The following is a 144,179-nucleotide window of genomic DNA, read 5'->3' as shown; positions in this document are numbered from 1 at the left end:
TATTACATTATATAAAATTTCTGATATATGAAATTGTTAATTTCTGATTTTCTACAAAAACTATAAACGGTTTGTCAGATTAACTGTATTTATTTATTTAATCCTCACCTGAGGACATTTTTTCATTGCTTTGAGAGAGAGAGGAAGGAAGAGAGAAACATCATCGTGAGAGTGAAGCATGGACTGGTTGCCTCCCATACACTCCTGGATGAGTGACTGTATGCACCTGCACATGGGATTGAATCTGCAACCTAGGTATGTGCCCTGACCAGGAAACCTGTGACCTTTTGTTACATGAGAACATTCCAACCAACTGCACCACACTGGCCAGGGAGAGCAGTCAGATCAACTTTAGATGATGGATCCAAGTCCTAATACATTGATAATGCACTATAAAAACAAATCGATATTGATATCAATTGATATATTGATATATATTGATATAATTGATATCAATATCGATTTGTTTTTATAGTGCATTATTGACAAGTTTCTTGAAATAAAAATATATATCTGCTTTCACCTTTCCTATTTTTTCTATAAATATCCCTTTATTTGAGAACCTCGTATCATTCACACACACACACACACACACACACAATCTTCTAAAAGCTTTCTTTAAAAAGTTCACTGGCAAAAAATGTCTTTTTCTAAATAGAAGAAAAAGTCATCTAAGTCTGTCAGGAGACAAATGAGTGATGAGTTCTCAGAAGCTGAAAGGAAAGTGATAGATCCACTGGGTAGAATGATCAATTGAGACCTGGAAAAAGAAAGGGGAACTACAGCAGGGACCACCCCTGGGCCCTGGCCTGAAACAAATTTCCCTGGAAAATATCACTAAGATGAATGATGAATTGCAGGAGAGGCAAAGCCCTGAAAATAACAACCACCCAAAAACCCTTGAAAAATAGTCTACTCTCATAAAACGTACACACACACACACACACCCCTCAATTCTAAGACAAAATGACTTGCATTGCTTTTCCTGCAATACATTCTTCAGTGGGTTCCACTGAATCACATCCGGGATGGTCCATTCTGAAAACTCCCAAATGATACTGCAGTTACTCTAGTTTCACCCAATGCAGCCTATTAGAAAGAAATTCAAACTCTCCTGAACAGGTTTATACATTTGCTGCATAATGATATAGCATTTTTTAAAATATTTTATTTATTTTTTAGAGAGAGGTGAAGGGAAGGACAGAGAGAGAGAAACATCGATGTGTGGTTGCCCCTCACGTACTCCCAACAGGGAACCTGGCTTGCAACCCAGGCATGTGCCCTGAATGGGAATTGAACTGCCAGCCCTTGGTTTGCAGGCCTGTGCTCAGTCCACTGAGCCACACCAGCCAGGGCTGATACACCATTTTTCAAAATGTGGTTAGTTTCTGAAGAGAGAAAATATCATTTAAATTCAATCTGCCACTTGGACTTTAGGGGAACCTGCATTCGCTGTCCCTGTGAGCTGCCTTCCTTCACCCAGAGACAGCGGCAGGCAGAAGTGCATGTTGCGGGCTCCCTGGCCTTGAGTATAGCGTTTCATAAGCATAACCAATTTTAAAATATGCAAACTTCTGCCTATGTTTACACAAGAATGCTTTTATTTTCTAACTTAAAATAGCAAAAATAAATTATATTTTCAGAAGAATTCAGTACCCAGCTACTTCACTTTAAAGCCGAGGTGCCAAGATGCATAATGCATAGACATTTATGAGATTCCTACACATTTTAATTGCCAAATGCAAATGAATAAACTATATTAATGAAAGCCCATGCAGTGGCAGTAACCCTTGGCTTATTCCATATTTAACAAGTATTGACAGGCTCTTTTTTATGAGGAAGGCAATAATCACACGCCATCTGCTGCCAGTTGAATGGAACTAATTCAATTGTTAAATTACAAATGTAAAGGACTGAGTTATAAATATGTTTGATAAAAATGGACCCTGAACAGATTTCCTTGGTAGCCTCTGCTGCACCCAGCTCTCAGTCATTTGAGGGTGGATAATTCTGTCTCTTTCCTCCTTCCTCCCTGACGCGCTGCAGTGGCAGTATATGAGCACCTCTGCCTCAGAAGAAGGGGCAGAATAAGAAGGGGCAGAAGGGCGCTGAATGTGCACGCAGCCCTGCCCGGGGCAGGGCTCCACAGCAAACACAGTGCTATCACATGTTGCTCAGCTGTGTTTTTAATGGCAAAGACAGGACCACAACTCTATACAAATAGTAAGCTCCCCATTATGCTAGATATAAAACAGTATTTTTCACTGGACCTATGGTTTTCAGATGAATGAATTTCTAGATTCACAGACCTATTTAGTAGGTGAAATTGCTATTATTCACTGCTTCTTAATTTATTCAACTTTGAGTCCATTTGTGAAATTTATTGAGTCAATTTATAAAAAATATCTAAGAATTTTAGTTAAACATACCAGATAGTCACTTTGGTTCCTATACTAGTAAAGATAAAAGACCAAATTATAAATGTAAAGATACAAAGAGATTAGGAAAAAAGATAACAGCAGAAATGAGGTTTCAACAAAATTTTGAAAGATGGAAAATGGAGAAATTGTAAGCAACTTAGCAGAGAAGAAGGGGGGTAAAAGTTAAAGCACAGAAATCCAGAGAATTTCAGCCATTGGAGCCACGATACCTGGAAAGCAGAGTTAAGTTACTGGAATACGAATTAGGATTTTATTAAATCTGGTATACTAATCAGACTTCCAGATCTCCCTGTGACCAAGTACAGCCAGGCCCTGGTCCTTCACTCCACTCCTTTCTCCGCCTTTTGGCATCATACAGAACACCAAAGGTTGGCCTTTAGAATATCCTAGACTCTCCAATTAACTTTCAATTGTACCATTTTTAAAAGAGCGCTGGGCAAAGTGCTACATATTCTCCTTCTGTCTCTCTAGACCACCCTCCTACCCTCTGCAACGAGCACAGGAGGCCACGCCCTGAAAATAACATCACCCAGCTCCCCCGTCCTGCCGCCCTCGCAGAGTAGGTGAATGGGAGGTGTCAGCTGGAACAAAGAATCTACCAGAAAGTAGATCAAAGCCCAGAAGAGAAAAATGTAACAAAACTTGAGCATTAACCCAGGACAACCCACATCCTACTAATAAATATTCCGGAGAGAGGAGAGAAAACAAAGGGAGTGAATTATCAAGAAAATCATTTAAGAAATCAAGGAATCTGGTTGAAGAACATATAAGAATTATTTGTATTATTTTTGCGGTGTTAAAATCATTTCAACATGAAAAGTTTACATATATACATAGCATATATAAAACTGTACTTGGCTATATATCTAAGTAAGAAAAAACAGGTTACAAACAAAGGATTGACATGGCGCCGGACTTCTCAAACGTCAATAGGGATGTGGCAGCAATGAATAATAACGTCAAAACTCGGTGGGGAAATCACTTCCAACTTAGAATTGTAAACCCAGTCATATCATAAATCAACTTCTTTAAGTTTACAAAAAAAAAGACATTTCAAAATTTGTAAGTATTGAACAGTTATCATCAATGTTCTTTTCCTTCAGAAACTCCCACAGAATGTGTTCTAGAATAATAAGGTAAAAAAAAAAAAAAAAAAAACACAAGAGAACGACCCGAGATTCAAGAGAGAGCTTTCTAACACAGGCTAGAGGGGGAGAGGGAAGCCCCTGGATGAGAGCCGCACAGCTCACGTGGACAACAGCCAGCCCGCGCAGGGGCGGGGCGAAGGGCTACAGCAGGAGCTTTCCAGGGGAAAGAAAAAGGAAACTGTGGGTTAATTGTTCTGTTTTGAATATTTGAAAAATTATTGGTCTATTGATTATCTAGTGGAAAGTGGAAACAGGTAAAGAAAAAACTAAGCAAGTTTAAAAAAATAAAAAAGATGAGGCTGCTATTAGTTCCAGGGGGAGGGGTGGAGGTTTTGCCAGGAAGAAAACCACCAACAGTATCCACTGATTACTGTTGGAAATGAAAAGTGAAATCCAGCTACACCAGGATGGTGGTGGTGGTCAGTGAGTGAAGGGGCGGAGAGAGGCACACTGTCAATCACCATAACAGGGAGCAAATGAAGTCTAAAATCAGGAATCAAGAAATAACAGCATGTGCATATTGTGTGGCAAAATGGCTACAAAGGATAAGAAACAGGAAGAAACTTTGTAGAAAGTTATTGCCTTTCTATAAAGAGACAACAGCTGAATAAAGCTAGGGTGGCAGACCCTTGCTTTTAGGGTGAGCATGGCATTTTAATATTAAGTTGGTAAAAATAAAATTAGCTAAAAATGAAAATATAATGGCAAAGTACTCCTTATATGTCCTATCACTTATAGTGAAATATATTTGTGTATGTATGTATATATATATATATATATATATACAGATAAATTTTATTATCTTTTTTTAAAGACTTTTATTTATCTTTAGAGGGGAAGGAAAGGAGAGAGGGAGAGAATATCAATGTGTGGTTGCCTCTGGTGAGTCCCCTGCTGGGAACTGGCCTACAACCCAGGCATGTGCCCTGACTGGGAATCAAACCAGGATACTTTGGTTCACAGGCCCGCGCTCAATCCACTGAACTACACCAGCCAGGGCTCAAATTTTATTATCTTTAAGGAGCTTTGTGAAATAAATAACTTGTGAATAAAAATAATGATGTACCTTGAAGAAAACCTAGATCCATGCTTGTACCTCCTTAGACTTCCCAGAATACTCATAAGTTCAAATATTTTATTCCACTATCCTGGTAAGTGTGCTTATGCTTGAGAGAAGATGTGGCCTCATCTTCTGTCTGAAAATTGTTACTCTAACTCTATTTTTAACCTACCACTAATTTACCTTAGGCATATAAAAGAACTTAATGCTGTGCTATTTGGACACTTTCACAGGAGAACTAGGAAAATGTGTTGCTGATATCTTCCGTGTGATAAAGGTCACCTTCAGACAAAATAATTGTCATGCTGTTTTAGCCTTGGCATTTAAAGAACTACAGTTACCATTCTAGAAATATAGATCCATTTTGAAATCACCTACCACAGCTTGCTCAGCCTTTACAGATAGCTAAATCACAAAGTGTTACAAGTAAAGTGACGAACTTTAAAAGAGAACAAATAAATGGTGGACAATGAGGCAGGGGCAAAAGGACAATGCTTTCATACCGATCAGTTCAAAGAATTCTCTTAACCAAATGAAATAGATTATATATACTTTACAGATGAGGAACTGAAGGTATAGAAAGCTTCTCACATGCCAAGGATCGTAGATCAATTTAATCGAACAGTTAATGAGCAGCTGTGTGCAAGGTACAACACCACCACACGGTAGGAGTACAATGGTGAAGGTTTCCAAGGATCTTTCAAAGTCAGGGAGAACAGATCAGGAACTGCTATTGGACAAGCAGGGTACTAGGAAAGCACTTGGGAGAGGCAGCTAACCCAGAGCTTCCTGGAAAGCTAGCAGCTAAAGTGACACCTGTAACACAAATTGGAATTTGCTAGGGAAAATAGGCTAACGTTCATTCTAGTAATATTGCTTTTCTCTTTGTTGATAAGTATTTTATATAGTTCCCAATATGTACAATGATAGATCCCCATCTGCTATGTACTAAATGAGTCCCCACCAAATTCACATGGTGAAGCCCTAAACTCCAAGGTAATGGTATTTGGAGATGGGGCATTGGAGAATTCATTAGGTCTAGATGAGATTATAAGATTAGGGTCCCATGTGCGAATAATTGCCTTTATAAGAAAAGGAAGAGAGACCAGAGCTTGCTCTTTCCCCACAATGTGAGGACACAGTGAAAAGGCAGCCAGCCAGGAAGCAAGTTCTCACCAAGAACCAAATTATCTATCATCTCCAGCTTGGACTTCCAGCCAAAAGTTTGTCATTTAAGCCACTTGGTCTAAGGTATTTTGTTATTGTAGCCCAAGCTGACTAATACAACATTTTTTTAATGAATCCTCAAATTTACCTAGAAAGGCAAGATAGAAACAAAACAAATTAATGAGTCAGAAGCAAGCAGAACTAGACCATGGGACCTGGATTTTAATCCAAATTCTTTGAGAGACTGAACCTTTCCAACACAGAGTCACATCTCCAGATTAGTAGCTGTGTATACCTCCTAGAGTTGGTGTGAGGATTACATGAGCTAATGAGTGCGAAGTTCTTGTAAAGGACAGGAGAAATGATAACCGTTACTATAAAGATAATGAAAAATATCACGAGACAGTATCCAATCACTAGTTAGCATAAAACACATACGCTAAGTTTTTTCCTTAGCATCTTTGCTCTTCCTTCCCTCTGGAACATACTCCCACCAAACCTTGCCAGGCCCAACCTCCTATATTATCTTAGAACTGCATTTAATTATTCCTCTGTGGCACCCTGGAAACTGCCTTTATTTGAAGGAAGCCTGTCCTTACCCCTGCTCATGGCACTGTCCCAGCCCTGTACTCTTTAGGGACTGTGTATCATATGAAAATACTCATTTTAATTGGGTACCTTTTTTTATCTATTTCCTCCTAATGGAATGTGAACTTTATGCAACCAGAAGCATTTTCTTATCCAGGGCCCTATCCCAAAACTAGGTGACAAAACAGTATCTGTCACATAGTGGCAGTTCAACAAACATTTTAAACAAATGAATAAAGGCAACTGGGTTAAGAAAGTATAAATAAGATACAGAGAACTCAACAATGTTATGGGGATAACAGCATTTGCGTAGAATCCGAACTATCTGGGTTCACCTCAAAGAGATGCTCTCTCCAGGAAGCCAGTGTCCCTAATCTCAGTCACTGTCCCCATTAAGCATTGGAATTTACCTTGATATCAACCGAGCATATCAGTGTGATACCTTTACCATCGTGCCTAGCAGTCCTTGACGAGGGACGAAACCATTCCTTTATCACCCATCACTTTGTTTTCTTTTGTTTTGGCTGTGGGGTATTTTTTGACAAATACATACAATGAATAGTACCTACAGAGTTTTGCTGGCACTTACGGCCTGAGAGTGAGGGACGCTGGATGTCTGGAAATGCACTGGAAATCTCTCACCGTGAAGAATTACTCTGAAGAAAACACCAGCGGCTCCCCCCTCAGACGTACTGTGGGACTGAGCATCAGATCTTCCTTGGCTGCTACGGCTGAGAACCTAAGAATTCGGGGTTTCTCTTTTGGAACTGCTGTACCTGCTGCCGTCTGGCTCAAGAATTCTCTTCCCTGTGCTGACATGTTTACACTTAACCAGGAAACATTTCCTGAATGCCTCTTCCAAGAGTTCCTCACTTCTGGTTAAGGTAAACCTCCCCGTTCTGTATCTCATGCCTTCAAATCTGCAACAGTTTAGAAAACATCTGACAAATTCATTTCCTCCAATCTATAGTCTGAAAGGAAATGGAACTAACAACATTATAGCTCTAAAAGAAAAAATTTAAATGAATTTTTAAAATTAATACACCAAATAGGTTTTAATATATATTAGTAGGATTTGGGTAGATGCAATCAGCAGGAAGAGGTAGTGTAATCAGGTATTTTATTTACTCAATATGCATTTTCTTGAGTTCCCAGGTTTAGAGGCACTGAGCTAGGAATGAAGGTGCCATAGGCCTTAGTAAATTTGGGTTGCTATAGCAGGAATGCCAGAGAGTGTGGCCAAAACAACAGACATTTATTTCTCAGAGGTTGGAAGTCGGAGATCAAGGTGCTAACATGGTTGGATGCTTGGTGAGGGGCCTCTTTCCAGTTTGCAGGATGGCGATCTTCTTGCTGTATTGTCAAGTGGCAGAGAGCAGAGAGAGCAAGCAAGCTCTATCACGTCTCTTTTTATAAGGGCACTAATCCCATTTGTAAGGGCTCTACCCTCACATCCTAATTATTTCCCAAACAGTCCACCTCCTAACACTGCCACATTGGAGGATAGGATTTTCACATATGAGTTTTAGGAAAGATGCAAATATTCAGCACATAATAATACATACAGAACTGGACCTTTGCACTAATGACATTGGGAAACATTTCTCCATAGGTCACCCGTGGTTTTGCCTTTATATTCCAGGCTATTTTTTGAATGACGTTGATAGAATGAACAGCGTTGGAAGACAGAGATAACAGAGGGCTGATTTGTTGATTGTCAAGTATAAAAATACAATGTCTCCCTTTAGAACAAAAATCTCAAAGACTTCTTTGCAGCCCATTCTAAGATCTTCAGATTTCCTAAGCTTTTCATTCCTTAAGTGTAGCACAAAGCTCCTAACTACACAGAAGCCTTCTGGTTTCTCTGTGTTATTCCAGTGGAACTTGGGAAGGAAGAACTAATGTGGCATACTATGTGGCATAAGTATGAAAGCCCTTTGTCTCTTACTCGGGAGTCTTGTGTTTCTGCGAGCCCCCAAGAAATTGTGAATTAATCATTTACCGTACAGTTAGGAAAAACTCTCAGATTATTCATAGTACTTGATATTAAAAAATTACAATTACAATATAAACTAGCATATAACCTACACCTTATAAAATGTAATAAAATTGCATCTGAAATGAGAAGAAGAAAAACAAAGCTTTCTCAGTAGCATTTGAGTAAGATCTCAAAAACAAATGTTTGTAAGGAATATGTTTCAAATGGGGAGAAATGTTCTGTGTAGAAGTACAGATGTGGGTAACATGATATAATTTCAGGAAGTGACAAATAACTCTTTGGGGTGGACTATGAAGTTGATGAAAATAAATGTAATTGTAAAGGCATTGCTTTCTAGCATGCCATATTTATTCCAAATCTGGGATTGGAGAATAAATGATCTATTGCCCCTGGAAGCCACTGAATACTTGTAATTTGTCTCTTCTGCCTTTGGACATGTTCCAGGCTGGCTCTGAGATAGAGACTAGCTGCGTAACTGACTCAGTTTGTACCAACACTTTTGGACAGCTGAAACAACGCCCTTGCCACTTCCCTAACTTCTGCATGTGTCATACAAGCACCACACCACGTTCCTTTCCTCACAGACTGGTCAGAAAAATCTTTTACAATTGTAATCAGATCCAATTGTTCCTTAACCTTCCAAGGACTTCCAGTCATGCTTGGAGTAAAATCTAAACTCCTACCAGTATAGTTTTGGTTACTTCCCTCAGTCCTTCTAAAACTGCTGAAGAATCATTGTGGGCAATGAGAGTTAAAAACTCTAAGGAGATTCAGTCATGAAGAAAGGACCTGCACTTTTGTTGTGAATTTTACCTCTAGGAGTGCTATCAGGTTTTCACAGTAAAGATGAGAGAAAAATCCCCTTGGGCTTTTGGTAGGGCTGGGGAATGTAACCATTTTAAATATGCCAGATAATTTGATCTTTCTTAACAGGGGCCAGCCCTCAAAAAAAAACTATTTTTTCAGAGCTGAACCAACCTGGGAAGGGAAATAGCCAACTCCAGGTTCCTCTAGCTATCCTGTAATATCTAAGGGGAAATAATAGATGATAAATAGATAGATAAATAAGCATTTATAAAGTGCACAGCCCAGGGCATAGGCTCACAAAAAGACTGAGACCTATTTACAGGAAAATTATTGAAAAATATAATAAAATTGCATAAGAGGTGAGGAGAAAAACGATATTTCCCCTTCCCCCTTCCTTACCACCACATTACTAACAGCTTAATTGCTGAAGTTCCTAAAAAATATAAAAAATAAAACAGCTTGAAGGGACTGAGTAAACATCAGAACCAGAATCAGATATGGCAGGAATGTTAGAATTATCAGACCACGAATTTAAAACAACTATGATTTATGTGCTAAGGACTCTAATAAAAAAACATGCAAAAGCATATGGAAAATGTAAGCAGAGAGATGGAAATTCTAAGCATTAAAAATGCAGAGATCAAAAACACTGTAACAGAATTTTTTTAAATTTTAATAGGTTCATTAGTAGACTGGATATGTCTGTGGAAAGAACCTGTGAGCTTGAAGATATGTCAATAGAAACTGCCAAAACTGAAAAAGAATTGCCAACAATTCCCTAAATTTGATAAGAGATGAAAATTTATACATTTAAGAAGCCCCAAGCAGGATAAACATTTTAAAAAGCACAATCAGATGCACCATAATCATACAACTAATTTTTAAAAAATAAATTCTTGAAGTATCATGAAAAAAATAATTTAAATTTTATTGCTAACTTCTCATTAAAAACAGCAAAGACTAACAGATAATAGAACTATATTAAGTGCTGAAAGAGAAAAAGAACTGTCAACTCAGCATTCTATATCCAGTAAAACTATTCTTCAAAACAAAGGTGAAACAGGCATTTTGGATTATTAACACAATGTAAAAATTCAGCACTAACACGTCTTCATCATAAGAAATGCTAATAAAATTTCCTCAGGCTGAAGACAAATAGCACCAGGTGATAACCGGTAGAAAACTGAATATGAGTGCATTATCTATAACAGCCTAATAAACCACCCCAAAACTTAGTAGCTTAATATAAAAATGTATTATTGTCTCTCAGATCCTATAGGTTAACTCAGTTCATCTGGGTAATGCTTATTTGAGATCTTTCATGAATGTGGTTACAGTCAGATGACAGTGGAGGGTGGAGTCATCTACAGACACAGCCAGCAGGATCATTCTGATGGCTCACTTTATGGCTGGTAGTGACGTGGTTGCTGGCTTGGAGCTGACCTAAAACTTCACGATACGGCTTGGGCTTCTCACACTATGGTGGCTGCGTTACAAGAGGGAATATTCTAAGAAAGTCAGGTGGAAGCTGCAAGGCTTTTTATGTGCTAGCATCAGAAGATTAAGAACATTACTTTCATTACACTTTATTGATCAAGATTTAAAGTCAGCCCCAAGTCTGCCCTAGCTGGTGTGGCTCAGTGGATTGAGTGCTGGCCTACAAACCAAAGGGTTGCAGATTTGATTCCCAGTCTAGGGCACATGCCTGAGTTGCAGGTCAGGTCCCCAGTGGGGGGTATGTGGGAGGCAACCTCACATTGGTGTTTCTGTCCCTCCCTCCTCCCTCCCTTCCCCCCTCTAAAAATAAGTAAATAAAATCTTAAGAAAGAAAAAGTCAGCTCCAGTCATGAAGATTGGATATTAGACTCCACATTTCAGTAAAAGTAGTAGCAAAAAGTAAATGTTTTGGCCACGTTTAATATATCACAAAATATAATCCATCAGAAAGTATCTTAATTTCTATGTCATATAATATTAATTTTAAAACAAAATTTATAATATAGCAGTTATAATGTATTGTGAATATAGCAGTTAATGCATTGTGAAGACATAACACTCATTAATGTACTTGTGATATATGATACAATGTCAGAGAAAGAGAGGACAAAATACTGTTAAACTAGTAAAATATTCCTATATGTTAATGGATTGGTGCAGTGTTAACTCAAATAACATTTTATTAGTTTAAAATGAAAATTGAAATTCCTAGAGTACCACTAAAAGATTTTCACAGGGGAAGAACTAAAATGTTAATATAAGCACCCAAATAAAATATTTTACTTTCTCTAAATAAAGTAGGAAACAAGAAGTAAAACAAAAAAACTAAAACAAAAAAACAGATTAAACAGATGAAAAACAATAAAATGATAGATTTAAATCCACCCACATCAGCAACAATTACATTAATTTTAAATAAGCTAAACTTTCCCCCAAGAAGGCAAAAATTGTCAGCCTAAATAAAAGACCAAGACCCTGTAATAGAATGTCTTTAAAAGATATACTTTAAAATAAAGACACAATTAGGACTTCCGCCAAGATGGAAGCATAGGTGGAAACACTGTGCCTTCTCCCACAACCAAGTTTGAACACAACAAAGGTTTGGAGAACTAGGATACACCCAAAGACCAGAAAACGGAATTATACGGAAGTCCGACAACTACGAACCATTCAACGGGGACGGGAAGAGAGGCGGAGCCAGCAGTGGAGCTGGGTGGGGCAGGACAGATCCCCTGACCTAAGCGCGCAGGCAGCCCGGAACCAGTCGGGGTGTGGGGCAGACTGACCTCGGTCGCACATTCGCGCACAGTGAGACGGACCACACAGGCCCCAGGGGGCGAACCCAGTGGTGGAGGGCTGACGGCGGCAGCACACTAGCGTGCAGTGGAACAAAACGTGTGGGCCTGGTGACGGTGGTGGCTGCGGCACCAGTGGGGGCCACGACAGCAGACGGGAAGCCATTGTCCCTCTTTGACCCCGCCCCCACATACAACGTCACAACCCAGCGACTTAGTTGCCCTGCTCTAGTGAACACTTTAGGGCTCTGATCCTGCTACAGAACAGGCACGAACAGCCCAAAAGATGGTGCAAGAAGAACTCAAAGTCCCAGAGCCAATAACTCTAAGCGACCGAGAAATTGCCAGCCTCTCAGAAGCACAATTCAAGACACTATTTATCAGGATGCTCACAGAACTGGTAGATTATAGTCACAAATTAGAGGAACATAGTCACAAATTAGAGGAACATATGAAGGCTAAACTAATTGAAATGAAGGGAGATGCACAGGAAACCAATAGTGATGGAAAGGAAACTGGGACTCAAATCAATGGAATGGACCAGAAGGAAGAACAAAACATCCCACCAGAAAGGAATGAAGAAATGAGAATTCAAAACAATGAGGAGAGGCTTAGGAACCTCCAGGACATCTTTAAACGTTCCAACATCCGGATTATAGGGGTACCAGAAGGGGGAAAGAAACAGCCACGAGTGGAAAACTTATTTGAACAAATAATAAAGGAGAACTTCCCCAGTCTGGCAAAGGAAATAGACTTCCAGGAAATCCAGGAAGCTCAGAGAGTCCCAAAGAAGTTGGACCCAAGAAGGAACACACCAAGGCACATCATAATTACATTAGCCAAGACCAAAATGAAGGAGAGAATCCTAGAAGCAGCAAGGGATAAGGGGACAGTCACCTACAAAGGAGTACCCATCAGACTGTCAGCGGATTTCTCAAAAGAGACCTTACAGGCAAGAAGGGGCTGGAAAGAAGTATTCCAAGTCATGAAATCCAAAGACCTACAGCCAAGATTGCTTTATCCAGCAAAACTTTCATTTAGAATGGAAGGACAGATAAAGTGCTTCTCAGATAAGGTCAAGTTCAAGGAGTTCATCATCACCAAGCCCTTATTATATGAAATGCTAAAGGGACTTATATAAGAAAAAGAAGATGAAAAATATGAACAGTGAAAGGACAGCAAACACACAGTTATTAACAACCACACCTAAAACAAAAGCAAACCAAAAGGACAGCTAGATCAGGAGTGGAACCACAGAAATGAAGAACACATGGAGGGTTAGAAACGGGGGTGGGGGGGGGAGAAGGGGGGAGAAGGCACAGAAAATAGCATAGACGGTAGGTAGAAAATAGATAGGGGGGAGGGCGAGAATAGTGGGGGAAATATAGAATCTAAAGAACTTGAGACACGTGGTTATAAACTAAGGGGGGGAGAATGGTGGGGGAGGGAGTGTGCAGGTGGAGGGGAATGAAGGGGGGAATAGAACAACTGTAATGGTATAATCAATAAAATATATTTAAAAAAAATAAAATAAAATAAAGACACAATTAAAATTTTTTAAAAGGGAGATAAAAAAAGATACAAGTTTCCCCTGCTATTTGAAAGTACAGCATTTCTCTGTAAACTTTTATAAGTTGAAATGGCATTTAAAATACTTATAAAATATAAGTTGAAATACTTATAAAATGGTATTTTATAAGTAAAAAAAATACCCCACTTGCCCAAAGTCCATGTTGCACCACCTCACTTTTATGAAAGATCCACATTAGTACAGTAATAGATTTCCCCCCCCCCTTTTAAGAATTATTGTTCAAGTACAGTTTTCTGTCTTTTACTCCCTTCCCAGCCCACCCCACCAGTGCTCCCCACCTCCCTCCCTTTTCCACCCCCTTAGTTTTTGTCCATGTGTCCTTTATACTAGTTCCTGTGAATCCTTCCCCTTTTCTCCTGAAATTCCCTCCCCTCTCCCCTCTGGTCACTGTCAGCCTGTTCTCTATTTCAGTGTCTTTGGTTATATTTTGCTTGCTTGTTTGTTTTGTTGTTTAGGTTCCTGTTAAAGGTGAGATCATATGGTATTTGTCTTTCACTGCCTGGTTTATTTCACTCAGCATAGTACTTTCAAGTTCCATTCATACTGTTGCAAAGGGTAGGAGCTCCTTCTTTCTCTCTGCTGTATAGAATTCCATTGTGTATATGTACCATTGGAAGTTTTAGCCATGGTGATCAGACAAGAAAAGGAAATAAAAGGCATCCAAATTGGAAAGGAGGAAACAAAACTGTTATTGTTTGCAAATGACATGATAGTGTACATGGAAAATCCTATAGACTCTACCAAAAAAACTGCTCGACCTAATAAATGAATTTGGCAAAACAGCAGGTTACAAAGTCAAATCCAGAAATCAAAGGCATTTTTATATACTAACAATGAATCAGCAGAAGCAGAAATCAAAAAAAAATCCCATTCAATATAGCAAAAAGAAAAATAAAATATCTGGGAATAAACCTAACCAAGGAGGTAAAAGACCTGCATGCAGAAAACTACACAACACTGAAGAAAGAAATCAAGGAAGATGCAAACAAATGGAAACATATACCGTGTTCATGGATTGGAAGAATTAACATTATCAAAATGTCCATATTACCCAAAGCTTTTTTCTTAAAAATGTAAATCCTCTTCAGACTTCTTTCAGTTAGTATAAACAGGCACTGTCAGTTATAAAAGTAAGGTAGTGTAATGTAAACTTTTGAAAAGCATGGAAAACCTGTGTACCATGAAAAACTTAATCATAAAAGCTGGAGTGGTTGTGTTAACATTAGACAAAATAGACATTCAGTCAAGAAGTCTTCCCAAAAATAGAAAGAAACTTTTCCTCATGAAAAAGAGTTAATGCATTGTGAAGACATAACACTCATTAATGTGTGCACTTAACTATAAGTTTCAAATTACATGAAGAAAAAACTAACAAAATTAAAAGGCCAAATAGGTAAATGTAATGTCAGAGATGAATATTTTTGTATTTCTCCTCATTAATTGACAGAACCATTACACTATCAACCAACTTGTCTCTGACATGTGTAGACACTATATCCTCAAACTAGAATATATTTCTTTTCAAATGCACTCAGACATTTAGCTAAACAGATCAATGTTTAGTGTTTTGAGCCAGAGTGCAATACTAATCATAACCCCAGCAAAATGTTTTCTGATAGGAATTGGGCAGCTATTCCTAACACTTACATGGAGATACAAAGAACTGAGAACACTCAAGAAGTTGGTAATTGTGGGGGTGACTTCTCTCGAAATTCCCCCCAGGTGCCACGGACGAAGAGTAAATATGACTGAGATATGATGTGATCTGCTTAGGGAGGAGAAGTAGTCATTTTCCCAGAGAAAAAAGGCCATGGGCTGGTGGCCAGTTTCTCTGGGGAAAAGGCCAGCAGCGGCCAGTTTCTCAGAGGAGAAAAAGGTCTTGAGCCCCCTCTTCCAGGGCCCTTTATTGGGTTTAAATACACAGGAATACAGGGTGGCAAGGATCAGACAGTAGATAACATTTCAAAGCTGTCTGAGGGCTTACTATGAGTCAGTCTGTCAGGAACAGAGTTTTAGGGTTTCTTGCTCGAACCCTTAACATATGAATGAAAGCACTCCTAGCAAAATATATTTCACAGGTTTATCAGGAAGTCTTTGTGGTGCCAGATTTCTCCCCAGGACACGCTCTAGCAAGGCAAGGAGCTGCACCTCTCCCCATCAGGTATTCAGGCTTAAGGGGATTAGAGCCAGGGAGCGCTTCTCCCAGAGAACATAGGGACTCAGGCTATGTCAAAGCCAGGGGGTGAGAGTCCATTGCTCTTTGTTGCAGCCTCCCAAGTCCTTCCATGAAGGCCTCCCAAGTGATTGAGTCTGGCTTAGGTTGCCCCCTGCTGTGAGGGGTTTTACCCGTCATTGACTTCTGACCAAGGTTTGGGCGCAGGGAGAGGAAACTGAGGCAGCGTTTGCTACCAGAGACAAGCTTTGTCTCCTGTGGCTCGCATTCCAGAGGTCGTCCCTCGCCCTTAGCCACAAGGAGTAGAGATATAATTCCTAAAACCAGGTAGAGCGGTCTGCAACAGGTAATCATATACTGTCAGTCTAGAAGATAGATTTACTACAAAGCTATAGTCATCATTTTTGACCTAGGATAGAAATAGGCAAATAGAATACTGAAACAAAATAGAGAATCCAGAAATAGACTCCCATTTACATCTTTAATTGGTTAATTAATATTTGAAAAGGTCTCAAAGTAATCAAGTGGAGAAAGGAAAATCTTTTCTACAAACAGTGCTAGGACAACTACATATCCAAAAGGAAAAATAAGTAAATAGCCTTCCCCCCCAGTACATTACACATATAAAAATTATTCTGAAATGAAGCAAAGTCCTAAATGTCAAAGATAAAGCTATAATACTCTTAAAAAAATCAAAGACTTTACAGACTGAAGTAAGCAAAGATGCTTTATAAAGCAAAAAGAAATAACCACAGGAGAAAAAAATGAAGAATTACACTTCCAAAATTAAAAATAGCTCATCAAGAGACTTTATTTAGAAAATTAACAGCAAACCACAGACTGGGAGAAAATATTCACAAAACATGTAGTTCACCACAGTCTTCTATTCAGAATTCATAAAGAATACTTATAACAGAAACTTGACAAAAGAATAGCTAGTAAGCACAATATCATTTATTATCAGGGAAATGCAAATTAAAACCATAAAGAACTAATGAAAATATAAAGTAATACAACTACTTTGTAGGTATGTTTGGCACTTGTTATACAGTTAAACATACACCAATACTTAACAATTCCATTTCTAATAGAAAATTTAAAACATATGTCAAAAAAAGACTTATGGAAGAATTTTAATAATAGCCAAAGTCTAATTATTTTCAATTGCACATGAAACATTCAGCTAGATGGACAATGTATTGAGCTATAAAGTGATGACAAAGGTCCTCCCCTAGAAGAATGGAATGACAAATTACCATACACTCATTCAATTAAAGACTACCCAGGGTAAAGAAGAACTAACTACTAATACATGGGAAAACATGAATAAACTTCACATATGTTGTTCTGAATGAAAAGAGCAAAAAGGAATGAAGGGTCTCTACTGTGTTTCAATTTATTCCTGTATATGAAGTTCTAGAACAGGGAAAACCAAGTTAAGGTGAAGAAAAATCAGAACAGTCCTTACCTAGATTAGGAAGTGGGTGTTGGTGGCAGAAGTAGTTTGCCCTGGAAGGGACATAGTGAAATTACTGGGTAGATAAACATGTTTCAGGCCAAGGTGTAGGTGTGAGTAGGTAAGCTTTACCTCCTTGCACAACCAAGAGAAGGACAACAACCAATTTAAAGACAAAAAACAACCTGGGAAACTACAGAAAATTAAACCGTAGGGAATTCTGACAACCAAGGAGTTAAAGAAGAAACATTCATCCAGAATGATAGGAGGGGCAGATCTGGGCAGCCAGGGGCAGAGGGGATGCATGGCAAGGCAGCTGGCAGACTGGGTTGTCCCACATTTGTCTGTGGATAAACTGGGAGGAACAACTGGGGAGCAAGACAGACCACGCAACCCAAAGTTCCAGCACCAGGAAAATAAAGCCTCAGAACCTCTGGTTGTAAAACCTGTGGGGGTTGTGGTGGGGAAGAGTCCATTAGAAGGGCCTATGGGCCCCTAGAACATACACAAGCCCACCCACCTGGGAATCAGCACCAGGGAAGCAACTGAAAGAGCTCAGTCCACTTGTGGGTGGCAGGGAAAGTGACTAAAAGCAGGGAAAGAGCCAAGCAAGCAGCATTGTTCTCTCTCTAAACCCTCCCACACTTACAGCACCACAACTCAGTGAAACAGGTTGCCCCACCCCAGTGAATATCTAAGCTCCACTCCCTACAATGTAACAGGTGCACCCAAACAAAGAAATATGCCCCAAATGAAAGAACAGATCAGCCTTGGTTAGTGTGGCTCAGTGGATTCAGAGCCAGCCTGCAAACCAAAAAGTCGCCAGTTTGATTCCCAGTCAGGGTGCATACCTGAGTTGCAGGTCAGGTCCCCACTAGGGGGCAGACTGGCAATTTGAGAGGCAACCACACATTGATGGTTCTCTTTCACTTCATACATACATACAGATCAAAACTCTAGGCTCTGGCTGGTGTAGCTCAGTGAATTGAGCGCGAGCCTGTGAACAACACAATTGCTGTTCGATTCCCAGTCAGGGCACATGCCTGGGTTGCAGGCCAGTTTCCAGCAGGGGACTCATGAGAGGCAACCATACATTGATATTTCTCTCCTTCCCTTCACCTCTAAAGATAAACAAGTAAAAATATTTTTAAAAATTAAAAAAAAAACCCTCTAGCAAAAGAACTAAGCAGCAAAGAGACAGCCAACCTATCAGATGCAGAGTTCAAAATACTGGTAATCAGGATCCTCACAGAAATGACTGAGTATGGTCACTAAATAAAGGAAGAAGTGAAGGTTATACAAAGTGAAATTTTAAAAAAGTATACAGGGAACCACTAGTGAAGGGAAGGAAACTGGGACTCAAATCAACAATTTTGACCACAAGGAAGAAATATACATCCAACTAGAAGAGAATGAAGAATCAAGAATTCTTAAAAACAAGGAGAGGCTTAGGAAACTCTGGGACAACTTTCAATGTTCCAACATTAAAATCATAGGGGTGCCAGCAGGAGAAGATGAAAAGCAAGAAATCAAAAACTTATTTGAACAAAGCCCTGGCTGGTGTAGTAGCTCAGTGGATTGAGCATGGGCCTGCAAACCACACGATCGTGATTCTATTCCCAGTCAGGGCACATGCCTGGGTTGCAGGCCAGTTCCCAGTTCCTGGCAGTGGACGCACGAGAGGCAACCATACATTGATATTTCTCTCTCTCTCTCCTTCCCTTCCCCTTTAAGATAAATAAATAAAATCTTTAAAAACAACTTATTTGAACAAATAATGAAACAAAACTTTCCGAATTTATTTGAAAACATAATGAAGGAGAACTTCCCCAATCTGACAAAGGAAATAGACTTCCAGAAAGTTCAGAAAGCTCAAAGAGTCCCAAAGAAATTGGATGCAAGGAGGCACACACCAAGACACATTATAATTACACTACCCAAGATTAAAGATAAGAAGATAATCTTAAAAGCAGCAAGAGAAAAGGAGATAGTTATTTACAAAGGAGTCCCATAAGACTATCAGCTGATTTCTCAAGAGAAACCTTACAGGCAAGAAGGGGCTGGAAGGAAGTATTCCAAGTCATGAAAGGGAGGGACTTATATTTAAGATTACTCTATCTAGCAAAGCTATCATTTAGAGTGGAAAGGCAGATAAAGTGCTTCCCAGATAAGGTCAAATTAAAGGAGTTCATCGACATCAAGCCCTTATATGGAATGTTAAAGGGACTTATCTAAGAAAAAGAAGATCAAAACTGTGAACAGTAAAATGGCAACAAATTCACAACTATCAACAACTGAACCTAAAACAAACAAACAAACTAAGCAAACAACTAGAACAGAATCACACAACTAAAACACAACTAGGAACAGAATCACAGACATGGGGATCACATGGAGACTTGTCAGCAGGGCGGAGGCAGGGGGAGAACAGGAAAAATGTACAAGAAATAAGAAGCATAATTGGTAGATACAAAATAGACAGGGGGAGGTTAAAAATAGTATAGGAAATGTAGAAGTCAAACAATTTACACATATGACCCATGGACATGAACTAAGGGGTGGGGCTAATGCTGGAGAGAACGGGGCTACTGGGTAGAGGAGGAGAAAGGGGAGGAGAAAAACGGACAACTGTAATGACATAATCAGTAAAATATATTTGAAAAAGTTTCATACCATAATAAAGGTGTTGTTTCCTTAGTTACATACATTTGTCAAAAATTATAAAGATTATGTGTTTCAATATGTGTAATTTTACCTAATAACTATGAGAATTGAGTGCCAACTGAATTATTACTGAGTAAGGGATAAGCTAGATAAAATAAGAATAGCAAAAAGATGATCGATCATTTTTGAAGCTGTGTGATGTATAAGGGGTTCATTATACAATTGTCTTTAGTTTGTATATGCTTGGTATTTCTTATGATATTAATTTTAAATGATTGTATAATGATTCATTCATTCATTCAGCAGATATTTTTAAATAATATCTATATGCCAGGTGCTCTTCTGAGTTCTGATGACAAAGCAATTAAAATAACACACATTGTTACCATCATGGAGCTCACATTCTAGAAGAAAGATGAAAATAAATAATATAGCATTGAAATAAACAACAAATAAGTAAAAGATAAAGTATAATAGATGGTCATAAGTGCTCTACAGGAAAAGTAGACAGAGAGGGCAAATAGTGAGTAACAAGGACCAGTGATGCAATTTTAAATACAGTGATAGAGGACTCACTGAGAAGGTGACATTTGAGGAAGGTCTTATTTGAAGAAAGTAAGAAATATATCATGAAAGGGAACAGAAAAAGCAAATGTCCCAAAGTGGGGGCATACCTGACATGTTCTAGGTCAGCAAGGTGGAGAGGGAAGCATACCAGTAAGGAACCTTGCAGGCTACTGTCACAACTTGGTCCTTAATTGTAATGAGATGTGAATCCATTGAAGGGTTTTAAAGAGTGGTGACAGGGCCTTATTTACATTTTAATGAAAGTATTCTGACTCCTGCGCTGGGAATAAATTTAAGAAAGCCAAGGTGGGAGCAGTGAGAATATTCAGATGAGAGTAAACCTAGGGAATATTAGCTTGAACCTGTGCTATAGCTATGAAAGTTGTGAGAAAGTTAAAGCTGCCAAGTTGTACTCAAAAATTACCTAATTTTTTGGACTATAAGACGTGCCAGACCATAAGAGTCACCTAGGTTTTAGAGCAGGAAAATAGGAAAAATTTTTGAAGCAAAATTGTGATAAAATTTTAATAACATAAATAACATAGGCTACCCCCAAACACAACAAGCCAGGTAAGCTATATCTGGACTAGAAGATGCACCCCCATTTTTCTCCCAACTTTGGAAGAAATGGTGTGTCTTATACCCCGAAAATACAGTATTTCTGAAGTCAAGAATGCCTTCTAGGTGTTGCCCTGATCACAATAATGATGAAGTTACCTTTTGTAGAAATGGGAAAGTACGAGTAAATTTGGGGGTGCTGACTAAGCACAGTAGATGCCATAAATATCTTTAACCCCTCCATTTTTCTGCTTTTAAATGCAGTTGTGTTGGTACCTAATGCTTGCATCTATCCAGTGATAGCCAGTGATACGAGAAAGACAGAACCAACACAATGCAGGCGTCATGGAGGGATGGAAAGAGCATAAGCCCTTGCTGACCCTGGTGCCACTGAAACAACTCTGAAACTTTCTATTTCTGCACTTCTTATTATGCAAGATATAATTTTCTATTGTTTAAGCCACTTTAGTCAGGTGTCCTAGTATTCATAACATAAAGCATCCCACCTGAAATACTTCCCCTGTACCAGTGTTTCTCAACTGTTAATGCCATACTAGCAACATAAGTTTCGCCTGGGAACTTTATGGGACTACAGACTCCTAAACCCTACCCATGTCTCTGTAATCTAGGTTAACAAATCCTCCACGTGCTGATGGTGCACTCACATTTTGAGAACTCCTGTTCTGTACTTTAAGGACCAGGAGCAGAGGAATAAGAAGTTTCATTAGAGTCTCCTACACTCTGACTCCATAATGCTGGTTCCATCAAGGTAGGACTGAGAATCCGCTTCACGTGAAAGATCTCTGCTTATATACCTTGGAAACTGCAAACATTATCTATGAGCACAATCATGGAACGTTTGAAGCAACTGTCACCACAGGCTTATTCTCCTAAGTGTAATTATTCATGAGCAATATTAAAAATAGCTACTGGAGGAGAGGAAGGTATTAAGGTATCAACGGTAAAAATATCCAAACCTGTAGGGATTTTATATGAGTTTATTTGAGCCAAATTGATGACAATTGCTGGGAAGCAAAATTTCAAGGGGTTGAGAAAATACTCCAAGAAACAGCAGCCCTACTACTTATTTTATACATCAGGATCAATGGAGAAGATGTAAGGGGGTCACATGAAACCCACTGGTGGTAGATTAGGGAGGCAGAAGAAAACAAAGCAGGAAAATCTCTGGGCTTAGATAGAAAGTAAAATGAATAGGCGCATACTTGTCTACATTGGTGGGTATAGGATAGTTAACAGTTAACAACAAACACCATTACAATAACAGTGAGGGATTTGTGGTCTCTGCTCTGGTGCAACGATTGTGCACTGCAGGGCCTGGAAAATGAAAATTTTCCTAACATTCCAAAGGTATGTTATCACAGATGCAAAAAGACAATAGGCAGGCTCAGTTAAGGTGAAATTGACCTTTATATAGGAAGATGCCGGCCTAGGACACTGCTACCTGCCAACACTCACTTTTAGTGAGAAAGTTTTAATTTCAGACCACCCTGTGTGGTCACTTTTGGTCTCTCAGTTTGTAAGGCTGCCATGCAGGCCTCCCCTGAGCTTGTCAGGTTTAGTATGTGACCCCCCTATTTTGTCCACAAAGGTCCACTACAGGCTCAAGAACAGCCCTACCCCTCAACAAATCACATCCCAGCCAATGCTAATTTCACAGCCATTGCTGGTACTTTTTCTATATGCATACTTTATCCACTTCACCTGTAATCCCCAAACTCAGTCCTCACTGTTAAATTTCTGTACCAGTTGCTGTCAGCAGCTAAGTTTTCAAGCATGGCCAATCATGTTCCATGCATTCTGAATTTAAAACATTTAAAACTAATTTAGTGGTTTTGTCCAGCATTAGAATTTTTGAGTAATACACTCGCATTGCTTTCCTGACTGAGGCAACATGGAATGCCAGTGCTACTGTGTGTTTTGACTGTCAGAATGTCCGTTATGTCCTGTATCAACTTTTTTATACAGAGATATGGGTTATGTCAAATAATTTGAAAAAAGTTTAAACCCAAGGTCATCAAAGTGCTGAAGAAACATTTTCAAATTAATTGAAATTCAGGTACATTCTCTGAAATCACTTGACATCTGTCCCCCAATATTCAAATTGCCTGAAAGAAACAACTGGCCACTGAGTGGTAAAGCAGTGATCGGTGACGGCTGTAGCTCAGGGACACTAGAAGCAAGACCTGCATGCAGCCGACTTTTTCACTCTTTCGGCTGACAGTTGCTGGACTAACATTTGACACAGTTCAACCAGCTTCATTTTATCAGTGATAACGGAGCCCGAAGATGCAAAATCCACTAAGAACCTACTAAGTGCCAAGTTCTGTGCTGCACAAATCCACACATATCATTTCTCACGTATTTTTCACCACAATTAAAGAAGAGGAAACTGGAACTCAGAGAAAATAGTTTCACCATGACTCTAGGACCAGGGTTTTGAAATCAGGTGTCTCTGATTCCAAAGTGCTTCTTCCTTGTAAAGCTTGTTAGGATTGTGTGTATAATAATTTCCTGATTCTTAAAACCATACAATGTTGTGAAAAGCCTATATCCTAACATGTAAGAAAATAAACATATTCCATGTTTCACTCTGAATTTCAGAAAGAGTAGTTCTATTGTGAGACAGTCCACAACAGCTGTAAGTGGTTACGTACTAATCTCTGGGGCCTTCCCATTTCCTTTTTTAGAGGACAGAATGTGGAGAAAGAGTGGGTAAAGGAGGGCAGGCAAGAACCCAGGCGCTCACCGGGTCCCCATCACGGGGTAGCCTGATTATTTTGCCCATGTTAACATGATCCTCCCCACTTCCCAATGGTGAATCTTAATCTGGCATTGGTGAGATAAATTTTTCCAGAGATTTCAGGGTGACTCAGAGGTGCTATTGGGATTAAAATTTAGTTCTGCTTGATCAAAAGTAATGTGCTTTTCCCACCACACCTTTAAGACATACATGACCCCTCCCCTCCCTCTTCCTGGAATAAAACTCTCATGACAGAATGTCAGGCAAAAGGACTCATTTCCCACGGTAGAAAGACGCCTCCTTTGGCCACCTGGGTACCAATTCATACCAAAAATTATACGACTGCATCCCTTAAAACCTTCACTTTTGGGCAAGCGCTTGAGCCGCTGTTCTTCCTCTGCTTCTTTGCTGCTGAGCTCCGTCCTTGGGCTGCACCGTCTTTGATTTCCCCTGGGCGTCTTCCTGATGCATTCACCGTGAAATGACCAAAGACTGTAAAGAGGAAAACCACCTACTGAAGAAGTTCACAGTTTTGTGATTGAAAAATTACATGAAACTGCCTTACAACCCATACACTTCATTTAAAATGCAAATATTAAGTACAGATTGATTTACTTTAAATATTGCATAGGCACTTTCACTAAGAAGCTGCTGGTTTGTAATCCATTTACCCACTTACAAAATAAAAACCTCACAATCTAGGATGCATTAAAAGGACCACTTTATATAACAGAGTAGGAAAATTTTCATTATAATGTTTTCTCTCATTTTAATGAGATTCTCAGCAGTTCTCGGTATTGTACTTATCAGTGCACATTTATCAAAAGTACAAAGGCTTAGGTCTCCACATACAGTTAATCTACAATGATTGTCAAATGCATTCTAATTGATTTAGTGCCCATTAAAATTTTATTTTGAAATATAAAACACTCAGACATATAATAAATATATGATCAGTTAGTCATCTAACACAACCAGAAAAATCACATTGATTATAAATTATTCAAGGTGAAATGGTGTCTCAGCAAAATCTGTAGACCATCTTGGTCTGAAAATTAGATAAATAAAAAGAAAAATAAATATTTTAAATGGATTTTCATGGTCAAATTGAAACTGTGCTTCAAACTCCTATTCATGGTTATAAGAAAATAATATAAAACTAGCCCAAGTATCCAAGTATTTATATTACTTTGGCTATATTCAACTGAATAAGAGAAAATAAAAAATGTTCCATTAAAATTATAAAGGTTATTCATTTTGAAGTTGTACATTATATCAACAACTTTTCCAGAAATCTAACATGCTATGAAATAAATCTTGATAAGCCTAAAGATATCTTCAAGAAAACTAGATGAATGTAGTACTTATAAAAAATAAATAAAAGGAAGCAGACATATAAAGTTTCATACATTTTAAGCATTAAACTCTTTGAAATAAATAAGAAGATTAGATAGATACAAATTATATCTACCTATAAGCAGATTATATAGATATATTTATATACTAGTGAGAAAGGAAGCTATGGGGGAAGAAGGAGGGAGGGAGAGGGGCATCTGTAGCCAGGGAGGCACAACAGCATAAAACCTGGAAACACATCAAAGATTTGGCATACTTGACCATAGTTGGTGTGGAAAGGAACTGGTCAAATAATTATTTGCAAACTGAACTAGATGAATCTAGTGGCCACGTAAAGTGGGTTGGGTGCTTACTACATCCTCACTTTTTTTTAAAAGGGAGAGATGAGAGCTTTGTTAGCACCCAGCACCAGATAGGATGTCAGGATAGGCTGCAGGGAACATCTGGGCAGGAAGCATGACTCAGGCAGGTGGGCTGGCAGCAAGCAGGGAGGGTGCAGGTGGGCACTGCCCTGTGAGGGGCATGGAGTCTCTCCAGCCGCTGCCTGCTGGGACTTGGGTCTGTGGCTTAGAACGTGGTGTCCACCACACAGAAAGCTGGCCTGCTCAAGTCAGGCATCAGTGATGAGTGAAGGCTGGTTTCCTTTTGTAGCTGGATCTCCTTTAATGCAAGTGTGGAAGCACTGTCAGGAAGTATGTGCATTGGCTCTCCCAGGCTGAGGAAGAAAGGGTGTTTCAGAGCAAGTGTTCTCTGCAGAGATCCAACTTTGACCTTCAAACTGCATCAGCTTGGTGAGAAGATTAGACCCAACACTATCATGTCTGGGTACGTGGCTCCAAAGGGCCTCACAATGGGTACTTGGGGTAGTTGTGTGTCTTGAACTCTTCCTTGGACAGGATGCCCCACCGTGTCTTTTCATTTGCAGCCCCCAAGATGTGGAAGATGAAGTACAGCTGCTCCTCCACTGTGAGGCTCTGAAAGAGGAAGCCAGCCTGTGGCCATCTCATAGAAGTGTGGACCCCTGCAGAATTCCTGGGGGCATCTACCACAGAGGCACCAACTCACTGGAGTGGGTCTTCATTAGAACCAACTTTGGCTGAGCCAGGCCAAAATCGACCAGCTTGATCTCTCCTCTTTCATTGATTAGCACGTTCTGGGGCTTAAGGTCTCAGTGTAGCACTTTCTGCTGGTGACAGGAGGCCAGGCTTTGGAGCAGCTAGAACAGGAACAGTTTCACGTTGTATATGTTGATGACATTCCCACAGTCATCCAGGTATTGCTTCAGGTCCTTGTCCAGGAACTCAAAGACAAAGGTGAGGACTTCTCCCTGTGGATAATGCCATGCAGTCTGACTATGTTAGCATGTCTGAGGTCCTTGAGCAGAGTCACTTCCAGGATGGCAGTACACAGTGCCCCCTCTTCCTGCTCCAGCCTGACCTCCCAGAGTGCCACAAAGCTGTCCACGAGCTGGCTTTTGCCTTGGTAAATGGTGGCATAAGTACCCTTGCCCAGCTTGTCCAGTTTGATGTTGGTCTCCAATTTTCCAGAAACAGTCTTGGACAGCCTGACACCGCAGAGGTGGTAGCTGAGGGCCTTGTGGAAGATGAGGCTATTGAAGGTCAGCTTCTCAAGGTAGACCTGGGACAGCCAGATGCCAGCTAGTAGTGATGGACACTTGTTCAGGTCCTCAGTGGAGATCTTGTGCCAGGGAAGTTCATGCACCTGCACTCTCACTGGCAACTGCACCTCATCCAAGGATGTGGCTGCAAAGCCTGATCACTTTCCCCATCAGATGCCATCTTCAAGTCAGACCCCATCTCCTAGTCCTTGTGTACAATCTCGGTGTCGAGCTGAGTGGTCGGGTCCAGAGTGAAGTTCCCCAGGGGCAGCACAGTGGGGACCACTCCAAAAGCACTGTTGCCGCCGCCGCCGCCGGGCCACTCCCATCCAGGCTTACCTGTTCAGGGGCTCTTTTGGACTTGTCTACTAGACAGCTGCCATTCAGTCCACAGGGACCAGCATGGTTGTGGTAGCAACCTCAGAGAAGCCGAGCCTGCTCAGAGACCACTGGGGCTCAAGCCCTGCGACCTCCTTCTCCTTCTGCACACTGAGGGCACCAGTCCCAGAAGTTTTACACCTTAGCTGGAGCTGAGAGGTGCTAAGGGCCGAGGCTGGCTGAGGAGGAGGCAGCGGGATCCTGCTCAGCCTACAACCTTGGCCACTGTGGGTGATGCCCCTGGACTCGTGGGTGCCAGGCTCAAAACCAAGAGCTCATAACGGCTCACAGCTCAGAGTCCACTGCTCCCAGAGACCAGGAAGATCCCAGGGCCCAAGAGCTTACCAACCAACCACTTCACAGGCCACGCTCTTTGCCTCAGAACTTCTTAAATTATTATTTCTTTTAGGTTATAAGAAATGCACAGGAATATTCAGCAAAGACCAGAAACTCTAATCTGACACAATGTATAGCACATTCATGAAAAAGGGTTGACTTAAAAACCTGCATTAACATATAATGTTCTTTGCAATTTTATCCAGCACATCTAAGGGTGTATTGCTTTGGACAAACTCACTTCCCAGGTCCTTTAACAGTGGCCTAACGATACCTGGCTCTAGAAGTTCAATCTGTGTCTGAGGCTGAGGTTAATAGGCTACAGTTACTAGTTCCAGTGTACAAAAGCGTATAAACAAATAATTTAACAAGAAAGTAACAACATAGCAAAAAGATTATTCAACTTTTTCATTCAAGAATTAGGTTATACTAGAATTTATTTTTTCAGCACTGCAGAAGCATCATTTACATGACAACTGATATGCTAATTTAGATTCATCTAGGAAGTCTTGTATGTGGCGATCCTTTGTTAACATAGTTGAAGATATTGTTAATTTAGAAGTTCGAAAAAAATTTTAGCAGGATGAAAACAAATGAACATATCTCAGATACACACTGGAGAGACCCAGGAAGACTAAGTAACTTCTGAAAATTTAAAATTTGATAGACAGTAGTTTTCTTTTCTCTAAAATCAAATTTAAGTTAGTGTGACATGAAAAAATTAAGGTAAAGCAGATTAAAGAACTGTTCTCCTTGAAAGGAGGCTATTTGCCATTTAAGCAGAATATTTACCCCCTGTGCCCTAGGCAGGTAGAAATTCNAAAAATTTTAGCAGGATGTAAACAAATGAACATATCTCAGATACACACTGGAGAGACCCAGGAAGACTAAGTAACTTCTGAAAATTTAAAATTTGATAGACAGTAGTTTTCTTCTCTCTAAAATCAAATTTAAGTTAGTGTGACATGAAAAAATTAAGGTAAAGCAGATTAAAGAACTGTTCTCCTTGAAAGGAGGCTATTTGCCATTTAAGCAGAATATTTACCCCCTGTGCCCTAGGCAGGTAGAAATTCTTTTATGTCTCTTTTTGAGAATGTGTAATTTTTTTACTTCTAATAGCAAAATATATCAACCTACCTATCAGAAATTTTCACATGCAGAAAGTTATGTCCTCACCATTTGTTTCCTTTAAAATTTCTGTATTTAAACCTTTTACAAATTCATACTCATTGAACTAAGGAGTAACCCTATAGTGATGATACCTTCTTAGCCTTTTAAGAGGGGGTTACAGATACTTTATTTTTAAAAAAATTGAAAGAATCAGGGTCGTGTTAGCAGATTGGGCTCATGAAGCCTGGAATAAATAAAATAAACTAGAAAATATATACCTGCTCTATAAAACAAGGGGAGCAACCAAAGGTCAAGAACTATGAGGCACTTCTAAAATTATGGAAAGCAGACAGTTTCAAATTTTTAAAATCATAGTGAAAATGTAAGAAGAGCTGCAGTAAAACACCTTCCATGAATTAATAGATGAATTCTAGTGTATCAGTCAGGGAAGCAGAGGAGCAGAACCAGTAGGAGAGGGAGGTATATATATCTCTGAAAAGAGAAAATTGTTACAGGGAATTGGCTTACCCACCTACACAGTTGTGGGAACTACGTGGTTAAGCCGTCTCTGTAAAGCTATTGCCTGCATTTGATAACGAAGCTTGAAGTCCACAGGGTAGGCAGTCAGCATAGAAAGATTATGAGCAGGATGAAACCCACAAACATCATCTAGAACCACATAAGGAGAGACTAAAACCTGTGCCCATTCTGGTTCCTTCTGACATGGGTGACAAGGGTATTCTGCAGAAGCTGGGCTCTGTGTTACAGAGCTAAACATGCACACCTGGTTCAGGGGTCAGATAACCAGAAGGATAATCCACAGGAAGGTAGAACAATCGCTGCAAGTCTATGCGATGCATCAGCCAATCAGTAACAATATGTGTGAGCATCCTAACTACAAATATATAAGAGAGGGAATTCTGGGAAATGTAGTTCGGCCCAGTCAAGTTGGCACATTACAAAACATCACATCCAGTAAGAAAAATGCATAGTGGAAGCAGTGGCATATAAGACACAAAATAAAGAAATCAGTGAAACTGCTGTTTAAGTGTAAGTGTGTTAATTTTTTAAAAAATTCAAAAGCAATACAAATTGGAAATAATATTTCAGAAGAATGCTATATATGAAACAGCGGGAGTAGGGCAGGTGGGAGCAAAAGGAAAGAAAGAAACAAAATGTTGCTAAGATTCTGCTGTGAGTCAGGGAAAGATGTAGAAACAACTGAAACATTCTTTAATAGATGATTGGATATGGACCACAGTATTCTTTTTTGCCTGTCTAGTAATATTTCTTGGATCCTGGATATTATGAATATTATGTTGTTGAGTGTTAAAGTTTTTTAAAACTTAAAAAAAAGAGTTTAAAAACTTCTTTAAAAGAGTGTTGAATTTTGTCGTGACTAACTTGCCTATTGGCAAGTTATTTGTCGACCACCCTGATGCTTATTTATGAGCTTTGTTAAGGAGGGTTACAGTAGCCTTAACTCGAGGCCACTTTAGCACCATTGCTAAGATGCAGCATCTCTGTTGTCTCTATCCTGTGCTTCATTTTTTCAACTTTCTCTCTCCATTCTAGCTAGTTAGGCAGTCACACATCTTCCAGTCCCGAGTGAGCTCTGGGGATTTTTCAGCTCACAGCTCCTTTGCAAGGCCTCGTGAAGTTCTCCTGAACTGCACAATACAGCTCAGCGTTCAGCCAGAGTTCAGATTCCTGGAGCTCTAGTTCTGCACAGTTTTATTTTTCTCAGTATTCGGTCTTGCACATTCCATTCACCTTGGCATTGCCAAACTCAGATTCCTGTCTCTAGCTCAGCAGTACCTCTGTGGTCTGCTTGGTTCTCCCTCTCTGTGCTACAATCTGGAAAGTCCCTCTTCTGCCTTCCTCTGGTGATTGTTAATCAATTTTACCTTATTTGTTTCATTTCATTTGTATTACAGTCCTGACTATTTACAACATCTAAAAACTCTTGTTTCAGATATTTTTGTTCAATTTTCTGGTTGTTTATGACTAGTTGAGTACCAGTCAGTTCTTTCATGCCTGAAAGAAGAAATCTACATTTTCTCTTGGTTCTATCATTAAGCTTATGAGTCACATGAAAAATCACCTGTACCACTAGACTTTCAGGTACATGAACCAATGCATTTCCTTTTTATTTTAAGACAGTGTGAGTTAGATTTTTCTGCTGCCTACATGCAAAATTTGTGTGCTATGTGATACACTATGTACAGAGTTGGATTCACAGCCCGGAACTGAAATATTTTTACAGTACTCTATTTTTTCTCCTACATTTTCCCAAACTGATCTTCAGCAATGCAAGCATTGTTCTGATTACCTTCAGTTACCTCCTATACACATTTACTCAGTACCCAAATATAACTCAGATGCTATGTCAGACTCTTAGAGGTCAAGATAAAGTTCCTGCTCTTAAGAAGCTGAGAGTCTACTAAGGGAAATTTACACAGAAGCAAAAATAGGGGACCGAAAAGCATCTCCCCAAAAGATGTGTATCAGTCCTAACTTTCGATACCTGTGAATGTGATTTTATTTGGTAATAGATTCTTTGAAGAGCTAGTTAAGATGAGTTCATAGTGAATGAGAGTGGAACCTCATCCAATGGCCGGTGTCCTTATGAAAAGAAGAAAGTTTGGCCACAAATACACAGTGAATAGAATGCCATGTGAGGGCAGAAACACAGACACACAGGGGAGAAGGTATGTTCTTTGATCAAAGTGAAAATAAACAAAGTCAATAATAATATATTTGAAAATGCTTGGAAATTAAGCAAGATGCCACTAAATACCCCACAGTTTAAAGAAGAAATCACAGAAAATATTGGAAATAGTTTTAGTTGAATGATATACCAAAACTTGTAGGATACAGTTAAAGCAGGGTGCTCTTAATGCATTTACTACAATATAAATGTTTATTCATAGTCGTCTCAGTAGAAACTACCCAAACATTTATTAACAATAGGAGGAATACATAAAATGGGATGATTACATCAATGAAAAAGACTGAACTACTGCTATAAACAACAACATGGATGAATCTCACAGACATGATGTTGAGTGAAAAAAGTTATACGTAAAACAGTTCATGGTGTATGGTGCCATTTACATGAAATTCAAACAACAGGCAGGATCAGTCCTTCAATGGTGCTGACTGGGAGGAGCACAAGGGAGCCTTCTACAAGCTAGAAATGTTCCATGTCTTGATCTGGGTGGTCGTTACCATCTATATGTAAAAATTCATCAGATTACACTCTGCTGTATTTTACTCCATGTAATTTGTACGTCAATAAATAAGCAAGAAAGAAAATATTAAGGTTAATGCCCCTATTATCTCACTATTCTCTTTGAAGTTCTCCTCACTGTTCTTGCTTATTTTTCCAGTTAACAATTTAGAATCATGTGGTGGTTGCGAAGATAGACTGCTGGGACTTCCTTTCAAGAGAACCTGAGGTGAGCGACTGCTGCTTTCATGCTGTCTGCCCTTGGCTGCCCTTGGCCGTTGATGGGGTGACAGTGGAGATAGTGAGCCAGCCCATCACTGCCCACTATGGGTCTCTTCTAATGGACACTGCTTGCTTCGGGGATGCCCGTCAGCCTGCTGGAGACTTTCTCAGAGCTGCTTGCAGTCCGAGCCTCTTCTTACCCAATTCTTTCCATCCCTCTCTTCTTCCATAGGTTCAGTGCTGCATGGTGGTCTGCCTACTCCTGTTTCCTCTCCACTTTACCACTCTCAAGCATTTCCCCAATAAATCTCTGGCACATCTACTTCTGTTTTGACATGAACAAGATTAAAAACTTCGAGCATATTGTCTTTTCTCCTAAATAAACAATTTGGCCACTCCTTTCTGGTTCTTGTAGCTTCCTGGGGCACTGAAAGGGAGCACAGCCTGGGTCTTTGTTGTTCATTTTTTGTTTTTGTATTTTTTGTTGTTGGTCAATTACAATTGTCCCAACTTTCCCCCATTGCTCTTCCCTGCCCTGCGCACCACCAGCTCCCACAGTCAATCACCACCCTGGTGTCCATGCCCATGGTTCATTTATACTCGTCCTTTAACTAGGCCATTCCCCTTCTTTCCTTCCTTATCCCCATCTACTCTCTCTCCTCTGGTTCCTGTCAGTCTCTTCCTTGTTTCTGTGTCATTAGTTCTATTTTGCTCATTTGTTTGTTTTGTTCATTCAGTTCAATAGTATAAACATGGTTGCATGGATCTCATATCAAGGCACTGCAGGGGCGGGGATGGGCCAATAAAAGGGTTATTGTGAAAAGTCCCTGAAAGTTATCCACTAATCTATCCCCATGGTACAGACTTTACCAGACTTTCATTCTCCCATGAAACTTTAGAGGAAGCAACAAATATGGCAGCCTTCTAGAGTGGTTTTTAGTAAGACAAAGTAGACCAGACAATCAAAATATGTACCTAGAAATCAAGATTAAAGGATACAAATAGGGGTGGGTTGGGCTGGGAGTAATAGACAGAAAACTGTACTTGAAAAATAATTAAATAATTTTTTTTTAAAAGATACAAATAAATATTGGACTATGCTTTCCTTTCCAGCAGCCACAAAATACCCACTGCTTTCCCAATTTAGATAGTATCATCTCTTTTTTTTTTTAAATAGAATGTAATGGGGAAACATTGGTTAATAAGATCATATAGGTTTCAAGTATAAAATTCTGTGATACCTGATCTGTATATTGCACTGCATGCCCACCACCCAAAGTCAAATCTTTTGTCAGCATTCACTCAATCCCCTCTACTCTTCAGTACTCCTGCGCCCCGCTTTTCCTCTGGTAACCACTGTACCGTTGTCAATGTCTATGAATTTCATGTATGAATGGAATTACATGGTTCTTAGCTTTTTCTGATTTATTTTGCTCATTATTACATTCTCAAGGTCCATCTATGTTGCTGCAAAAAGCAGTATTTCATTTTTTTATGTCTGAGTAGTATCCAATTGTATAGATGTATCACATCTTTTTTTTGGCTTGATACAAACTTATTATTTCATAGTTCTGGAGCTCAGGAGTCTGAAATGGGTGTCACTGGGCTAAAACTTTGGGTGTTCCTTCTCAGGGCTCGAGGGGAGAACCTGTTTTTTCCTGTTTCATCTTCTAGAGGGCTTCTTCAGCCCTTGGCTTGTGGATCCTTCATCCATCTTCATCATTTTACTTTATTGTTTTTCTTTTTTCTTTCCTGTTGGCTCTTTAACTCTATTTTTTATTTATTATTTTTATTGTTCAATTAAAACTGTCCCCATTTTTGCCCATTACTCTCCTCTGCCCTACCCACCATCTGCCTCCCACATTCAATCCCCCCCACCATTGTCTTTCTCCATGGGTCCTTTATACGTGTTCCCTTGATTTGACCCTTTCCCTTCTTTCCCCCATTATTCCCTTCTCCCCAATCCTCTGTCACTTTGTCCATTGTTTCCATGTCTCTGGCTCTATTTTGCTCACTTGTTTGTTTTATTGATTAGCTTCCACTTACAGGTGAGATCATATGGCATTTGTCTTTCACCTCCTGGCTTATTTTGCTTAGCATAATGCTCTCCAGTTCCATCCATGCTATCATGAAGGGTAGGAGCTCCTTCTTTCTTTCTGCTGTGTAGTATTCCATTATGTAAAAGTACCACAGTTTTTTAATCCACTCATTTACTGATGGGCACTTAAGCTGTATCCAGCACTTGGCTATTGTAAATACTGCTGCTATGAACTGTAGGGCACATGGGTTCTTTTGAATTGGTGTTTCAGGCTTCTTAGAGCATAAGCCCAGCAGTAGAATTGCTGGGTCAAAAGGCAGCTCCATTTTAAGTTTTTTGAGGAAATTCCATGTTGTTTTCCACAGTGGCTGCACCAGTCTGCATTCCCACCAGTAGTGCACTAAAGTTCCCTTTTCTCCACATCCTCACCAACACTTGTTGTTTGTTGATTTGTTTATGATGACCATTTTGACTGGTGTGCGGTGGTATCTCATTGTGATTTTAATTTGCATCTCTGATGGCTAGTGACATTGAGCATCTTTTTATAAGTCTTTGGGCCCTCTGTATGTCCCCTTTGGGAAAGTACCTGTTCAGGTCCTTTGCCCATTTTTTAATTGGATTGTTTGTCTTCCCAGCATTCAGTCACGTGAGATATTTATATATTTTGAAGATCAAACCCCAGGATATCATTGGCAAATGTTTTCCCATACAGTTGGTTCCCTTTTTATTTTGATGTTTTCTTTAGTCACACAGAAGCTTTTTAATTTGATGTAGTCCCATTTGTTCATTCTTTCCTTTATTTCCCTTGTCCTAGAGGATGTACTGATAAGAATATTGCTTCATGGGATGCCTGAAATTTTACTGCCTGTGTTTTCTTCTATAACGTTTATGGAGTTGTAGCTTATGTTTAAGTCTTTTGTCCATTTTGAATTTATTCTGGTGTGTGGTGTAAATAGGTGGTACATTTTCAATTTTTTTTGCATTTACTATTCCAGATCTCCCAGCATCATTTGTTGAAGAGGATATTTTTACTTCATTTTATGCTTCTTCCCTGTTTATCAAATATTAATGGACCATAGAAACATGGGTTTATTTCTGCGTTCTCTATTCTGTTCCATTCATCTATGTGTTTGTTCTTATACAAGTACCAGACTGTTTTGTTACAGTGGCCTTGTAAAAGGTGAAAGATTTATACAATCTGAAGAGAAACCAGAGTATACAGTGGCCTTGTAATATAGTTTGATGTCCAGTAATGTAATCCTTCCTATTTGTTCTTCTTTCTCAAGACTGCTGCAGGTACTCAGGGTCATTTTAGGTTCCATATAAATTTTTGAAATATTTGTTTTAAATCTGTGAAATATGTCACTGGTATTTTAATAAGGATTGTGTTGAATCTATAGATTCCTTTGGGTCATATGGATATTTTAATGATGTTGATTCTTCCAGTCCATAAACATAGGATATGTTTTCATTTGTTTATACCTTCCTTAATTTCTTTCTCCAGTGTTCCATAGTTTTCTGAGTACAAGTTTTCTACCTCCTTGCTTAAATTTTACTCCTAGGTACTTTATTTTTCTTGTTACTATAGTAAACAGGATTTTTTCCTAATTTCTGTTTCTGATATTTTGTTGTTGGTGTACAGAAATGCCTTTGATTTCTGAATATTGAATTTGTATCCTCCTATATTGTCAAATTCACTTATTAGGTCGAGTAGTTTTTTTGTCGGAACCTATAGGGTTTTCTATGTATACTATCATGTCATCTGAAAATAATGACAGCTTTACTTCCTCCTTTCCAATTTGGATGCCTTTTATTTCTTTTTCTTGTTTGATCTTTGTAGCCAGAACTTTCAATGCTATGTTGAATAAAAATGGTGAAAGTAGACATCTTTGTTTTGTTCCTGATCTTAGGAAGAAAGATTTTAGTTTTTGCCCATTGAGTATGATGTTGGCAGTAGGTTTCCCATATATGACCTTTATTATGTTGAGGTATGCTCCCTCTATTCCCACTTTGTTTTTATCATAAATGGGTGCTGTACTTTATCAAATGCATTTTCAGCATCCATTGATATGATCATGTAATTTTGTCTTTTATTTTGTCCATGTGGTGTGGTATGTTTATCCATTTATGAATATTACACCATCCTTACATCCCTGGGATGAATCCCATTTGATCATGGCGTATGATCGTTTTTGTGTACTGCTGGATCTGGTGTGCCGATGTTTTGTTAAGGATTTTAGCATCCATGTTCATCAGCGATATTGGCCTATAATTTTCTCTCTTTGTTGTATCTTTACCTAGTTTTGAATTAGGATAATACTGGCCTCATTTAAAAAAGTTGGGGAGTCTTCCCTCTTCTTGAAATTTTTGTAGTAGTTTGAGAAGGATAGGAATTAGTCCCTCCCTAAATGTTTGGTAAAATTCACCTGTGAAGCCATCCAGTCCAGGGCTTTAGTGTGCCAGGAGTTTTTTTATTAGTGCTTTAATTTCACTAATTGTTACTGGTCTACTCAGGTATTCTGAATCTTCTTGATTCAGTTTTGGAAGATTATATGTTTCTAGAAATGTGTCCCTTTCACCATGGTTGTCAAATTTCTTCACATATAGTTGTTCATAGTAATAGTAATTTCTTACAATTCTTTTTATTTCTATGGATTTGGTTATAATTCTCCTCATTGGTTTCTGATTTTATTTATTTAGGTAATCTCTCTTTGTTTCTTGATGAGCCTGGGTAAAGGCTTGTCTGTTTTCTTTATTTTTTCAAAGAACCAACTCCTGGCTTTATTGATTATTTGAATTATTCTTTTAGTCTCTGTGCCATTTAATTCTGCTCTGATCTTGATTATTTTCTACCTTCTACTCGCTCTGGGTTTTGTTTGTTGTTGTTTTTCTAGTTCATGTACATGCAAGGTTAGGCTGTTTATTTAAAACGTTTCTATCTTTTTTAGGTAGTCCTGTATATTATGAATTTCTTTCTCAGGACTGCCTTCACTGTGTCCCATAGCTTTTGGGTTGTTGTGTGTTCATTTTCATTTGTTTTCAGAATCTTTGTGATATGTTTAATGATCTCATTGTTAACCCATTCATTATTTAATAGCATGTTATTCAGTTTCCATGAATTTTATTGTTTTTGAATTTTTTCTATTAGGTTAGTTTTTAGTTTCAAGCCATTGCGGTCTGAGAAGATGCTTGATATAATTTCAATTTTCTTGAGTATGCTGAGGCTTATTTTGTGACATACCATGTGGTCTATCTTTGAAAATGTTCCATGTGCATTTGAAAAGAATATATATTTTGCTTCTTTGGGGTAAAATGTTCTATATATACTAACTAAGTTTATTTTTATCTAGATTGTCATTCAATGCCACAATATCCTTGCTGATTCTGGCTTGGGAGATCTATCCATTGTATCCATTGGTGACTTAAAATCCCCTACTATGAGTGCATTGCTGTCTATAGCTTTTTTGATGTCTTCTAAGATTTTCCTTATATATTTCGGTGCTCCTATGTTGGGTGCATATATGTTTACAAGGGTTATATTTTCTTGGTGAATTGTTCCCATAAGTATTTTATAGTGTCCTTCTTTGTCTCTTTTTATGACCTTTGATTTGGAATCTATTTTATCTGATATAAGCACTGCTGCCTCCCTTTTTTCCGGTCTGTTTGCTTGGAATATTTTTTTTCATCTCTTCACTTTCAGCCTACATAGATCTTTAGTTCCTGGGTGGGTCACTAGTTGACAGCATATATGTGGGTCATGTTTTCTTATCCATTCAGCTACTCCATATCTCTTGATTGGAGAATTTAATCCATTTTTATTTAAGGTTATTATTGATAGGTACTTACATACTTTTAGGACTAAAGACGCATCAGACCATAAGACACACCTAGTTTTTAGAGGAGGAAAATAGGGAAAAATTTGAAGCAAAACATGTCGTAAAATATTTATTAACCTGTGACCTTGCCCCATCACTGCCCCCACCACAGTGAACCGGGTAAGCTACATGTAGACTATAAGATGCACCCCCATTTTTCTCCCAAATCTGCAGGGGAAAGTGTGTCTTATAGTTCGAAAAATATGGTATTCATTGCCATTTTCCCCCTTTGTTCTTGTGTTCCTTTCTCTCTTCTTCATCTTTTTAAGCAGTCCTCTTAGCATCTCTTCAATTCTGGTTTAGTGGAGATGTGTTATTTTAGCCTTTTTTGTCTGTCTGCAAAGCTTCTTATTTTGTCTACCATGTTAAATGAGTCTTGCTGGGTACAGTAGTATTGGTTGTGGGCCTTCGCTTTTCGTTACTTGAAATATTTCTTGCCATTCCCTTCTGGCTTATAGTGTTTCTGCTGAATCTGGGCTTTCTTGTATGTTACTAGCTGTTTCTCACTGTAATAATCTCTCTTTGTCTTATATTTTCCCATTTTTCTTATGATGCATCTTGGAGTGAGGCTCGTTGGATTAATTTTGATTTGGACCCTCTGTGCTTCCTGGACTTGTGTGACTTTTTCTCTTATCAGGCTAGGGAAATTTTCTATCATTACTTTTCAAACAGGTTTTCTATGTCTTACTCCTCCTCTTCTCACTCTGGTATTCCTATGATATAGCTATTATTACATTTCATATTGTCCTGTGGCTCCCTTAAACCCTCTTCATTCTTTTTGAGTCTTTTTTTCATTTTGTTGCTCTGTCTGGGAATTTTATCCTACCTCATCCTCCAGCTCACTAAATTGATCCTCTTCTTCCTCTAGTCTGCTTTTAATTTCTTCTACTTTGTTCTTTAATTCAGAAACTGTGTTCTTCATTCCCTCCTGGCTCTTATTGATAGTTTCGGTGCTCTTTTTCATTCTGTTATGGTTCATAGTAATTTCCATGTAGTTCCTCTGTACTTCTTTGTAATTCTCACTCAGCTCATTGAGCTTCCTTATAACCATTAATTTGAACTCAGTATCTGATAGTTTATACTCCTTTATTTTATTTAGCATTCTTTCTGGATATTCTTTCTGTACCTTTGATTGGGGGGGTTAGGGTTAGTTAGAAACTAAGGTATAGAAATACAAGATATACGTCTTCAAAGTGTAGGCAAGGTTTGATGTACAAATTATAAATGAAAACCAGATTTTAAAAAGGGATACATAACTGTTTGAGAAAATAAATTTTTCTATATCAACTAATAGCAGTTTTGCATTTATATATTTCCTGAAAGCATTTCTTCCAAATAGTTTATTTTCCCCCATTCATAAACTTTTTATGGAAGCATAATACATATATAGAAAAGTGCACAAAAAGGTACAGCTCACTTAGTTTTTGCACAATGAACGCACCCATGTAACCAGCACCCACATCAAAAAACAAGACATGAGCAGTCTCCCAGCAACCGCTCCGGATCCCCAAGGACTCCAACATCATCACGTGGTGGGACTGGTATTTGAACCATGTAAATGGAAGCATAAGGTGTATTCCCTTTTGCCTGACTTCGGTCCAACAGTGCATTTTTTGAGATTTAGCCATACTTTATGTATAATTATGATTTTTTATTGCAGTATAACATTTCCATGTGTGAAAATACCTCAGTTAACCTGTTCATTCTAGCACCAACAAGCATTTTGGTGGCTTCCCATTTGGGATATTACAAACTGTGCGGCCATGAACATCGTAGTGGATGTCAGAGATTTTTATTGTCATTAGTCTTTTGTCTGCTTGTTAAAATGGGTAATAATAGGAACAGAGAGAAGGATGTTTGGTGATATGGTTAAAACAAAAAGCTCTCTTTGTTTTTCTTAATATTCTTTTCAAAACACACAAGAATATGTTCATATATGGTTTCCTGATCTACATTTCTTCTCAGAAAAAGGAACACTTAGCTAAGAAGATGGCTATAGAAAGATACAGCTTAACAACAAATAGAACTATATTCTGCCTGCCCCAATTATTTCCATGTTTGACTGAAAGCCTGTTCATGATGCTGTAACAGATGGTAAACTTCCTGTGGAATGAATGCATTAAAAATTACTAGCAGAAATTACCTTAGAAGGCAATGTTTAGCATAAGGCAAGATATTCAGCAGCTAAGAGTAAGGCTCCGGAGTTAACTGCCAGAGTCTGAATTCTCACTCCATCTATCACCCAGCATCCAGGATCTGAGACAAATTTCTTAACCTCTGTGTACCCAGTGAGGATGTAAGGCTATCCACTTCACAGGATATCCACTTGATACCTACTCATAGAAGTGAGGGAAGGTTAGATCAGTACAGGAAGCTTAGAACAGTGCCTGGCACCAGTTAGGAACTTAGTGCTGTCATTAGCTTATCATTAATGACATAGTTAAGGGCTCTGTCCATCCTTCTGCAGAACTACAGAAGGAGGCAGGAAATCCACTGAAATTCCTGGAGGCCTAGTGTGTAACCATCATGGTTCATGGTCAGGTCTTTGAGTTTATGAGCATGGCAAATTTATTTAGTATTTCAGAGGCAATTGAGCTTCAGTGGATAAATCACAGTATCTAACCTCACAAGAGACTATGACCTGGCTCTGGAATATCAATGATTAAGTATCAACTGAACATTTATGGTAATGGATCAGCAACTTCTCTCCCTGGTTAAGTGCTTATGGGGATCTAAGCCTGGTGAGTATTGAATCAGAGCAACACCCAATAGCAGAACCTGCTCCCTCACCTGGGCAACCAAACCAGTTCTTTGGAAGACTGGGATGTCTCCTGGGGTTTGTTTTTCCAGAACCTTCTTCATCAGTCTCATAACTCAATCTTTAACTCTTTGTCAGAGACTACTGAAACTGCCACAGATTTTTTCTAGAAAGAAAGCATCATGGGGACTTATTTTCCAGTCTCCCACCCTCATCACAGATAAACTACCAGGGATAAGAAATACAGTATGAATTCATAAATAACACACATATATAAAACTGCATAAGTAATTGTCAGCTTGCTCACTTTGTTCTAAACATCTGTTACCTTGAATCATGTTGTAAAGCAAACTAGAGGCCGAACAAACTAGCTGTTTTCATTTTAACTTTCACACTTTTTAGCATATTTTAACTGCTGTGTAGTCTCTACTAAAAGTTCTTACTAGAGTGGTGCAGTCTACTTCCTTCTGTATCTGTTGCTCTTTTCCTGTGTAATTGGTTCCTCATGATCTGAGACCAGTGATGTGATTCATACCTTTCAATAAAATCAAAAAAGGTGTTTATTTGGACTTTATCGGCACTGTAAAAATCATTTAGCTGTCATGATTTATGTACTTGTCATTCCATTCAACTTTGTGACTCTGTGTTCTTAGACTTGTGCTAATTCATTTAAATTTATAATAATTAAAATTGTATTAATTAACATTAACAATTGAAAAATAAAAAATTAGTTCCTTAGTCACATTAGTCACACTTCAAGTGCTCAAGTGTCACCTGTGGCTGTGACTGCCACTGGAGAACGCAGAATCAGCGTTTCCATCACCAGAGTTCTGTTGGACAGCACTGTTCTAGACACTCTTGTTTTTTCCACAGACATATAAAGTGTCCCTATAAGCCTGTGGCCTCTCTAATTCACTGACCTTAAAATTCACAGCTAAACTAAAATGGTTGCCCTTTCTCTTTTTCTCTTTGTAAATAATTTTGGTTCATCATTTATGTGCTCAGTGTGAAATTATAATTTCACAATCAGCACATTGCTGTATGATTGTTTCTCACGGGAAAGCAGATGGGATGTGTAATTACGATGCAGTATTATTTATTTAGTTGTGTTAGAGCTATCATTTTATTTCAGTGCCTTTTAATTTTTTTATTTATTTTAATTGCTGTTCAAGTACAGTTTTCTGTCTTTTACTCCCATCCCAGCTCACCCCCCCGACAGTGTTCCCCACCTCCCTCCCATTTTCACCCCCCTTAGTTTTTTGTCCATGTGTCCTTTATACTTGTTCCTGTAAACCCTTCTTCCCCTTTTCCCCTGAAATTCCCTCCCCTCTTGCCTCTGGTCCCTGTCAGTCTGCTCTCTATTTCAGTGTCTTTGGTTATATTTTGCTTGCTTGTTTGTTTTGTTGTTTAGGTTCCTGTTAAAGGAGAGATCATATGGTATTTGTCTTTCACCGCCTGGCTTATTTCACTCAGCATAATGCTTTCCAGTTCCATCATTGATGTTGCAAAGGGTAGGAGCTCCTTCTTTCCTTCTGCTGCATAGAATTTTATTGTGTAAATGTACTATAATTTTTGGATCCATTCATTTATTGATGGGCACCTAGGTTGCTTCCAGCACTTGGCAATTATAAATTGTGGTGCTGTGAACATTGGGATGCATAGGTTCTTTTCCATTGGTGTTTTTCAAATGAGATACCACTTTACACCAGTCAGAATGGCCATTATAAACAAAGCAACAACCAACAAGTGTTGGAGAATTTGTGGAGAAATGGGGACCCTAGTTTACTGTTGGTGGGATTGCAGACTGGTACAACCACTATGGAAAACATTATGAAATTTTCTCAGAAAACTAAAAATGGATCTGCATTTTGACCCACCAATTCCACTGCTAGGATTATATCTCACTGCCTTCTTAAATTAAAAAATTGCTATAATGCTGTGGGCTCTGCAGGAGGAACAAATGCCAGCCAAGCTTCCCCTCTCTGCCAAACGTCGGTGCTCCTCCTCCTCCGACAGCTCTTCAGTGGAAACACTCACAGTCTCAGTCTGCGCTTCAAGCTCCTCAGACACCAGGTTACCTTTTCCTTAACGAGGACGGCAAATACTGAAGTGTTTTATAAACCCTTGAAGAAGGATGAAAAGCACATGCTACGGTTGTTGTTTGAGTGCACTTTCATGTACTCTGCTGCTTCGAGAATTGTAGTCGTTCTGTGGAGATCATGACATATCCGTGTTTCAACATAGCATATTTATTCCCATCCTTGTAAAATCAGCTCTAAAAATACTGAAATGTCCGAGGGCTCTGAAGTGAGAGTTCTAAAATGGAAGGGAAATTTGTTGTGAACGGGAGTTGGTGGAGAAGGTAATCTGCCAGAACGCTAGGGAAACTGTCCTAAGCAGCAAAGCTGATCCAAGGCTGTGATTCTCAGGGGCTCGGCACAGGGGCCGGGGGCCTTATGGGGTAGGATGGGAACTGTGGACGCGCTCCCCTCAAAACTGCACACAAAAAGTTTGCATCCAGTTTCAGTGGGAAAATGCATCCTTAGAGCAGCCCACCGATGTTCTGTGAATCTATGAGAACCTTCTCTCCTTACATCAACAGACAACACACAGCTAAGGTACTTTAGTCCAGAATCATAAAAAAGAAGTTCCTGGAGGTACTTTACAGACGTTTATCGAATTTTCATTCCCCAGATTTAGTCTAGGTAATGGAGACAGAGAAAAATATAGTCCTTTGCCTAAGGAAATTAATTAATTCATTGGACCAATATCATTCTACATCCTGGGCGTATACAGGAGAACAAAACAAAGTTCAGGCCCCCAGGGGTGGGATGGGATGGGAGTAATAGACAGAAAACTGTACTTGAAAAATAATTAAATAAATTAAAAAAAACAAAGTTCAGGCCTCAAGGCAGCACCCATTCTAGTTGGGGAAACAATCAGTTAACAAATAATAATATAGTTCAGGTAGCGATAAGATCCATACAGAAAAAGTAGGATGCGGAATGGACAGTAATGGGATCTGCACCACTATCAATAGGATCGACTTCAGGGAAAGCCTTCCCAGAGGAGTGCCATTTGAGAAAGACTTAAATGGAATGAAAGAATCTGCTATGCAAATATCTGGCTAAGAGTATCCCAGCCAATAGCAATAACTAAGGCTAGATTTAGTATGTTTGAGGGAGGCCAAGGAGGTTGGCGTGCCTGGTGATTAGTAAGCAAGGAATTAGGATGTCAGTCTCCAAGGTGGTGGGGTGGTAGAGTCATATAGGACCTTTTAGGCTATGTTACAGAAATTGGATTTTTTTCCCTAATGTGCAAACAGGGGTATCCACTGGAAGGTTACCAAGTAGAGGAGTACCAATAACTAAGTTATATTTAAAACAAAAAAAATTACGAGTGAAAATCATATAGCATTTATTTTTCTCTGACTTATTCACTTAGCATAATGTCCTCCAGGTCCATCCATGCTGTCACAAAGGGTAAAATTTCCTTCATTTTTATGGCCAAGTAGTATTCCATTGTGTAAATGTCCCATAGTTGTTTTATCCAGTTCTCCATTGATGAATACTTGGGCTGCTTCTAAATCTTGGCTATTGTAAATAACACTGCAATGAACATGGAGGTGCATATATTCTTTCAAATTAGTGTTTTGAATTTCTCTGGATAAATTCCAAGAAGAGGAATCATTGGCTCAAAAGGCAGTTACATTTTCTGAGGTGTATCCATACTGCTTCCCACAGTGGCTACACTGATCTGCCTTCTCACCAATGGTGCACAATGGTTCCCTTTTCTCTGAATCCTCACCAACATTATTTGTTGATTTATTGACGATAGCCATTCTGACAGGTAAGAGGTGATATCTCATTATGGTTTTAATGTGAATTTCTCTGATGATTAGTGATATGAGCATCTTTTCATATGCCTATTGGCATTCTGTATGTCCTCTTTGGAAAAAATGTTTATTCAGGTCCTTCACCCATTTTTTAATTAGATTGTTTGGTTTTTGTGGTGTTCAGTTTTATAAGTTATTTTCTTTTAATGAATAAAGTGAACTAACAAGCAAAACAGAGACAGACTCATGGATAGAGAGCAGGCTGGTAGCTCTAGGGGTGGAGGTTGAGGCACTGGAGGGGTTGAACAAAAGAAAAAAGCAAAAAGAACTCGAGATCAGGGACAACTGTGTGGTGATTATGGGAGAAGCAGAGTGTGTGGAGGTGCAAGAGGATATAAGTAGAAATAAATGGTGATGAAAAAAAATCAATAAAATTACATTAAAAGAACACAAAAAGATCATTCTAGCTACAATGTGAAAGAAGAGTGAAAACTGGAAGACCAGTTTGGAGGCTATTTCAGAAGGAAAGCTGGAACCAGGGGTAACTGTGTAGAAGGTAAGAAGTGGCCAGAGTGAGCACCCAGGCTGAAGTTAGATTTGACAGAATTCGCTGATGGATTATATGCGGGGTGTGAGAAAGAGAGGAACTGAGATATTTCTAGGTTCTTGGACTGAACAACTTTGTCATACTAAAGTGAACACATAAAATAAAGAGACAGTATAGTGCGTTAAGTGCTATTATATAGAAATCCAGAGGAATATAGCTGTGGGAAAGGAAAGAAAGCTCAAAGACTTTTAATACTCCAATTATCATGAATAAAAAGTAATAGAGAACATATCCTGAAATATGAAGACTTGGCTATTAAATAAACCAAGCTTCTAGAAATTTAAATAAACAACTTCTATAGTTTTCAGCATTATTTTATTACTTTAATTCTCTAGGAATAAAATAAAACTGTCAGGAAGCTGTAGGTGACATGGGGATCACTGATGATGACCTTAGTGACAACCACTTTGGTGACTCAGTGAGGGAGAAAGTCAGATAGATGTTCACCAGGAGATTCGAGTGGGAAAATGAAGAAAAGAGAATAGCTCATAAGATTTTTGACTCTGAAAGGAATGATTGGGTAAAATGCAAAGAAAGCAAATACAAGTGTTCATTTATGGCTTGGGTTTTGTAAAATAGATTTGATAAAAAGATAAACAAGGAGCGTTTGGGTTTGGCAGGAGTGTTATTAAAACAGTAGGTCATAAAACCTGAGTAGCATAAGAAATGAGGTGGAAAAGCTGATGAAGTGAAAGTAAAGGGAGTAAATGGATGGGGATCTCAGTGAAACTGAAGGACAGCTGTGGTGGGAGTAGCTGAATGATGACGCTGTACCTTTCGTCATGTGCTGGTTGGCCACCAAGAAACCCTTAAGGTCTGAACATTGTGTGTGCGAAGAAGGCAGAGTAGGCTAAGCAGGCAAAGTGAGTAGACAAAGGAAAACTGGTTGGGATATCAAGCATAACAGCAGAAGACAAAGGCGAGTGATAGGTGGATGCCAGTGAGTCAGAATCAAGTAGAAGAGACCGAAGAGAACTTTAAAACGTAATGAGAACCTTTCTGCTTCTGAGTAGGACATAACAGAGGGGGGTGGCAGCAGAGCATTCCTCTCACTGCGACAACTGTGGAGAGCAGATGGAGTTTAAAATATCACAGAAGGGCCACAGAAAGGCCAAATAAAAAGACTGACAATACCAAGTGTTGGTCAGGATGTGGAAGTCTTATTCACAGTGGGTGAAATGTGAATTGATAAAATCACTTTAGAAACCTATTCAACAGTAACTGTGAAAGGTAAATATATGTTTGCCTTATGACTCATACATTTTATTCCTTGACATATGCCCAAGAGAAATGAAGGCATATATCCACAAAAAGACATAAATAAGAGATATTCATTGTAGCCTTATTCATGACAGCCCCAAACTGGAATAAAAGAAGCCAAACTAATATATCCATACAGTGGAACACCATATAGCCATAAAAAGTATGACTTAGTAAAACAAAAATGTGAATGAATCTCAAAGACATTGTGCTGATCTACAAAAGGCAGATGTGAAGGAATGAATGTTGTGTGATTCTTTTTATATGAAGTTCAAGAACAGAAAAACTAAGTGATGATTTTTAAAAGTCAGAATAATGGCTATCTTTCTGGGAGGGTTTTGGGGAAGGAATGTGAGGAAATACTCGGGTGATAAAAATGTTCTATATCTTGGTCAGAGAGGTATTGTATTCTGAAAAATCCAATGGAGGAAATACCAGCCAGTATAAAGAAATTGAGTAGATTTTGCTTTTTAACCAAATCTGACCATCTTAATCAAGTTTATTTACCCTATTGATGTTTATTTTGATTGTTGATATATTTGATTCTACTCATATTATTTTACAATAAATTTTTGCTTTTTCTTTGCTATATTTTTATGCTGACTTTTTTTGTATTTACTTTCTTCCTGACTTGAGCAACTTTTTACTAATCTTTCTTTTTTGGTAATTTGGAACTTCTACTACTCATCTGTAGCCTTTGAATACACATATCCAACCTATATTTTTCTATTAACATAAAAATAAATAATAAACAATCCTATTCTCTTTGCCAAAAGTTACCTCAACCTGAGTTTTGAGTACACCTAGAACCTAGCCTTTTCTTAGAATGTGTCATTATTACTGCAGGAATTGTTTCCTAAGAATTACATTATGATTCACAATGTCATTATCATTCAATTTAACTACAATATATATTTCACTGCATCACTCTACCCCTATTGTTCGTATATTTTGTCCCCCCCAATTCTGGCTGGAGTATTTACTAAGTAATTTGAGCATATAGTGGATATACCTGTGGAGTCTGTGAATATAGTCACTAGTGTCATGATTTTAATCCCTCTGAAGATTATTGATTATCCTCAATAGAAAGTTGGGTGAAGGGAGGGTTTAGGTCATTTGCTGAGACCTCATCTTTCCTTATTATACAATTTTATTTCTGCTTTCTGGTATATATTTTATACTTAGTCAAGCTCCTATCTTATCACCATAAATACAACATTTATTTCTACTTTAAACCTTTCTAGTACTGTTTTCCCTTTTAAATATCCTTTCTCAACTCAACCTACTCCATTTCATCCATTTTTCAAATGATATCTAAAATTCTACCACCTCCATGGACCTTTCTTCATTTACCCCAATTCATAGTAATTCCCCTTCCTCACCACCACATTTAGTCTCCACCATATGTTTTTGTACTTCCTGGAATTCTAGAATTTTGTATCTGGAAGAGATCTAAGAAACATAACTCAACTTCCTAACTCTTCAGATTAAAAAAGAGGTGGTCAGTAAGCCACATTTATAACCCAGATGACCCCAAGTCTTCTGGCATTCTGGGGCTACCCTTTAACGCCTAGATAAAATACTTCTCACACCTCAATCCCCAAATACTTCCAGAAGTTCTCCCCTAAAAGTTCTCATGTTCTGCGGATCAGTTGCAGCCAGCATCCTAGCCATCACTCTGGGCTCCGCTGGAAGCCTTGATTTTCCTCACTGGGCACGTCACTGGAAACCTACAAGTGCCTCCAAGCCTGGAGTGTAGGGCAGACTTTTACTGAGGATTTGTCTCTCTGCAAAGAATCTAAGAGGGTTAAGAATGAACAACGTGACTTACATAATTTCTATTGTTTCTACTATAAAGCTAGACATTCATGAATGACAGCTTTAATTTGGATGTTAGGTAATGATGTCCTAAAATCCAACAGCTATTTCCCCTCCAGGAGGAATTTTTATCCCAGCCACGTCCTTTCAGGTCATTGCTTACTGCTGTCTTCTCTGTCCTCTTCACTATTCCAGCCACACATAATTATGCTTCCCTCTGCAGAGTGATCTGTCTCTCCATCCTCTAGCTGTAACAGAGCACCAATTTTAGTTATATCCCAGAACACATAAGCTGCCCATTTGTGAAGGGCCAACACAAAGAGCCAGCTAAAGCTTTGAAATACATTTTTTTCCCTTTAACTTAAGCAGAACTCCCTCCTCCACCAGTCTCTGGAAATGGAAGCAAAATAGTGTAATAATTTACTTTCTCCTTGATAAAGAGAGTCCATAGGTGTCATGAGTTTATTATTGTTCATTTCAGCTGCACATGAGTTCTCAAGGTCTCACAGCAGGGTGCAGGTCTTCTTAGAGTCCTATTTTCTTCTTTTTCTTTTTTAATATTTACTGATTTTTTAAAAAAATTAGCACCCAAGGATATGTTTTGATTTCACTGAGAGGGGTAAAGGGAGAGAAAGAGAAACATCAATGAGTTGCCTTCTGTATATACCTGAACCATGGACCAAATGTGCAACCTAGATAGGTGCCTTGACCAGGGATTGAACCTGCAACCTTTTGGTGTATGGGATGATGCTCCAACCAACTGAGCCACCAGGCCAGGGCCCTGTACTTTTTATACTGTATTACCGTTTTATCTGTTCCAGATTTCATACAATTTTACATTTTCATATGTTGTTTTCTATTGCTTTTAAATTGTTTTACATACATAATTGCTGCTTTCCCAGAAAGAATGTAGTGGTCAAAAAGCAGGTAGTGAATATTGAGACTGTCAGAGTATCCCATACGATTGTGTATTGATTAAGAATTATAATAATACATGTCATTCAGTGAGTATCTATTATGCGCCAGACAGTGTGTTCAGTGCTTTACATGTATGATCTCTACTTCTCTCCTTAGTCCTTTGAGAAAGGCATTATTATATCCATTAGAGAAAAGGAGACTGAAACTGTGGTGGCTTAGGTGACTCGTCTGACTCCACCTGGATAAACTGAGAGACCAAGTCTGTTGGATCCCAAACGCTTTGCTCCTCCCACCGTCCCAGGTATTCCAGAGCTGCTGTGTTGCTAGCTGTCTCCACATTAGAAATGTTTTTTTAATAAAAACTTTACAATGAACCTCCTGGGCAGTGACCACATCTTTTTGGAAGATTCTGTTATTTTTGAAGTCTTAATACACCATTCATTTTTTATGTGCTTTTAAAGCTCAAAGGTGAACCTGATACTTTTCTCTCTGCATCTCAGTTTTCCCCATTGACAAATGAAAGCAAAAATGTAGCAACTGTGGTGTTAATGCTTAATTCTCCAGAAGAAGTAATTTTGGCCAAAACTTGTGGAGCTATTTATAAATTTGCTTTAAAAGGTTTGAATTTCTCAGTTTATCTTTCTATTTCATGAGTTACTTCAAATATTTACTATGTAAGAGACACTTCTCTCCCCAGCCTCTTTATTCCTCCCCAGTCTTTACCTTATTTCCAGTCAGATGAATTCTTTCAGACAACCAGATATCATTTAATGCACTACCTGAAGGTAATGTCTCTCCCTAAGTGTCTAACTTAATTTGAAGGAGTGATTTTGTCACTGGGTAGAAGAGTCATTTTGAAGATTTTATTGTAGTTTAAAAAATTGTAAATGGTACAGGAGCTGGAAGAGCTCCCAGTCGTCAAAACCAAAACAATTAGAGCAACAAAATATAATAGTGTTGGATTCTAACCCAAAGTAGAAAATTATGTCCATGGGTCTATACTTCAATAAATAAATAAGCAAGTAAATGGGAGAGGAAAGACGGATTTCCCATGCAGAAGAATTCCCAGTAACTTATGCAGATACTCTGCCCTCCAGGAGGCACAATATAACTGTTCTAGGTGTGGGGTGTGCACAGTGACTTCTTTCCAAAGAGGACAACATGGAAACAGGGAAAAATGAACAAGTTTATAGTGGAGAAACCTGACAGAAGCACTTCAGCCAGGTGCTCAAAACCAATCAACAGTGCTAAGTCTTGGTGATAATCATGTAATAAAGTCAATGGCCTTGACACAATATAAGGAAAAATGGCACTTCTGTGTTATTTTCCCTCCAAATCTGTAACTCCTGTCTAATTGTATATATATTTTAAATCAAATTCCCATTCAGTGATATTCAACAAATACCTAGCCACTATCCCTCAACGCTGGCGCAGCCATCAAAATAAGGCAAGTCTGGGAGACTCCCGCAGCCAAGCGGAGCTGAGGGCACGTGGTAACAAGAAGTCCTGGGTCAACCTGCACTGAGCCCTGGAGCAGGAAGAGAACATTAGGCTCAAACAAGGGATTTGGGGTGAACCATTGATTTTAATTAATCATAATGTATCAACAGTGGCTCATTAACTATAACAAATTACCTACTAATGTAAAATATTAATAATTGGAAACTTGGTGTCATATATGTGGGAACTCTTTATACTATTTTTGTACTAAAACTGTTATAAAAAGTAAAGTTTGTTAAAACATGGTAAATGTTATAAATTAGATTCTATTGAGAGATTTATTCATAGGAGATTTACAGACATAACAATGGTTATATTTTTGTTTGTTCCAAATGGTGATTAAATTAGATTTTTATTATACTGCATAATATTTTAATTGGGACTATTTGAAGAGTTTTGTGTAACTTGATATGTTTAACATGACCTTTTAAACTGAAGAGAAATTTTATTTTATTTTATTTTATTTTTTATTGTTGTGTAATTACAGTTGTCCCCATTTGCCCCATTACTCTCCCCTGCCCTACCTACTACCACCTCCCACATCCAATCTTCTCTTGCTCCCTCCTGTCTTTGTCCACAGGTTCTTTATACATGTTCCTTGGTGACCCTTCCCTGAAGAAATGATAATAAAACATTGGCTGGGGACTTGTATGAGAAAACAACAAAGTATTTGGTTAGCAAATGCTAAAATACTCATCTCACTGTGTCACTTTTGTTGTTGAGAAACCAGACAAAAACCAGAGTGGTTCTGCAAGATACAGTTCATGAGTAGATTATGTAGAATTCTGGGTCAATTCAGGGAGACATTGGATTATGCATCCATTGTAGTATAAATTTCATTCAGGTTTACAGAGTCGTCATAAGTCATCTGGCTATCTTATGTACCTAATTATATACCATCTTTTATGTGACATGTGATAAATAAGTAGGCATGTATTTTACGTTTAATCAGTACAGAAGTTATTGTAAGTCTGCTGTTTTACACTAGCAGTATTTTTCTGAAATAGTTTAAGATAAATGATGAGACTTTGCCTTCTGACCAAGATGGAGTATGGGGCCAAATTTACCACTCCCCCCACCCAATTGAAAGAACCAAAAATTGACAAAATATATGAAGTAGCAGTTGGCAAAACACTACTAGACGATGAAGGGCAGTGAACACCAAGGGACAGGAAACAAAGGAAATAAGTCCTTGACTTCCAAGCTTCTTGATTTCAGAGAGTTTCCAGGCCACAGCACAAGTGGGGTAGCTGGTACAGAGCCTATTGGACTCTGAATTGCGAAGGCAGAACGGAGGGTCCAAGGCGACAAAGACAGCAAGAGTTTTCAGGTTAGAGTAACAGAGAGGAAAGAGTTGCACTGAGAGAGAACTCGAGATCTGCAAAGGGTCCCACTCAAGTATGAGCCTGCGTGCTGATCAGCACGCACATGTGAGGGAAGCACGTGAAGTCAGACAAAGAACCGGCAGGATGAGTGGCAATAGTGCCTGGGGCTCGCACTGGGACGGAAGTAGTGCCTGTTCTCCCAGCTGGACTGAAAAGCCTCAAGATGCGTGGACCTCTGTGCAGAATACACAGGGGGCTTGCCTTGTAGTTAGAAATAATTAGCCCTAGATTGAGCACTGTTCTGAAGGATCTGATAGGATTAAATTTTTTACAGGTAACTATGTCCTAGAACAAATTTCTAAAATACAAAAATATCCATTACCTAGGTAGGTAAAATACACAATGTCTGGCATCTAATTAAAAAACTATCAGGCATCAAAAAGAAGAAGAAAAAAACCCATAATGAGGATATAAATCAATGAGTAGATCAAAAGTGACACCATATATGTGTGACTGGAGTTTCTGAAAAAGGCAAAAGACATAAAAAGTATTTTAAAAAATAATGGCCAGAAATACCCCCAATTTGATGAAAATTCCAAGCCCACATATCCAAGAATCTCATCAAAACTCAGCACAATGAATACGAAGAAAATGACACCAACTCACATCACAATCAAACTGGTTGAAACCAGTGATAAAGAGAAAAATCTTAAAAGCAGCCAGAAAAGAGCCCTGGCCAGTGTGGTTCATTGGCTGGAGCGCTGTCCCGTGAACTGCAGGGTTGCAGGTTTCAATTCTCGGTCAGGGCACATGCCCGGGTTGGGGGTTCATCCCCGGTTGGGGTGCATATGGAGGGCAGCCAATCCATGCTTCTCTCCCACATTAATGGTTCTCTCTCTCCTTTACTTTCCCTCTCTCTAAAGTTAATGAGCATGTCCTTGGGTGGAGATTAAAAAAACAGCCAGAAAACAAATGTTACATTCAGAGGAACTAAGATAAGGATGACAGATTTATCACCACTAATGATACAGTCAAGAAGTCAATGGAGTGACATCTTTAAAGTACTACAAGAAAAATGAAAACTTTCAACCTAGAAAAATAGAAACTCAAGAAAAATATTTTTCAAAAACTGGAAACAAAGTCCTTTTCAGACATTCAAAAGCTGAAGCAGTTCATTTCAGGTAGGGCCACGCTGCTGATGGTGGTACAGTAGGTAATTCAGGCAAAAAGCAAAATGATGCTAGACAAAATTGTGGATCTACACAACGAATAAAGCTAGAGTACTAGAAATAGTGACAAATAGGATATTTTTCTAATTTAAATCACTTAAAAAGCAAACTTGTCATTTTAAACAAAAACAATAATCAGATATCCGCAGTCTGAAGTAGGTATATAAGACACCGGACAACAGCGGGACCAGGGTGGAAGGCGGACGGAGGCACACTGTCGGAAGGCCCTCACATAGCCCCTGGGGAGTGTGCCGCCGTAGGCCGTGTCTACTACTGAACGTAATACAACTGGGGAAATAATAGAACAAAGAGTAACATCAAATAAGCCAACAGAGGAAGTGAAATAAAATCATAAGGAATATTTAGGTTATACAAAGAAAGGGAAAATAAAACAAAGAATAATGGAACCTAAAAACAAATGACAAGATGGCAAATTTAAGCCTGATCATATTGAAAATCAAGTTCCATGTAAATGGACTAACTACTTTAATTAATATGGAAAGAGTGTTGCATTGGATAGAAAGCCAGAGGAAACTACAAGCCACCATCAAGTAACGCACTTGGCTTATGACACAAATTATTTTAAAGTAAAGGATGAAAAAATATCCTCTGATAGCACCAACCAAAAGAAAGATGGAGTAGCTATATTAATATCATAAAAGGGAGAAAAGATAGTAGTAGAGGTAAAGAAGGTCATTTTATAATGATAAAGAGATCAACTAATTAAGAGGCTCTGAAGAATTCCAAACTGTTTTATACTTAATGCCAGACCTTCAAAATAGATGAAGCTAGAAATTCAAGGAGAAATAGATAGCCACAATTATAGCAGGGGATTATATAGCCCACCTTCTAAATAAATGAAAGTACAAGTCAATAGTAAAGGCTGAAGGATCTAAAAATTGAAACAGAAATATCAATTTAACCTAATTCATGCTTATAGAGCACTCCAAAAAACAGCACAATATACATTCTTTTCAAGGGTATAAAGAACATTTTTCTAAGAAAACCGTCTTCTGGGCCATAAAACAAGGCTTAATCAATTTAGAATGATTTCAATTATAGAAAATATGCCATACCACAACAAAATTAAATTAAAAATCAATAACACAAAGAACTCAAGACCATCATTCAATAGAAAGTAAATAACACACTTTTGTGTATATTAATTACTTTTGTAATTAATGATGCAATTATGTAATTAATTATGTCAGCACGTGACTGGCACTGGGCTAGGCATTAAGGATGTAAGAGAATAGAACAAAAAGGAAATTGTCCTCAAGGGAAGTTAAGTTATGGTGGGGTAGGCCAACAATGCACGGAGGTCATTATGTGGCATGAAAAATAAAGCAGGACAGAGAGAGAGAAGGGAGACTTGGATGTGGTAATGACATTAGATGGGGTGGTCAGAGGAGACCTCTCAGGAGGTGCAGGATGAGCTAAGAACTGGATGACAATGCTAAGCAAAATAAATCAATCATAAAAGGATAAGAACCTTATGACTTCACTCATATGGGGAATATAAAACAGAAACTCATAAACACAGACAGCATGGTGGTTACCAAAGAAAGGGAGTGGGGGGTGGTAAAGGGTAATGGGGGCCAAAAATATGGTGGCAGAACATGACTGACTTCAGGTGGTGCGCACACAATGTGATATGCAGATCATGTATCATACACATGTACACTTGAAACCTATATGACTGTATTAACCAGTGTCACCCCAATAAGAGAGAGAAAGCCACCTTTGTAAATGGGGGAAAAGTAGAGCAGCCAATGTCCAGGATGTCTGTGCTCTGAAGTCTTCTCTGAGAAAAACACATGTGGCCACAGAGGAGCGTGAAAGGCAGATGGCAAATAAGGAATTGGAAACACACAGAGACGTTTTGGTGAAATGGGTGATATCTATCCATGTGTGATTTTATTTTTACCTGTAACGTCAGGTGAGGAACATAAAGCAACCCTCCTTGAACTTAGAGGTGTGGAAACTTTAACTAAACTGCTCACCTATGAAAACAAAATTGTGAGAAGAAATGCTACTATGATAACTGGAATCCTGGCTTCTAATAGTAAATAGCAACTTTTTAAAATAAATCTCACATAATGCCTTATCTTCCTTTTAAGTTTAATGGTAAGGAATTTATCTTAATTTTATTTAAACTTACTTTAATAATATTTTAGTTTAAAAAACTTTTATGTTGTTCAAGTACAGTTATCTCTGCCCCCCCCTCCAACTCCTTACCTCCCCTCTTCAATCCTATCCCCCTTTGGCTTTGTCCATGGGCCCTTTACACATGTTCCTTTATGACCCTTCCCCCTTTTCACCCATAATACCCTTCCTCCCTCCCCTCTGATTGCTGTCAGTTTGTTCTTTATTTCAATGTCTCTGATTATATTTTGCTTGCTTGTTTGTTTTGTTGATTAGGTTTCACTTATAGGTAAGATCACATGGCATTTGTCTTTTACTTCCTGGCTTATTTCACTTAGCTTAATGCTTTCCAGATCCATCCCTACTGTCCCAAAGGATAGGAGCTCCTTCTTTCTTTCTGCTGTGTAGTATTCCATTGTGTAAATGTACCAGTTTTTTGATCCACTCATTTACTGATGAGCACTTAGGTTTGCTTCCAGCACTTGGCTATTGTATATTGTGCTGCTGTGAACATTGGGGTGCATAGGTTCTTTTGAATTGGTGTTGAAGTCTTTTTAGGATATAATGCTAGCCGTGGAATTGCCCGGCCAAAAGGCAGTTCCATTTTCAGTTTTTTGAGGAAGTCCCATACTGTTTTCCACAGTGGCTGCAGCAGTCTGCATTCCCACCTACAGTGCATTAGGGTTCCCTTTTCTCCACAATGTCACCAGCACTTGTTTGTTCATTTGTTAGTGATGGCCATTCGGACCGAAGGGAAGTGGTATCTCGCTGTGGTGTTAATTTGCATCTCTCTGATGGCTGGTGATGCTGAGCATCCCTTCATATGTCTGTGAGCCCCTCTGTATGTCCTCCTTGGAGAAGGGTCTGTTCAAGTCCTTGGCCCATTTTTTAATTGGGTTTAAACTGACTTCAATATTGATGAAAAAGCTAAATATGATGTAACAAATATATGATCTCATATTTTAAGGAATATTTTTAAGATATAAAAATATGTGCAAATACTCTCTAACTTGGTGATATAATATGTTCCAGTTTTACAAGTTAAGAGAACAACCATTGTCTTTTAAAATTGAAATATTTTTTTTCTTGAGTTAGGGTAATGTAATTTGTCTGCCTATATCTAAGCTATACTTCATACATGTTTTATAGTGAAGAAAGACCAAAGTAAAGAATTTTGATACATTTATATATTTTTTAAAATATTTTATTTATTTACTTTTAGAGAGAGGGGAAGGGGAGGAGAAAGTGGGAAAGAAACATCAATGTGTGGTTGCCTCTTATGTATCCCCTGCTGGGGATCTGGCCTGCAACCCAGGCATGTGCCCTGACTGGGAATTGAACCAGCAACCCTTTGCTTCACAGGCTCACGCTCAATCCACTGAGCTACACCAGCCAGGGCTGATACATTTATATTTTGAAGCCAAAAACTATATTTTGCCCAAAATAAACTTAGACATTTATTTATTTCTTAAAATCAGGCCTCTTACTTGCTTGAATATTTTCATATACTTAATAGTGTATAGTAATAGTATTAATTAAAATACACTGGTATGTCTATTAGAATATCAGTTTTGACCAAAACCATGCAAATAAAGGCAGTCCCCGACTAATGGACTATACTATATGGTAGGTTTCTGAGTTAGCCAACATAAGCTTTGTAACTTATAATAAAACATGATATTCCTGGTGGAGACTGAATTCTAACATGAAACTCGGGCAGTGGGCAATAAACATGTCTATCACAGGGGTTGGCTAAAACCATCGTACCTTCTCCCACAGTTTCCCCCAACGTCCTTCCTCCGGTCACCTCACTTTGCCTGGACCCTGTGTGAGGAGTGGGGTTCCCTTATTCTGTGCTATCCAGCAGGACTGGTCTTAGTGTCTTCAGAGACAGTTACGAGTGAGGCTGGGGAGGGAAGGGGAAGGAGAGCTTTGTCAGGCATCTGCCTTGACCGCCACCGCCACAGAGGCTGTGCGGGCAGCACCCGCACTACCAGGGAAACCAGATTCCACGGGGGGGCTGTAGTGCAAGGGGCTCTGGGGGCAGCTGTGGGAGTGCTGAGTAGGGGCTGTGCTGGGGCTCTGGGGGCATTTCTGTGGATACGAGCAGCATGAGGACAGTCGTGGGGAAGTGGGTGTTCCACCCACCTGGATTGTGATAACATCAGTCAATACTTACGTAACCCTTCTAATGTGCCGGGCGTTGTGCGTCATTTTATGAGATTGGCACTATTATTTCCTTCATGTATGAGGCAGCTGAGGCACAGAGAAGTTCAATAAGGTTGTCTGCATACTAATTCTGCCATATTCAAGGTAACTCATTGAATGTATTTATAGTCAAAAAAGGGTAAATTACAAGGTTTCCTACATTTTATTCTGCTTATGCAACAAACAATGTGCTTTGTAACACTTCTTGTGCAACTCCTTGCTTTAAAAATAGGAAAGCAGTATGGAAGCACCCCCAAAATTAAACACAGAACTGCCTTGGACCCAATGATTGTGCTTCTGGGAATTTACCGAAGAAACTCGAAACACTAATGAGAAAGAACATAAGCATCTTATATTCATTGCAGCATTAACTACAATCGCCAAGATTTGGAAGCAGCCCAAGTGTCCATCAGTAGCTGAGTGGATAAAACAAACTATGGGACATTTACACAGTGGAATGCTACTCTTTGTGACAGCATGGATGGACCTGAAGAGCATTATGCTAAGTGAAATAAACAGTCAGAGAAAGAAAAATACCATATGATTTTACTCATATGTGGAATCTAATAAACAAACTGAACTACTCAACAAAATAGGACAAACTCATAGAGAGCAGGCTGACAGCCCTGGTGTGGGGGTGGTTAGAGGGTGGAAGGACTGAGCAAAAACTAAAACGAACTCATGGACATGGACAGCAGTGTGGTGATTGCAGGAGGAGGGTGGTGGATGGAGGTGAAAAAAGGTATAAAGGGGATAAATTATAATGAAAAAAAACATAATAAAAAATAAAATAATTATAATGATGATGGTAATAGGAATTAGTCCTACAGAGTTAGGTTCCTTGCCCAAAATCATGCAGGGGGTTCTTTGCAGAATTTAGATTACAGCCAGAATTAGAACTGCACACTCTCACTCGTAGCTGAGTAAATTTTCTATTCACCAAAACTTTCGTGATCCTTAATATTAGTGTTCATTCCAAGTCAGATTCTCCTTCTAAATGATATTGGGAGAGAATGCATCTCATTTGGAAAGGAGAACTATAATTTTCTGTTTATACTTATATTTTCTAATATAATATCTAGGTGTCTATGATTTTTTCCAGCTTACTTTGTTTTTCTATTATTCATTTTTATTTGGTATTAATACCTCCTAATATATGAGAGATTTAAAATCATTAAAACCCTCCAAATGAGATGTGAATTTTTTCTGAGCAGATTTATTAAATTGAATTTCATAAGTTATTAAAGAAGTCTGTGGCCCCAAAATATTAAGCATTATTATTGCATTTGGGTGTTAAATGAGATAACCCTCTCATACCCACCAAACCATACTCTGTGAGCAGGTTAGGTTGGCTATGACCAGTGGGAGGAAAGAGCCTTCAAGGTCTCCACCGAGTGCTTGAGTCTCAGGTACGCCAAATGTACTTCTAAGAGTTTGCTTTTGATTCTATGATTTGGGTGAGAGAAAAAAACGCTTTTGGGATTAACTGACCTGATTTTCTGTTTGAGCTGTCTGAGGACATGGATTAAACAAGTAGGTCCTCAACTGCTTGTGAAGTTTCTCTTTTGTTAAGGGAGACAACCCATTAACACCTATTCCTTCACTGTTCACATATGTCCATGGAAACTTGGATCAAAGAGTGAGCAAGTAGTCATTTGACCTAAATGAAAAGTCATGTGTCCAGAATAATCTGTAAATAAATGCACCTCTGAAGCTACACAGTTAACGCATCATCTTTGGTCATTATTTTTAAAGAAATTTTAAATTTAAAAAAATTTTTAAATTTTAAATTTTATCATTATTTTTAAAGAAAGGGAAATGTAGAGAAAAAAGGGAGAGAAATATCAATGTGCAAGAGAAACATTGATCTTTCACACACCCCCAACTGAGGACCTGGCCCACAACTGGGAATTGAACTGATGACCTTTTGGTTCACAGCCCTACTGTCAAACCCCTGAGCCACACCAGTCAGGGCATCTTTGGCAATTTTTTAAAATGCTGCTTCTTCAGAAATTTGTATCTTCATACAGTTTTTATGCATTCAATAATATCACTACGTTCATAGTGGATGAACCAACAGAATGTTCCAACAGAATTCCAGGTGTTAAAGAATTGCCATGAGAACCATCTCCCACCTTGGGACACAACACTTCCCAGAAACTCGATTATTCTTTTGTACTGCAAGCCTATTCACATCCATACAGCTGGTTATAATTTTGCTGGCTCTGGTTTAGCCATTTGAACAGAAACAGCTAAGTCGAAGAACGGTCACATCCCTGAATCTGACAGGAAAAGGTGTCTAATAAAAGGCAAGAATATCCAGCAATTAATAAGGAAGAACTCATCCAGCAACCATCTGCTTCAGCTGCTGCAAAGTGAAATTTTCCAAAATTCTGATAATGCTAATTTGGGCTTACAGACAAAGATAATTGACCAAGAAGAAAAATTGCAAAACTAAAGTAGCAGCTGTGCTTTATTTCTCAGAAAAAGGGGGTTAAGGGTGGCGAAAAGGAAGCAGGGGCATACCTGTCTGCCCTTAATTAGGTTCACATAAATAATAAAAAAGGAAAAAGGACTCATGGACATGGGCAACAGGTATGATTGCTGGGATGAGGGGGGTATATAAGGGAATTAACTGGTAATGAAAAAAGTATATGATAAAGATTATATTTAAAATAATACAAAAGTGAACTTTAAAAATCAATATACTTATCTCGAAGCATTTTGGCATATTCAATAATAAAATAAAATGAAAACAAGATGTATTGCCCTCACTGATATGGCTCAGATGGCTGAGCATTGTCCCACAAAGAGAAAGTTCACCAATTTGATTCCCAGTCAGGGCGTATTACCTGGGTTGCAGGTCCAGTCCCTGGTAGGGAGTGTACAAGAAGCAACCAATGTTTCCCTTTCTGGTCAATGTTTCTCTCCATCTCTTTGTCCTTCCCTTTCCCTCTCTCTACAATAAATAAATAAATAAAACCTTTTTTTAAAAAAAAGAACAAGCTGTATCAATCAAAAAAAGATTGAGAATCATTTTGTGTATTCTGTATAAGTTTTCTTGAAATCAAGATTTAAAAACACTGTCCCAACAAAAAAAAATTACTATTCCATAATAAACAAGTGTAGAACACAATAACTCAAATTTTTGATGTATTCTAGGCACACATTGTAGTTTTATGCTTATTTTTTCTAGTGGTTCGGAAGGTAGCGTAGTAGTTCAGTGATCAGGGAGCAGGGGCTGGAGTCTGCCTGGGGTCGGGCCTGGGTGTGGCCCCTGGCCACCATCTGTTCGCAGTGGGGGTTTGAGCCTCAATTCCTTTTCTGTAAAATTAAATAATAATGGGACATATCTCACCTGGGACTAATGAACAGGCGTGGCCATTATTATTATTATTAATAAATGTTAATATTTTGTTTCTTCTGTTGTCGATGATGTTAAAAAATTGTTAAGAAAATTAGATGTCATAAATTCTGTTATTGCTCAGCTTGCTCCAGAAAATAAATTGGCATTCTATATGTATTTTTTAAAATGGAGCTTATGTATTTTTCACATTTGATTGTACTACGTATTGAAAATAGTTTATGGAATACCATTTGTGAATTGTCATTAAAACCTCTCAAACCAAGGTGGGCTCCACCCAAGGTAAGATTTGTGTAGAGCTTTGGCTTATAAAACATGCTTCAAAGTAATGGTTGAATAGGCATTTATCATAGTTGTGTCATTTATTTTTGGTATGCGGAAGAAGTAGTACAATCCATGAGTTTGCCAGTCTTTGCCTAGCGAACATGTCTGCAGAGCCCACCAGCAAAGTGCAAATACTTGAATGCGGTGGGTTAAAGCCCCTCATCAGACTGCTGAGCAGCCCAGACCCCGATGTGAAGAAGAATTCTGTTGAGTGCGTTTACAACTTGGTCCAGGTAAGAGTAATTCCTAAAACATGCTCTGACCAAAGTGATGATAGAATTTGCTTTCCTGCTAAAATGAACAAATAAATAAACCTTAAAACTCCCCAGTTTTGATTAATCAGTACTTTTTGGTACTGTTTAGTAGTGATCTTTCAGAGATAAAATAAAGTTTAGTGTAAGGTTTTTTCAATTTTCATATCCTATAAGTATTTATCTCCTATAAAAGAGCATTTTAGAAATGTATTTACATTTTAAAAGAATAGAGTGATTTACAAATTAAGGTGGGATTATTCTAGATAAAACATATTCCTTCTGAAACAGGAAATCTAATATTCACATTGAACTAGGGTTAAGCTGGGCAATTACCTACTGATCTAACCTTGTGGTCTAAGCACATTGGATATAATATATGCCCTGGTCTGTGTACCAAGATTTTGGAGCAGGCTTGTATATTGGGGAAAGCCTAGTGAGCTGAGTACGCTGAACAGAAGTCATTGTTCACAATTGCAAGACGTGACCTCACTGTGCAGCTTTCTTTTTTAATGGAAACTAACCACCCTCTCCTCCCCAATCTGCGGTGCCTTTCCGGGTCCCCACCACTGCCCCACCTCCCAACCCAGCATGCACACCCTCACAGCCGAAGCAGCTCAGCTGCCTGACACAACGGACAGGCGTCTCTGCCTGTCTTCCTGCTCAGGTTCCTGAACAATTTCTGTGCACATTGGATCGACTTTAAGTCATTTGAAAATACAAAAACACCACTGTAAGTAGCCAGCAGTAGAGTGTGAAAGGAAGAGATGGCAAAGTAAAGGTGGGAGAGGGTATATTGAGAGGCAAACTGTCTAGACAAACAATATAGAGAAGGGCCCAATGGGCTCATGCCAAAGGCAGCAAAAGCTTACATTCCTGGCCTTAGCCGTCCTTGCCACTTGGCTGGACGCTGACTGGGTTTACCTTTACTCCTCCCACAAAAGACATCCTCAAGAAGCAACTCAGCTGTGTTTCTCTTCTCTGGTTACTTAAGGCTTACCCTCATTCAATAGGCCCAAATAATCCTCCAAGCACATTTGTGTTTTACATCCCAAAACTCGTTACAGCTCTATTTCCCTATTTTTTATCAAACAGAAATGAAAAGACTTTACCCCCACTATTCTCCACAACAGAAGTACTAGTTGATAACAGTGCATTAATTTCCTAGGACAACCAAGTGGGTGGCTTCAAACACAGAAGTTTATTCTCTAACAGCTGTGGAGGCTGGAAGTCCGACATCAGGGCGCCAGCAGGGCCATGTTCCTTCTGGGGCTCTGAGTAAAACCGTTCCTTGCCTCTTCTCAGCCTCTGACGGTGGCCGTCACTCCTTGGGATCACTTGGTTTGCAGCTGCAGCACAGCAATCTCTCCTTCTGTCATTTCTCTCTCTTTTTATGAAGATACCAATTTTATAAGGACCCCATTGAGTACATACCCTACTCCCCTAAAACCTTAATTACATCTGCAATGACCCTGATTCCAAATAAGGTCACATTTCGAGGCACTGAAAGTTAGGACTTCAACCTATATTTTGGGAGGATACAATTCAACCCAAAATAAACAGAAACCTAAAATGTTTATGTCTGAAGAAAGCTGAATATTAACAGTTGAAGGATGGATAGAGGAAAGTTAAGCTTTAAGTGGAGCCTTTTCCACCTTTAATGCTATTTTACATTTATCATGTTTTCATTTAAAACGTCAAAGTTTGGGACTTCCAGACAAGATGAAGGCATAAGTAGACACACTTTGCCTCCTTGCACAACCGAAAGAAGGACGGCAACAAATTTAAAAACAAAAAATAACCAGAACTGCCAGAAAATCAAACTGTATGGAAGTCCAACAACCAAGCAGTTAAAGAACAAACATTCACCCAGACTGGTAGGAGGGGTGTAGATGGCATTGGGCAGAGAGGACTCACAGCAAGGTGGTAGCTGGAGGACCAGGTCGAATGAGGCCGTGGCTAGCGCACTGGCAGACGGGGCAGCGCCACACTTGAGTGCAAATAAACCAGGAGGAACAACCTCAGGACAAGACTGGCGTGGAAACTCAGGGTTCCAGTGCAGGGAAATAAAGCCTCAAAGCCTCTGACTGAAAACACCTGTGGAGTTTGGGGCAGTGGGAGAAACTCCCAGCCTCACAGGAGAGTTTGTTGGAGAGACTCACAGGATTCTAACCTACACAAAACCACCCACCTGGGAATCAGCACCAGAAGGGCCCAATTTGCTTATGGGTAGTGGAGGAAGTGACTGAAAGCCAGTGGAGAGCTAAGCAAATTGTATTGTTCCTTCTTAAACCCCTCCCCAACATACAGCGCTATGATGCAACAATGTGGGTTGCCCCACCATGGTGAACACCCAAGGCTTCATCCCTTACTATGAAACAGGTACACTGAAACAAAAAAAAATGTGGCCCAAATGAAAGAACAGATCTGAAACAAAGATCCAGAAAAAAATATAACTAAGCAATGAAGAGATAGGCAATCTATGCAGAGTTCAAAACACTGGTAATCAGGATGCTCACAGAATTGGTTGAAAATGGTTGTAAAATAGAGTAAAAAGTGAAGGCTATGAAAAGTGAAATAAAGGAAAATGTAGAGGGAACCAACAGTGAAGGAAAGGAAACTGGGACTCAAATCAAAGGTTTGGAGAAGAAGGAAGAGATAAACATTCATCCAGAACAGAAGGAAGAAACAAGAATTCAAAAAATCAAGGAGAGGCATAGGGACTTCCAGGACAACTTTAAACATTCTAACATCCAAATCATAGGGGTGCCAGAAGGAGAAGAGAAAGAGCAAGAAAATGAAAATTTATTTGAAAACATAATGAAGGGGAACTTCCCCAAACTGGCAAAGAAAATAGACTTCCAGGAAGTCCAGGAAGCTCAGAGAGTCCCAGAGAAGTTGGACTCAAGGAGGAACATGCCAAGGCACATCATAATTATATTACCCAAGATTAAAGATAGAGGAAAAATATTAAAACCAGCAAGAGAAAAGGAGACAGTTACCTACAAAGGAATTCCCATAAGACTATCAGCTGGTTTCTCAAAAGAAACCTTATACACAAGAAGGGGCTGGAAAAAAATATTCAAGGTCATGAAAGACAAAGACCTACACCCAAGATTACTCTGTCCAGCAAAACTCTCATTTAGAATGGAAGGGCAGATAAAGTGCTTCCCAGATTAGGTCAAATTAAAAGAGTTCATCATCACCAAGCCCTTATTATATGAAATGTTAAAGGTACTTATCTAAGAAAAAGAAGAAGACCAAAAACATGAACAGTAAAATGACAAGAAACTGACAACCAAACCTAAAAAAACAAAACAAAGTCTAACTAAGCAAACAACTAGAACAGGAACAGAATCACAGAAATAGAGATCACATGGAGGGTTATAACTGGGGAGTTGGAGGGGGGGAGAATGGGGAAAAGGTACAGGGAATAAGAAGCATAAATGGTAGGTACAAAATAGACAAGGGAAAGTTAAGAATAGCATAGAAAATGATTAAGACAAAGAACTTATATGTACAACCCATGGACATGTACTAAGGTGGGGGAATGGTGGGGGTGGGGGGATTACAGGGTGGAGGGGAATAAAGGGGAAAACAAATTACAGTTGCCCCCATGGGACAACTGTAATAGCATAATCCATAAAATATATTTCAAAAAAAGGGAAAAAATAAAACATCAGGTTTTGGGAGCTTTTCAGGGCATTTTGTCTTGTTTTCTCCATTGCTCAGTCCAACCAACCCCCGCCCCCTGCCACAACCCACACACATGAAATTGCAGACACACACTGCAGAGCAATTTGTCTAGACTCTAGTGACCCCTTGATGCTGTAAATGTCTTAAATAAAGGTCATGTGTCCGAACTGAGCCTGATGTGCATTTCCATGCACAGGGCCTGCTGGTAGCACCGCGTGCATAGAAGCATTCCCTAAACAGTCCGTCCGAATGAAGATAATAAGGAACCGATGCCATCAACTCATTTTATCAAATACTGTTTGAAACAGGATAGAGAGTGTGCAAAGACTTTCATTACGCATAGCTTTTGTTGTAACAGCATCTATAGTAATAAGAATCTGCTGTATAATAAAAAAACAATAGATACTGAAAATGTCATAGATCATGTTTATTTCCTATTATTGACAATATCTGCATAGTTAATATGAATATTTTGGTGTTGTTGATTGAGAGTTTGCTTACCTTTATTTGTGAGTTATTTTGGAAAGGACTCTGGAATAAACGATATGAAAATTATAACAGAATATTTTTTGTTAAAAAAAACTGAAGTTCTCTGTTCTTGAGACTATATTTTGCTTTATAAATTGCTTATTTGATCATTTGTATTTCATGGCAGGATTTTCAGTGTCCAGCTATGCTTTGAGAGCTGAATGCAATCCCTTCTGTATTAGAGCTCTTGAACTCAGAATATCCAGTGACTCAGTTGTTGGCCCTCAAAACCTTAGATGTTATTACAAAAGACAACGGTTCACGAGCAATGTTAAGAGATAATCAAGGACTGGACCACCTTATTAAGATCCTGGAAAGTAAGGTATTTATAACATTTATTCAACTATCTGTTAGAAATATATCTCTCTTAAACATTGTTATAAAATGTGAATTGTAGAATATTTTTAAATGAAATTTATTGTGTTTAAGCATGGTACTAAGTACTTAGGACGAATTTGCTCGTCACTACATAGTTTATCAGCACAATTAAATCAGACTAATAATAAAGGCTAAAACTTATAGGTACAAACCCATGGATGCGAACTGAGGGGGTAGGGTAATGCTGGTGGGGGGTGGTTGCAGGGGAATAAAGGAGAGAGAAAATGAGACAACTGCAATCGCATAATTAATACAATATACTTTAAAAAAAGAAAAAGAAAATTTTTTTAACTATGTAAGTTCACAAATGTTAACTAGACTCAATGTGGTAATATTTGTAATATATACAAATATTGTATACCAGAAACTAATATAATGTTAACATGTCCATTATACCTTAATTAAAATCTTATGGTTTAAATACTTCAGATTTGTAATTATGATTTATGATCTTTTTCATGAACTCCTGAAATGGGTAAACTTATTCTTTTAATCTTGGTCTGCCATAGTTTTCTCTAGGGTAAAGCAAGAAGAACAGTGTATCCCACATGATGGAGGGTAATCTTGTTTTACTCCATCTACTGATTTAAATATTAATTTCACCTAAATAATTAAATGTTTTAGATCTAGAATAATGTTTGGTCAAACATCTGTATAACGTGGCCTCGCCAAGTTAAAACACAAATTAACTCTCACAGCTGTGCTCCTGCCAATTTGGCACCAACACGCATCTTCTTAAATCGTACTTCGTCCCCAGACAGACCACAGCAGGGCCCTCCCGCTGCCTAACGTGATGCAGGCATCCTGCGTACAAATGGAAATGCACCAGCACTTCCCCCAGCATAGGGTGTAAGGTCCTTGGATGATGTTTACTCTTCTCCTCTATACCCTACAACTTAAATACTATGATGTAAAATTAACAATGCTTAAATACTAGCTCATAAAGTCATATCTCTTATGTAATGTAAGGGAATAAGAGAAGGGAGAAATTAAAGATGTTGCATGTACACACATACATATAACGAAATATTCATGACAACTGCAGCCTCTTTTCTACAACTGGTCATGTGGTCATAGTTGGTACTGAGAACTGCCTTCTTCCAGTACTCCTCCCATCTTCCCTTTACCCTCAGCAAGTACCTCGGCTCCTCTTAGCTCTTTGCCTGGTGGGGTGACCCACATGTCATTCCTGAAGGATCTGGCTATTAGTGGTCTGCCTGGGTTGGGTTACTGAGCTTTCCATCTACTTTCCGCACAAGACATGATAATACTACGAGACACCCTGAGGAATCTCCTACTCTCTAGATAAACTCTTTCTTACCTCTGCTGTGGAGCAGCAGTCCCCTTCCCCCGGGTGGCAGGAATCAGTCACCCAGGCAGCACAGAAACTCCCTCTGCCTGCTGATTTAGAGGCATAAGGAGCCCAAAGCGGCCAGGTGGCAACCTTTTTTTGTTCTGTGCTTCCTGCTGGAAGCATTTTTCTCTTTAGAACTTAAACCTCTAGATCAGCAGAGTATAAGCTCATGGAAATAGGAAGCAAACATTTTGTTAATGGGTCATTAGAGGAACTAGACCTTATTATATCTGATCAATTATATTTTCTATCTGTCACAGACTGTAGCTATTTGAGACCCGAAGACAGGGCAGTGGGAAGACAGGGACAATGTCACTCCTAGAATTTTCACATATCTCAACTTCTTTTTGGATTGGTGTGGCTGGGCCGTTCAAAGATTTTTTCGGCTCCTCTTGGGGTGGTGAGTTTCACGAGTCTGTCACCCATCCTGGTATTTTAGTTCTGCTACTAATTCCGCTGCGGACACTGCACTGACCTTGGTGAGTCGCTATGAGTGAACCACGGCCTCTCTGGGCCTATTTACTGGCTTATTTATTAGTGATTATTGAGCCACCCCTTGGTGTCAATGAAGCTGGAACAGGTGAGTAAACAGGCAATCGCAATGCAGTGTTAAATGTGATGGTGGAAGGACAAGATTGCTCAGGAGGGTCACCTGATGCAGACTTGGATCAGATAAGCCTTCCTGAAGCAGGAAGAACCTGTCCAGGCTGGAACCTAGAGTAAGTAACAAAGTGTCTGGGCAAAGGAGCTCCTGGTGGAACGGGGGAGGATCAGCAGTGCTCTGAGGTGCAGGGACGGTGGGTGTGGAGGCCAGAGAGGGGCAGGGCCGGGTAAGCTGCAGAACTGAGAGTTTTCAGGATGGTCAGTGAGTAGAATGCAGCAGAAAACTGAGAGTTAGGGCTGTACAAGTAGTGAAAAGTCAAGTGTTAATGAGTGCTGTAAACCAAGTTGAAGACTTTGAACTTTATACTGATAGCAACAAGGAGCCTTGGACTGACTTAAAGAGAGGAGAGGTCATTACAGATTTTCACTTTCTAAAGAAAGGGCGCTCTTGTTGCAAAATGGAGAAGAGATTAGAACTGTGCAGGGCCAGACAACAAAACCAGGAAGGGGATTGCTGGGGTGACCTAGGTGAGAGGTGAGGGGGTCCCGAAGTAGAGATGTGGTGTTCGGGATCGACTCAGAGGCAAGGAGAATCACCAGCACAGTGCTGGGCGTAATTGTTTGTTGAATGACTACATGCATTGGGGGAGGGAGTAGATGATGTCCAGGACAAAGCCAGTTTCTGGCCTGGAAAGCAAGAAGTAGAATGATGTCACTCACAGAAATAGAAACTTCAAGAAGAGAAGCAGGTTTTGATTGAAGGACAGAAAATGAGTTTTATTCTTTTATTTTTATTATTTTTAATATTTTAGAAAGAGAGAAAGGAAGAGAAACATTGATGTATGAAGCATCAATCAGCTCCTGCATGCCCCCAAAGGGGGACCTGGCCTGCAACCCAGGCATGTGCCATGACCAGGAAAAAAACTGGCAACCTTTGGGTCCACAGTCCGGTGCCCAACCCGCTAAGCCACACCAGCCAGGGTTTATTATTATTTGTAACTGTGGTAAAATGCACATAATATGAAATTTATCATCTTAATCATTTAAGTAGCCAATAAGTAAATTCACTCAATCACTTGGTAGATTCACATGGCTGTGCATTCATCACCACCTTTCATCCACAGAGCTCTCTTCATCTTGCAAAACTGACTCTGTGCAGACTGAACAGTGACGTCCCACTTTCCCCTCCCTGCAGACCCTGGTGACTGCCACTCTTTCTGTCTCTATGATTTTGGCTATTCTAAGTACTTATATAAGTGGAATTCTACAGTAACTTTCCTTTTTTCACTGGCTTGTTTTACATAGCATGATGTTCTCAAGGTCTGACCATGTTATGGCATGTGTCAGAATCCCCTTCCTTTCTAAGGATGAGTCATACTCTGTTGCATGTGTAGACCGCGTTTTGTTGATCCACTCACCCGTCCATGGACATCTGGTTTGCTTCCACCTTCTGGCTACTGTGAATAATGCTGCTATGAATATGGACGTGCAAGTATCTCTCCAAGACCCTGCTTTCAGTTCTTTGGGGTACATATCCAGAAGTCAAATTACTAGATTATATGGTAATTATAATCTATGTTTAACATTTTGAGGAATTGCATACTGTTTTCGATAGTGGCTACACTAGTTTACATTCCCACCAGCAGGGCACATGGGTTCCAGGGTTCCAGTTTGTCCACTTCTCACTAACACTTATTTTTAATATTTTCTTCTTTATTGAGTTAATTGAAGTGACATTGGTTAATAAAATACACACGTTTCAGATGTACAATTCTATAATACATCATCTGTATGTTGTATTATGATTACTAGCCTAAGTCAAGTCTTCCTCCATCACCATTTATCCTTCCATAACCTCTTCAACCTCCTCCCACCTATTTTTTGATAGAGCCATTCTAATAGGGTGAAATGGTTATTTCACTGTGCTTTGATTTGTGTTTCCCCAAAATAACCAGTATGTTGAGCATCTTCTCCTCATGCTTATTGACATATGTACATCTTCTTGCATTTTCTAACCAGCTGGTCTATTTTCGTTATTGTTGTTGAGTTGCAGGACTCCTTTTATATTCTGATATTAACTTGTCATCAGATGCATAATTTGAAAATACTTTCTCCCATTCTGTAGGTTACTTTTCACTCTGTTGATTGAGTCCTTTGATGTGCAAAAGTTTTCTATTTTGATATGGTCCAATTTATCTTATTTTTTTCTTTTTCACCTATTCTTTGGGTGTCAAATCCAAGAAATCATTAATGGCATTAAATCCAATTATCCTTATGTTTTCTTCCAATAGTTTTATAGTTTTAGCCCTTATATTTAGGTCTTTGACCTATTTTGAGTTGTTTTTGTACATGGTGTATGATACCATATTGTATCCACCTTCATTCTTTTGCATGTGAACATTGATATACCCAACACCATTTGTTGAAATCTATTCTTTATTTATAGCACAAAAAAACTTGACCAGATTGTCTTTAAGTCCCATCTGGCACTTAATGTTTTATGAATCTAGTATATTCCAGTTCCCAATTGTGTCTCCTGACTATTTTAGAATCTAATTACTAAATCTGAATTTTTTATTGTTGTTTTATTACAGCTGTCCCTAAATTGAAATTTATTTTAATTATGCCATTTGTGATTTTTTTTAATGTCCCCTTTAACTACCTCTTTTGCAGACTGAAGAATCCTTGTCTTGTTCAGCCTCTCCCAATAATCATGTTCTCAGGTCATCCTGTGATCACTTTCTTCCCTTTTCTGGACTTTTTTGTGTTTATGATGTCCTCCCAGAAGTGCAGTGAGAAGTATTATGACCAACATTTGGATAATATGTACCACAGTTGATATAAATATTAAATAATACAAAGACAGCTTTCAACTTTATATTACTTTCAACTCTAGTCCTATGAAACAGGTATTTCAGTCAAACTGTTGACCATAGCAGCTTATTGGGCCAGTCCTTTGAGGGAAAGACCTACAGTGGATCCTGGGTTCCATTTCTCATCCAGGACACAGAGACACATGTTTAAATTAAAAAAATTTTGATTCATAGTTTTGAAAAATACAAGTTTTGCTTCACATTTTCACTGAGGCCTAGTATATTATCAGTGTGTCCAAGTATTCTATGCAACCTTGAAAAGATATACTCTTTGCCTACTACTTAATAAATATTTATTATATGCATGCTATATGCAAGACAGTATTCTAGAAAATAAGGATAACAAGGAATGACGTAAGTGAATGAATATTTGTTGGATAGACTAGAAGGTGTATTTCCAATAGAAAGTAGAGTTTGCCATTTATCTTTTAGCTCCACTTTATAAATTATATTGTACTATCCTTTGTCTTTATTTTTTATTAATTTGACCTATCATCGATGAAGAGTGGTATGTCAGAAGTTTCCCACTGTTGTTTCTGTTGATTTCCTCATAACTTTATATTTGTTTTATTTAATATTATTTTATATCCACTACTATTTTTTTTAATTTTCACTTACTGCTTTTTAGCTTTATATTCTGATTTGATATTAAGACTGCTGTGTATTATCAAACATGATCTTGGCAGAAAACAACTCTGTAAACTCCAGATGGTTTAAATATAGAGATGAATAAAGAGACTGGATAGGTAGGTGGGGTTAAGGGAACAAACAGGAAATGGTGAGGCCCCCAGAAATTAGCAATATTGAGAAACCCTCACTACCATTAGATCCAAAGACACGGTGATAAAACTTTGTTGGATTTATTTTTACAACTATTGTATTTGGCCTTATTTCTGACATCAGGTTTTATGCTTTCTGCTTTTTATTTTTCTATGCCATCTCCTTTGTTTTCTTTTTTTTAATTTGTTATGTAGATTAAAAGGTTTTCATGGTTATATTAAAGATAAACAGTATAATTACAGTATTTATCATTTTTGCTTTGTAATTCTTTTTTCCTAATATTTGTAAATTTCACATCGGGGGTTATAGATTCTCCTCTCAAAAATCTGTACAAACCCATATTTGCTGAGAATCATTTTGCCATTTCATTCCATTTCATTCAGATTTACCATTTGGAGTTCTGTACCTACTATATCTCTTTGAGTATACATTGTGAATTTCTCACAATAAAACATACTCACTCTTAAGATTTTATTTTTTATTTTCTCAATTAACCAGAGTATATTTTTTCTGTTAAAAATATTTTTTTCAGTAATAATCAACAGTAGGACATTCTTGAGACCTTCCTTCCTGTGAATGTTTGTTGCCTTTAAACATACAGGGTGGGAAGAAAGTAGGTTTATAGTTGTTTGTATGGAAGACAATACATACTGAATAAACAATAGTACAATAAAAAACTGTGGTGCACATACTCACAGCTGTAAAACCTATTCTTGCCCCACCCTGTATGTGACAGTTTAGCTGGGTTTGGAATTCTTCTGCTATAACATTTTCTCCTCATATTTCTATTAACCTTGCTTTTGTAGTGTCTGGTCTAAGGCCAACCTGATTTTTATTATTTTATATAGAAGATGCTTTCTTCTTGTGTTTAGGTAGAATCTGTCATCCTATGAATTCGAAAATTTTGCCAAAATGTGTCTGAGATTCACTCTCTTTCTACCCATAACATCGTAAAGCCTTTTGATCTCCAGAATCATGTTTGGCTTATTTTTCCTAACATAGGAAACTATTTTTTCTATAATACCTTTTTTATACTTTTGGTTATTGTTTTTGTTTTATTTACTATTTTCTTCCAGAAATATTTATTATCCCTAGACCATCTCTGCTCTCTTTCTTTCATACCTACTAGGCCATCTTTCATAGTTTTGGTTTTTCATGTTTTACTCCCCAAGGGATGAGGAGTGAATAACAAACAGACACGGCTTTAATAAACAGACACGATTTTAATAAACCGACAAGGCTTATAGGGCTGCCCTTTGTCTTTTCCCCCCATCAGTTGAGATGGCGGTAGAGTACTTTGCCAGCTGTGGGTGATGATGTGCAACACTAATGTGCTGTTTTTCTCCTGGTCCTACTGGTTATGTAGGAGGAAGCTGATACAAATTTAGAACATTCTGTGGGGCTCGTACTTGTTCATTAACAAGGGGTAGTTAACAGAAATCGGTTTCCTCATTTCTTGCCCCTGTTTCAAGACAGTTTTTTTTCTTTTTTTCTCCTTAATCAACCTCTCAATCAAAAGATTAGTCCATTTAAATAACTTCCCATCTTCATATTATTGCCATCCATTAACCTCCTCTATATAAGATTTCTACATCCATCATCCTGCAAAAACAGTCCTCTTAGAATTTAGCATTGACCTCCCAACTCCCAAGTCCTACAGATACGTTTTCAGTGTTTTTCTTCGTTGATCTCACTGTGGCATTCCCGACTGATTGCCTCTTCCATGGGAAAGCTCCTTTACCCCTTGACTTCCCTAACACCCCTCTTCCCTGATGATGACCCTCATCATCAGGCCAAACCTTGCCTTTGCCTGCTACCTCTCATCCGCCCATCATTTCAATATTAAACTTGCCTTCCCAACTTCTGTCTTGTCTCTTAAATCTCCCTAAGTAATCTTAGTTGTGTTTATGTTTCAGCTGTTGCTTTATTTGCTTNAAAACAGTCCTTTTAGAATTTAGCATTGACCTCCCAACTCCCAAGTCCTACAGATATGTTTTCAGTGTTTTTCTTTGTTGATCTCACTGTGGCATTCCAGACTGTTGTTTGCCTCTTCCATGGGAAAGCTCCTTTACCCCTTGACTTCCCTAACACCCCTCTTCCCTGATGATGATCCTCATGATCAGGCCAACCCTTGCCGTTGCCTGCTACCTCTCATCCGCCCATCATTTCAATATTAAACTTGCCTTCCCAACTTCTGTCTTGTCTCTTAAATCTCCCTAAGTAATCTTAGTTGTGTTTATGTTTCAGCTGTTGCTTTATTTGCTTCTGAATCCCAAATAATTTTGACTTATCTTCTGAATTCTTGCCTATATTTTTGATAACTTTCAAACACATCCAAGTACATTATCTACATTCAACTTCTGAGGGGTCTTTAATGTCTTTGAAAATCTGATGAAAGAGCCTCCCCACCCTGATTACACATTGGCTCAACAATCTGCCTGTAATGACCTTCAGGGAGTTCACAGGCTGTTAGAAGCCCATCTATGCCTTTTGGATTCATGGACTCCAATGTAATAACTCTTGGACTAGAGTAAACAGCATCAATCTCGATGCCCTAGCTTGGAATCAGAAATTCTTCCATCTTGTCCTATGACATGGGCATTGATTATCCATTTCTTCTTGCTCAGATACCCTCTATTGTGCTCTGGAGCATATAACTTGTGCTACACCATAATTTTTGTACACATTTGCTCTGGTTTAGGTCTTCAGTCTGGATTCTGATTTTGAAAATTTTGTTTTGACCTATTGGTATCCATTTCTTCAATGGCTAGGCTTAGAGGGAACATCACATTTACTAATTCCACTGCTATTGAAGGTTTTAGTAAAATAACTGGCTTTTCTATCTTCCTGTAAGAAAATTTACAATGTGTTTTCTCATGCTTTACTTTAGTGCACCCCACTCTGCTTTAAATATACTGTCAGCTTCCTCATACTGTAGCTTCCATCTAGCTCATCGACAGTGGGAGTGTAGTGCATGTTAGTTCACGCGCAATGCCCTGTGCACGACCTCGGGTAGTTTGACCTGATGCTTTGGAATACCAACCAAGCACAGGACAAAAGTCAACTTTCATGGCTTCACAGCACCCCATTTTCCAGACTCACAGATTCACAGATACCCTAACATCACTCCACCAACCGCCCACGTGCTCTGAGTAGAGATCTTCGCCTCTGTCTTGCAGGTTTCACCCTGTTTACTGTACAAGTTTAAACTTCATGATTTAGTTCACTCACCTGGAAACCTTTCTCTATCCTTTCTGGTATGGTCTCCTTCCTCCTAAATTATTTCTACCTTTGTTGACTGACTGTATGAACACTGGAAAACTCAGTCCAATGAATCTGTAAATCTGGTGGGTACACAGAAGGTTTAGTAATTTTCTCAAGTCTGGTCTGGCAGCTTGATTCTTGGAGCCTCTAGAAAGAGCTGATTCCACAAAGATTCAAGATTTCTTTTGGTGCACATATCCCAAAGAGTGGCCCTCTGCTGATTGGCAGGACAGGGGGGTTTGAGAGTGCCTCTTCATCCACAGCTTCTGCGGAAGGAAAATGCCCCCCAAAACTCTGAGCCGCGTGGGCCATCACATTTGTGAGTGGGGCTGCCCTCTCTGCTCAGGACACAGTGCTAGCACAGAACCGATTCTCCCCAGGGCCAGTGCGACAGGATGGACTGGTGTCTTCCTCATTTACCTGATTCTTCTTTTTTCATCGGTTTACTTACCTGTTAACACTGTTTACCCAGCCATACCCACAGTGACCACCCCTATCTTCCTGTGTCCATGCTAGACTGGGCTGTGCTTCGAGGTCCTACCTGTGTGTCTTGTGTCCCCTACTCATGTCAGCCATGGCCTGCCTTGGCCTCTCTTGCCAGACCCAGCTGGGTCAGGGGTGACTTATTTTATTTTAGACATGCCTTATTTGATATTAGTAACAATGACAAATTCTAAAAGCTTATAAGAATTAACAAAGTTACCTTCCCATGTTTCTGCATTGAAAGTAAATAATCATAAGAGTTTTAAAATAATTTTCCACAGTTATAGAATTCCATTCTTAACTAGATTTTAATGAATATTTCTCCTTATACTTTTTAAAATAGCAGTGTACCCATCAGTGTTCATTCATAACATATTTTTTTACTTCCCACTCATCCTCAAAAAAATTTATGTATGATCGGTAATGCATTCTCGTCACATGGCAAAAACACAGTTGAAACTAATTCTTTAAGGTTTTATTTGCTGAGTGAAGTTTTACCATGCATTTTAACCATGGAAAGCCCAAATCAGCATGCCTTTGACTTGGCATCAGGAGGAGGAGGGTGCTAATGACCATGTGGCCAGGAGGTTACTGAACTGTCATTGACATCTCAGCAGAGGTGGCACGATAGTGACTTCTGAGAAGAGGTGAAGAAAAGTTCATCACATACCAATTTATCTCCAGTTACAAAAGCTTATGCTTTTTATTTCCGCGATACTGAACAAATGTAAATTTAAAAAGGCGTTCCTCTTTTAACAGCATAATTACCTTGCCATCTTTATTATCTGCACAATTAAAATGTAAATACTTCACTACTTGGTGTAGTGGTTCGATGAAGGTACCTGGCTACTATGTTAATACATCCTCTAAATCTGTTGTAGCCGAGCTGCAGTCAGTATACCTTTGAGCACAGCTGGATTCTGAGAACATTGTTGGCAGGGTTGAGGAACTAGTTGCCAACAGTATTTAAATTATTTTAAATTTTTCCTAATAATTGCATTTATACTAATTTTAATGCAACAATTACATACTCCAGACGTGGGCTTTTCAAATTAATTCTTTTGGTTGATTTTCCCGAAAGAACCCACACTCAGGGTGCTCTGTTTAGTGTGGTTGACTTAGAGCCATAAGGGAAGTCTTAATTATAAATCTAAGCAATTTAGTTCAGAGGCTCTGGGAAAATTTCAGATCTTGTTTATTCAGAAAAACTAATAAGGACTGCATATATTTTAAAACATTTTAGAAGCCACAGAGTTGAGATTTAAGTATATATTAATTGCAGCTTTCTAATGAAACTGTTATGGCCTGCCTGAATTCTAATTTCATTTTAATGTTTTTAATTTAATTTAATTTGTTTTTTTTGTAGAGAGAGGGGAAGGGAGGAAGAAAGAGAGGAAAAAAGACATCAATGTGAGTGAGAAACATCAATCGGTTGCCTCCTGTACACACCCCAATGGTGACAGACCTGCAACTCAAGCATGTACCCTGATCGGGAATCGAACCGGTGACCTTTCACCTTGTCAGACAACACTCAACCAAGCCAGGGCCTGAATTCTAACTTTAAATAAAAGGAGCAAGGGATTAAAATGATAGGATTACAGGACATGGTTCATGATTGTTTTAAGACAAATGAACAGGAGCGTTAGTAATTTACCTCATGCCAGTTATGGACAGATTGCTCAGCCGACACCCATGTATCAGGTGAGCCAAGCCCAAGAGCATCTGCAATATGGTGGCATCTAAATGCAATACTACAATTGTGAAGGGGGCAATTTAAAAGTTATTATTGAAAGAAGACAAATTATATATTAACTTTAAAATGAAAACCTACTTGCAATCATTTTTGAGAAACACAATAAAATATATGTAAGTAATGAGTTAGTTCAGGGCTGGACTCATGTAGATATTATCATCTCAATTAGTATCTGCATTTTTGTAGAGATTCTTATTTTAACAGAATATTCTTCTCCTATATCAACATCCTAATAGTATATATCACACATTCTTCTATTTTAATCATGTAAATTGACTTCATAAAAGTTCATGGAAAATCAAACCAATGACAAAGTTTAATGAAAAAATTGTAAATAATCAAGAAATTATTTGTAAGCTGTTACTTTTCAAAATAGTTTCTGATACTTCTTATGGTATTAAAACTAAATTTGGTTTTATAAATATTTTCTAGTATATCCTTTTTAGTAAATAGTAATGTATTTAGAATTAACTATAGAGCACAAAACAAAAATTAGTTTTTCATGTTCTAAGTTAGTTGAAGCAACATTTGCTTTAGCATAGATATGAGATTGTCATTTATTCAAAAAGTCAAATGAGGCCCCACAGCTGTGGCTCAGTGACTTGGGCATCGCACTGAAGGGAGAAGTGTCCCAGGTTTGATTCCCAGTTGGGCACGTGCCTGGGTTGTGAGTTCATTCCCCGGTTGGAGTGAGAGGCAAAGGATTGATGTCTCACACTGATGTTTCTGGCACTCTCATCATCTCTCTCTTCCCCTCGGTCTAAAATAAAAGCAACTAAAATCTTTGAGATCAAGAGAAAAATATTAGGGAATGAAAAGAACATTAAAAATACTTTGGTTTTTGATTTTGTATTTTGTAATGAGGTGTGAATTATTATGGTATGTGCTTAAAGTCATAAGTTTCAAACAAAAAGCTATGCTAATATGTGTTTAGGTTACATTCATGGTAATTTAGCAATTAAATATTTTATTTTTTGATACATCACCATGTATTATAATTTAGGATAGAAAATAATTATGATTTTTATACAAACTTATGAACTATAGAATCATAGTTTATTACTAATTTTACTTTCTCCTGCTCACCAATTGATAGATCTTAGTTACTCTTCAAATATTGGGCTTGTGCTTAAAGTAAACATCAAAGGAACAGGTGTTTGTTTGTCTGCAGTGAGAAAATGGCACGTGTGCGCACAGTACCATGCCGGCCCCTGACTGTTGTTAAGTAAATTCTTGCTAAACCTATAACTCTCCTTTTTCTTGTTATAGAATTTTCTTTGCTATAGTATTGATATTGTATAAGGGAACAGAAAGAAGAGCAATATCCCCTACCCATTTTGCATAACTACTATGAACTAAAGGTTAAATAGATATTTTTTGTGTAGTTTAGGCTCTATGACTAAGGCTAGCAAACAGTTTGAATTTCTATCATATTTTGGGCAGTGTTTGCAGCAAAATTCTAATTTTTTCTTTTGTCTTGTGAAGCTGAAAACAGAAAACTTTTTCATGAACAAGAGGTTGAAAAATGCCTTGTAGTCTTTTAAGGCTCTGAAAGCAATGGGACTGAAATTGCTGCTTCCCACGCTATCTCAGCAATGTGTGAGAATTCAGACAGCAAAGACTTTTTAATTCATCAGGGTAAGCAAACCAGAAAAAACTGTTTTCTACGTTTTTAGGTGATCATATTCCAGGTGATGTGGATGTTGGTAAAGTTACATTTTACCTTTCTTCTTTCTGTAGGGTTCCATAGTTAGTTCAGTTGCTACAAAGTGACAATGAAGAGGTTAAGGAAGCCGCGGCCCTGGCCCTGGCTAATCTGACCACTTGCAATTCCCCTAATGCAAAGTAACTACAGAAACGCTCACTCATCCCAAATATTTTCACTTTCAAGGAAGTTTGCATTTTCTTGCAGATGGCCTGTCTTGGGATAAAACCTTTATGAAGCTTCAGAAACCGTCATGAAAACAAGTCATCAGATAGGCCTGTTTTCCAAAGATACAGTCATGCATCACATAAGGAAGTTTTGGCCAATGACCAACCACGTGGCAGTCCCCACAGATTACAATGGATCGGAAAAATTCCTATCACCTAGTGATGTCGTAGCCATTGCAAAGTCATAGAGCAACAAGTTCCTCACATGTCTGAGGTGATGGCAGTCATATAAAAGTACTGCATACCATGTTTTTACTGCATCTTTTCTATATTTAGATGTGTTTAGATATACAAATACCATGTAGATACACAAATACTTTCAATTGGCTACAGTATTCTGCATAGTAACATTAGTACAGGTTTGTAGCCTAGAAGTAGCAATAGGCTAGATGGTATAGCCCAGCTGTGTAGCAGCCTGTACCATCCATAGTGTGTAAGTGCATTCTGTGGTGTTCGCACAGTGACAAAATTGCCTAACACTTTCCTCAGAATGTATCCCCATCATGAAGTGATACATGACTGTCACAAAATCTCAACTATTTCTGGGCTTGTTTGGAAAATAAGCAGGTGGTTTAATTCAGGTGACAGGTTAACTCTTGTGGAAGCTTCCAGTACAAATAAAACTGGATAATGATGGAAATCTTAAAGATAACATATAATAACACCTGATAAATTTAGGAAAAAAACATACAAGATCCATTTTAAATGGACATAAACATTAGATGAACCCAGGAATGTTTATAAAGTCAACTTAAAGCAACACGTTATGGATAAATACTATGAAGAAAGGTTGGAAAGGAGTACTCTCTGTGTTCCAAGCACTGCAGTATGTGACCTGTATTCATAGAAAAATGAAACCATCAAGATAACACATCAACTCATGAAGAAAGTTGGGCTCTGCAAGGTCACCTAACTTTCCTGGGCACAGGTATTTATTGAAACAGCTGAGCAGGATGTTAAACCAAGTCTTTTGGACTCCAGAGTCTATGTTCTTTCCTCTACAGAAGATAAGATTGCCTTATAAAACAGCAAGGATTTCTTAAAGACAACTTTTGTAAATAAACAAAATAATTATTTTCCCTCCCTAGCTCTCAGCTGATATATGCATTAGTCATTGTTCTCTAGAGAAACAGAACCAATAGGAGATACATAGATTAGAAAGAGAAAGAAAGAAAGAAAGAAAGAAAGAAAGAAAGAAAGAAAGAAAGAAAGGGAAAAAAAGGAGGAAGGACAGACATTTTATGCATTGGAATTGCCTCATTTGCAATTGCAATCAGAAGAACCAATAAAGATGGCGGTGTAACTCAGTTCAAGTCCAAAGGCCTGAGAACCAAGGAAGTCTTCTATTTATACTCTTTACTTTTTGTTATCTGCAAAGTAAAGATTACTTAAAATGGATAAAAATGTAAAAAAAGCAAAGAATAATAATAAAAACAGCTATTTGATGACAAAGGAAAACAGGAAAAAAACAACAAGATTAATTTATTGAAAGTTATAGAAGGAGAAAGAAAAGTGAAATTTTTTTAAGTGAATAAATAGTGAGAAGGTTAAAACTACACCCATGTAAAGAAATAGATGAAAATGGGAACCAAGAGCAGTAATGAATTTTATGTAAAAATATAATCCACTCAGTTAATTTGGATGCCATTATCCATCTTTTCCTGATTCATTGCTAATCTTTTTGACAATTCTCAATTTGTAATATTTTTGGAAAGGAAAGAGTTAATTTTTAAGAGGCATGATAATTTCAGCTAAATTTCATGTTATACTCACCTGTACTCTTCTATCTGATTTGTCATGTAAAAGTTTTAAATATTTATGCAAATACTGAGAGAATTATTCTTGGTTGACTTTCAGGGGCAGATCCTCTGTATTATAATAATACCTTAAACTACTAATTTATAACATCACTGCCATCTGTTGGCTCGGATCAGAATTAGAGTTTTTAAGTTAATCCCAAGAATAAAAAGGAATCAGTGTTTTTNTTGTTCTCCGGAGAAACAGAACCAATAGGAGATACATAGATTAGAGAAAGAAAGAAAGAAAGAAAGAAAGAAAGAAAGAAAGAAAGAAAGAAAGAAAGAAAGAAAGAAAGAAAGAGAGAGAAGGAAAGAAAGAAAGAAAGAAAGAAAGAAAGAAAGAAAGAAAGAAAGAAAGAAAGAAAGAGAGAGAAAGAAAGAAAGAAAGAAAGAAAAAAAAGGAGGAAGGACAGACATTTTATGCATTGGAATTGCCTCATTTGCAATTGCAATCAGAAAAACCAATAAAAATGGCAGTGTAACTCAGTTCAAGTCCAAAGGCCTGAGAACCAAGGAAGTCTGTTATTTATACTCTTTACCTTTTGTTATCTGCAAAGTAAAGATTACTTAAAATGGATAAAAATGTAAAAAAAGCAATGAATAATAATAAAAACAGCTATTTGAAGACACTGGAAAACAGGACCAGAACAACAAGATTAATTTATTGAAAGTTATAGAAGGAGAAAGAAAATGAAATTTTTTTAAGTGAATAAATAGTGAGAAGGTTAAAACTACACCCATGTAAAGAAATAGATGAAAATGGGAACCAAGAGCAGTAATGAATTTTATGTAAAAATATAATCCACTCAGTTAATTTGGACGCCATTATCCATCCTTTCCTGATTCATTGCTAATCTTTTTGACAATTCTCAATTTGTAATACTTTTGCAAAGGAAAGAGTTAATTTTTAAGAGGCATGATAATTTCAGCTAAATTTCATGTTATACTCACCTGTACTCTTCTATCTGATTCGTCATGTAAAAGTTTTAATATTTATGCAAATACTGAGAGAATTATTCTTGGTTGACATTCCTCTCAGGGGCAGATCCTCTATATTATAATAATACCTTAAACTACTAATTTATAACATCACTGCCATCTGTTGGCTCTGATCAGAATTAGAGTTTTTAAGTTAATCCCAAGAATAAAAAGGAATCAATGTTTTTTATTTCCCTTTCCAGCACTAACTAAATTTTGACTATTGGTAAACTATGAAAAGATTACAAAATATTATGGCTATTGACTAGATTTTTTCAAAAGATACAGTGATTTTAAAAAACAAAACACAATGAATAAAATACAAATATAAAAAGTAGTAACTATAATTATTTTAATACATATAGATAAGTAAGTCAAAACTACAGTTTTGCTACAGAAAATACATAATCAAGTCTATTATTTACACACATATCATATACTAACTCCTATTCTTTGTCCTTATTCCATGTTATTTCCATGAATATACTAATTATTTTACTAAATCTTAGGGAGTCCTCTTAACCTCAGTTTTCTTGTATTTTAAATTTTTAGGCCCCTTCTTGACTTCCTGTACCATCAGTGACTCAACAGAGCTCTGATGGCAGCATATAAGGTGGTTACGTAAAAAGACGTGATTGACTGCTGGGCCCCTGCTGGCCTCATGGCAGCACAGACACAGAGCTTCTCTCTAGGGACTGTCCTACTACTGTGTGACATGAGGTCAGGACCACAACAATGGCAGTGGGGAGACAGTAAGAAGTGTACCCCAAAAGGACCCCAGAAAGAGATAGAATATCCCCAAACTGTATGGATGTGCATTTGTGAGCTTTGGGAACTTTTTCGAATGTCCTCATTGTATATGGATAACCTGTCATTTTATATTATCAGTATTAATATTTCTCTTCACTAGCAAAAATAAAGCTTAACTGAGTAATTTTAATACCTATTAGAATTATTCATGGAGCCCACCATGCCCAAGAAAGCCATGCAATTTGTAGAGCAAGTACTTAAAAGGCATGCACATACAGACCTTCACACAGGAAGTACTTCAAGAAAAGGCAGCACTCACTCACTCACTCACAGCGACCCAAACTCTGCAGGGCCGCTCAGTACTGTCAGGGTAGGGCCTGGCCTTAAGTGACATCTTAGAACATTGAAGCGCTCGAGTGTGTACAGAAAGCACTTTTCAAGGCTTTTGTGCTTGTTTGTTTGTTTTTCATTCCTACCCTGTTTAATAGAGTTGGGGGATGGTCATATATCTATTTATTTTTATTTCATTCATTCTGTAGCTTTAAGTATAGACTAATGCTATTCCTTAGAATTACCTATATTTTATTGTACACTTAAATCTGTAGTGCAGTGAATTTGTAGTCGTTTTGAAGGGAAAAAACTCACCTCTCTAAAGTTGGCAAAATACCACAAGTTTTACTCCCCCCCTCCACTCCTCTAGAGGAAGAGATAAGATATACCAGGTCTTTCTGGGAAAAGTCCAACCATTGTTAATGTAACAAGAACAGTTTGTGTGACATTGATGTAACCTGGGAGCGAAGGGGAGTGGACTGGAATGCGCATGCGTGAATAATGACGACTTCACTGTAAGTGTCAGTGGAGGTGGTGGACGCCAGTAGAGTGAACATGTGCACCATGGGGCCATGGCATTCAAAATGACTGAGCAAGTACAGCAATGAATCTGCATAAAAGTTTCTATTAAGCTTGAACATTCCTCTGCAGAAACTATTCAGATGATCCAGAAGGCCACAGCTGTGGGCAACTGGTGATTGGCAGCTTCATCACAAAATGCACCCGCTCGTGCATCACCTCTTGTGCAGTTTTTTGGCAAAACATCAAATCACCCAAGGTGACTCAGCTCTCCTACAGCGGAGATTTGGTGCCCTGTGACTTCTGACTTTTCCCAAAACTAAAATCACCTTTAAAAGGGAAGAGATTTCAGACCACAGATGAGATTCAGGAAAATAGATGAGGCAGCTGATGGCCATTGGGAGAACTATGTCAGGTCCCAAGGTGCCTACTTTGAAGTGGGCTGAGGCATCATTGTCCTATATACAATGTTTCTTGTATCTTCAATAAATGTCTCTCTTTTTTGTAATATGTGCCTTGTATACTTTTTAGATGGCTAGAGAGGGGCACTATAACTCTTTGAAAATAATATTTTTTATTGGATTCATTGGGGTGACGTTGGTTCACAAAACCATACAGGTTTCGAGTGTACAACTCGACAAAACATCACTTGCTCACGGATTTTCACACCCATTGCCTCAAGCAAAATCTCTTTCCATCCCCCTTCTCCCCACCCTTTGCCTACCTCCACCTACCCCCACCCTGAAATTAAATTTTAATGTCTGTTCCAGATCATACATCTTGGCCAATAGGCACAGATTCACTTAGAGTAAGTAATCTTGTCACAGAATACTTTTGTATTATAGAAATATTGACTTTAGAAATAATCCAGTGATTTACAAAATTAAAATATAGTCTTATGAAAAGTGCAAACTCATGTTATAGTCCTGATGTATCCATTGAATTTAATAATGCTATAGATGTGTAGTTATTGTCTTTGTGGTGTAGGCTTTTTCACAGGGAAGGGTTTTCAGTTTCATTCTCCCTTCTATTGGTGAGAGGAACTGTGTCTTCACACTGACCCCTAGTGGCAGTTTGGGAGGAAGTTGGGGGAGGGGCAAAAAAGGTCATGGAAGAATTCCTCTGTATTTTAGTGAACCACAGTAATTTGAAACACATTGTGTGTCTAAAATAATATTTTAAAACATTATTAAAAGATACTGATCTGAAAAGCATTTGATTGTGATGCTTTTAAAGAGATTCTACTGCTAAATGTGTGTTAGTAGATGTTTGGATTTGTCTTTGTTCTTCTTTAAGGGGCAGTCACTTTGAAATGTGTTGACACATTCATTGTTCTGGTGGCTGAGTATTTGCTGTGCTGTATAACCATGTAGGATAAATGAAATACCCTGGAAAAACACAGACTAATGCTATTGTTATTGTAGTTACCCTAAAGGTAGATTTTGTGCTCTTGACTTTGTATAATAAGGAAGATTATTTTTGTTTTAAATTTCTTACTTATCTCACTTTATTGAAAGATGCTTTATTCATTGAATTAGAATGCTCACAATAGGAGCATCCTACAAGATACCTTGAGCTACTTTCAAAATCTTTCAGGGAACTCAGGTTCATATTCAGGATGTTTCAAACTTTTGTATTAAGGATGATTGCTTCCATGACCATTTAGGGTACAAAGTGTTGATGGAAAATGCAATAAAATATTTTTAAAAAATAACTTATATAAAGTGTTATTCACTGCTTTAAAAAGGGTTCTGAAACGAGTAGGTAAAATAGATGGGCGCAATCATCATGGTGGACTTAAGAATTATTTCTGCATTATTTCTATCCAAGTTTACTGATTTGGATACTTTTCCTTCTCTGACTAGTGGAATGTTGTTATAACATAAACTGTTCGGGACTGAGAAAATCATTCTGGATTTAAAGAAATGTATAGAATGAAAAGCTGTATTTTGCAATAAAACCAGTTGACTCCACTTCCCCATTTTGTGTAAGATGATGCCCGCTTGGCCATCACAGTTTGAACTTTATTAGCTGCCAGTCTTGGGAGGCTAGATGAATCTCATGAAATGCTCAACTAGAAAGTTGTCCATGTGCTTTTATTTCCTGGACAGCAGAGGCTGACATTTACATAATGTTATTTTCAGGTTGCTAGTACCTCTTTTAAGTGTAATTTCTAGCGTTGCTGATTTTCAAAGGAAATGATCAGTTTGCCTATCTTTATATTTCATGAATTTTCTCTTGCTTCCTCAGTATGAAGCAGTATTTCAAAAACCTGCTTAAATTCCATTTTCGTTCACCCTTGGCCTTTTATATTAGCTTTTTGCCTAGATTCGTCTTCCCTCTGGAAATGGCCTTTGTTGCTCAGTGATTACACCTGAATGAAAACACTTGGGTGGGATTCCTGAGGAAATCGCCCCATTTCTAGCCCTGAAGATATTGGGGATTTGACTGTCTAGCTGAGAATTTGTCTGAAAATGAAAATTTACACACACATGCAAATTTGGAAATATGATCATATTTTCCCATGATCCAAGAAATTGTCACAGGATACAAGGAAACAGAGGCACAACCTTTGCTCGAGGTCAGAGTGGGGTGGACACTCACACTGAGGGCATCTGTCCTGTGCATCTATCGGGAGCTTGCAGGAGTTGAAGCTCTTAGTTTCTGCCCTTGCAACTTTTATCTCTGTCTTCTGCTCATTGGCTCCTTGATTCTGAACTTCTCCAAATCTTTCCCACCAAAATGTTTCCCTTTGGCTTCCTGATCTCTTCGAATTCCTCTGGAGCGGGAGGACCAGGGATCCTTGAGCTCCAATAAGCAAGTGCCTTTGGAGGACTGAGTTTTCTTCCCCTCCCTTCCTTCTTTCCCTCATTCCACTCTTTGCTTGTGTTCCTCTTCGCACTATCCCTCCTCTCCTCCTCTTCTTCCTCTCTCCTCTCTTATAAAAAGTTAGAAAAGGCAAAAAATGTATCCAATGGCTAGTAAAAATTTCCCATTGTGCTGTAAATCAAGTGGTCTGCCTTGTTTCCCATTCCTTAAGGAATGATGAAGTGTACCAAGCAGGCTCCGGCCTTTTTTTTCCTAGAAAATACTTTACTTTTTAAAGCTTAAGAAGTTGATGATTATAAAAAAGATAATGCACTAATAGTCAGAACACTACATTTTTAATCCTGTTGATTGAATTGCTTCATGAACAAGTTTTTAGTCTCTCTAAATTTTGCCTTTCTTAAGTATAAAGCAAACAGTAAAAAGTGAATCTCGAGTATCTATTATATTTTGTGCCTCTGAGTGGCTACCCTCTACCCAGTATCACAGAGTCCGGGACACAATTTCTACCAGGAACTAGACGGGATCACACTTTACCACTGTTATCATTCTATCCCTAAAGCTAAAGAACTTATTTCCTCTGATCTTTTGCTTCTTTTGCAATTATTTCACCAATGCTTGGTGTTCTTTTTGTGCTGGTCCCCATTCTAGCTGGTGGGGATGTAGCAGGGAACACGACATCGGTTCCATGCAACTGCTTTCGGGAAACTTACATTGTAGTCAGGGCACAAACAGTACTTGAGAAATTTTTATAAGGTAATTTCAGAAGTGATAACAGGACAGATTAAATACTGCAGCAGAGTCGTAGAGAGGGCATACAGGACACCGGGGCTGTGAAGGGAGTCCTGGGGACGGCACAGAGCTTGTCCAGGAAGGCCTCTCTGAAGCAGTGACATTAGAGCTGGCGAGAATAACCCAGTCCTGGCAAGTGCCGGGGGTTTCTCATTCGCTGTCACACTAGAGCATTCAGTGTCCCAATTATTTAGGTAAGACAATCAACAATATGGTTGTGTCCCTTGTCATCTGCAGGTAAGTAAATAGACTGATTTCCAGGCTAAACAGAAACCTTTGGTAACTGCAAAAGCCATTTGTTGTGAATATTATAACACCTTGACCATTACTCCATACCATCAGGAGACAAGCCAGCCATGTAAAATGAAGACAGTTGTTCGTTCCTGATGGCAGCTGGTTAATTATTGGCAGGCATTCCAGCTTCGGAAACAGAAGGTAATGTGTATAGCAGTGAAGTATTGTGATTGAACAGATAGGTCAATGTGGATTCCATGTCACTTGTAAGAAAATTACACTTGATTTCCCCAGACGAAAACCTGCGTGCTGTTTGTGCAGGTTAGCAGGTACTCGTCTCTCTGCAACTAGCATTTCTCTCTTGAGGAACCACAATGTCACAGCAGCTGCAGCAGAAAAGCGCATCTGAATGTCTCAAAACCATGCCTACCAAAACGAATCAATATGAGAGAAATGATTTGGCTTCACATACTCTTAAATAATTTTTGCATTTTTAACTTATCTATAGAATGGAAAACTTTGTGCATTTGTTTCTGTGGTTGGGATTTACCTTAACAATTATATCACTTAGAAACTCTTTATTTCAAGCATTTCCCTGTGACTAATTGTGATTCTCTCTCTAATTACTGATAAGCTTCTTTATTATTTTTTGAAGAATTTATTTCTTTATTTTTAGAGGGAGGAAAAAGGAGGCAGAAAGAGAGAGAGGGAAACATTGATATGAGAGAGAAACACTGATCATCAATCAGTTGCCTCTCATACATGCCTCTGCCAGGGATGGAACCCACAATCCAGGCGTAGGCCCTGACCAGGAATAGAACTGGTGACCTTTCACTCTGTAGGACAATGCCCAGCCCACTGAGCCACACTGGTCAGGGCCTGACAAGCTTCTTTGAATACTGCTTCCTAAAAAGGAGAAAATCCTCCTGACTGCTTTCATCAGTCCTGAAGTTCAGCCAGAGTTCAGGGACGCAGACCAAAGTCTTCTGCCGCAGTGGGGCTCCGGTGGGGTCACAGTGGTTTTGGATTCTGGAATTGATCAATTTAAGAAACACACTAGACATCTTGGATCATTACCTTTGTTGAAAAACTGCCTGGAATCCTGTCAGGAATCCTGTCCACAGCATTCCAAATCTGGTCGTGATAACCAGGAAACCTGTTTCTCATAATGGCCGCTGTCCAACCCCTGCACACCTGTACACTCACTGGGAGCCTGCAAGGCTCAAACACGCCAACCCAGAGGGGCTGCTGCACATGCACCTCTCCGACCACCTGCAGCGTGTCTGCTGCCACAGGAGAAGTCATGCTGGGGGGATGGCTGCAATCACTGTTAACAAACAAGGTTCTGACTGCCAATATTACCATTTGTTCCCTCAGGTCCCACACATTACCATGCATGTGAGTCTGTTAAACATATTTCTGTGCTGCCCAAGGTACCTTTGATTCACGGAACCAGTCTTTGCAGAGGCATTAAACGGGAACCTCAAAACTGCAGCAAGGATCAGACTCTGAGAGGTACCCAGTGGTGTCATCTGATGACACAGCCAAAATAAACAGAGTCAACAATGTCTGCAAAGACAAAATATAGACACCCCTTGATATATAAAATGGGCAGATCCCTCAAAAGTTGTCTAAAGTGCAAAATTTCATTTACAAAACTGCATTTAAAAGTTACTTCATGATATAACTGCAGAAACATCAGGGCAGGGAGGTAATACCCCGATTTCAACAGCAGCTGTAAATGATACAAGTGGGGGTCCCAATTTTGTTGGGTCCCCTCCTTCTTGCAAACTCCAAGTTGAGCTGAGGACTGTCCCCTCACTCCTTCTCAACATCCATAGAGGTTTTCCTCATCACTTACTTCCAGGTGACCCAAGTCAATAAACCATACGACCTGTCAGCACTGGGGATATGAATGAAGCTCAAACACTGCCTCTAAGAGGTAGGTGCCAGGTGCAGGCAGAGCACAGAGGGGGAGTGACTAACCAGGAGGGGGAGTGACGGTCACAGATGGCTTCACAGAGGAAAGGGTGGTTGGGCGGGATTTGATGGCTGAACTCCAGTGCCTCAGGCAGAGGTGCTGGAGGTGTAGGGAAGGGTGTTTTGGACAGAGGGAACGTGAATGCAAAGCAGACATGAAATCATACAGTTTTCAGTGAACCATACATAGACAACATTTGTGTCATTGAATCTTTCTTTAATAATGTTCTTGTCCCCAGGTTGTAAGTGCTTTCTTACTGTGGGGCTTAGCCATTTACTAAAAGCTTTGTGCTGAATTCCTTTCTGTAACAAGTGCTGTAAAATAGTATTTCAAGATTGCTGCTATTCTCTGATGTTTGTGAACATTTGTGCCAAAGATCTTTTTTTAAAACAAATATATATATCTGGACTTCTGGCCAAAATGGAGGCGTAGGTAGACACACTGTGCCTTCTTGTACAACCAAAATAAGGACAACAACAATTTAGAAACTAAAAAACAACCAGAACTGACAGAAAATTGAACTGTATGAAAGTCCAACAATGAAGAAGTTAAAATAGACACATTTATCCAGACCAGTAGGAAGAGCAGAGTTGGGCAGCTGGGTGGAGAGGAGTCGTGGTCAAAAAAAGTGCTGGCTTGCAAACCATGGGCATGCAAAGCAGCAGCTGGTGGACCCTGGGCATGGGGTGGGAGTGGGCAGACCCAGTGAGGCAAGCAAGGCTGCTGGCTGACCAGGCAGTTACACATTTGTGAGCAGATAAATCAGGCAAAACTGGGGAGCAAGACAGATCGAGCCACCCAGGGTCCCAGCTCCGGGAAATAAAGCCTCAAAACACCAGCTGAAAACACCTGTGGGGGTCAAGATACCAGGAGAGACTCCCAGCCTCACAGGAGAATTTGTTGGAGAGACCCACCTGGGCATAGAACGCACAGAAGCCCACACACCCGGAAACTAGCACCAGAAAGGCCCAGTTTGCTTGGGGGAAGTGGTGGAAGGGACTGAAATCGGAGAAAAAGAGGAGCAAGCACCATTGTTTCCTCTCAGACCCCGCCCCCACATATAGCATCACAACCCAGTGACTGGGTTTCCCTGCCCTAGTGAACACCTAAGGTTCTGCCCCTCATACATAACAGGCATGATTTTTTAAAAAATGGCCAAATGGAAGAAGAGATCAAAGTTCCACAGCAAATACAACTAAGCAACGAACATATAGCCAACCTATCAGATGCATAGTTCAAAAGACTGGTGATCAGGATGCTCACAAAATTGGTTGAACTTGGTCGCAAATTAGATTTTAAAATGGAGGCTATGCTTAGTGAAATGAAGGAAAATGTACAGGGAATCAATAGTGATGGGAAAAAAATTGGGGCTCAAATCAATGGAGTGGACCAGAAGGAAGAAAGAAACAACCAAACAGAAAACAATGAAGAAACAAGAATTCAAAAAAATGAGGAGAGGCTTAGGAACCTCCAGGGCATCTTTAAATATTCCAACATCCAAATTATAGGGGTACCAGAAGGGTAAGAGGAAGAGCAACAAGTGGAAAACTTATTTGAACAAATAACAAAGGAGAACTCCCCCAATCTGAAAAAGGAAATAGACTTCCAGGAAGTCCAGGAAGCTCAGAGAGTCCCAAAGAAGTTGGACCCAAGGAAGCACACGCCAAGGCACATCATAATTACATTAGCCAAGATAAAAATAAAGGACAGAATCCTAGAAGCAGCAAGAGATAAGGAGACAGTAACCTACAAAGGAGTTCCCATCAGACTGTCAGGTGATTTCTCAAAAGAGACTTCAGAGGCAAGAAGGGGCTGGAAAGAAGTATTCCAAGTCATGAAATCCAAAGGTCTACATCCAAGATTGCTTTATGCAGCAAAGCTTTCATTTAGAATGGAAGGGCAGATAAAGCACTTCTCAGATAAGGTCAAGTTCAAGGACTTTATCATCACCAAGCCCTTATTTTATGAAATGTTAAAGGGATTTATCTAAGAAAAAGAAGATAAAAACTATGAACAATAAAATGACAGCAAACTCACAGTTATTAACAACGACACCTAAAACAAAAGCAAAAGCAAGCAACTAGAACAGGAACAGAACCACAGAAATGGAGATCACATGGAGGGTTATCAGTTGGGGAGTGGAAAGAGGAGAGAGGGGGAAATGGTACAGAAAATAAGTAGCATAGATGGTAAGTAGAAAATAGACATGGCAGGGGCAAGAATAGTGTGGGAAATGTAGAAGCTAAAGAACTTATGACACATGGACATGAACCTAAGGGGGGGAATGTGGGTGGGAGAGGGTGTGCAGGGTGGGAGGGAATGAAGGGGGAAAATGGGACAACTGTAATAGCATAATCAATAAAATATATTAATATATGTATGTATCTGTTTAGCAAATAAATGCTCTGAGCTCATGCAAAAGAGAGACCTTACCTAGTTTCGAGGTCATAAATGTTTTTTTGAGACATTTATGTGAAACCTTGACAGATGAATGGGAATATTCCAGAAGGAAGAGTGTCAGGAAGTGGGAACAGCATATGGAATTGCCCTGAGGTGAGACAGAGTTCGGCCAGTCCAAGAGGCCCAGAGCACTGAGCAACCAGGGGGGTGACAGGGCACGTGGAAGGTGAGGGAGGCAGGCTCAGCTCATGCAAGGCCTCGAGGCCACACGAGTTACAGGGAGCTTCACCTGAGCAATGGGGAGCCATGACAGTTCAAGGCTGGAAGCAGTGTGGTTATATGAATTACTTTAAAAGATTATATGGAGAATTTTCTAAGAAAACTAAAAATGGACGTGCCTTTTGACCCAGCAATTTCACTATTAGGAGTATATCCTAAGAACCCTGAAACACCAATCCAAAAGAACCTATGCACCCCGATGTTCATAGCAGCACAATTCACGATAGCCAAGAGTTGGAAGCAACCTAGATGCCCATCGGTCAATGACTGGATCAAAAAACTACGGTACATTTACACAATGGAATTCTATGCTGCAGAAAGGAAGAAGGAGCTCCTACCCTTTGCAACATCATGGATGGAACTGGAGAACATTATGTTGAGCAAAATAAGCCAGGGGGTGAAAGACAAATACCATATGATATCACCTTTAACAGGATTCTAAACAACAAAACAAACAAGCAAGCAAAGTGTAACCAAAGACACTGTAATACAGAAGGTGCTGACAGGGTCTAGAGGGGAGAGGGAAGAGAATTACAGGGGAAAAGGGGAAGGACTCACATGAACAAGTATAAAGGACGTATGGTCAATAACTAAGGTGGGGGGCAGAGATGGGAGGGAGGTGGGGAGCACTGGTGGGGGCAGGGCTGGGAATACAAGAAAGAAAACTGTACTTGAACAAGAGTTAAATAAAAATTAAAAGATTATATGGACATGGACAACAGTGTGGTGATTTGGGGAGTGGTATAGGGTACTAAATGGTAATGGAAAAAGCACAATAAAATTTTTTTAAAGATTACTTTAGCTGTAAGATGGAGAAAGGATTGGAGAGGAAGGGGAAAGACCTCTTGGGACAATATTTTTACTAACTCACAAGGAGTATGGTGGATTGGATTCCATGATAGAGACAGAGATGGAGAAAAGAGAGATTTGAGAAATATGGAGGTGGAAAATAGTCAGGACTTGGTAACAGGTTGGATACACATGACATATTAAACTTGACTTCTCTTTACATATATCAAATGATATAAACAGATGTTTTTGTATATTCCCTATTTTGATTTTAGCTTGATTCTTTTTTGAATTTACACATAAAAATCTTATTTGATTACACTCCAGCTGGATGGAGACTAATTCTGGTAAGTATCAGAAAATATTTTCAGATTATTGTGATGACGTATGGCCCTGTAATCCTGGACATCCTAACCGAGCAGTGTGACTTCTGCCCCACTCCTGGGATAGCGCGGCACCGTCTGGGAGACGGAAGTGTGCTCTAAAGCATGGCAGGCTTCCGTTGTGTGTGTAAGACAGGGAGAAATAGAACCGAATGTCTTGGGTTTGAGAGACACAAAATTAATGCAAGTCTTTTTTTTTTAGTACAAATTCTGGACTCTTATAACTGGAACTACTTTTTAAAGTAAGAATAGTTGCTTGATTTTTTTGCCATAATAACTTAATCTCAGCGATGCTTTTTACACATAAAAAGAGCTGCACCCAAATTACTGGTGTAGTTTGCAGTAAATTCTTGAAGCTTCCTTGAAGTTCTTTGAAGTTCTCACTGAGCTCCTTATAACCATTACTTAAAACTTGATGTCTGATAGTTTTGTTGCTTCACTTTCGTGTAGTAGTCTTTCTGGGGATTCCTCCTTTTTTTTCCATAGTGGAGTTGTTTCTCTGTCTCCTCATTTTAGGTGACTCTTCTTGGGTTTTTTTCCTGCTTGTTGAATTTACCTGCTTTGACTCCCTGTCTTTGTGGTGTGATCTTCTGTCTTTGGAGACCTGTGGAACTCACTGGTGCAGTCTCCCTGCTCTCCTGTGCTTGGTGCTCTTGTGCTGCCCTTCGTGCCTTTTACGTGGTTGTGACGGGGTTTGGGTTGTTGTCAGGTCATTCTTTGGTGGGTTCTTCCTGCTGGCTGGTTGACCGAGAGTCACTCCCCCCTCCACATGCTGTGTACTGTTGTACAGGTGCTGCCAGAACAATAATCCAAACAGCCCTGGAAACAGACCTACACCGGCAAAGATATCCCCACCCACAATTTCACTATCAACAGCCAATGAGCCAATATTAATAAGGGTGTAAAGAGACTAAGACTATTATAAGAAAGGAAAAACAAATATGAGATGACTAACTGAAAGAAAAGAGATTTTGTGAGGACAGAGGGAGGGACAATAATAAGAGTAGGGAATAGAGACAAGGCAAAGCAGGAAAGAAAATAAAATTTACTTCATAACTAAAAATAAGAGGAGGGAAGGGGGAATGAAGTAAGAGAGAAGTATGTAGTATTAGATTAAAACTGAAATTTAAAGAAAATATATACAGTTGCATATATCTAGTGAGAGAAAAAACAGACAACCACAACAACCACATATATAAATGGCCCTAATTGCATAAAAATTTCCACCACAGAGATATCCACAACCAATAAGCTAAGGTTTATATAGGTAAGGTGGGAATAAGAGGGCAACTGGAAAGAGAGAAGAGTTTAAGAGATGTCTAGAGGAAAGAGAAGTTATTTTAAGAGGATAGAGAGAGAAAGAATAGTAACAGTGCAGGATGAAAGCCCAGCTAAGACAGGGAAAAGTTAACATTTAAAACAAAAAAAGGGAAGGACACAGGAAGGCAAAATTGAGTAGGAGAGGGGAACAGTGAAACTTGAGATTTGAAATACAAAGATAGTCACTATCTAGAGATAAGACTGAAGAACTGTAATAACAAGCACCTTATCCACAACCGCAGAGCAAAGATTGATAGAGGTGGGGAGAGAATAAGGGTATTTTAAGAACTGGAGAAGGAATGTGAGATGACTAATGACAATCACAAATGGTTTTGAGAGGCTGGAGGAGGGAGCAATAATAATAGTGCAGAATAGAAACAAGTTGTAGCAAGAGAGAAAAGATAATTTAAAACAAAAATATGAAGGGAGAGGAAGGAGGTGGTATGTGGTGTGGCATAAGAGAAGGAAAGAGCCATATATGAGGTTTGAAGTAAACTGTGCTACAAAGCCTGGTGCCATATTATGCCCAAACTTGAAGGGTATGAAATAAAAGTTAAACACCTTTACAGAAGAGAAGATAGCATCTTATTGTGCTTCTCTCCATTTTCTGTGCCCTGCTGGGTTTAGACAACCAGGGCCCACGGAGCTGTGTAGCACCTAGCGTCTGGCAAAGTGCCCCATGGGCACTTTCTCTTCTTTCCCGTGAGAAAATGTACGCAGCAGGAAGCTCCGGGCTCACCTTGCCACTCTGCTGAGCCTGTAACCCTGCAGGTGAGGGTGGGGTTCGCCTGTCTGTGAAAGGCTCTGGCTGACTGCAGCCAATCTCGGGCATTTGGCTCCTGCCTTCCAGAGCCAGCCTGCCTGTTTCTCACAGAAGGTCTGGCCCCAGTTCTCCACTCTGCTCTACTCTGGCTTACAAGCCCTGTTGGATTGGGTCCTCCCATTCCTTCGGTGTATTCTCTGTTTCTGAGTTTTTTTGTTAGCAAAGCTCTGCATCCCACCTATGCGCTCACACTACCAGGCATGCCCGAGGTCCCTGTCAGGCCTGGTGGTGAATAAGGTGTCTGCCTCAGCTCCCCTTTTATGAGTTTCTCTATGGCCCCCACGCTGTATCGCGGGTCCCTGGATGTCCTGGTCTCTACCCACTCCCTCTCCCCCAAAATCACACAGCCTCTCATGGTCAGAGTTGGCCACCTCCTTCCAGGGTCTCCGCCAATTTTAGATAAAGTTTCTCTCTGAATCTTCCCCGGCTGGCATTGGGGAGATCCCCTCAGCTCTACTCAGAACACAAAGTGGTGACGGCATGCTGTCCCTGCTCCCTCCAGAGGTGTTCAACCTTGGGCCTGCCTCTTCCTGCTGTGCTGTTTCTGGAGCCTGCACCTCCCAGGCCTTCTCTCAAAGCCCAGGTAGCTCTCGAGTCTTGAGCTGATCTGCAGCCTCCCTGCCTCTGTGCAGCCCACAGTGCTGGGCTAGGCAACGGTGGCAGTCAGCCTAGAAAGCGCGGGCCACCGGAGCCCAGACACCCAGCAGCGGAGCCGGTTTCGGCAGACTCCTGAGCACTCCCCATGCTCTCCTCCACTAACGTTCTCTCTCAAGGCGCTTTCACACTCTCTCCGCCCAGTGTTCTGACTTCAAATCCGGTCCTCATTTGACAGCAGATGAATGGCACTGCTCTCAACTCTGCCTGAGCCAGCTCTCTTATACAATATAATGTGGCTAAGAAGTTTCCAGATTATTTTAAGGCTAGTTTTTTTAATAACCTCTATATCAAGACAAATTAAAGAGGCAAGTCTCATAAAATAAAACATAAGCAACCCCTGAGAAGGTGGCAGCAGGCAACCTGGGAAGGACCAACCACTCACAATTTCTCTCCTGCTCTACAGCATCTGTCTATCTACATCACCCAGAATAAATTGGCTAGAAATAGGTCCCCACCCATTGGTCCCTCCATTCAATCTCACTGTGTGTCACAGCCAGAGAGCAGCCTAGGCACATGGAAAGATGGATAGATGCACCAGTGCTGAAAGCCTGTGGAATAGCTTTTCTCCAAAGACATTATCTCATTGTGCTTACACAATGCAGGGGAACTGCCTGAAAAACGTCACTTCCCAGCAGGACCTACACAGAGATTTTAAATCTACAGGATCTTGAGGAACAAGGAAACCCACCACATTTTGTCGGCTCCTATCACAATATTCCACATTTTTTCAGCCTCCTATCTAAGCCCTTCTTTGCAAGAGTTGTATATTTCACCTTCAATCAGGGTGGGTCTTACAACTAAGGATTTACCCCCACCCCTCTCCCTCTTCACTCTTGGTTGATCTTGTGTTTTCACCCACAGGCTCTGGCTGATAAAAGTGCCATTGGCTGCTCTTTGGTTCTAGGGGAGTACACAGAGTGTGGAACGAAGTTAGGCTGAGAATGAATCTCAGAAGGGAGTGACTGGGGGTCTCCCTCCTGAAGTGTACATTGTTGACCTCATGTTCCATCCAGGTGGACTGAAGAAGCTAAAATGTAAAGAAGCAGATCTTTACAGATTTCTTTAAAACTGTCAAATAAAACACAAGGGCTCAAACAAGAAATCCTGTAGATTTTCCATGAAGTTCACCTATAACTTTTATTTATTTAAAAAAAAGTATTAGAAAGCTTTTCTCTGTGTGGAAATGAGGGAACTTGGATTGACATGGTTGTGCTTCTGAACTGAGGCTTTGGCAAAAGTTTAGCCTGGTTAGATCATCATATGCTTCCTGTCCCTCATGAAAGGCTTATTATTGTCAATATTAATCCAACACAGTGTTTCCTAAGGGCCATGTCTGCCCTTTGGGACTCCTGCTGTGAAAACACTCAGCTGCTGATCCCAGACAACTCTGCAGCCTCATCACTGCCAGTCTTCAGGCCGGAACACTTCAGGAACACTTGGGTAAGTAAACTCAGTGGTGTGTAGTGTCTTCAGTCACCTTTCTCACTTGCATAGTATTACGATTATGTATTGTTGGAGTATTCATAGAGCTATTCTAGTATTACAAATTCTAAAAATTTTGTGGGTCCCATTTTTTAAACGTATTTAAAAACAAGGTTTAAAATACTTCACTAAACTATAAATATTTCTAAAAATGATTTCCAGAAACTGTATTTTTTTCTATGTTGATTTGAAAGTATACCTTCAATTAAAAGCAATTCTGTTTTGCTTTTACACATTTTAATGCTGGGTGACAAAAACATTATTTTAAATTTGAACAATTTAAAAATTCTTCTTTTCTAGGAAACTTTGAAATAAATTTTTGCTGAAGAATTATGCACAAAACAGAGCAAACACACATGTGTTTGGTAACAGATAAAATGGGAACAGATAAAAATACGTAATATGATGACTCATGAAGTACTTTTTTTTGGTCAGACTTTAAAGTGTACCTGTATAAATCATTTTACTATAAGGTTTTCAAAAGTGAATTTGACTTTAGAAATTAAGGCCAAGATTATTCTGTATGAACCAGTTTATAATTTCCCAGGCTGTATAGTTCTTCATTTCAAAATAGAGTTCTGTATATCAAACAGTGTGGTAACTATATTTATCATGCAATTTCATGAACTAGAGCATGGATTAGAGGATACAAACTCTTCTAAGCATTTTGACTTAGAAAGCATTTAAAGTAGATTTCAAAGATATAAATGATGTAACATAATAAATTAAGTTAATATTGTATCATTTCACTTGTATGTGTTGTTGGGAACTGTCCTGTCTGGTTTTAGAAGCTGTAACCCCCCCATGGCTAAGGCTGAGTGAGCAACCTTTGGACCATAAGCCACTAAGGAGACAAAGTTTGTCTCCCTGGTAGGGGTACTGCCTCTGTTCCCTTTACTTCACCTTGCCTAGCCCCCAATGCTTGATTGATTAGCCAGTGATGGGTAAGATTTCTCAAGGGAGGGATGACCTAAGATAGGCATGATCATGGGGGTGCCCAGGGGAGGACTTGGGGACTACAGAAAAAGGGGGTGATGGACCCTCAGCCCTAAGCTTTGCCATAGCCTGAGTCCTCATTCTATCTGCAAGAAGTCTCCTAATCTCTTGGCTGCCTTACTTCCCCTGTCTGACTTAGGCCTGAAACAATGCCAGTGGTGGGTGCAGCCCTGTGCTGGAAAGGGTGGGTTCCCCGGGTGATCAGGCCTAAGAAAGAATACACAAAATCCTGTGAAACCTGATTTACTAAGAATGCTCTCAATTAAATGATGAGGGTCTGAGCCAAAAATGAGTTTGTTTCCCAAAGTTTTGTAGTCCTTTAGCTAACAGACCCTGACTCAGAATAGGCTCTCAGAGTTCTTTGTATGTTATCTATTGTTTAATCCTTACTGCCTGACAATGATTAATGAGGTTTACTTGTATTCCTGTGCAAAATGAACCTAACAAAAGCCCACTGAGGAAAAGGCTCCTGGCCCTTCTCCTCTGAGAGATCAGCCACCTTTCCTCCCCAAGCAGATCATGTCTTGGTAGACTTATTGGCAGCTGGGGGGGGGGAGGCCTGTGGGCAGAGCCCCCGCCACCCACAATGTGGAATCTAATGAATGAAACAAATGAAGTGGAGACAGACTCATGGATACAAAGAACAGACTGACAGCTGTCAGAGAGGAGGAGACAAGGGCTGCATGAGAATGGAGAAGAGATGAAGCAAGGGAAAAAAGTAAGGTTCACGGAAGCAGACCACAGACAGCAGTTTGGCAATTACCAGAGGGAAAGGGTGGGAGGAGGCAGAAGAAGGAAAAGGGGGAATAAATGGTGATGGAAGGGGACCTGACTTGGGGTAGCAAACACACAATACAATATACAGTGATGTATTACAGAATCATATACACTTATTAACAAATAAATTACATTAAAATTAAATAAAACAATTAAAAAGTAAAAAACAGGCATAAGTATAGGAAAGAAAGGTCAACATGGCAGGAATAAGCTCAGTGTTGTAGACCACTCTGCCTGGTTTTAGGAATTGTATCTGTACCCCTTGTGGCTAAGGGCAGGGGACGACCTTTGGAATGTGAGCCACAGGAGACAAAGCTTGTCTCTGGTAGCAAACACTGCCTCAGTTTCCTCTCCCTGCCCCCAAAGCTTGGTCAGAAGTCAATGAGGGGTAAGACCCCTCACAACCGGGGGCAACCTAAGCCAGACTCAATCACTTGGGAGGCCTTCATGGAAGGACTTGGGGGGCTGCAACAAAGAGCAATGGACTCTTGCCCCCCCCCCTGCTTTGACATAGCCTGAGTCCCCATGTTCTCTGGGAGAAGCGCTTCCTGGCTCTAATCCCCTTAAGCCTGAATACCTGTTGGGAGGGGTGCAGCTCCTTGCCTTGCTAGAGTGTATCCTGGGGGAAAATCTGGCATCCCGAAGACTTGCTGACAAACCTGTGAAATCTGCTCTGCTAAGAGTGCTTTCATTCATATAATAAGGGTCCGAGAGGAAATGAGTATGTCTCTCAAAGTTTCTGCAACTCTCTTCCTGACAGACACTGACTCAGACTCTGAAGCCCTCAGATACCTTTCGAATGTTATCTGCTGTTTGATTCTTGCCGCCCTGTATTCCTGTGTATTACAACCCAATAAAAGGCTATGGGGAAAGGTGCATGGGGCCTTTTTCTTCCCGGAGAAACTGGCTGCTGCTGGCCTTTGTCTCCCCTGAGAAACTGGCTACAGCCCACTCCTCCTCCCCAAGCAGATCACGGCATGTCTCGGCCATTATTCACTTTCCTCTGTGGCACTTGGGGGGTGATGCATGAGGAGGGCCGCCCCCACAGCTTGGAATTCAAATGTGTCCATGAAAATCTTATGTACATGTTAGAGGTGAGTGAAACTTGGAGACTGCTCTCCAGCAGCCCGTGCAGAAGGAGATGCTCCGTCACAGGTGCACAGTCAGGGCCACCAGGTGCAAGCACAGAGCAGTTTCTCAGGAGGAGCAAAGATTAGGGAGTTCCTCTCTTGGAGCTCCATACGGATCACAAATATAATATGGAAAGTAACTTTTCTGAAAAACAGCCTCCTGGTAAGTTTTGGAAAGAGTTTTTGTAGGACCCAATATGGAAATGGGGTGAGGGAGAAGCTCCACACAGAGCCACCACAGAGCCACCACAGAGCCACCGCAATACGGTCCAGGTAGACAGATGCCACATTTTCTCGTCTGGTGCCACCAAAGACGCTTTATCACCTTCGAGACACTATGTACGCCACCTAACTTAACTGGAGTCTGGGTAATTATTAACAGGAATGAGTTTAAATCATATTCTCCGGTCTTTGAAGTTGATCTATTCTGTGTTACCAGTTAAGTACAGAGTGATAAAATTTAATAATAACCCAGTCTAATATAAAAATAAAACATATTCACAATAGCAACACATATAAAATACCTAAAAGTAGATTTAACAAAAAATGCATTTTAAAAAACAAAATTTTAATGAGATCTGAATAAATGAAGATATACATTTTTTATTAAAATATACATAGTATAATTTCATATAGAATCCCAACACATTTTTTGTGGAACTTGACAAAGTAAAATTTATGCATTTATGCATTCATATAAAGGCCAATACTATTTTGAAATATCAAAACAAAGAGGAATTGGCTCCATCATATATAAGAATATATATTAAAAAGCAATAATAAATAAATTAATATGAAACAGGCATAAACATAGAAAAATACTAAGTCCAGACATAGCTTCTTTTGTCCTATTGGGAAATGATAGCCTATTCAGTGAATGACAATTGGAAAATTATGATTTTGGCAAATGGAGCTCCTTTCTATTTATAAATTTAAAAAAGACTAGAAGCCATAGGACATAGTTGACAACTTTGGTTACATAAAACTTTTAAATTCCTGTTTACAAAATACGGGATAAGCAAAATTGTTTCTGGTTAGCAAAATCAAATGTGAACAAAACCATAGGCAGGGAGAAAAATTGGCAGCATATGTAAGAAACAGAATGTCCATATCCTTAAGAAAGAAAGAGCTTCTACAAACCAATGAGATGATCCAAGTGGTTCACCTTCTCCAAGATGGATCAGGATGGAGAAGATGATTCACTCAGAGAAGAGGCAAAGACAGTTGTGTTTGAATAGAACATCTATCTATACAGTGGTAATAATGCTGGAACTTCAGTTGCTTAACACAGAGCCTTTTATCACATTTCAAGTCAAACACAGGCCCATGGAGAGGGTTCTGCTCCACACAGTCACTCAGGGACCTGGGCTGACAGCAGCCCCTCAATTTGTGCTGGCCTCTCTGAAACGCATGGCCTTCATCACTGTAATGGGAGGAGAAATCCATAAGGATCTCCCTTTGGAATAACATGTTACTCAGTCAGAACTAGACCCAGGAAATGTGGGGCAGTGTCTAGAGCTGTGGAGAGCTGGGTTAGAATCCTGTCACTTAAAAACTGCGAAAACTCCGAAACTGTTGTGGTGGTGAGATTTCAAAACAATTTATACAAAAGCTACTTGTGAGTTTGTCAGACTCAAAAGCCACGGTATCTCTTCTGAAGATAAAAATATTTCATTAAAATTAAGTTTAAAAAATAGCTATTAATTAAATGGAGAAATTAACAGAATTCTTTTGAAAGCCGCCAGCCTTCGAGCAGGTATTATGGGTGAGGATTCCAGTTCACACTGCACTTCTGGTGAGTACATACCAGATTTCCAAAGTATTATTTCCTCATCAAAGAAAGAGTGTTGTCATCCATGAAAATACTTTCTACAAGCTCAAAACTATATGCAGAATCAAATGGATACTGCCTTTTCTTTTTATTGACAGAGAACTCTTTAAATGGTAACTTTTTCTTCAGCAAGATATTACTAGAGTCTTCCTCTGCCGAAGGCAGTACATGGGGATAAGATGCAGGTGTTGCAGGAGACGGTGCCTTTCCCCTGAGAGCCATTCACAAGGAGGCTGTGATCCACACACTGATGGTGTTCATTTGTTTTAACTCGCTGAATACTAAGGGTGGGATAAACTGACTCTAGGAAAACTGAATGGAAAACTTCATTTTGCTGTATTCTTACAGGAATACAATAGCACCAAATCATTTACCACCTGGAGCTTAGTATTTAAAAGTATTATTCTTTATTTAAAATCACTTCAATATTATTATATAGATCACTGACAAAAGCTTTGCCTTTAAAGCTATGAATAGAATTACTTTAATAATCAAAGTAGTTGTGACTTCAAAGAACAGCCATCAAGGTGTTAGGTGTGACTGTATTAACATAATGAATTCAGTTAAGGCTCTTCTGGAACTCACCCAGAATGGAGACCTATAGGATCTTCCAATAAATAACCCACAAATTGTAATTTAAAAAACAAATAAAATTTTTGGAAAAACTAAAGAAACTTTACTGTGGTGACTTTACTGACAAATTCAGTAAGCCTTTATTCTCGAGAAGCAACATCACAACAGGGGTGAAAAGCCCAGGGGTGGAGTCAGAGCTGAGATTAAGTTCTGCATCTACCTTTTTCTACTGTGTGACCTTGACAAAATTACTACACCTCTCTGTTCTGCAGTCTGCTCTTCTGGAAAGGAGTAGGGGTAAAGAGTAACAACTATTTACATATTGCTTACTGTGTGTCACAGGCTAGTCTATGCCTTTGTTTAATCCTTCCAGGACCCTATGAGTATAAGGTAGCATTACACATGTTTAGCAAGTGAGGCACAGAGAAGTAACTTACCCCAAAATCACTCAGCTACTAAGTGGCAACACTTTATTTTTAATACTTTTTAATTTTTTTCAAGTACAGTTGTCTCCATTTCCTCCCCGCTCACCCCCCCCCGCCCCAGCCAGCCCCACCTGCCACCCTCAATCCTACCCCTTTTTGGCTTTGTCTATGTATCCTTTATACATGTTCCTTGTCTATATGCCTAATAAAGCTGCTGTGAGGATGAAATAAGACTATGCATGTAAATGACTGATGTGTGTGCAAAAGGAGGGGGGTACCTGTGTATGTTAGTGTGTGCATGTGTGTGTTATAGCTTTCTGTTTGATTCTCACATAATGTTCTGTTCATACCACTGCCTTTAGCATGTTTTGAGGGACTGTTTTATTTTTCATGTATCTGTCTCTTCCTTTAGACCTGAAGTCAGCAAATGTTTCCCTTAAAGGGCCAGATAGTCAATATTTTAGGCTTTGCTGGCCGTACAGTCTCTATTGCATCCACTCAACTCTGCTATTGTAGCACAAAAGCAGCCATAGATCCTGAACGTTGTTTAGTAAAACGGAGGTGAGCCAGACTTGGCCCAGGGGCCACCTTGTCAACCCTTGCTTACGATGTTGAGCACTTTGAGAGTATGGACATGGAAAGGGCTGCCCTTGACTTAACCTGGTCCCTGGACACCCTGTCTGAGCATTCGGGGGAGACTCACACAGGCATTTCATCTTCCTTGGTTTCTCCCAGCTCTAAGGTGGATCTACTTGATGTCCATCCAACAGATGCCAAAGCAGATGCCTTATTTTTCTTTCTTTTTTTTAAAAGATTATTTATTTATTTATTTATTTATTTATTTATTTATCTCTAGAGGGGAAGGAGAGAGGGAGAGAAACATCAATGTATGGTTGCCTTTTGTGCGTCCCCTGCTGGGAGTTGGCCTGCAGGGAACCGGCCTGCAACCCAGGCATGTGCCCTGACTGGGAATTGAACCACGATCCTCTGGTTCGCAGGCCCCAGATGCCTTATTTTTCAAGAAGGATGAGGGCAGAATTGACCTATCTAAAAAAATTAGTAAATTTTCCTATCATCTAAAGTGTGAAGGCACTGAGGTTTTAGGCTGCTCATAATTAACTGCCATGGTTTCATGGCTGCTGCCAGAGACATGAGATTCCTGGGTCAGAGGCAAAGGACTTTGTCAGGGTACAGCAAGTAGCATGTGACCGCTTGTCATGTCAGTTCTCCTGGCCCCCATGGGGAATGGAAAACATTCAGATGATTCAGAAGGCTGTAGCTATGAGCAACTGGTAATTGGCAGCTTCATCATGACAATGCACCCGCTCATGCATCACATCTCATGCAGAGTTTTCTGGCAAAGTATCTGATCACCCAGATGACTCCATGGGGCAATGTGGACAGGCCAAGAGAGATGACTGCAAGTGCAGTGGGTTGTGATACAGAAGAAGGACTCTGGGTTTGGAGAACCCATCTTTTATGATAGAGGGTAAGCATGCCTGCCCTTTTCACCAGAGGGGAGACATTACATCCTCTGAGGCTGTTTGCTAACAAACTTGAAGACAGTCCAGGACAAGGAGCCATTAGGAATCCTGTGTTTGTAAGACATGCAGAAACAAGTAGATGCATGGAGAATTCTCTCCCAATACCTCCATCAATTCTTACAGTGTGCAAGGCTTTATGAAGTTTCTCATCTGTAATGGAGATGATTGACACATGGTTATGTGAACTTGCCTTAACCAAGTACTCCTATAAATGTACATACGTATATATACTTTAAGATATATATATTTATAGAAATTGTAATAAAATTGTATATACAAGTATATAAGATAGGTCACAGCGAATCAGCTTAATGACTCATGAGGCCCGTTGCCTTTCTCTGATAGCACCGCGGCAGTGTTTGTGAGACGGAATGGCAGTTATCCTCAATATCATCCTACTAGTCTTTTGTCTACAAGTTCAAGTCTGAATTAATCAAGCCTCATCTCTCTAAGCTTCTCCAGGTGCCTTTTGCACTTTGTTGACCTTCTGTAATGGCATTTTGTCACTCATTTTGGCATTTTCCCATGAGCTTACTGTCTGGCATTGCCATATTCCTAATGCACACACAGGGCATAACATGTAGGGGTTAAGAGCATGTGTGGTCTTTGGAGTCAGATACACTTGGGTTTCGGTTCTGCTTCTGTTGTTCTCAACTGTGGGAAGTCAAAAATATCTTGGTTTTCTTGTCCCTAAAATGGGGTGATAGTAATAGTAGCCACCTCATAAGGTTGCTCTGAAGAATAAAAAAGATCGTGCATATAACCTGCTCAGTACAGTGCAAAATACAGTAAGTAGTTGACAATTGTTAGCTTTTCTGTCTTGATCTCCTCCAATGAGACAGAAAGCTATTTCAGGTCTGGTACAGGGTGACTTGAGCAGTATTTGCTGACTGTCTTCATGTCTTAAATTACTGACCTTAAAGACCACAATGAGATTTTTCTTAGTTTTCATTTTTGTTTGCATACTTTTGAAAGTAGTTTTGTGGTTAAAAAAATCACTTTCATCCATTGTACAGCTACTTTTGAACTTGTGCAACATTAAGTGAAAAGGTAGAAATGTGTACTATCTTTGCAGCTTATTTCTGAAATCAGCTCCCATAGGCATGTGTTCATATCCTCATCACCAACACCTTGTCTACCCGCAGGGTGTAACACCTGTGGTAACTGCTTCATTATGAAAGGACATAACATTACTTCCATGGTTGGTGATTTTGTATTGCTGCTTGGCCTAACTTGTCTGTAATTTAAATGACTCATCTTACATTTTTACCTTATAAAGTACTGTTAGTGTGCATGGTTAAGACTACTTAGATTCTTGCTAACTCACTAGCAATGTATAAGGCTCCACCTTGGCTAAAACCTTCCCACCAATCAAAACCTGCAAAGGAGCAGGCTCTTGTATTTACAAGTCCCGGTACTCTTTACTTAGATATACAAAGTCTGTCAAGAAAAAGTCCAACCATTGTTAATATAACAGTTTGTGTGACATCAGTATAACCTGGCAGCCAAGGAGAGTGGACTGGAATGTGCATGCATGTGTGAACAATGATGATTTCACTGTACTAGTCAGTGGGGGCAGTAGCCACTGTTGAGTGATCATGTGTACTATGTGACCATCACAATCAAAATGACTGAGCGAGTAGAGCAATGAATCTGCATCATATTTTGCTTTAAACTTGAACATTCCTTAATGGAAAACATTCAGATGATTCAGAAGGCTGTAGCTATGAGCAACTGGTGATTGGCAGCATCATCATGACAATGCACCCACTCATGCATCACATCTCATGCAGAGTTTTCTGGCAAAGTATCTGATCACCCAGGTGACTTAGCCCCACTGAAGCCCATATTTGGTGCCCTGCAACTTCTAGCATTTTTTTCAAAACTAAAATCACCTTTGAAGAGGAAGAAATTTCAGACCATCAGTAAGATTCAGGAAAATACATCAGAGCAGCTAATGGTAGTTGAAAGAACTGCGTGAGATCCCAAGGTGCCTACTTTGAAAAGGACTAAGGCATCATTGTCCTATGTACGTTTCTTGTATCTTGTATCTTCTTTAATAAATGTCTCTAATTTTCATACTACATGGCTGGACACCCTCTAGATAGACCTCAGTATAGTTGACCCTTGAACAACACAGGGATTAGGGGAACTCACCTCTTGTGCAGTTGAAAATCCTCATACAATTTTTGACTTCCTAAAAATTTAATGCTAATAGCCTACTGTTAACTACAAGACATTCTGATAACATAAAGAGTCAACACACATTTTGTATGTTATATATATTACCATATTTTCAGACTATAAGACATACTTTTTCTTCCCCACCCTGCAAATTTGAGAGGAATAATGGTTGTTAATGCTGCTGTTGAGTTCTGGTTACATTTACATTGGTGAAATATTATGTTTTTTATGTTATTAAATATTTTACCACATCTTTTGCTTCAAATTTTTTTCCTATTTTTCTTTAAAAGCTAGGTGCATCTTATGGTCCAAAAAATGCAGTATATACTGTATACTCAAAATAAAGTTAGCTAGAGAAAAGAAAATGCTAAGAAAATCATAAGGACTTCCATACAAGTTGGAGCACAAAAAAGGATCCTGGTTTATTGCAGAAAAAATAACCCCAAATTTTTGGAGCTTCAGACCAGGAGTTCCAGCCAAGATGGAGGTGTAGGTAGATACACTTTGCTTCCTTGAACAACCAAAAAAAAAAAAAAGAAAACAACCAATTTAAAAAGAATAAACAACCAGAACTGCCAGAAAATTGAACTGTATGGAAGTCAACAACCAAAGAATTAAAGAAGAAACATTCATTTAGACTGCTAAGAGGGGTGGAGATGGGAAGCTGGGGCAGAGGGGATGTGCAGCAAGGTGACAGCTGGAAGACCAGGCAGGTGAGGCAGCAGTTAATGGACTGGGCAGCCCCACATTCATGTGCAGACACCAAGGGGAACAACTGGGGAGTGAGACAGACTATGCAACCTAGGGTTCCAGTGTTGGGAAAATAAAGCTTCAGAACTTCTGGCTATAAAAACCTGTGGAGGTTGTGGCAGTGGGAGAAACTACCAGTCTCTTGAAAGCAGGACAAAAGGTGAGCAAGTGGCATTGTTCCCTCTCTGACCCCTCTTCCACTAACAGCACCCACCCAGGCAAATATCTAAGGTTCTGCCCCTTAAAATGTAACAGGTGCACCAAGACAAGGAAATATGGCCCAAATGAAAGAATAGATCAAAACTACAGAAAAATAACTAAGTGACGAGGAGATAGCCAACCTATCAGATGCTATCAGATGCAGACTTCAAAGCACTGGTAATGAGGATGCTCACAGAAATGATTGAGTATGGCTACAAAAAAAGGAAGAAGTAAAGTCTATACAAAGTGAAATAAAAGAAAATATAAAGGGAACCAACAGTGAAGGGGAGGAAACCAGGACTCAAATCAACAATTTGGAACAGAAGGAAGAAATAGGCATTCAACAGAATGAAGTGAGGAAACAAGAATTTGAAAAAAAAAAATGAGAGGAGTAGGAAACTCTGGGTCACCTTTAAATGTTCCAAAATCCAAATCATGGGAATGCCAGAAGGAGAAGAAGAAGAGCAAGAAACTGAAAACTTATTTGAAAAAAATAATGAAAGAAAAATTCCCCAATCTGGCAAAGGAAATAGACAAACAAGTCCAGGGAGCTTAGAGAGTCCAAAGCAAGTTTGACCCAAAGAGGAGCACACCAAGAAACATCATAATTAAATCATGAAAGATTAAAGATAAAGAAAGAATCTTAAAAGCAGTAAGAGAAAAGAAGAGAGTTACTTACAAGGAGTTACCATAAGACTATCAGCTAGTTTCTCAAAAGAAACCTTGTAGGCAAGAAGGGACTGGAAAGAAGTATTCCAAATCAAGGAATGTATTCCAAGCAGGGACCTACATCCAAGATTACTCTATCTAGCAAAGCTCTCATTTAGAATACAGGGGCAGATAAAATTCTCCCCAGATAAGGTTAAGTTAAAGGAGTTCATCATCACTAAGCCCTTATTGTATGAAATGTTAAAAGAACTTATTTAAGAAAAAGAAGATCAAAACTATGAAGAGTAAAAAGACAACAAACTCACAACTATCAACAACTGAATCTTTAAAAAAATGAGCAAACAACTAGAACAGAAACAGAATCATAGAAATGGAGATCACATGGAGTGTTAACAGTGGGAAGGGGTAGGAGAGTAGGGAAAAAGGTACAGGGAATAAGAAGCATAATTGGTAGGTACAAAATAGACAGGGGGAGGTTTAAAATAGTATAGAAAATGGAGAAGCCAAAGAACATACATGTACAACCCATGGACATGAACTAAGGTGGGGGGATTGCTGAAGGGAATGGGGATACCAGGCAGAGGGGGATAAAGTGGAGAAAAAAGAATGGGACAACTCTAATAGCATAGTCAATAAACTATACTAAAAATAAATCATAAGGAAAATACATTTACAATATTTATTGAAAAACATAACATAAAAATGAACCCATGCAACTGACACCCATATAATTCAAGGTCTACTGTATTTCAGTCATGAGTGTGGCCTGGTCTCAGATGAATGAATTCAGAATCATCAGTATCCTTTTCCAGCTCATAGGTATCAGCCCCCACATCCTGCATGCAGTCTGACTCTGATTATCTTGAGAAAGTCCCCATTTGTTTTACCCCAAAACAGCTGGCATACCAATGAAATTGAACACTTTTAAGTAGTCATTAATCATATTGATGAAAACAGCTCAGACAGTTTTCTAAGTGCTTACATATCCAACATACAAATCAAATGATAGTCCAATTGGTTTATTCATAGGGGTTTTTTTTGAAAAATCTGTGTCTATCTTTTCTTTTCATCCTATAGTCTTTACTGTTAGAAAAACTTTGAAAAGCCCAGATGAATACACTCATGTCCCTATTGTTAAGTCATTTATCTGCAAAATCATTGATAGTCATTATCCTGTATATATAATTTTCTAACTGTATGATTTCTTTTATTTAGCTTTCCAGAAAAAATTAATCTCATTTTATTAATATAAGTGTGTGAGGGAGAGAAATATGCTGGCTTCTTAGACTCTTACAGAATAGAAAGCTTGATTTTTATTTTTTGTGTGCAATTATTTACTCCTTTGAGAATTAGGATTAGAGGGAAGAATTAACTGTTGAGTGAGATGAGGAGATTTTACTTATGCAGTTGTTATTTTCCCCTTTTAATAAGACAATAATAAGATATAAATAAAAAGTCAGATAAAAATGATCAGAAATGAACTTCAGACGTCCTCAGAGGCCATGACATGGAACCCATCATGGCTGGCTTTAAGGAGTCACACAGAATTTAACAGGAAAGCCCTCTCCATGCACAGAGCCATGTTGGCTAGCAACAAAAACATTACTATGAGTTAAACACATTGACAGAATAACCCCAGAGCTCTCCCTTGCCATGTTCTTTACAAAACTAGGACCATGAGAACCAGGACTGCTGTGTCTGACACGCTACACCATTGAAATCAGAGACTGTGCCCATGAATACAAAATCTTGCAGAAAGGAAATGAACAAATGAGGAAGGCCGTGGTAAATGTATTAATAGCAATCACCTAATTCCTTTCAGGCTTAATGTTAGGATCACCATCACATTATTGCCATAGTACTGAAGGCCTGGGCTAGGCAGGAGAGGAGGATGGCACCTTCCTGGGAACCTGGCCCGGAGACTTAATGTGAATCACTCCAGGAGAGAAGCCCAGTCTCGATTTCAACCTGTCCATGGACAAGCTCCAGAGTTGGGTGATAAACAGGATATTGATCGGCAATTGCTGGACACCAAATAGCTCCATAAATCAACATGCTGGAAGCTGGCATCATAGTCAAGGGCAGCGCTAAGGGCATGCAGGCGCCACAGTCCTGTGAGGTGAGGATGGGGGGCAGAGATGGTCTTCCAAGCACCTTGCAGAGAATGGTAGATTCCCCTAATGGGGTACAGATACCCCACTCTTATCAAAATGCAGCTGGTGCCCTCACCCCCTAAGAGAAGGCAGGCCTCCCGCTGACATCAGGGTTTGAGGAGCCTTGGGTGGGGTTCCAGCCCAAAAGGTCTGTGCCCCTGCCTACATGCCTTCTGACCTCACCAGTCCCATGAGGCTTCCTGATCTCGTCCATCAGGATTGTACAAGTAATGCAGCCTCGTTGTAGAGCATTTTTAAAATAGTCTCATGACAGAGAGGACTAACCACTGTTAATATTTGTCCTTCTATAGACTTTTGAAAAGACATGGTACCCATAACCCTGGATCCTATGAAGTGGTGCATTTCACCTTCTACCCCATCACCCTCTATTCAAAGACAAAACTCCTGTCTCTTCCCCTCACCATGTGGCCAGTTCAGCTTTCCCTAGATCAAAAGGTAGGGAGCTCAAATTTCAGTGTCTGGCCAAAAATGGTACCTGTTGTAGACCGCTCTGCCTGGTTCTAGGAATTGTATCTCGACCCCTTGTGGCTAAGGGCGAGGGACAACCTTTGGAATGCGAGCCACAGGAGACAAAGCTTGTCTCTGGTAACAAATGCTGCCTCAGTTTTCTCTCCCTGCCCCCAAAGCTTGGTCGGAAGTCAATGACAGGCAAGAACCCTCACAGCAGGGGGCAACCTAAGACAGACTCCATCACTTGGTAGGCCTTCATGGAAGGACTCAGGGGGCTGCAGCAAAGCGCAATGGACTCCTGTCCCCTCACCCCGGCTTTTACAAAGCCCCAGTCCCCATGTCCTCTGGGAGAATCACTTCCTGGCTCTAATCCCCTTAAGCCTGAATATCTGTTGGGAGAGGTGAAGCTCCTTGCCTTGCTAGAGTGTGTCCTGGGGAAAAATCTGGCACCACAAAGACTTCCTAATAAACCTGTGAAATCTGCTCTGCTAAGAGTGCTTTCATTCATATGTTAAGGGTTCGAGCAGGAAACCCTAAAACTCTGTTCCTGACAGACTCTGACTCATAGTAAGCCCTAAGATTTCTTTGAAATGTTATTTACTATTTGATCCTTGCTGCCCTGTATTCCTGTGTATTACAACCCAATAAAAGCCCTGGAGGAGGGGGCTCGAGGCCTTTTTCTCCCCTGAGAAACTGGTCATTGCCCACAGCCTTTTTTCCTCTGGGAAAATGGCAACTTCTCCTCCCTAAGCAGATCACATCATGTCTCAGTCATATTTACTCTCATCTGTGGCACTCTGGGGGACTTGTGAGGAAAGTTGCCCCCACAGGTACCAGAAGCTTCTAGCTGCTTTGATGCCCAAAATGCTAAATTCTCCCTCCTCAGTTTATTCAAGTACTGTAAGATGTGTCATCCCAGCCACAAAACATCAACCAAGGCAGGAAAAATGTATTAGCACCAAAGCACCAAAAATACCCCCCAAGAAAAAGACAACCAACTCCCAGGGAGTCTAGTCTCAAAGAGATGCATTTTAGGCGGTCCAAGTAGAACTATTAACAAGAGAGAAGGAAGCCTTCCTTCTGAATATCACCAGAGAAAACCTTGACAGACTTTTTTTCTAGTGAGCCGCCTTCTCAGAAGGGGGAAGAGACCCAACAAAGGCCCCAGTTCCTCATTCCTAGGGGAGTCGTGCTTAGAACTAATAAATGAACTGAGATGGTGTGACATAATGCAGTCCTCTAATAGTTATTTTGCAAATAGTAACTGAAGCTCTTTGAAGAATTCCTCCACCACCACGTTTGAAATACATAAAAAGCAGGACTTGATCCAAATGAACATTCCTTGAGATGCTCATCTTTCCGCCAACACAGGGCACAGATATGTTTCCTGGCTGTGGGGAAGGGTCTCATTTCTCATAAGGCTCCTTATCAATTACTGCCTGGACAGAATTTACCCTCTGTGCTCAGCCACACAAGCACTTCTAAATGACAAACATAGCTGCTCAGCCCCGAACAAAATCAATCCCTCAGCAGGGGAGCAGAGCTTGTCTAGGCTCCTGACTGAAATGCTCATTTGCATGCTAATTACCCAGAAAGTCCTTCCAGTTGAAGAAAGTATGACTGCAAAAACTACAGGTTTTTTATTGCAAAAAAAACTGTACTTGAACAACAAGTACAGTGCTTCGCTGCCCAAGTGGATGAATGGGAACTGAGGGTGGTTTAGGTGGAAGCAATTGGGACTCAACTTATTTTCAGTCATATTTAAGCCCTCTTTAGCTGAGTCAGTCAGGTCCAGATTAACGAGACAACGCTCTCCTGGAGTTGCTCCCATTGTGGAGCAGAGCAAAGAGGTTTTGTTTTGTTTTTTGCCTGTCATTTACGAATAGGGAGGCCTCTTCACTCAGGTTCTGCAGTATATGCACCTGAACAAAAGAAAAGACAAACTTCAAATTCCATAAACTGCCTCAAAGAACCTCTAGATCACAACTCCGAAAGTTCTGCTCAAATAATTGAAAGTAATTAGCATTATTTTCCAATTGAATGAATTGAAGCTACATCTATTCAGCAAAGTCAATGTATGAATATAATTTGAAAATTACTTTCTTTCACTAAAATCAACAAGAAAGGAGGGAGGACCTACTTGTATTTATGCGTATAAATGAAAGCAAAAGTACTCTGGTTGTCTTAATTTTTTATATTCTTCATAGTTGAGGGTGAGTGGGCAACATTAATAAAAAAGAAAGAAACTATTTCTTTTATTTTGCCATTTTTTTGTTTTGCTTCTGGAAGGTTTGGAAATCTGAGGAAGCCATGTGGAAATGGACTTTTCCTTCTGTTGTTTCAGACTGGTGGTCGCTTGCGCTCGGCCTTCTTTTCCCCTGTGTGCTAACCTTCCTTCTGTCCTGAATGTTCTCCCACACCTGTGGCCCCAGTGTGCTCAGGGCCCTGTCCCCATGTTAACCAGAAGCTCCTGGAAGGCAGGGCCAGTGGACCTGCCTTCTCATCCTTACTGAATCTGAAGTAGCCCTCCCTGCGTCCCTGCGGCCAGCGGCCTGGATGGCACTGACAGATACCTACCTTGTTGTCCTCTTAGTTCAAATTCTCTCTCTCAGAACTGTTTGTACTTTCAAATCTTGAATTCAAATAGTGTATTAGGGCCTATGAAAATGTGTTCCCCTTTTGAACTGCTCTATAGACAGTATTTCTGAAGTTGCAGAACCCCAGTGTGCATGGGGAGGGAGAGGTAATGAAGAGGGCAGGTTATAGAAGCATGCTGTGTAGACAACGTGATACATGTCTATGCTATGACATTTACTTAGTGCATTAAAGCTAATGATGCTAATATTAACACGAGTTAATAGCATGAAGCAGTCTTAAAACTTTTTCGTGTTACAAAATGGTGGATCTGTGAGCAATACAAGAAACATCCTAGCAGTTACCTTTTCATAGGAAACATCGTGTCATGGCAGCTATTTTCCACAGAAGCATAGAGTCCAGCCTAGTCTAAGTAGCTGACCCAGGTGTGTTTTACCCCATATCATGCAATCCAAGATTCCAAGCTCCCCATCCCCAAGGGGATGAGCTGAGCACTGTGTCTCATTAACCTAAGTGGAACTTGGTCTTCCACTTCACCCCTTCTCCTCCTTTGTCCTTTATTTGTAAAACAACTATGAAGAACTAATTATCCAATGATTACTAAAAATTCACCTCAAAAGGATAACATTGTCCCAGAAAGTAGATTATTTCCCCTCACTGAGAAGAATTCTTTCCTTGGCCAAGCTTTAAACAGCCTTCTTTTCAACCAGGTCTTGTCCTTGGGCTTTGTCCTTGGTCTGCCTCGTCCAGGTGTAGCAAAAATCTTACTAAGTCAGTTTAGTGAGACCCCACTCCTCCATTGATATCCGATCATTCTCAAAATCACATAAAGTTCCTTACTCCCTATCATTGCTTTCTGTTCACTCTGGCCTCCCTCGCACAAGAACCCTATTAAATGGGTTTAACAAGAATATCCCTACCCTTGGTGTTTCCTCTAATGATTTTCTACCCAGTGACCCCCTCATTCTGCCCCTCTGCTCCAAGTCCCCAGCTGCCTTCTCTGTATTTGGTGTTAAGTCCAATCTCTTTTCTCTGTTGCAATAGTCCTGAATAAAGTCTTCCTTACCATTTTAACAAATGCAGAATATTTTTTCCAAGCATCTCCCAAGTAACTACTACTTAAGCTTATTTAGAGCCTACCAATATAAATTATCCATTGGGATTTTCTTTTTACTTTTTCAGAAAGAAATTGATGTGTTATTGTCCTTATCACACATACACAATCAATAAGGTGGAAATAACAAGCATAATATCTTTAAAGCAACAAAGATTCCCAGGGCAAATGAGTGTTTCAAATCTATGGTTAATAAAACAAAAGTTGATGACTGATTATATTGAATAATATAATAGTGGAGTTTTTAAATTATATTTTATCACGAGCTATTACAGTTGCCCCAGCTTTTTCCCCTTTGCTTCCTTCTACCCAGCCCCCCTCCCACTCCCTCAGGCAATCCCCACACCATTGTACCAGTTCGTTTATGTCCCACTATATTCCCTACACTGTACTTCACATCCCCATGACTATTCTGTAACTACAAATTTGTACTTCCCTTCACCTTTATCACCCATTCCCTTAACACCCCCCCATAGCAACCATTAAAACATTCTCTGTATCTATGAATCTGTGCATGTTCTGCTTGTTTGCTTATTTTGTTTTTTAGAATCAATTGTTGATAGATATGTATGCATGGCCATTTTATTGTTCATATTTTTACCTTCTTTTCTTAAAGAAGACCCTTCAATATTTCATATAATACTGGTTTGGTGGTGATGGACTACTTTAGCTTTTTCTTGTCTGGGATGCTCTTTATCTATCCTTTGATTCTAAACAATAGCTATGCTGAGTGGAGGAATCTTGGTTGTAGGTCCTTGCTTTCCACCACTTTGAATACTTCTTTCCAGCCCCTTCTTGCCTGCAAAGTTTCTTTTGAGAAATCAGCTGACAGTCTTATGAGAACTCCCTTGTAGGTAACTAACTGATTTTCTCCTGCTGCCTTTAAGATTTTCTCTTTGTATTTAATCTTTAGCCTTTTAATTATGATGTCTCTTGAAGTGGGCTTCTTTAGGCTCATCTTGTTTGAGTCTCTCTGAGCTTCCTGGACTTGTATGTCTATTATCTTCGCCAGTTAGGGAAGTTTTCTGTCATTATTTTTTCAGATAGGCTTACAACTTATTGCTGTAAGTTGTAAACTTTTTCTTCTAGCATTCCCATGATGCTTATATTTGTATGCTTGAAGCTATCACAGAGGCTTCTTAATCTATCCTCATTTTTTAATTTTTTTCTTCATGCTATTCTTTTTTAATTAAAAAATTGTATTATTATTCTATTATGGTTATCCCAATTTTCCTTCATTGCCCTCTTTTTTCCCATCCCACCCCCCCCACTGACTCCCCCACACCATTGTCCATGTCCATGTGTCATTCATACAGGTTCTTTGACTAGTCCCTTCCCCCTCTTTCCATCATTATCCCCCTCTTCCCACCCCTCTGGCCACTGTCAGTCTGTTCCAATTTTCTGTGACTTTGGTTCTATTTTGCTCATTAGTATATTATGTTCATTAGAATCCTCTTAAAAGTGAGACCATGTGGTATTTTTTTCACCAACTGGCTTATTTCATTTAGCATAATATTCTCCAGTTCTATCAATGCTGTTGCAAAAGGTATTAGTTTCTTCTTTTATTCTGCTGTGTAGTATTCCATTGTGTAAATGTACCAGTTTTTTGATCCACTCATCTATGATGGGCATTTAGGCTGTTTCCAGCACTTGGCTATTGTAAATAATGCTGCTATCAACACAGAGGTGCATAAGTGCTTCTGAATTGGCATTTAGGGATTCTTATCATGCATCCCTAGCAGTGGAATCACTGGGTCAAAAGGCATTTTCATTTTTAATTTCTTGAGGAAATTCCATACTGTTTTCCACAGTGGCTGCACCAGTCTGCATTTCCATCAACAGTGCCCTAGGGTTCCCTTTACCCCTCATCCTCTCCAGCACTGTTGTTTGTTGATTTATTAATGATGATCATTCTGACAGGTGTGAGATGATATTTCATTGTGGTTTTAATTTGCATCTTTCTGATGCCTAGTGATGTTGAGCATCTTTTTATATGTCCATGGGCCATTTGTATGTCCTCCTTGGAGAATTGTGTATTCAAGTCCTTTGCCCATTTTTTTAGTTGGATTATTTGTAATCCTGGTGTTGAGTTGTAACAGTTATTTATATATTTTGGAGATTAAACCCTTATGTGATATATTGTTGGCAAATATGTTCTCCCAAAGGTCGATCCCTTTTCATTTTGATGATGGATTCTTTGGCTGTGCAGAAGCTTTTTGTTTTGATGTAGTCCCACTTGCTTATTTTTTCTTTTATTTTCTTTGCCCTAGGAGACATATTGGCAAAAATATTACTACAGGAGATATCTGAAATTTTATTGCCTATGTTTTCCTCTAGGACTCTTATGATATCAGGACTTAGAGTTAAGTTTTTTTTTAATTTTTTTTTTAGATTTTTATTTATTTATCATTAGAGGGGAAGGGAAGGAGAGAAGGAGAGTAATATCAATGTATGGTTGCCTGTTCTGAGTCCCCTGCTGGGAACTGGCCTGCAACCTAGGCATGTGCCCTGAGAATCGAACTGCAATTGTGTGGTTCGCAGGCCTGCACTCAATCCACTGAGCTACACCAGCCAGGGCTAGAGTTAAGTTTTTTATCAGTGTTGAGTTTTGTCTGTATATGATGTAAGTTGGTGGTCTAGTTTTTTTTTTTTTACAGGTAGCAGTCCAGTTTTCCCAACACCATTTATTGAAGAGGTTATTTTTATCTCGTTGTATGCTCATGCCCCCTTTGTCAAATATTAATTGACCATAGAGAAGTGGGTTTATTTCTGGGCTCTCTGTTCTGTTCTCTATGTCTGTTCTTATGCCAGTACCAGGATGTTTTGATTACAATGGCCTTGTAGTATAGTTTGATATCAAGTATTGTGATCCCTCCTACTTTTTCATTCTTCTTCCAAATTGCTGAGGCTATTTGGGGTCATTTTTGGATTCATGTAAATTTTGGAATATTTGTTCTAGATCTGTGAAATATGCTATTGATATTTTACTAAGAATTGTGTTGAATCTTTGGGTAACATGGATATTTTAATGATATTAATTCTTCCAATCCAAGAACAGGGCATATGCTTGCATTTATTTGTATCTTCCTCAATTTCTTTCTTTAGTGTTCTATAGTTTTCCAACTATAGGTCTTTTACCTCCTTGGTTAAATTTATTCTGAGATACTTTATTTTTCTGGTTGCTATAGTAAATGGGATTTTTTCCTAGTTTCTTTTTTATATAGTCCATTGTTGGTGTACAAAAATGCCATAAATTTCTGAATAGTGCCTTTGTATCCCAACATTTTGCCAAATTCATTTATTAGGTCAAATAGTTTTTTGGTGGATCCTATATGGTTTGTTATGTATACTATCATGTTACCTGCAAATAATGACAGTTTTACTTCCTCCTTTCTAATTTTGATGCCTTTTTTTCTCTGGTTGTTGTGGCTAGAACTTCCAGTTCTATATTGAGTAAGACTGGTGAAAGTGGATACCCTTGTCTTGTTCCTGATCGTAAGAGGAAAGCTTTTAGTTTTTTGCCATTGAGTACGATGTTGGCAGTAGGTTTCACATATATGGTCTTTATTATGTCAAGGAATGCTCCCTCTATTCCCACTTTGCTGAGTGTTTTTTTCATTAATGGGTGCTGGATGTTATCAAATGCTTTCTCAGCATCTATTGATATGATCATGTGATTTTTGTCTTTTATTTTGTTTATGTGTTGTATTACATTTATTGATTTGTGAGTATTGCACCATCCTTGCAACCTTGGGATGAAACCCATTTGATCATGGTGTACAATAATCTTTTTAATGTATTGCTGGATCTGGTGTGCCAATATTTTGTTGAGGATTTTAGCATCTATGTTCATCAAAGATAGTGGCCTATAGCTGTCTTTTTTTGTTGTGTCTCTTCTTGCTGTTCTGGCGAGTTGTCATTTACTTCTTTATATTCCAAATCGCTTATCTGATTCTCATTTATTTGCTCCACTGTTGGTTCCCAGAAAATCGCTCTTTATTTCAATTAATGTATCTTGTTTTTCACTGGAACTTTTTATGCTATTGAAGTCCTCACTAAGTTCCTTCATCATCCTTGTAACCAATGTTTTGAACTCTGCATCTGGTAGATTGCTTGACTCTATTTTGTTTTGTTGTTTTTCTGGAGTTGTGTTCTCTTCTTCCATTTGGGTCATGTTTTTTGTCTCCTCATTTTGGCAGCCTCCCTGTCTTTGTTTCCACCTATTAGGTAATGCTGCTACATTTCCCAGGCTTGTTAGAGTTACCTAATGTAGTAGGTATCCTACACAGCTTCCTCTATTACCCAAGCTGGGTACTCAAGGTGCACCCACTGTGTGGGCTGTATATACCCTCCTATTGTAGTTGAGCCTTGAGTTCTGTTGGCATGTCCAAGGTCAGCTACCAACTGTGTTCTATCCAGGATCACGCAACATAAGCCACAAAGCAATCCACGGGTTGCTGCTACTTTTGTTGGGCTTGGAGGTGCCCAAGCAAAGCCAAGCCATGAACCAAGCCTGGCTGCTACTAGCGCCAGGTCTGGGGCAACTTAACGAGCAGCACTGGGCTCATTGAAACCAGCTGCTGCTTGTTTGAGGGCATTTAGGAAAATCTGAAGCATGAGCCAAGACAAGCCATTTGTATGGAGAAATTACTGGAAACAGCTTGGGTGGGCCTGAAAGTTGGGTGGATCAGGGCCTCAGGAAATCACCAGGATGGGATGAAGAGTATTAACCAGTTTAATGGAGTCTCAGATATGGTGCCCTCCTGCCAGCTCTGTGGCTCTGTAGCTCTGTGTGGAGAGGGCTCAGAAAGGAACAATGACCTCAACCAGCACTTCTGTCTGAGAGAAAGCTGCCCCCCAACTCTTGCCCTGATGCCACACAATTCAGTTCCTCCCCATATGTCTCTGACACCTTTCAATCTGCTGCCCCTACACTGGAGGTCTGAGTAAGTCCAAATAAGTTTATTTGTGGGCTCTTTAAGAAGAACAACCTGAGACTCCAGTAATTTCTGTCTTCCACAGCCTCAATCCCCACTGCTTTTACATCCAGAAGTTATGATGACTTCTCTTCCTGCCAGTAGAGCCCTAGGCTGAGTGACCTGATGTGGGGCTGGGTCCCCTCCCTCCTCCAATATCCCTCCTGATTTTTATCTGCCACATGTTGGTGTGGGACCAGTCTGTTCTGTGTCCCCACCCCTCCTACCAGTCTCAATGTAGTTTCTTCTTTAATTCTGTAGTTGGTTTGTTCTTTAATTCTATAGTTGTGGGACTTCCATTCAGCTTGATTTCTGACAGTTCTGAACGATGGTTGTTTATAGGAGACTGTTCTGCGTGGCTTAGGCCCAGCTCCCACTTGGAGATGCACAGGACCCACATCCATGGATAAGTTCTCCTGTGGGGAATCAGGCCTGCACTGTACCTAGACTGCTATGAGACTTGCTTTTGCTAAGACTCCCTCACCCCGACTTAAGGCAACAAACATTTACTGCAAAGTAACTTCCTAGAATCCATGCTAAACCTTCCAAGAACGAGTGTAAACATTCAACCACTTTTCCCTTTTCATTTGCAAATATCCTTCTTCGGCTATGTGATTAGCAGCATTGGCTCCTTTGTTTTTCTGTAAAAGGTAGCCACCTAAAGCAAACCTGTGCATAGTAAATGAGGACCTTCATGTAATATACCCAGAAAAACAGTAAAAGGCGATGAAGACAAGGGCCAGGGTTTTTCCCTCCTCTTGCGAGAGAAGCCATGCCATCCCTTTTCCTCCACAGGACTCCATAGGCTGTGTGAATTTCTCATGCCTCATTCACAATGTGGCAGAATCCATGAGCTGGGGTCCGCATCAGTTAGCTTATTTGTAATTGTGATGTGGTTGTATGAGGAGGTGAGCGGTGTTTACCTTGCCTCCATTTTGTCCAGAAGTCAATAGTAGAGTTTTAAAGGTTAAAAAATTCCAAGAGATATCTTGTTTAAGCTTCTTACTTTATGGCATGAAAAACCGAGGCTCAGGGAAGCAGAATGATTTGCCCAAAGTTTTTAATAAGTTTCAGGCAATGCTGATTGTGAGCATAGGTCTCTGAACTTCCAGGGAAATTGTCTTTCTACTTCCCAGGTAGGTGTGAAACCTGACCAACGAGGTCTTCAAGAGCAAAGAAAGTGTCTTTTTTGTTGTTGCTGTTGTTTTGCGTCCTCCAATGTGAGGGAACTCTCTTAACACAGGGAGAGAGCAACTTCTCTCTGCCAGGGTAGACTGTGTACCACATGAACAATACAGCATGCAGCAGCTCTTATAGTCTCCCTGCTGTAAGTCAACTAAATGCCACCCAGGATGCTAAGGCACCAGGACCTAGGCCCTGGCCACCCGCATTCATTTTTTTTCCCATTTGGGGAGCTCCTGCTTGCCAATTAGAACTCTTTCCCAATGACTGATGGGAAGTCTCAAAAGTGGAAACTACATTTCTCACAAGTCCCTTCAGTCCTCTACTTTATTTGGAATGCATCACAAGAACTCTACCCATCACACATAAAACCCTGGGCATGTGTGGAAAAGTTACAGGCATTTTCAACAAGAAGCACTGCACAGAGAAGTAAGGATTGCTAATCATCCACATCTTATTTTGCCTGGAAAACAAATTCCAAGGAAATAATGGCAGATGGATCCTAAGTACTGAGTGTGGTATCTGCCACGTGGGAGGTGCTTAATAAATACTTGGGAAAGGATGTTTGGGAAAGGATGTTTGTGCTTAATAAATACTTGGGAAAGATAAAATGCACAGATGCTGAAAGGTAATTTTGCTGTACAAGGTTCTTCCTGGAGAATCCAGTCAGCCCAGGATTCTTCCATCTCTGGGCTTTGAGAGCTGCCTCCAGACCTGGGAGCCAGGCCCCACTGCCCCCAGCTGGGCTGGATGACAGGGCATCTCTCTGCTTTCCCAGGGTATCTCCTGTTCTCTGAGAGCACGTCCAGCTGCAACCAAGAAATTGGAAGGCNTTTAGTGTTAAAGGATCCTGAAACCAGAATGTTGGAGAATCGCTGAATTGTGTTAGATATTTCTACTAAGGTTTGTGGTCTAAACTGAGCTGCTTTCCCTGTTCATGATTATTTGCCAGATTTTTTTCACTACACTCAGCTTTTTTTACAAGGTTTATAATTAATTTCTTCTCATTTTTCCTTAGCGCCATCTCACTGCCATTTAAAATGGAAAAATCTCATTTCCTAGTGCCGTTTAAGAGAGCCTTCTTTTAAAGCACTTTGTGGGTCTTTGGTGGGCAGATTGCTTGTTGCCCTCCTCCTCCTCTGGCCCGCCCAGCCTTCAGCATCACTGGTCCCTGTGAGCCTTCCCCAGGAAGGTTCATCGCAGTGATCCACTCAGAGCGACCAGGTGTCTTCATTAATAATAGTAATAACTATAGTGAACGTTCATTCATAAGCATTTACCATGTGCTCCACAGAGTAGCAATTTAAATTCTCAAAGCATATTCATAAGGTAGGTATTATCTCCATTTTACAGAGGAGAAAACTGAGGCTTACTTAGAGAGGTGAAGCAGCTCACCCAATTTCACACAGCTAAGAAGTGGCAGGGGCAGCTCTTGGATTCCCGCAGGCAGTCAGGCGTCTGTGTTTAGTTAAACCCAAGTTTTTGTTGCTGAAAGTGGCTGTTTCATCAGATCTCACACTTCTCTGACACTTCACACTCATGATGACCTCCTTCAACCACTGTTATTTTATTGTAATGGCCCCCCTTTTCTACATTTAGGGCTCATGGATCCAATCTGTGTTTCTTAATATGCAACACAGTTCATAAAGCTCCTAGTGTTTTTAGGTCCTTGTCGAACTTTGAGAGGGAAGCCTGTAGAATCAAAGGAACAAGAAATCCTTTCATTGCAATGGGACTATGTTTGATAGTGAAGGTGCAGTAGGCAAAACTCCTGTAGAATTGATTGTCGCAAAACTGGCCCTGGGATGTGGCAGAAGAGGGAGGGAATCAGATCTGCTCGGTAGAAAAATTGGTTGGGGCATAAATGCTAATAACGGTCCTAGCAGCTGTAGCTTTGGGAATGTCTTCCTTAGTTCTGAGAAAAAGTATTGCTCCGGCACTGGATGGCCCTCATTCTCTGAGGCCCATGGAACGTCTGGCTCTGATGAAAGCAACACAGGAATCCTGAGACGTGTGGACACCTCGTTAGGATCAGTTCGCACAGAGGTTGTCTGCAAGCAAGTGAGTTTCTTTGTTTTGTCTGTTTGGTTTTCCCTGATGCTCCCCCAAGTGCCACAAAGAGCTTTCTGTCCTTGTCACATCTAGTTGTCCCCGAAGCCCATCGGGTTTCTACTCAGGCTGCTTCGATCTCTCTCCCATCATTCTCTCCCATCATTCTCGGTGGGTTAGAGGAAGAACCTTCCTGGGCCACTCTCTAATAGCCTCTCCTGTTTCTAGCCTCCCAGAGCTGGAAGCTGAGTGAGCATATGAAAGAAAGAGTTGGCCCTTCACATTCTGTTTTTATTTATTGGGGTGACACTGGTTCACAAAATCATACACTTTTCAACTGTACAACTCAATGAAACATCATCTGCTCACTGTGTCATAACCCGTCGCCCAAAGCAAAGTCTCTTTTCACCCCCATCTATCCCCCCGTGGTCCATTTTCACCTCTTCTTCCCTTATTGCCCTTTGGCTATCACCACACTATTTTCTGTAGTTTTTAAATACGTATTTGTTTCATGTGTACAGCATAGCGGTTAGACAATTCTGTAGCTTATGCAGTGATCTCCCTGATAATTCTAATACCCACCTGTACTTTACATTCCTGTGACTGTTTTGTAACTTTTTGATCCCTTCACCTTTAAAAAAAAATTTATTGTTGAAACTATTACAGATGTTCTCCATCCCCCCGCTTTGCCCACCTCCACCCAGCCCCCACTCCCCCTTCCCGTAGCCTTTACGCATTTTCTTTGTCCATGGACTAAGCATATGTGTTCTTTAGCTAATCTCTTTACCTTCTTTTATCCAGTTCCTTCCATCCCCACCCCTCTGACATTTGTCAGTCTATTCCATGTACCCATGTTTCCATTTCTATTTTGTTTGTCAGTTTCTTTGTTTTTTTAATTAGATTCCACATATAAGTGGAATCATACACCATAAGAGATCATATGGTATTTATCTTTTTCTGACTGGCTTGTTTCACTTAGCATAATAATCACCAGGTCCATTCATGCTGTCAGAAAAGATAAGATTTTTTTATGGTCAAGTAGTATTCCATTGTGTAAATGTTCCACACATTTTTATATGCTCATTTACTGATGAGCACTTAGGCTGTTTCCAGATCTTGACTATTATAAATAACACTGCAGTAAATATAGGGATGCATATATGAGGTCTATCCAGAAGATATCCAGCCATGTAATATGAAAAATAGAGACATTTATTGAAGAAGGTACAAGATACAAGAAACATTGTACTTTGGGCAATGACACCTCAGTCCCCTTTAAAGTAGGCACCTTGGGACCTCACACAGTTCTCCCAATCACTGTCAGCTGCCCCTGAATTTCACTGATAGTCTGAAATCTTTTCCCTTCCAAAGATGATTTAAGTTTGGGGGAAAGCAAGAAGTCACAGGGCAGCAAATCTGGGCTGCATGGGGCCTGAGACAGCTGGGTGATTTGATGGTTTCGCAAAAAGACTCTGCATGAGACATGATGCGTGAGTGGGTACATTGTTGTGATGAAGCTGCCGATCACCAGTTTCCCATGTCTGTGGCCTTCTAAATCATGTGATTAGTTTTTATGGAGGAATGTTCAAGCTTAACGTAAAATTTGATGCAGATTCATTGCTCTACTCACTTATTTTGCATCCTAGAACCACACAGTACACATGCTCACTCAGTGGCCCCACTGACTAGTACAATGAAGCTGTCACTGTTCACTTATGCACATTCCAGTCCACTCACTCTGGATACCAGATTACATCAATGTGTGTAAACTGTTCTCATTATATTAATGATGGCTGGATTTTTTCCGGACAGACCTCATTTTTTTGAATTAGTGTTCAGGATTTCTTAGGGTATATCCCCAGAAGTGGGATTGCTAGGCCAAAAAGCAGTTTCATTTTTAATTTTTAAGGTATCTCCATACTGCTTTCCACAGTGGCTGCACCAGCCTGCACTCCCACCAACAGTGCACAAGCATTCCCTTTCCTGCACATTCTCACCAACACTTGTTTGTGGCTTTATTGATGATGGCCATTCTGACAGGTGTGAGCTGATATCTCGTGGCCCCTCACATTCTTTTGAACAGGGACAGGCAGCAAAGGCCTAGTGTGGTTGGCATCTCTTCATTTTCCTCCCCAGTCCGCAGCATGTCAGTGACAATCAGAGGGACACTGCAGGTGACAGCAGCACACTGTTCCCTCTGTGAGCTAGGTAGAAGACAGTGCTTAAGTCTGGACAACAGATTTATGTTGATATCCTGTGTGTTCAAATGTTCTGGTTTTACAAAACACCAAGGCAAGCAGATAAACACGTAGTCTTATTTTCAATTAAAAATAATAATACACTAGCTACAACATTATTGAGTAACTCCCCAGGAATTGTGTAAATGCTTTCTATGCATTATATCAGTTCATTGTCACACAATTCTATTAAATAGCTACAGTTATTATTATCCCTATTTTATGGATGAGTTAATCAAGGCCTAAGCTCAATAACATGCTCGAATTCTCTCTGATAAAACAGAGAGCTATTTACCACTGCTGACCTCTACATTCTTTCATTTCTTAAACAAATTCAATAGACTTTTTCCCCACACCCATGTCAAACACTGGGTGACCACATGGGGTTTGTCTGTCTACTTTTATAATGTAAAGAGCTTTTTCTCATTGGAGAAATGACAGAGGCCTCTCTCCTTTGCAGTGTGAAGCTCACCTTGGCCATGTGTTTCCTGATGGACCTGGGCCCACTGGTCAGAGGTTCTGCATCAACAGTGTGGCACTGAAGTTCAAACCAGGGAAACCCTGACTCTCTCCAAGAGTCCCGTTCCCTTGCCTCTCCTTCGTTTAACCCTCAGTTTTCAAAATTCGCCTGACTGACTTGTTCATTTAATTCCAAACTGGGCTAAGTTTGCTGCTGACACAAATCAAGTCATAGCTTCTCTAATAATTTATTTGTCTGGAATGAACTTGACCCTGACTCCTGCTCTGACTATGGAGTCTCACAGTAAGGCAGAGGGACAGCCATTTCCAGCCAATTGGCTCCTGTAGGCTCTACCTGGGATCTGAGGGCATGACTCTTTGGGGACATGAGGAGGCTGATAAGCAAAAAATTCTCTACAAAACTACCCTGAAGTTTCCATTGTGGTTAAGTCCTCATGGGCGTGTACAGATGAGGGGTCAAGTGCAAAAGAGGAAGGGAAATAGGAGACTGATCGACAAGCCAGCAATGAAAGAAGCACCGCGGAGTAGGATCATGGAAGAGCTGTGCTTTGGGAGGCACATACGGCTGTGGGTGGGATGCATGATTCTTTTTCAAAATTTAGAATGTCTTGAACATTCTAGGTCCAACCTTATGGCCCTCAAATAAGTTCCGATGGGAGTGTGTTAGATTTCAGCGATAATGAATAAAATTACCTACAAAGTTAAACTTCATAATGTTCAAATAAAACATTTACTAAAATTTGTTTCCTTTTTATCTAAGTCTATGAATTTGCTCTTTTATAAAAAAAAAGACTAAATCAAATGCCAAAAAATAAATAGATTACATGTTTGTAGGCATTTGTTTATTGCTAATACCAATGGCAACTGAAGTGTGCTAGAAATTGAGAGTCTTGAATTATTTGCTATTGAGAGTGTTTGAATAATTTTATTTGGGATTTATGGGCAGAAAGAAAACTTAATTATTCCATTTTTCTCTTGATTCACTTGTAATACGTGATTTACTTCTTGTTTTACTGACTGCCTTGGAAATCACAGCATGCATTCTTAACTTGTTATGACCATCTGAAAATGATTACTTTCCTATTTACATCTCCAAAAATGCTAATGTTAGAACACTTTAAATTTCATTACCACCCTCCCATATTTCATGTTACTGTTGTCACGTGGTTAATTTTGCACACACATGAAACCCCACACATTGTTCATATGTGTGCCAACATCAGGTGTATTTACCTGAATGTTTGCAACTTCTCTGTTGCTCTTCATTTCTTCCTGAAATCCCATGTGTGATTATTTTTCTTCTGCCTGAAGGACTCCTTTTACTGTTTCTTTTAGTTCATGATTCTTACTGGTAAATCTTCTCAGTTTTTGTTGGTGAGAAATGTATTTATTCTTCTTTCATTTTTAAAGCTTTATTAAGGAAAATTTATGTACAAAAATTGCACATATTTAGTAAATTTTTGTGAGTTTGGTCTCCTTTCATTTTTGAGGAGTTGTTTTCCTTGAATATTGAATTCCAATTTAGAGAAATTTTATTTTGGTATTTTAAAGTTCCATTGTCTTGTGGCTTCTGTTGTTCCTTCTGAGAAGTCATTGGTAAGTGTTATTGCTAATCCATTGAAAGTAATGTGTTTCCCTCCCTCCCCAGCTGTTTTTATGAATTTCTGTTTTTATATGGTTTTCAGCAGTTTGTAATGTGTGGTTATCTTTGTGTTTATTGAATGTAAGACTCGTAGACTCTGTGAATCTTAGGTTGATATTTTCATTAGTTTTGGAAAATTCTCCTATTATCTCTTCTCTATTGCTTTTCCCCTGCTCTCCTTTCCTTCTGGAGTTTTACACAAATTTTAGACTATTTATTATTGCATTCTATATATCTCTTAGGCTTTTTTCTGTATTTTCTCATTTCACACTTTTGTACTTCAGTTTGGAAATTTTCTGTCAATGTACTCTCTAATTTACCAATTTCTTCCTTTTGCATGTCTAGTCTGCTCTTAGACGCATCTTTTGAATTCTTAATTTTAATTGTTGTATTTCTTTTAGTCCTAAAAATAACCATTTAATTATTTTTTGTGGATTCCAGTTCTCTGCTGAAGTTTACCATAGGTGTGTTTTCCCTTCACATTTTTTTCCTTGAACATATTAAGCATAGTTTTAAGAGGTTTTGCCAACTAAACTTTGCTGTCTGGATCACCTATGGGTATATTTTGTCATTTGATTTTAATCATGTATTCTTGCCATTTGGAAAGTGTAGGAGTTTTTAAATTGAATTTCAGATATTATGTCTTTTTAAAATATTACACTCCCATCCCTGGCCTGTGTGGCTCAGTTGACTGGAGCATTGTCCTGTAAACCACAAGGTTGCCAGCGAGGCAGTTCCCAATGAGGGCACATACTCGGGCCGCATGTTTAGTCCCTGGTTGGGGTGTGTGCTAAAGGTAACAGTTGATTGATGTTGCTCTCTCACATCCATCTTCCTCTCCCTGTCTCTCTCCCTCCCTTCCCTGTTCTCTAAAATCAATGAGCATGTCCTCAGGTGAGGATAAAAAATGCATATATTGCACTCTTACCTTCCTCTAGAGAGGGTACGCTTTTCTCTGTGATGAGTAGATAGAGTGGTGGCCACTGTTTCATTTAAATCGGACAGGAATTTAATTCAATTCAGTGTGTTAAATTGCATATCCAGAAGCTGGTTGGACACCTGATAAGGCTCGGTGTACCTCTGTTTTACCCCTGACCTTCCAGCCTGAAGGTCAACTGAGAGCCTGTGTATTCTGTGAGGCCTTCATCGTAAAGCAGTTTGAACTTTTAATCTCTGCTCACAAAACTGATGAAAAACAATGCTCTGCATTTCAGAGGCTTTCCACTTAGGGTTTTAGCCTCCTAACCCACACAGGCCCCACATTCAAATGTTCTAGGAGAAGAACTAGCCATTTTCCTAGGGCTCCAAGTCTGCTTAATGCTCTGCTCATCTCTGTCCCCTGGGAGATGCCCTTTGTGGGCATGAAGTCCAGACTCTTGTCAGAATTCATGACTGGCTAGTGATCCCAGGATACGAGTGGCCTCTGGGGTTCTTCTCTGCCTGGAGTTGTGCTGGGCAGAACAATGTTCCCCAAAGAAACCCAAACCCGAGTCCTCAGACCTGTGAAAGGTTCTCTGCAGATGTGAATAGGTTAAGGACCTTGACACAGGGAGACAGATTGTCCTGGATTATCTGGGGAGGTCTGTCCTAATCACATGAATCCTTAAAGTGGAGAACTGTCCCGGCTGAGGATGGAGAAAGATGTGCTGGTGGAAGAACGGGCAAAGAGATGTTATATTGCTGCCTTTGACGGTGGAGGAAGAGAGCCACAAACCAAGGGATGTCAATAGCCTCTCGGAGCCAGAAAAGGCAAAAATGTGGATTCTCTGCTAGGGCCTCCAGAAATCTATTTGATCCCAGCAAGACCCTGTTCTCACAGTTGTGTGAGATAAATATGTTTTTTAAGATGCTGCATTGTGGTTATTTGTTACAACAACAATAGAAAACGAATATAGGAATCTCTACTGCAGAAGATTTTTGCTGCCTACGGAGAGATAGTTTCCGTATTTTACCCAGTTCTGGTAGCTTTTCTGGATGAGAGTGCTGGTACACTGTTAACTATACATTGCTCCTGAGTAATAGCCTACAAGTTTTAGTTGTCAGTTTTAACTTTGCCTTCACAAACATCCGTGTAAGGGAGACAAAGACAGAATGTTTATCTGTATTTTATATTTGAAACGGAAGTTCAGGAAGCTTAAGCAAATTACCCCAAATCAGATAATGGGTAAGAAGCCAAGTCAGGATTACAACACAGGTCCCGAGATCCCATGTCCAGTCCTCTTCTCATTATTCTACCTCCTACGGCCCATGATCAGAATCAAGGACTCTTGTTTTTCAAATTACTTACATATAGCAATATGTGCTTATTTTAACTGTACAATTTACTGAATGTTAATAATTTTATGCAATCATATAACCTCTTCCATAATTTTTCTACTCTTTTATTTCATGTTCTTCAGGCTTGATATGCTTAAAATAAAAATGAATTTTCTTGGCGAGAACCTTGCCCTTAACCTTGTTAGTTTACCCCTCACACTAAGGTTAGGCATGCTGGGTAACATTGTAGACTCTTCTGGTTTTGCCATAGTGACACTGGTGGGGCATTCCCTTGATGTCTACGATATCACTTTTCTTGTACCTTCACGTGTGTGTGGCCAAGGGAATGGCTCCATGCTTCCTAATGGGCCTAGAGAACTTATAATGGGTTCCTCTCCTCTTTCTCTTTGTTTCTGCCTTTTTGGTGAATGATTGGAATATGGTGGTTCTGGCTGATGCCTAATAGTCTTGCTGGACTCATTCTGTGGTACTGGGTAAATCGAGATGTTTTGTGCTGGAGGCTGACAATGAATACAGATTACTGTATTCTGGCTTCCAAACTTTAGTGGGTTTTAAAGTATATTCACTATATTATAGCCAGTTGAGATCTTGTTACAAAAATATAAATCACCATTTACAGCTGGTTATCATTATATTATAAAAAATATAAATCCTTATTAAAGACCACATACTCTGTTTGCTAGCTATTATGCTGTTGGTTAAAAAAAAATCCCTGGTGCCCATTTCATTTTGCTGGTCTGTTGGATTCTACTACATCATTCTCTATCCCTGTATAATAATTTGAGTAAATGTGTTTATTCTAGAAGGGAAGGAATTCCAGGAAGAACAGTTGTATATTTATATGGTAGCCATTTTTCTTTGACATTAAATGTTGATTTCCATTTTTGTGCCTTTTTGTTTCTTTCTAGGAAGGAAACTCTGCTTGGCTCTGCTTCCTTCCTTCCTTCCTTCCTTCTCTGCATCTCACCCACTTGAAACAAAGAAATTGAAGGCACCCTAATTGTCAGAAATCACATAATTCAGACTCTTGGGATCTCACAGAATCTCGAATATAGTTCCCTGGACTAAGAGGTTAGAAAAGAGAAAATTCTGAAAGTACTGACTAGTCAGAAAGCCCCCTCGCCCCATCCTGTGTCCACCTCTGTAGCACTGTCCCCAAGGATTTCCCGATTACAGGAGTGTTCCCCACAGCTTTCACTCTGAGTCCGTCTTCACTTAAGGACTTTTCCCCGAAAGAGAAGCAGTTACTGCTGCCTCAGTCCACCCAGCTTTCTGGAGGCCTCTGCTGTGTGAAGCACGAGTAACTGCATGCCACTCACACTGAAGTGCCGAGTAGCCCAGGTGGAAGGATAGCAGGAGTTTGATAGACCATCATCTTTATCTCTGCAGGTGTGGCTTTCTCCGGCCACAGAAGAGAATCTTGATCATTTTGATGGATTAATGACTTTGAGATTAACCTCCTATTCAGGAACTTCATGCCTACCTCTTCATCATCAAATTAGTACACACATATACAGTGTAAAAAGCATGTGTTTGTGTATAGATATACATACACACATATATGTATGTATGTATATACTAAGAACATGGAGCCAGTGACTGCTTTGAATAACTACAGAGACTTATGGCTAAAGAAATGATCACTGGATTATGTGTTGGTGGTTGGTTACACATCCACTTCTCTTTCTTATTTATCTTTAGAGAGAAAGGGAAGGCGAGAAGGAGAGAAATATCAATGTATGGTTGCCTTTCATTTGTCCCCTGCTGGGAGTTGGCCTGCAGGGAACCGGCCTGCAACCCAGGCATGTGCCCTGACTGGGAATCAAACCACGATCGTGTGGTTCTCAGGCCCGTGCTCAATCCACTGAGCTACACCAGCCAGGGCACACATCCACTTTTCTTTGTTAACAAGAAACCCAAAACACCCCGTAAGTGACTGTTTTAACTTATATCTTAAGATCTGTAAGGAATATATATCAATGTGAGAGCATTTTGGGCAGAGGGTATGGGAGAGCATTATGGGCAGCATTTTGGGCATTTCACTCAGGGCGCCGTCGTCACGGGTCCTGCAGCACTTGGAAGCGCAAGGCGTCTCACGTGTTGGAAGGCAGCTCTCGGGGCTGGTGCATCTATTTATGTTAGCACTGAACTTGATACCTTGTCCTAAGGACATGAATAGGTGTTTCTCCAACATGATATTTCGTGGCTCATAAACCCATGAAAAAAAGGTGAACACACAGATTATTAGGAAAATGCACTCAAAATCACAATGAGAAAGCAACTCCCACATCTCCGAATGACCCCATCAATAAATCAGTGAATCATCAATGAATCAGTGAACAAGTGTTGGTGATTATGTGGGGAAAAGGGAACCCTCGTGCACTGTTGGTGGGATTGATTGTAAATTAATGTAGCCACTATGGAAAACATTATGGCAGTTCCTAAAAAGATTAAAAATAGAAATGCCATGTGACCCAGCAATCCCACATCTGGGTATTAATCTAAAGAAATCCAAAAGACTAATTTGTAAAGATATATGACCCAGTATGTTCATTGCAGCATTATTTACAATAGCCAAGATATGGAAACAACCTAGGTGTCCATCGATACATAAACATAAAAATGCAGGAACATATGGGGTGGGCAAAAGGAGATTAATAGGGGTTCATATGGAAAACAATACAGTAATTAATAAATAATAATATAAGAATAAACTCTGTTTTCCCCATTGTATATACAGTGGAATATTACTTAGTCATTTAAAACAATGAAATCTTGCCCCGGCTAGTGTGGCTCAGTTGGATGGACCATCATCCCATACACCAGAAGTTTGTGGGTCTGGCCCCCAGTCAGGGAGCCTACAAGAGGCAACTGATTGGTGTTTCACTGTTACACGGATATTTCTTTCCCACTGCGTCCCCCTACACACACCCTTCCTTTCTCTCTAACAGCAATTAAACAGTGCTCTGAGGGGAGGATTAAAAAAAGAATGAAATCTTGCCATTTGCAACACCATGGATAGACCTGGAGGTATTATGCTAAGTGAAATAAGTCAGACAGAAAGAGACAAACACCATATGATTTCATTTCCTGTGGAATCTAAAAAACCAAAGTAAATGAACAAACAAAACAGAAACAAACTCACAGATTTGGAGAACAAATTGATGGTTGCCAGATAAGAGGAGGCTTAAGGGGGTGGGTGAAAGGGTGCAGGGATTAATAAGTACAAATTTGCAGTTACAGAATAGTCATGGAGATGTAAAGTAGAGAATGTGGAATATAGCCAATAATATTGGAATAACCACATATGGTGTCACATGGGTACTAGACTTATCAGGGTGGTCACTCATTCTAATCACTATGCTATACACCTGAAGCTAATATAATATTGTATGTCAACTGTGGTAAGTAAATTAATTTATAGTTATTTTAAAGTAAATGAAATATTACTATTATCACATAATATTCAATATTAATGTTAAACAGCACAAATAAAATGTGAAATCGGTACTGCCTGCAATGCTGCGGTGGTGCAGTTCAGATACCAGCTCCCAGTCAGCACCCACTCCGCAGGTTTGGGGCTCAGTCCCCAGTAACACCGCCCTCATGTCAGAGGCCAGCTGCCAGTTTGGGAGACCTAGGCTACCCGCACTTCTGACCGACCGGCTTCAAGTTCAGGCACGCTCCTACCACTCCCCTTAGGTGCAATAATTCACTGGAATGACTCACGGAACTCAGGAAAATACAGTGCTTATTACCACAGTTTTATTCTAAAGGATACGAATCAAGGCCAGTCAGTGAAGAGACCCATCGGCTGAGGTCCCAAAGCAGAGCGTCTGAGCTCTCTCCCTGTGACTCAGGAGGCATCGCCCGCCCCGCACATCGATGTGTCTCCACCCAGCGGGCTCACCCACGCCCCAACGCAGCTTCCTCACATAGACGTGCCTGACTGGATCACTGGCCAGGGGACTGCCGTCCATCTCCATTTCCCCTTCCTTACCCAGCGGTCTGGCAGTCGGGCTGTGATTGTGTGGCTCACAACACCTGAACCCTGGGTCTGAGTCAGGGATGGAAGGGAGGAAACCCTTCCAGAGCCTGTAGGTGACTATTTCCACCGTGTCTATGATATTCGTAGTCCCTGGACCCTAGGCTACATTCTTGGAAGAATCGGTAGTCCGCACACTTGCTTTCTACATCCGTCCAATTTCCTCTTCTCATACTCTTACCTTTCTTCCATATTAAAAACATGCAAATTGAGCCCTGCCCCCACCATCCAGTCTAGTTCTGCAGAGCAGGGCTGGGAGGCTGGCCTCCAGGGCAGGCCCACTGAGCGGCTTCAGCTCATTTCATCTGAATGCGCGCCTCTCACAAGGCTGCCCCCCCTGCCTGTGTCAGGAAGGAAGGTTTTTGGCTGTGAAGTTATCCAAGATGAGGTCCTGGAGTCCCAGTGCACGGATGCCCTTCCATCTGACCCTTTTTCTCCTTCCCAGAGAGTTATGAACAAAAGAATAATTCCTCCTACATCGAGATGTTGAACATGGGGGAGGGGTGGTAAGAGATGAGAGTGGAGGGAATATTCTTAGTAATCGGAGTATTTGGCTGATTGGTAACTGTTTACAGCTTATTTCTTTCCAGCACATAGCCCTCGAAATCATTTTCCTTGTAAATGTTAAAAGCCATATTAAAAAAAAAACAACCTTGATTACTCTTCTTTGTACTTCAATCAGCAGCACGTCAGCCTCTGAATAAACTGTAATTCCTCCACCATGCCCATCAAAAACATTTAGGCCACATTTAAAACAAATATCTTGGTAGGGGTCTCGAGAACAATTAGCAATTAAAATAATCTATTTTCTACCCTTTACGACACAAACACGGCTGCTTGATTGATTTCAGTCTCAGGCACAGCTTTGCTGAGGGCGCTGTCTTCACGGGTCCTGCAGCACTTGGGAGCACAAGGCGTCTCACGTGTTGGAAGGCAGCTCTCAGGGCTGGTACATCTATTAACATTAGCACTGAACTTGATACCCTATCCTAAGGACACGCCCCCGGGAGTCACCAGGACTCCCCTGAGTCTCCGTTGCTTGGGACTAACATCTTCATAAATAACCACCCGCCCAGGGCAAGTGCTGGCAGAAGACTTGCTGTGCTCTCCCCGGCACCCAAACTCAGCCCACAAGGTGCTTTGCCTAAAAATACTACCCCATTAGGATTATTCCCAGGGTAAAAGACTCCCAGAACCATAAAATGCCAGCGATGGAAAGAAGAGAATGAGAAGCCATTGGATCCAACCCCTGTGGACTTTCCAGGTGAACAAACGGAGTCTCAGAGGGACTCGACTAGCTAGTGCCGGCCACAACCATACCCACCGTTCCTGAATCCCTAGGTCAGTCCCTCCACTAGATGGTCTTCATGGGTGGAAATTATGTGAAATGGTTTCTCTTTTGCAAAAACAAGGTGATTACTTTGTACAGCAGTTCAGGTATGATTCTGATTTCAGGCAGAAGAATGGACTAGAGGAGTCTCTGAGAGCTGCCGAAACTGTGGCAGTCCTCCATGTGAGCAAGTGGCTGTCCTGCCTCATCTCACCCCCGCATACTGTCCCCGAGCAGAACACTGAGGACTGGGGTGCGGACTGCAGCAGGGCCAGGGCTGCTCTGGGGTGGGAGAGGCACTTGCCTGCTCAGTGGGCTCTCACTCTCAGACGCCCAGAGGCAGCTATGCTGACGTTTTACATCCAAGATGCTTGTTTCTTTTGCCGTACTCATTCCTAGGGATACCCCAAAGGGTGTGAGCACAGGGGATGAAAATGATAAAGGGCAAAGGGATCTGGACAGAATATCAACACTTACATGAGTCAGCAATATGAGGTATGATAGAGAAGAAATATCCCCAGCAGGGTCAAGCTTACCAGCCCTGGGCCCTGGGTTTGAGTCCGGAATGGAAGGGAGGATCCCTCGCTAGAGGCCCTTGGTGGCCATTTCCCCCTTGTCTAAGACATGTGTTCCCCCCCGCCCCCGGGATCCTAGGCTCAACTATCATTATAGGGTTGGAACAATGACGGCAGAGACTAGACCCTCGGGCAATCCAAAGGCCAGGGACATTGGGAAGAAGAGCTGAGGTATGATTACTGCACAAACCACTGCAAAATGCCATCAGTGGCTGGTGAAACCTAAACTAAAGCTGGAAGTTCGGTAGCACTCCCAGTGCCTGAGGTAATGTTTTAGATATCATTTTGCCTTGGATAGCAAGTGACTGGGGACCCCAGGGACCCCCCCCCCCTTGCAGTGAGCAGTCTGCCCTTAACAAATAGGCTGATAGCTTATGACAGTGAATAATCAGTTATGAAAACGACAGTAAAAAATAAAGCGATAAATAGTGAAAAAGAAATTCTGTGAAAAAAGCCAGGCGGTGAAAGACAAATACCATATGATCTTACCTATAAGTGTAACCTACTCAACAAAACAAACAAGCAAGCAAAATAGAACCAGAAACACTGAAATGAAGAACAGACTGTCAGTGACCAGAGGGTGGGGGGAGGGGATATCATCACAGGGAGGAAGGGTCATCAAGGAACATGTATAAGGACACACGGACAAAGCCAAAGTGGGGTAGGATCGAGGGTGGAAGGTGGGGATGGCTGGGGTTGGGGGGAGTGGTGGGGGGGAAATGGAGACAACTGTACTCGAACAACAACTAAAAAAAAGAAAAAAACTCATTAAACCTCCCTACCCCCCAAAAAAAATTCTGCAACTTTTATGTGCCTTTAAACATTTTTTCACTCACCATATTTTTTAATGTAAGAGTGTTTTGGCAAGAATGGTGATATTTTTGAGTCATAGGGCTTTTTATGAATTTGATGTTTTTTAAAAAATATTGTTTCCAAATTGGGGCATATTTTCCTGATTCATTTACATCAGTATGCTTACTCCATTTGCTTAACAATGTTTCCCATGAATTTAAAATTTTCTGCGCTGGCTGGTGTGACTCAGTGGATTGAGTGCTGGCCTGTGAACCAAAGGGTCACTGGTTTGATTCCCAGTCAGGGCATGTGTCTGGGTTATGGGCCAGGTTCCTTGTAGGGGACACACGAAAGGCAACCACACATTGATGTTTCTCTCCCTCTCATCCTACCTTCCCCTCTAAAACTAAATAAATTAAAATAAAATAAAATTTTCTCATTAGTTCTAATAAATCTCTGAAAGAATATTGATCCAAAAATTAATCTTTCAAGTTAGTATTGTTAATGGTGTGCAGTATGGTGATTGGTATTGTAATGTGTTTTCAAGTAATTTTGTCCACTTTTTCACTTATGTTGCCTTTTTAACCTGATTCAGGCTTATTTTCAATCAGCAATTCCTGCTTGCTGTTGTAAATGAGAGCCAACTCTCTGTGTTCTGTTCCTGTGTGTGAGAGAGATGCGTGGTGATGCCCACAGAGCAGGGCACTTGGGCTCACCTGGTGCTGTCAGGGTAGAGGACATTCCTGTACCTGCTCACACTCGCCCATGGGCAGGAAGCATTTGTTTTATAGAGAGAGAGGCAGGCCTCAGTTCTCCCCGCCCCCGGGTGGGGTTTGAACCATCCCAGCAAGGAATCCTTTTCATGTAAGTCTCTTTGAGGTTACGGAAAAAGACCTGAGGCCAGAAGCAGACTGAGCTCTTCAGAAGACAGTTTAGAATGGGCTCGGGTTTGGGGGAGAAGTCAGGAGGTGGTACAGCGAATGTGGCAGCCATTCTCTCAGCCCCTTCAGGTGCCCTAGCACGGTCCTGTCCCCTCCAAAGACCATGGCAGCAGTGTGTGTGCATGTGTCTGTGTGTGTGTGTCCCATGGTGCATCACTGCAGCCAGGAACCAGCACCAGCCAGCTGCACAGCCTGCAGGAGAGCAAGGTAGCAGCCAGCTGTGGTGGCTGCAGCTCCTGGGCTGCCTGGTGGCTGCATTTGAGGTCCCCTTCGGAGACCCTTCAAAATGACTAGCACACATCAGTATAGCCATGTCCCTTTTAAAGAATCTTTAGGGAACCTCAAACTATTCGAGGCAATAAGAAATTGATACAATGTGCTTTGCATGTTAAATAACCTAATGACCACCTCCTTTAATTTTTATTTTGCATTGCATCTCACTAACTTTCGTGGGATTAGGAAGTTTTATTCTTGTTTTTGTCATTTGAAAGTTCTTATTCAACCAGACAGTAGGGGCACAGGTGGTCTGAAGTGAAAGGCAATGTTAATTTGAGGTTTGAGGAGGACCAACTTCCAAACGTTCTTTACTCAGAGTTTTAAAAGCCCATGGATAATAACGGGCAGAGTCCGAAAGCCTTTGGCTGACTCTCTTCTAACTTTATTTTTATTGTTCACAGTATCACAGATGTCCCCACAATTTCCCCCTTTCACCCGCTGCACCCAGCCCTCGGCGCCCCCTTCCCTCAGGCCATCCCCACCCCGTTGTCTATGTCCATGGGTCATGTACACATGTCCTTTGGCTACTCTCTTCCCCTTCTTACCTCATGGGGTCTCCCCCTCCTACAGCTGTCGGTCTGTTCCTTGTATCTATGCCTAGGATTCTATTTTGCTCGTTTGTTTATTTTGTTCATTAGGCTCCACATATAAGTGAGATCGTACAGTATTTGTCTTTCTCTGACTGGCTTATTTCACTTACCATAACAGTCTCTGGGTCCACCCATGCTGTCACAAAAGACGAGTTCCCCCTTTTTACTGCTGCCTAGTGTTCCCCTGTGTGAATGGAATTCCACTGTAGTACGAGGCTTTCTTATCTGCTCCTCTGCTGATGGCCATTTGGGCTGTTCCCAGACCTTGGCTGTCGTGAAGAAGGCTGCAGTGAACATGGGGGTGCTTACATCCAGCCCTCAGTGTCCCTGGCCCAGCCTGCAGAGCAGGCGAGCTCCAGCAGGAGGATAAGGGGGAAACAAGTATTTCTTCCCTGGTTCAGACGGTTACTAAGAACACACGGCCTGGCCGGAACCATGCTGAATGTCTGACTGACGTCATCTCGTTTAGCCCCAGCAACAGCCCCGTGCACTGGGCATCCATATTCCCATTTAAGGAGTTGAAGCGGCAAAGTTGGGATTCAAACCTGGATCTTTCTGAATCCAAAATCTGTGGGTTTTAGCACTATATTGTAACTATCATAATTTCCTCCCCTGGAAGCTAGAGAGAGAATCAGAAAGAGCATGCAGGCGTGGGGCAGCGTGTCCACCCTGTAGGCTGCCCTTGTGCTGTGTGGAGCCCTGGCCGGTACAAGCACGTCCCTGTGCCACGCGCAGCTCTGCTGTGGCTCCCGGAGCTGTGGGCGTCTGTGCGCTGGCCCTTGTCGGGGGTCCGGCTCCAGGAGCTGGGCAGTGCTGCCTGCTGGTGGGCTCACGCAGTCCTTAGCACAAACTTGCTCATGGCTCTGATGTGCTCTCTGCCCCCACCAAGTTATGAGTGTGGAGCCCACATCCTAAGGGACTTTCCAGTGATGATGATGGTGGAGAAAGTCCTACTACAGAAAACTTGGCAGAGCAGGCCCTGCGGAGGCAAGAAGCCTGTTTCCGTGGGGGCCAGATTTGCCCCGTCCCACTGATCAGTCAGCCCCGTCCCCCTCTGTGACTGTGCCTGGACACAGGATTTCTAGTGCCCCTGAAAGATAAAACCCTAACACAGGGAGCGGCAAGAAGGAGTTTGGGACGTCAAAACCGATCAGCTCATAGAAACTCAGAGGGGCCCTGACCGAGCTCAGCTCTGTCCCAGCTGATGTGGAGACCCCGGCAGCTCGAATCACAGGGACCCTGGCCTTGCTGAGCTGGGGCAGAGCTGCTTTGTCCCCGGGGCAGCATCACGAAGGGCTCCCTCCTCCCTGGCCCTGGTCTGTGCCCACCGAGCGTCCACAGGCCGCGTTACTCAGAACCTCCAGAAAGCCTTTTACTGCTGTCAGATGCTCACAGTGATGCGCAGCTGTCAAGGACAGGGTGTGATTTTCCTTTTATAAAAAGAATTAGGAAAACAAATAAACAACCACATGCACATCCTTTCTTTATGCTCCAGTCTCATTGGCGCCATTGCATCCCTGAATGTGCCCGGTGCTCCTTCTCACTTTGAAACCTACAGGACCCTGCGTGGAACACCCCCTCCCTCCCCCTTACCAGACTGAGCCCTACGTCTCTCTGAGGCCTCAGCTTACTGACGCTGCCTTGGGGAAACCTGTGAGCTCCTAAACCAGGTCAGATCCTCCTGTTACACACCCTGGACTCGAGTCACTTATTACACTTGCAATTCATAAATCATGTTATAAACTAACATTCTTTTTCTCTTGAGGATGGGCTGCTGTTACCCCAACACTTAGCTGCAGTCCCGTCCATGTCCTCGCTCCCCCCACCCCCCACCACGGAGGAATCAGAGCAGAGGGCCCTGGAGTCATCTCCGGAGGCAGGGCTGGTGCCCTCGGTGGAGGGGATGAGCCCAGAGGGGACCGCCCGGGTCTGTCGTGGTCACTGCTGTTTTTCCAGGGTGTACCTAGTGCCTGTGTCCCAGAGGGTGCTCAGTAAACACTCCTTGCGTTACTGAATGCACGTTGGACGCCCAGGAGCCTGGGTCATGGGCTGCACAAAGTACTTCCAGGGGTCATAGTTAGACGACCTTTGTCCTGGGTGTCAGAGTGCCCCAATATTCCCCGTCGCACTCACCCTCCCCAGAATGGATGACAGTGTACTTGGACACCCCATCGCAAGTGTCAGTCAATACAAATTCTTCTATTCAAATAAAAACATCTTAGTAAAGAAGTCAGAGTCATTTCAAGGGGTTCGCATTTTTGAACTAGGTTTTACGTAGTTCAGCGGCACCTCTCTCAGACACGTGCTCTGAGCCAGCCTGGCAGAGAAGGTGGGAGTCGGTTTTCTCTAGTCTGCAGAAAGGGGTCTGCCACCCTCCTGTCCTCGCCCCACCCGTTTTAAAAAGTTCACTATGGACCCTAACCTCCTCTTTTGGAAGCGGCAGGGGAGAGTCCGTCTTAATTCCACTTTGTTCCAACAGCTACCTAACCCTCAAGGGCTGGGGGGACGAACTGACCACCAGAGGGAGGGGGTGAAAGCATCTCAGCCAGGGCTCTAGTTTCCTTTCTCACGTGGATTCTAGGTTCATGTGAGGTTCTAGATTTGTGTGTAAATGTCTCTTTCCTTATTATGAAAGTGATAGATACTCAGTTTTGAGAATTTAGAAGGTATAGATATGCAAAAAGGAGAAACTTAAATCACCATAATCCCAATTCCATAACCACTATGAATATTTTGAGGTCATTTTCCCCCCATGAGAATACTTAGTTTTTATTTTATAAAAATGAAGGCACACTTCACGGGGGGCAGTGAAAACCATTTTAATACAGAAAGTGTTGAGTAACTGAGGTATCTAACAAACACACCCCACACCGTCCACCAGCAGCAAGACCAGGTGTGAACCTCTGGTAACTGTGTGCATGTGCGTGTGTGTGTGTGCGTGTGTGTGTGTGCACTTGCATGTCTGCGTGTGTCTGTGAGGATGAAGTGTTCCAGGTGAGGTGGCATCCCTTCGCTCCTCTCTGCGGTTCTGTTCCCCGTCCTCGTCTTCCCAGGGTCACCAAAGCCTGGACCCTCACACAGGCCACAGCTGTGTGTGCACAGTGTTGCCCTTGCCCGTAGTTTTCCTTTCTGCAGTTTCAGTTACCTGTGGTCTGAAAATACTATGTAGAAAATTCCAGAAATAAACAATTTATAAATTTTAAATTGCACACCCTTTTGAGTATTTCGATGAAATCTCGTGCCGTCCACTTTTTCTCACCTGGGATGTGAATCCCCTCTTTGTCCAGCATCTTCACACCATAGATGCCACCCTGCCCCCCACCCCCATCCTGACACCTGGTGGTGACTTAGTATATACACCTTGGTTATCAAAAAGACTACATTCCATAACTTTTTATAGTATACTGTTATAATTGTTCTATTTTGTTATTCTTGTGTTAAGCTCTTTCTGTGCCTAATCGATCAATTAAACTTTCTCATAGGTATGCACGTATAGAAAAAAAACAGTGTGTACAGGGGTTGGTACTGTCTGTGTTTTCAGGCATCTGCTGGGAATGTTGGAATGTGTCTCCCAAGGCTATGGAGGGACTACTATACATACATATATATATATATATGTATGTACATGTGTCTAGTGTATGTGTTTACATAACTCACATAAAAGGTAATTACTGTGGATAATGATCTGAAACCTATTACTTCCACTCTACAGTTTTTAGATGTCTCCATGTTGGTGTAGGTAGTGGTAACTGATTTATTTAAACAGCTGTGTGCAGCCTGTTGTACGAATGTCACATGTATTTTATTCCTCTATTGTTAAAATTTAAGTTGTAGCTAATATTTTACTGTTACAACCATTGCTGCAAGGAAACCCCTGTACAAGTTGCCCTGTGCATGTCCTTGAGGTTTCTGGGGATGTGTGTTTAAAATCTGAAGTGCTCGGGTGCAGGGTGTAAATATTTCACGATGCCAAGTTGACTTCCAAAGTGGTCTTGCCAATGTGTACTCCCTCCAGCAGTTTAGAAAAGTCCCCACTTCCACATAGCTTCATCAGACTTGGTATTGTCAGACCATTCACGTTGGTCCACCTAATAAGCTAGAATTGTTTTTCACTCTCTTTTTCTTTGCACTTTCCATGACTGCACCTGAATTTAAGCCAATCACTGCTTTGTAACTGCTTTCTGCACTTAATGCAGTTGAACACCCTCCCATATACATAAACATTCTCCCCTGTAATTTAAGGCTATTGTGTGTGGCTGTGCCACTGTCTATGTAACGAGTGCCCTGACACTGGAGCTGACACTCACGTTTCCAAGGCCTGGCTGTTATTAAGGGCACGTGGGAGCTGTTGCCACAGAGTGGTGAACATGGACTTTGGATTCAGACAAAGCCCGGCTCTCAGTCTGGGGCCCTCCACTTGCCACTGCGCAGCCCCGGGACAGCCCTCAGGGATGACGACCACACTGACCCCCCAGGACCTCGTGGTGCAGCAGGAGATCAGCCCCTGCAGCCAGCTACCCTTGGAATCCTGGTTCTGTGCCTCACTAGCCGTGTGGCCTTAGGGGAGTTCTTTAAGTTCTCTGCGCCTCCATCTCCTCCTGTGTAACACTGGAGATGATGGAACAGGGCCTGGCAGAGGGTTGTTGGAGGGAGAATGCGAGGTAATGGGTGGTTTTAACACAGTCTGGCATATAATAGTATGTAACATTCATTATATGCCTATAATTCAGGTCTCACTGAAATAAAATAGAACGTTTGTAGCAAAAAGGATTGTCACAGTCAAGTCCAATTTGCCCAGATGGAGAAAGTGAAGTTCAGGAGAAGGGGTGACTGGCCCCGGTCATGCAGCCAGTCCCTGCCAGTCGGCCTGTGGAAACAGAATGAGAACAGCCCTCTTTGGGCTTTCTCTGGCGCTTTAAGCTATGTCGTGACAAGAAAGGCTGGGATGCCAAAAATCTGTAAACCACAGGTCCCATCCCCACATTCGTTCCCTGGGCTCCACCCGCCATTCTTCTGGCGGATGGCCTTGCAGTGTGTGCTGGCTCACCAGTCACTCCTGAGGCAGATTTGCTGCAGGCACAACAAGGTAGGTATCAAGCCCTCGGTCACCAAACCTGGGTGCCAGCCCATGGGAGGTGCAAAGCCCTGTGTGTCCTGCTCACAGCTGGGAAACAGGAGGGCCTGGCCCCGACTGTGGCCAGTAATAAGTCATAAGCTCTAACTGTCTGTCCGGAAAGTCTCAGGGGGGTCTAGAATGGGTGGGCACAGCTAAGGTGCAGGTGGCTCGGCAGCATGTAACCTTCGTGACCCCAAACATCCGGCTGCTGTTTCTCGGATCCGTTATCTCACCTGGCTCAGCCTGGGCCTCACCTGACACCAGGCACAGCCAGCTGGGAGGCAGGCCCCCTGGCAGGGTTCTGCCACCAGCCAGGAACACAGGCTTTTCTTCCACCCTGCACTTACTCTGTCCTATTTCAGGGTAATTCCTGGATTTCTGCCACTAAAATGGACAACAGAGATGTTTCCAAAAGGCAATAAATACAGTTTTCCTTTGAGAGTAAATCACTTGGGTACCCAGGAGTTTCTCCAGACACAGGAATACGACCAATGAACTTGCTTTCTGCAGGGCCTTTTCACCCTACATCCGTGTGGTGGGGTGTCTAGGAAAGCGTCCTAGACCCTGTAACCACCAGGCAGCTTAACCACTGTCAGCCCTCTTCTTTGTGGTTTCGGTAATGAGAGGTCCTGGAACTCACGTTCGATAAACTGAAAAATGTGTCTGCCTTTCAAGACCCTCCTAGAAGAAAATGGAATGAATAGTCTAGTTTGTCTATAGATTCTATTATACATGTGTGTATATGTATGTGTAGGTTTATATATGTAAGTATGCATATAAATTATTCAATTAA

General features: G+C 40.2%; 1 protein-coding gene and 1 pseudogene across 1 annotated transcript; one reads left to right on the top strand and one right to left on the bottom strand.

Annotated features, from left to right (window-relative positions):
* Window positions 1-25,695: 25,695 nt before the first annotated feature.
* On the bottom strand, window positions 25,696-29,460 carry LOC118980463 (cyclin-dependent kinase 16-like; annotated as a pseudogene).
* A 16,047-nt stretch (window positions 29,461-45,507) lies between these two features.
* On the top strand, window positions 45,508-138,851 carry LOC118980462 (armadillo repeat-containing protein 3-like). The gene is given in 7 exon segments (XM_037037071.1): window positions 45,508-45,555; window positions 49,595-49,751; window positions 55,127-55,252; window positions 60,973-61,051; window positions 61,296-61,461; window positions 65,831-66,020; window positions 138,586-138,851. Coding segments are annotated over 7 exon segments (1,032 nt in total).
* The last annotated feature ends 5,328 nt before the right edge of the window (window positions 138,852-144,179 follow it).

This window comes from Sturnira hondurensis, unplaced genomic scaffold, assembly GCF_014824575.4.
Source record: "Sturnira hondurensis isolate 20B ecotype Veracruz unplaced genomic scaffold, ASM1482457v3 Scaffold0022910, whole genome shotgun sequence".
In the NCBI taxonomy this organism is placed as follows: Eukaryota; Metazoa; Chordata; class Mammalia; order Chiroptera; family Phyllostomidae; genus Sturnira; species Sturnira hondurensis.
This window is presented reverse-complemented; position numbering and strand designations above follow the sequence as displayed.